The sequence below is a fragment of the Hippoglossus stenolepis genome, chromosome 22 (assembly GCF_022539355.2).
Source record: "Hippoglossus stenolepis isolate QCI-W04-F060 chromosome 22, HSTE1.2, whole genome shotgun sequence".
NCBI lineage: Eukaryota > Metazoa > Chordata > Actinopteri > Pleuronectiformes > Pleuronectidae > Hippoglossus > Hippoglossus stenolepis.
Genome location: NC_061504.1, coordinates 2,579,818 through 2,723,996, shown reverse-complemented (window position 1 = coordinate 2,723,996; position 144,179 = coordinate 2,579,818). Strand labels below are relative to the sequence as shown.

The 144,179-nt window shown below is 43.3% G+C and overlaps 2 protein-coding genes across 3 annotated transcripts in view; both read right to left on the bottom strand.

The window, feature by feature from the left end:
• The window catches only part of mkrn1 (makorin, ring finger protein, 1), an 18,504-nt gene extending 8,253 nt beyond the window's left edge, over positions 1-10,251 (bottom strand). For both annotated transcript variants that reach the window (XM_035147265.2, XM_035147266.2), the window contains exons 1-3: positions 10,095-10,251; positions 9,428-9,559; positions 1,348-1,520 (exon numbers count right to left, since the gene is read on the bottom strand). In XM_035147265.2, the coding sequence (XP_035003156.1) occupies positions 1,348-1,520; positions 9,428-9,559; positions 10,095-10,171 (382 nt within the window). In that variant the 5' untranslated portion in view covers positions 10,172-10,251. The remainder of the gene's footprint in view (positions 1-1,347; positions 1,521-9,427; positions 9,560-10,094) is intronic.
• A 16,659-nt stretch (positions 10,252-26,910) lies between these two features.
• On the bottom strand, positions 26,911-142,971 carry tmem178b (transmembrane protein 178B). The gene is made up of 5 exons (XM_035146845.2): positions 142,856-142,971; positions 141,799-142,545; positions 82,063-82,176; positions 37,772-37,909; positions 26,911-33,337 (listed from the first exon to the last, which is right to left on the bottom strand). Exons 2-5 carry the CDS (start codon positions 142,178-142,180, stop codon positions 33,087-33,089), a joined length of 885 nt encoding a protein of 294 aa, XP_035002736.1. The 5' UTR covers positions 142,181-142,545; positions 142,856-142,971; the 3' UTR covers positions 26,911-33,086.
• Positions 142,972-144,179: the final 1,208 nt, after the last annotated feature.

Here is a 144,179-nt window from a genome sequence, read left to right as displayed (position 1 = left end):
GGGGATGCAATGAGTGACTCCATTGAAAAAACGGACTTTCCTAATTACGGAATCACCCACTATAAGTGTTTGTGGGGGAAAAAAAGAGGGCGAGGAGAACGCTGTGCTTGGCAGGAGCGAGCCTGAACTGCTTCCACGCTGTGTGTGGATGCCACTGACTGAATGTGGTGAATGTGTAGGTGAGGTAGATGAGGAGGGAGCGACCTCTGACATGAATGAAGGATTATTTCCCGATTCTGGGCAAGGAAGAGATCCAGAGCGTCGGAGCACAGCCTCTTTCAGCATCCTACGACGGTGTGAGGATGTTACTCGTGATGGGGGTCGCTGAGTTTGTTTTGGCGTGGATCGCTTAGTTACAGGAACACTGATATCCACTGGAGGGAGGAGGGGCTCAAGGCCAACAGGTGCTGTTTTCAAAGAATGATCCCGAGAGGGGAGATCAAGTGCCACAGATCGGCTGGATGTGTCAGAGGGTCATCAGACAAGGCAGTGAGGCGGTTGGAAAGATTGAGTGGGGGTGGTGAGAAAGCCTCACAAGAGGATCAAAGCCGGGGACACTTGGAGGGCTCATGCCTTGAGTATTTTTGACTGCTCATCAATGAAGCGGCTCAAGACAGAGTCTCTGTTCCGCAGCTCATTCGAAAGCCGCCGGATGTCCTCCTTAAAGTCAGCGATCTTTTAGACCTCGTCAGAACCGCACAAGAACAACGGTTTGCAGGAGCCTTTTAGTTTCTTAAAAAAACAAAAAGAGAAAACAAACAAACTGTGGGACTTCAAGGCACGTTTGGTCAAAAGGCAGCTTCAACCAATCTTTACACTTTAACATGGCTGTGAAGTCTGGTTTGCAAGCTATGTGGCATCATTTAGGCCTCTTGTTCAGCTGACTTGAGTGCAGCCCACAGGAGAAAAGATGAATTATTGACTTTTAGTTCAAGCTGTAGACAAAAACTAGACATACATTGTTGCCGTTAGTTTTTATTGGCTGATTCTTCCATTTCCCTGCCACCACAGATTAATATTCTATGTCCAACAAGACACTGATGCTCACAGTCAAACTGGAGCCCTTGACACATCATTATAGGCAAGTTCACAACATACCATATGATAGGACTTGAATATGTGATGTGAACAGCTGCCTGTTGCTGATCAAAAATAAACTGGATAGTAGCTACAAAAATGCAGGTGGCTGTGAATTGATGTCACAAATGGGAAAGTTTGGATTGTTTCATTGAGTAAAACATAAAGATCAAATAGGGACATCATGAAAGAGGGCGTCCCTTCATAAGAGATGGTGTTTAAATGACAGCATCGATATCAAACTTGGTGTAACCAATGCTAGTCACTCACCCCGTCCACAGTACGGCTGTCCTGGAACAAACTCAGCAGCGTTGACCCAGTCTTGTGCCCCTGTGCCAGGTGTTGGCTCACTGGGTTCTGGGTCTGACGGGCCGGCGGAGGGCAGCGGCAGCATCTGCGGTGTTGGTGGCTCCTCGTTTTTTGCCGGTTTACAGTGTTCAAACCTGGGAAGTCACATGGGACCGGGTTTGTTTAACTGAAAATAATTGACCATACCCAAAACACAAATACAGCGAAGCTACAATCACAGGAAAGATACGGGGCGGAAGGAGAGGAGCTCGATTTCAAAACAGTTTAACCTAAGTTGATAACTGACGGTAAAAAAAATCGTCATTTTGAGACACTATATATGTGCAACCGAGTCTACACCTACAAACTAACAGCACAATTATAATAGCTTCATAATTTAATAAGTAGAGCACACAGGATTTTCACCATTAAAAAAAGCAACAAAAAAAAAAATCTGAACCAAGTCATTAGCACACTAGTTTGTGGTGCTTACAAGACATAACATAAGGTATGTATAATGTTAGTGGGCTGCGGACTAGGGATACATTGTTAGGTGAGTTAGTATGGACAGATATTTTTTTTTAAACTGCATTGTAGCAGTATGGATGTAGCCCAAGTTGAAGTCGTAGACATTGCGGTTGCATCAGAACAATACAAACACTGAGTCTAACAATATATATATTACTTTTAAGAATTTCCCATTTGTATGATTAACCATTATCAAGCCAACACACGTCCATTGGTCATTGTGCTCAGACACAATACTATGTTTTCTTGGAAAGCATGAGTCCCTCAGTCCATTTTTACCATCGAGTTCCCCCTCTGTCAACTGAAATTTGATCTCCTCCACGTTGCCTGCATCCGCTTGGCAGTAAACTGCACACAGCTCAGACACTGGTTGTTCAATTGGCAATTAGCTTATAAACCAAAATAATATTTTGTACATGTTGTCATACTGCTTATTACTAATTCGATACAAGTTGGATTCAACACAGTGATGTACATTATTTGTTAATGTTACTGTAGCTCCACTCCACAGTCATTACTGTGCAGACTCAGGGTCTAAATGATGTCCCTAGAAGCAAGATGGCAGCATCCGTAATCGGAGATATTTTTGGCTTCAGTTCACTTACAGTCGCTGACCATTGAAAATGGCAGTTAGCAAGACCTGGACATAAAACAGCAGGTCTGGAGGCACATTGCAAACTACCTCACATCTCTCCTCTCATTTAAACTAGTCACTACAGTGCACGATCCAGTAAATACATCACCTCAGATATCCCCTACACTCGCACTGATGTTTGCAGTCTTGGCCTCAGGTATTATGCAACTTTTAAATGGAATGCGCTGCAATGTGTACTACGGCTGCAGTCTTACGTTCCCCTTGGTGATTTTAAAACTTTGTTATCAGAAGTTTTTCATGATTCGCGTAATTGTTTTAATTAGTCCTTGTTGTGTTATTTGTATTTATTGACTCCTTTGTATTTATTTGCTGGTTGGGAATGTTCTGTTTTAAGGCCTCTCTTGAAAAAGAGATTGAACATCTCAATGAGACTGCCTGATTAAATAAAGAGTCGATAAAATACAAATAATTACAAACAAAAAAACTGGTCGTAAACTGTATTGTTTGTGAACAGTCTGCAGCCTACATACTTACATAACGTAAAGATCTGTGAGAAAATCTAAGTTAGGCTAAGGACAGGTGATTTATCTGCAAATTTAATTCACGCTTGGAATGGGTGGACAACACAAAACATGCACATGAAAAAGTGTCAGCTTTAACAATAATAAGCAGTGCGCATTTTTTTTGCAACCTGTAAGTAAAACTCTGCCTGATCTGTGCCTTAGACTTCATTGACACTTCAGTCCACAGATACTGAGGACAAGGACAACGCCAAGATACTGGACCTTAAGTATAACAGCCTGTTCAGACCAGAGCCTTCTTTTAGGTTTGATAAAAGAAGGCTCTGTACATTCCAGTGCTATGAAGTTGAAAGAATATTTGGGTTTTCCTCGTCCCACTGTAAATAATAGGCATGCAACTGGAATGTAAACTGGCATTTCCTGGGCTGGGCTGTTTTTAGGTGTAGATTGATCTCCACAGTGTTTCCCTGAGACAGACACAGTATCCTTCAGTAGCCACGGCAAAAATATTAGAGGCGCAGAGTGCGACGTTATGTCACATTTGACATTAAAGAACATGGACAAGATAACAGCAGAAATGTTGTATCACTATTGAAGTGACCAGACTTGTTATCGTTACCACTCATAATCACTGTATTGTTAAAATGTGCAAAACGTAAGTTAAATAATATATTTATGAGAAATAAAAATAATATAGCACCATATAGGCCTAACACCATGTCAACGTTTAACTTGAAAAAAGAAGACTTTAGCTTGCTAAAGAAGTCATTTCAGAACATCCCGATAATGCTAAAGTGTCTTGGAGACTTGATAAATTCAACCAAATTAAACTATTAACCTAATTACTGTAATTAAGGACTGAAACTGTACAATTAACCAGCTAATAATAATTGTTTAGCTGGTTAATTTGTGTTCCTAAAAACTACACAAAGTACAAGTTCTAATATTTAAGCTAGTAGCTTAAACAGCTCAAAAGCAGACCACTCCACTCCTACTACTCCTCCTCCTCAGTCTCCTTGCTCCATGATTCTCCACCCAGCCCCTCGCCTACGTCTTTGTTGTGTCATCTCAAGTACTGCAGGTGAGGGGAGCTTGCCACCCTGTGAGTCAGCCATACCTACGTCTTCCAGCAGCTGACACTGTTAAAGCCTTGCTGCATGAGGAGTAGTAGTACATATTTATTGAAAGGCTGTGAGCTCCCACCCCTGACTTTGGCCTTTTCTTATAGGTTCAAAGGGTGCAGCTCACTCACTGACTTCAGAAGGAAACCCTTAATGGCACCTCTCCACATATATGTTCAGGATAATTTTTCAAAAAAAAAACCAATATTAGAATGTTACATACTGTACCGTTGCATAATGTACGTGATGTCTGGGACATAAAGCAGGTATGTCAGATGAGGATCACACCCTGGACTAACATGCTCCTCTCTGTTGACGTGCGATAATCTATGGCTCATGTCATTTGAGGACAGCTGCCTACAGCTGTAACCTGACTCCTCTTGTTATTATATGAACCAATCTATTACCGCAACAAACCACTAGGTTGATCTTTAAAAATGCAAAAAGTGCAGAGAAACTTGGATCAAAGTTTATCTCATGATGCAGACAGTCGACAACAGTAGAACAAAAATACACCTGCTTCACGGGGAGTATTGTTCTTTTATACTTTATGGATTCAGAGGCTGAGCCACAATAAATATAATGAGGCTACATCTAGGGAAAAAAATCTCATAATCACAGATGCAAACACACAGATATACACACACAGGGCTCCCACTCATTAAACTCCAACTGTCAATAATCCTGCACAGCATACACACACACACGTGCACACACAGTTTCAACTAGAACACCAGAAGCATATACCTCCACCAACAGCCCCCTTATATTAAAAACAAACCATATAGCTAAGGCCACATTACGTTCATCAGCTACATGTCGGTGGTAGTAACAGAATTTTAGTCCCATTAGTAAACATACAGCAGCTGGAAAAAGCTCATATCCCTATATAAACAGCATTTTAATTACCTCGACCCAGATTCATATTTGCACAAAATCGCACATATTCATCAACACCAACCCCCTAAATGTGTCTGAATTTTTCCATCGAGATTCACACACATTTGCCATATCTCACAATGTTAAACAAGAGTGAAAAGAAAAACAGAGAAACAAAGCAACGCAGATGAAACATAATGTCCTGACTGAAGGTAATTACAGACCTGACATGTCTGCAGGCAAAACAAGCTAGAAAGGATAATGTTAGCTAGCTAGCCAGCTAACATTATTGATTTGTTGTTGAGATGACTGATGTTAGTCGATAGTGAAATTAGTTGGTAACTAACGTCATCAGTCATCTGCTATGTATACGATACTTCTAGCACTAACAGGAGGATGGGGTCTGGGGAACAGGAGGGATAAGAGTAGAGGAGGGGTCTGGATGGTACAGGATATGTACTGCACAGCAAGTCGCCTCTATCTGATCTTACTAAAACATTCCATTGTGACAGAGTAATATTACCTCTGTAATCTACATGTTTCTATAAGCGGAGCTTTAACTCAACAGTCAAGATTCAGCGTCATCAATGTCAACTCCAGGTGAATGTGCTGCTGTGCTTACCGGCAATACCAACAGTTTAACATTGTGTTAGCTGTGGTACTTTAGTTCTGGTAAGTAAAGTTTGTATGGAAGGCATGAACGTCAGTAACGGATGCCGTTTTCTCTGTGATGCACTGCCTGTGGTGTTTTTTGTTGTGGTAATTTAAAAATCAGAGGAGCTCAGCAGGCACTTGGTTCAAAAATCTTGAACTAAGTCAATTAAATAATGATGGCACTCAGAGTGCAGTGGCAGATATGTGAAGTAAGAAAGAACATTATGAATGCTTGACCAGAGTAAACTGTTGTCAATACTCGTTTGCTGGGTTTTGACAGACACCCTAAACATGACAGGTCTGTTTACATACCCGTGTATTGTCACGATTGGGAAAATATAATTTTATCAGTGTCATTACTTCTGAAAGTCCCAGTTTGTAACAAGTAGAGTTACACACACACACGTGCTTTGTGCCAACTATGTCGATTAAATTACTAATACTAATATCAAAAATGCATCCTTAAAATAACTGACATACTGCAACACTCATTTCAGACTAGGTTTTTGTCTGTTACCTGTGCACACACATTCCCTGCCTCAAGATAGCAATGTGTCAACAATGCATCAGAGCACGTCTCGTTTTAAAACCAACATGCCTATGCATGCAAGTGCATTTGTATATTTAAACAATGTGGGTGCTGAACGGGGAGATGTGCATAATGTTTAGCGCTGCTTTGCATGGGTGCCAGAGAAGGCCCGTAAGCACATCCTATAACTGAAGGCAAAACATGGAGCAAACAGCTCAGTCTTATAATAATTTAAAGTGATCATAATGTTGAGAACTGCAGGGTTTTGAATTTCGATTGACTTCTCTGAATCAAGAAATAATCTTTGATTAGAGAACTCCGCTGCATCTTGGAATGGAGACATCTCCACACCTCTAGCTGCTGACTAACTGGACTAATTCTCCGGTTTTCTTTTTCATCTAAACTTTACATATTTTACTATTGAATAGTTTATCACAATGCACTTGTCTTTCATTCACATTTAAATAAATATCAGCCAACGTTTGAGAATTTTGTATGCGGTGTACAATCTTGTATGAACACAGAATAAACCAAATTGTTGTGGATTCATTCATGTGAAACATACTGTTACAGCTTCCTGTCAGTTTTTAAAGAAAGTTTTGTAAACATATATGAAAAGCATAGTAGTTATGTATTTAATGAAGCCCAAGGGAATACTGCATTTCAGTTACCCTATAGAATACTTAAATGTGAAAAGATTAAAGCACCCACCGACAGAGCTAATGCTAAAGTCTTTCGTAGGTTCCAAATAATAAAGTCCAATAAAAACTTTCACGCTCTCCCATCTCCATCACACAGTGTAATTTTTTTTATGAGCAATTTGGTCATGCACAGTTTGTCATGTGGTGTTTTTCAGACATTTTCACATTTTCTGATCGAGCAAATGAGAAGTGAGGAGCGTTACAATGCAACTACTCCTGCTGATATGAACACAGCAGAACCATTGTGATGACTTCAAAATATATATTCTCCGGACATTATAGTATGATTAATGGAGCACCATGAGAACAGACCCTCAGCTGTCCGCATGGAGCTTTCTGTAAGAGCGGCCTCGTTATAGAAAGCAAGTCAAGTCCATGGCTATAATACAGCATGACTAACAGCCTATGACAGCCTGTGCACACAGTCATACAAAAGGAAGACCCGGCCTATCTCTCCTTTAGCTTCCTCCATTGATGGCGAGCGCCACCGCAACCCACTGTTAACCAGTCTGTTCCCAGGGAGAAGGGAGGGGAGGAGGGCCGCCGGAGTTACGCATAAATAAATGAGCAAGGAGGGTGCTGCAGTGGAGTGAACCTGGGGAACCCAGCAACAGCACAGAGGGAGGGAGGAGGAGCGAGGGGGGGGCGTGCAGCTCAAAGAAAGAAAACAGGAGGGAAACAGAGAATGTTATGCAATTGCCATGCAGGCTGCAGTGCACTCTGTCTGGCCCTGGGGGCTGCAGGAGAGAGAGAGAGAGAGAGAGAGAGAGAGAGAGAGAAGGGAGAGCGGCACAGAGACAGAGTGAGAGAGCGAGACAGAGCCAGTCACAATAGATCGAGCTCGGGGAATTCAACCATAATAGACCCCCACACTGAGAGCTTTTCTCAGGACCCATAATACAGGCAGCACAGCCCCATGGGGGTCACAGACATAATGAGGACATCTTCCTCGCTGCAGTTCCATCACAATGATGGAGGAATGTGACTTATCAACACAACAACAACAGCAGCGGCTTAGAGCGATATATACGCTCAGCTGAAGGCTTTCTAAAAGGCGACATACCAACTATTGAGGAAAAATGATCAAGTGTGTGGGGGACTAATGCCTCCCTGGTGATGTTGGGGTGGTCCTACAAGTGCCCTGGTAACTATAGGGATGCTGGTGAAGCCAGACATGGAGCAGACACTGTCTGAACCAGCTGGCTGCTGCTGTCTGGGCACACTCAAGCTTGACAACAGGCCTAATCAGTTTCTCAGAGGACCCATGCCGCCGAATGATTGAGCCCCTTTACTATACATCTACACCGATGAATATATTCAAAACACGCCGCAGTGCTCTAGATTTGTGAGGAAGCCACAGGTCACAACAAAGGCCTAGATCTTGTGTGGAGAAAAAGATCTGCCTGCAGTGATGGTGGCGTTTCCTCTGTGAAACTGAACCGTGTCTGCTTCTCCTCTCTGATAAGTCTGTAGGCACACATGCAATGACAGCATATCTGACATTGAAAAAAAACAACTAAACATGATGTTCACTGACACAGATTACCTTATATAGGCAAGCTGTAAATCACACACACTGCCCAAAGTGCTGTGAAGTGAATACTTGGCTGTGTGTGCCAGGCAGGAACAACACAGCTGAAATTAAAAGCAAAAATATTTACCGGACACAAACATTTACTTAAATGAGTTGTGTGTCAAAACAAGGGTTTAAATAATATGGACGTGCATAATAGAGAATCTATTTGTATGTCTTCTTGACGGAAAGACGTGTTCAGAAAATATAGTTCAGCAACCTACATTGGATAGAATTGAAGATGTGTCACTCTGATATGTATGCGTTTATCAGATTTGTGTGTGCTTGCTGTTATAGCGACAAACCACGCAATTACACGACTATTTTCAATTTCAAACAAAATCAACCTTGTGTGCCACTCGCGCTCTTTCAGGCCACACAAGGACATGAGTTGTGCCATCCCGCCTGTGTGAGTCACCGGTTGTGTTTCATCAGCCTGGAATCATCATGCCTGCACTACAAGTGTTGTCCTATTCACTTCAGCTGCAGCTACCGAGCACAAATAAGCCTCCACCAGCTCTCACACACACACACACACACACACACACTCAAGTTAAGCTTGCAATATTTCATAATGTGCAATTCCACCAAGCTGGGGCAATGCTGTAACGCCACGGGGGCAAGTGATCCCACTTCCTTGGAGCTACAAGCGAGTCGGTGCAGGCACGGACCGACAGAATGTTGACCTCAGGAAGGAGCAGTCTCGGGTGTCAGCTGCACTTGAGGGGCAAAACTGCAACGGCTCCCTGGAAGCCCTGCCAGCTAGAGCTGCTGCGCTGTCACTTGGCCCCCGGCCCCCCCCCAGAGCACGGCCACTTTTAGAAAGGGAAGTTGTCATGCACCTCCACTGACAGCTGGGTGCAGACATCCAAAACCTTGCATGGACACATTTGACTTCTTCTATCAGCATATTGGACTTTTATCAATGTGTGTGTGTGTGTGTGTGTGTGTGTGTGTTTACCTGCAACGGTCCCCAAACACACAGTTTCCCTTCTGGAAGAACTTGCAAATCATGGCTGCAGGTTCGCTGCTGGTCAGATCGTGGGAATATCGGCAGTTTTCTCCCTCTTTGCAGAGTCCATGCATGAAATATCTGGGGAAAATGGGGCAAAAAAAAACAAACAAGGATTGAACCCAACTCGAGGAAGCGACGGCAGTGCGGTCTGAACGTCGTCTTTCCCGTTTCTCGGGAAAAGGCAGGGGCGCTGCTAATCGGAGCGCGGTGTCAACAAACAATTGGGTCTGACGAGGGGGTCAGCTAACCCGAGAGTCTGGACGCGACAGCCCCAGCAGGTGCCGGTGTGAAAGTCAAGAGCGGAGCTGGATTTGTACTGCCGTTTATTCGGCGTGACAGCTGTAAGAGGGGGGGCAGCCCGGCGCCACAGTGTTGACATGCGTGCTAACCGTGTTTATCATTCCCGACGAAGCGAGCGGCCGTTGAGCTGCCGCTGCAGAAAACAAACACACACACACACACACAGGAGTGGAGCTAAAGGCACCGAGCTAACAGCTGAGCCCCTCAGGACGCCGCTGACAGGCGCCCGTCGGTCCGCTGACAAAACCACAAGCGACGCGAACATGTCTTTGTCCCCGACGGGGCCCGAGGGGACGCCCGCGGGTTGTCTCACCTGCAGGTTACGTGTTTGGTCCAGCCTCCCGTTACTCCTGACGCCGCCGTGGACGCTGCTGCTGCTGCCTCCGCCATAGCTGTTTATGTTGAGGAGCAACAGCCGGATGTTCCGGACGGCTCCGCTCCGGTGTTGTGACAAAAAAGTGATCGTCTGCCAGAAAACCCTTGAATGGCGTCAGTGCGCGCGCGCGGCGCGTTAAAGTCGTACCGTCCCGTTTGTGTGTTTATGTGACTGCAGCTTTCATCTGGATCAAACCGCCATAACGTGCTAATACACACACATTGACTATATATTATTATATATAGTTTATATCAGATAACCAAGGTGTGTATCTGTGATCACAATTGATGCACGAGAAGTGGATTTCAAACATCCATAACCTGCTCCTACAGACATGATCAGCTATTAACCAGAGCAGGTAGAAATAATGCGAAATAGAGTCTTAAGGATGATGGCAAAACAATATTATTTATTCATTTTATTTGTGACCCATCCATAAATCTGGTTAGTTACAGTCTAGTTTCCAAATTATTCCCTAAACATGGATGACAGCAAACACATATAATCGGTGACAATCATATTGCCTGTGATCACCACACTGTCATGTCTGACTGTACAATTAACTACATGGCCTCGATTGTGCTCATTCGGTTCCAATGACCGTTAAATGTTATGTTATGTTGTATTGAATACATACATAAATACATGCATAGTAATAAACTTGTGTGTATTCTCCCGTTACACGGATTGATTCATATAAAAGCAGCTGCAGACCGTACACTGTGAATGGAGACGCACATGAACGGGGCAGTACAACTTTAACAGACAGCGCGCGCGCTCCCGCGGACGGAGAGCAGTTTGTGGCAGACCATCACTTTTTGGCACAACACCTCCCTCGTATACGACCGGAGTCGAAGTTTGCCGAAAACCTCTCTGGTCGTCGAGTAAGTGTCCGCCGCGGTCCTCCGCCGCGGGGCGCTGTTGCCTCGTCCACCCGTTGTTGTTGTTGTTATTTGGGCCTGGTTAGATAAAACCAAAAGAGAAGAGAGTCTACGTCAGAGGGTTTGAAATTCAAGTGTATTTTATTTTTATATATTTTACTGTCAATTTGTATATTTTTATTAATCAATTATCATTTTATAGAACAAAAAAGGCTGCGCTTCACTTCCTATTTGCAAAAAATAAAATTATTCTACAGAATAAAAAGAGAAACTCTTTATTTATTTACCCTTATTAATTTGTATTTGATCATACAGTGATTGGCTCTTGACTACTCTCTTGTCGTCAATTGTGAAGCGTCTACCGGCCTTAGAGACTCATGCACTCATCAGTCATACACCGGATTTGGAATCAACGCAATGAAACTTCTTATTCCGAAGTTTTGTAGATTCTACAGCAGGACACAAAACCTGCCTTGTTCACACGTCTGTCACCACGATACACCTATTTGCTGGTGTGAGTTTTTCCCCCTGAATTGCATTCAGCGTGCAGAAAAAACCACTGTCGTCAGCAGCCTGGTTCACTGGATCAAAACCTTACAGTCAGGATTCCAAATGAAACTTTTGGATGGAAATATACAAACAATTCAAAATATTTAAAAAAAAGCCTTTGATTCATTTTTGCAAAGCACAACACAGAGGTGTCATCTTTTATTGGAGTATACAGATTCCAGACTAGTAGAAGATTTGAGGAAAGATTCACACAGGTGCATTAGAGGTTCATACTTATAAAGGGAATTTCTAGCAGCTATGACAATATTTGTTTCCTTTTCATTTATTATTGATGAGTGGTTTAGATTAGATGGAAAGATATAAAAAATTAAGTGGAGACACAGCTAAACCTCTCTGTACAACACTATATATATATATATATATATTATGTATATTATGTATATTTCTTTTTTCTATTGCCATTTTAATATGTGTCATTCTCTCTTCTACCTCATTCTGACCTACATGCTGCTGTAACAACTACATTTCCCTGAGTTTGATCTCATCTTATCTTATCTCGGGGCGAGCACAGAGTTACACAAACATATTATTTAGTATGAGTCATGATTGACACTCCAACAGGCACTCCTCCTGTCTCTGATTGGAGGTTTAGAAAACGGGAGCATTGTATTCTTCCAAATCGCATGCAAAGCAGTAGGTGGGGCCAGAGGAGCAAGATTTTTTCTGATATTATCTGCCTCATGTATACTACTACTACTACTGACAGATAATAGATTATTAAGCTGTAAGTTATGTCAGTAAATGTTCCCTTCTGCACCTTTGATTTAGTGTCTACAGTTTCTTAATTAATAAAGGGATCTGTGCTTCTTCCACTACTAACTATGGGACTGACTGGTTTTGGCTAAACGTTTGTATGTAAAAGTATTCCAGTAAAATGGGTCAAGTGCAGAGTGGCAACATCACACGCCGCAGCGCTGTGTGCCGCCTTTGCAAATATCTCATCAAAATCAACCGTGCTTCCTCACACAGGAAGCTGGCCCTCAGAAAATGCTGCACTGTGACAGCAGTGTGCCGGCCTCCAGGAAGCAAAACACAAAGTGATGGATGAGAGAGTCTGCCTGCAGAAAGTCTGCTGCACATTAACAGAGCATCAAGAGGTGGGAAAAGACTCCAGAGGGCACAAAGACGCAGGCCAGGGTGAGAACATGAAGGCGGAGGAAACAATCAGAGAGAAAGAAGGGGGACTGTCTTTACTTTGAGATGGCCATAAAGTTCACACTGAGGGGCATCTGAACATGTCTTTACATGACAACATGAAAAGGAGGGAGGGAGAGTAAAGCGAGGAGACAGCCTCCTTGCAGATTTCTGGATGGAGGAATACGACAGGATGAGGGCTTCCTTCCCGACGACCGATCAAAACCAGTGTGACACAAAGGACAATGTGGTCAGCATCATAGAAGGTGAAATTAAAATGAACCCAAGCAGAGCGTCAACAGGTGCAACGCTCTGGGAGAGAGGTTCAAGAGGAAGCAGAGCTGGGAGAGGAGACAGGAGGAGGTGGAAAAGCTGTGGGCCGATGCCATGATGAGAGTCAGAGCAGGGGATGCTTTTTGTAGACTTTAATAGCACTCCTAATTAATTAATTCAAAATCAGCTATTCAAAATGAAATAGAGCCTATTTCTTTTCAGGAGCACGTCTCTTGAAAGAAGAAAATAAAGGCGACTATGCAAAGCATATTCTGGAGCAACAAGAGCCAAAGAAGCAGCAGTGAGGGGGAGGAGGCTGCAGGCTGTTCAGCTCAGGCTGGACGGGAAAGGAGGAGGAGACGGAGGTGAAGAGAGCAAGAGAGCACGGATCTGTTCTCAAAGCATGCAAAAGGGTCAAAATATAATTAAAGATGCATTGATATTATATATACAGCAACCTCTCCAGTCAAGTTAAAAACTGTTTGTTATAGAGCTTGAAAAGAAAAAAGAAGAAACAGCTGCTCACTGAAACAGAGTCATCATTACTGATAATTCAATATAAAGTATATTTAATGAAAATCAATATGGAAATACAAAAATTCAATATGTCTGGAACAAGTGGATTCAAATATTATTTGTTCTGTGTTGAGGTCTTGTGTTAAGAGCTTTTTTTTTTAGCGAATATCTCCATCTACTGTTTGTACTGACTCTCTACACCACACACCCAAATTAAAGAATGAGTTTTAATGAGGCTGTACAGCATATTTGTCTTTTTTAAAAATTCTAAATCATTAAAAAAACAGAAAATCCCACAAACATTCAACCTCTCAATATAGAGCATTAGTTTATCATTACTACTGTCTATAAACGCACTGTTTATATGTAATAATGATCACATTAAATAATTAATATCTCACACACTTCAAATCAATATCAGATATCCACCCAACCATCATCCATCCATCTATCCATCCAGCCATTATCAATATCAATGTAACAATGAGTTCAAAACCTCTCTCTGCTGGAGTGTCCTGAGGATTTTCACTTCCTAAGGAGATTTGCACTGAAGTTTTCATCTCTGTTTGGGACAACCTACATCTGTGAGCAGCTTTTTTAACAAAATCAACTGTTGACTCACTTCTCTGCCTGACACAAACCTGGAAGACCAGCTTATAGTAGCTACATCATCATCATCACTACTACCATCTGACATCGGACGCCTCATCAAAGAGGTTACAGAGATATTATGTATTCAGTAATGTCGTAGGCCCATGACCCCTGAAAGATTGTATAAATTGTCGTAATCCTTGCAAGGAAAAAGATCCCCCCATTCCTAATCCATTACCAGCTACTATGATGCTGTTATGAAACATGATGGCCGGATGAAGATTGTTATGGGAGTTTTCTGGAAGCTGGTGAAAGGAGAACTCAGGCAGCAGCTTGATGTCTTATGCAGAAGATTTTAATGTAGAGTTGATGCATCAAGGAGACCAGAAGGTGAAACAATATACAAACGCTAACACAGTAACATGAGCAATTGTCACCCCCCAGTCTGAAGATGTCTCCCACAGCATCCCCATATATATATTTATTAGAGAAATGGGGCAAACATTAATTCAAATAAATGTGGCGACGCCGGCGAGCTAGTTCTGGCAGGCAACTCGAGCTGCGCTGCGCCAATCATGTGACATACATCATGTGACATACCTCACTCTCCACAACCATCTATATTACACACCCACCTTATCAGGTGGTCTATTTAACCAGAGAGGAATTTCCCATCATCCCCTTTGCTCACACTGCTGCAGCAGTATGGCTACCAGTTACTTCAGCCCCTCCACCGCCCCAGCATCCACCTGTAGGCTCCAACGGGGGGTTACAAGTATTTGCTCATCACTCCCATCATTCCTGTGTTATCATGTGGGGGAGTGATTAAGTTGGAGCCTAGACGCCAAACACAAAACCTGTTGTAATGCTGCAATAAATGTTTGAACGTGAGTTGTCTGACTGAACTTCACATAAATTTGTCGTGGCAGCTCAGCTCTGTCCAGTCACTTAGCTGTGCCAATCATTCTCCCTGGTTCAGCTGGAGGGGCTCTACAAACCCTCCTCCTTGCCCACACAGGTACTTTCTGGAGTCAAGGATTCACTGCACGATTCCTGGTGGTCAGTTGGAAAGAGGGTTTCACGGCACGGTCACAGGGCTTCAGCTGGAGAAAGGGATCTACGGCACGGTCACAGGGCTTCAGCTGGAGAAAGGGATCTACGGCACGGTCACAGGGCTTCAGCTGGAGAAAGGGATCTACGGCACGGTCACAGGGCTTCAGCTGGAGAAAGGGATCTACCGCACGGTCACAGGGCTTCAGCTGGAGAAAGGGATCTACCGCACGGTCACAGGGCTTCAGCTGGAGAAAGGGATCTACCGTCACGGTCACAGGGTTTCAGCTGGAGAAAGGGATCTACGGCACGGTCACAGGGTTTCAGCTGGAGAAAGGGATCTACGGCACGGTCACAGGGTTTCAGCTGGAGAAAGGGATCTACGGCACGGTCACAGGGCTTCAGCTGGAGAAAGGGATCTACGGCACGGTCACAGGGCTTCAGCTGGAGAAAGGGATCTACGGCACGGTCACAGGGCTTCAGCTGGAGAAAGGGATCTACGGCACGGTCACAGGGCTTCAGCTGGAGAAAGGGATCTACCGCACGGTCACTGGGGGTCAGCTGGAGAAAGGGATCTACCGCACGGTCACCGGGGGTCAGCCGGAGAAAGGGAGCTACTGCCTGAATCTTGGTTTGCAGCTGGAGCCAGGCAGTTTTCTCCCAAATCTTGGTTTTCAGCTCGGGGCTGTGAGTTACCGCCTGGTTCTTGGTTTTCAGCTGGAGCCAGGGAGTTACCGCCTGGTTCCTGGTTATCAGCTTGGGGCTGTGAGTTACCGCCTGGTTCCTGGTTTTCAGCTGGAGCCAGGGAGTTACCGCCCGAATCCTGGTTTTCAGCTGGAGCCAGGGAGCTACCGCCTGGTTCCTAGTTATCAGCTTGGGGCTGTGAGTTACTGCCTGGTTCCTGGTTTTCAGCTGGAGCCAGAGAGTTACCGCCTGAATCTTGGTTTTCAGCTGGAGCCAGGGAGTTGCCGCCTGGTTCTTGGTTTTCAGCTTGGGGCTTACTGCCACGATAGGTTTACTAAGCTGGAGCCCAATAGTTGACTGCATCTTGTTAATTATAGCCTGGATCTTCTTTGTATGTGGAGCCTGTAAGTTATTGTAGGTATGGTTATTGTCGCTTGTTTGCTGGATGGCTTGTTTTTCGCCTCGGTTAAACCATCTGAGAATAATTGCAATTGTCTTTCTTCTTTGACAGGTTTCGTCTTTGGCTTATTGGTGTGTAACAAGTAAAGGACGAGCATATACTCGTATATCAGTATAGATCAAAGCAGCTATATAGATCAAAGCAAGAAGGTTACAGGAGGTTTTTGGTCGATAGGAGCCTGTATTGGTCTTTTAAAGTTGCAGTGTGTAGAATTTAGTGACATCTAGTGGTGAAGTTGCATGTTGCAGCTGAGTACTCCTCCCCCCCCTCCAAACATGAAAGAGAACATAGGGTAACCTTCAGTTGTCATAAAAACTCTGCTCTGTGAATGGGTGAATGCCACAAACTGTACTGTTAGGCGCTTTGAGTTGTCATCGGAACTAGAAAAGTGCTATATACTGTAAATGGCCCTGCACACCATGTACCATTGTGTGTGTGAGAGAGAGAGAGAGAGAGAGAGAGAGAGAGAGAGAGAGAGAGAGAGAGAGAGAGAGAGAGAGAGAGATACCATACCGGTGTCATTGTCCACCATCTGGCAGGCAGCCTTTATCTTTGTATCGTCTTAACAGCAACAAGATGACGATCTGGGCTTTGACCCCTTTGACGTCATTCGTAGGGCTCTGGGCTGACCTCATAGAGGAGTAGGACTGTGTTGAAGACAGGTACAGAAATCACAGACCCCTGCTAAGGAAAGGCTTGGGGGCCCCCATAGGACTCCCCTACTCCAAACATTTCTCAGAGAATTAGCAGCCTCACAGGGGAGGCTACAGCTCCCACAGCTCCCCCACTCACCTTTCATCATCAACACCCACCTCCGCCTCAGCATTTCATCAGTTCTAGGTGGGTTTCCACCACCCCCAGTATCAGTAGTACTCGGCTGGGGGGAATCCCCATCACTTGTAAGAGTGGATATCAAGGAGAGAAAATCTGGGGGATCTGATCAGTACACATGTATAGTGGTGTCTAACTGTTCTTTCCTTCATTCCGATCATTAAGGGAAGACCATTGAGATCAAGCTGTCTTTTACAAGTATAAGATATAAGAAACAATGATAAATACATAGCAAATACTTCACACTGAATCCACACTGAAATTTAATGAGTTCTTTCCTGAACCAAACCACATCCTTCCACCAGGTTTTGTGTAAATCCGTCCGGTAGTTTTCGCTTAATCCTGCTAAATAAAAACTAAAAAACGAAATAATCACTAACTTGGTAGAGGTAAACATATACAAATAGAACACAATAAAAGCAATACAAGTTCGAGTTAAATAATTCACACCGCCCTGAGTCAACTGAAAGAAGATCAAGAGGGATTAACATGTCTAATTTGACTCCGTTCTGCATGTTGTTCCACTTAAAAAGCCAATTTCCCCATCTCAGTGCGAACACATTGACTTTCTGGGCCAAATAGTCTCGGGAGCGAGTGCAGTGTGAAGCCGAGCTGTAGTTAATAAGACATGTCAGGTACCCAGTGAGTTTGCCAATAAGTAAATAATGCAGTGTAGTTCGTTTCTCTCAGCCATTATAAATCAGAGGGTGCAATGATAAACTGCATCCAAAGATTGAGGGGTAAGAGGCGGAGAGTGCATTGAAATTACATCCCAGTAATCCATAATTTATAAAAAAGAAATAACAAATTGCTTTGTATAATTCTCGGTAATCTATATCCTATTTTTGTAAAGCAACGTCAATTTGTCTTATACAGACATGTCATTCATATTATTCAAATCACAGTTTGCCATTTACCCAGAAGCCAAGGTTTTTGTTTTTTAATGTAAATGGCGTGTATTTATATTGCACTTTTCCAGTCTTGATGACCAATCAAAGCTCTTTGCAGGACAGTTTTGCCATCCACCCATTCACACAGTGCTTCTATGTGATGCCCTTCCCCTATCACACATCATTCGTACACTGTCGGCACAACCCTCTGCTGGTTCAGCATCTTGCCCGAGGACACTTCGGCATGCAGAATGAGGGAGAAGGGGATCGAACGCCGACCTTCTGGCTAATGGACGACACACTCAACCTCCTGAGTCACGGCCTTTTTAAAGGACACTCTTTCAAATTACTTAATTTTTCCTTACTCTTGTTGAGGGTTAAGGGCAGAGGGTGTCGCTCCTTGTTGAGCCCTATGAGACGAATTTTGATTTGTGAATATTGGCCAGGCAAATAAAATTTGATTGATTGATTGAAATTGAGTTCAATTCTTAGCAGTGACACTGGAGCACATGTATCAGCTTGGCAATTATTATCATCCAGCATCATACCTTTATATGTGGATGGATTCAGAAAATACACTTGGAGATGAATACAAATACACAGAGTGTCTATTCTGTGGATTTAGTCTTCAGAGGGACCGTTTCTGCAGAACATGACATCATCTTTCGTGGACTGCATTGTGGGTAAAGATATCTTCATGTATAGACCACTTGGTGGCAGCACATCATCTGCTTCTGCAGCGTTACTTGTAACCCGGCCGTTTGTTTCCCAGCATCTTTATCACGCCACCAAACAGGCTCAGTCTCATCCCTCCTGGTTTATCTGTAAACGCCATCACAAGTAATGTCCCTGCTTTGTGCTTGAGATAAGACCAGAGATGGAAAGAGCTGTGAGGGTGTGGCGGAGCTTGGCAGCAGCTACTGGGAGCGGCCTGACCTAAAATCCATTTGTAAGGTGCACTCCTACAGAGGCGCACCCTTAAATCATTCCTCATTTCAGTCCACACTAAAATAGAGACGCCTATAAAAGTATTGAGCCTAATGTATTATAACATTTTACCTCACTGGCCTAATGATATTCATTTATTTATTGCCAGTTAAAAGTGGTGTCGTCTTCCATCCATGGACTAAACCTTCAGCTCGGCATTTCTCATTTGGAGTCAGGAGTTAAATTATACTGACTTAAAAGAATATGATTTATCTACGATTTCCTCTGAGCAATTTTTCATATTAGACAACTCAGAGTGAAGAACGAGTAGCTTGCTAATTATTGTTGTTTGTCTTTTTCTCATTCATTCTCAAAAGTTATTTCTCTTGTCTTTCATACCTTTTTTCATCAGGTTCAATTTAATTAGATTTTTTTGTTTGAATCACATTTTAGTCGATTGACTGTTTTTGTTTCATTCAATTTAAGTATGGAAGATTTTGCCCACCTCAGATTTTGTGAAAAAAACAAGATGCGAATCACCTTTTTCTCAAATAATTTTTAGTTTTTGTTATTTTTAATATGGTTTTTCAAAGCATGTTAGTAATCTAATAGTAGCATCTCATTTCGCTAATGTAAGTCCAGTAGTAAATGTAAATGGTCTGTATATATTTAGCCTTGATGACCTCATGCCGTACACCCATTCACGTTGCATCTATTATACATCACTGGCACACTGCTGGCCAAGTTGGGCTTCATTATCTAGACCAGGGACACTTCAGCACATGGAATGGGGGGAGACAGGGATCAAACTGCCCACCTTTCTGGTCAGTGGACGACCCGCTCTACCTCCTGAACCACAGCCCGTCCCAGTAGGAGCATCCAGGACTGGCATCCATGGAATTGGGTGACAACATTATGAATGTTTTGCAGGGAGCTTTTATGAAGCTTGTAACCTCGGAGAATATTCTAATAGGTAATAATGTGTTTGCTTGCTGCAGAAACAACCATGGTTTGCTTCAAAACCCATTCAAACAAAGTGGAGAGGAACGTTTGGATATAATACTTAAATTAAGCAGTTTCTCAGATTGTAGGCTATTATCTACCACTCTAGGCTATGATAATACCATTAACAGTATATCAGAAATTAGCAAAGCAGATACTGGTTGTTGTGTAAGACCAGTTGAAGAGGTTTCATTGACAGACAGCCATCCTCATAAAAGATATCAGCTAATTCGGTGCTAAATCCCCCTGTTAAGCACTGGCACTGGGTACGCTGTTTAAAACTGATTTTGAAGACAGATCTCTCATGCGGTCTCATGAATTAAACATGGCAGCGCTTGTTTATCTCGGGATGCAAATGGCAACATAGGTGACGATGTTAATGCCAGTCATGCTTCCGTGCCTGACAGCCTGATTAAAATGAGAAAAAAGGGGCTCGGCGAGGGCTAAGCAGGGATCACAGGGGAATACTGAGGGAGGATTGTTTCTTCTTAATCACTCATGTTTTGGGGGTTATTGCTCGGCGCCATTTAATTGAAAAGCTTTATAAAATAATAGAATCTTCCTTAGACTTAATGCTTGAAATAATGGCAACACCTCAAGTCATGTAAAAAAAGATATTTTATTGCATCTCCACAGTCTCTTCTTTCCAGCGATCGTTCAGGAAGCTGGTTGGGGGGGGGGTAATAAAGAATAATGAAGAAGTTGACTTACAATCATGTTGACGATTAGTACTTAGCATTCACAGAACCATGGTAACTGGAAAGGTTGTGTTCGTCATGAGGCCTGCTGTCTGCCGGGTCTCATTAGACTGAGCTCGAAATGATCCCGGCTCCGAACCCCAGCGCAGCCATGTACCAGTTTTGGGCAGCAGGAGGAAACATGGCAGGTGAATGATTGGCCCCAACTTGCTGCAGCATCTCCAGTCTGCGGTTTTAAAACCAGATCTCAGATCACACTCACCTGACTCCATCTTACAGCACAGGAAACAGGCAACAGTGGGAAAAACCTCATGTCCAAATTAACACGTTTTAGGTATTCCAATTATTGTTATTGGATAGATTATGCTATGTAGTACGCAGCAAACTATGAATTTGAATGTACAGTTTTAGTCTTCTCCACAATTAAGGAATACAGTTGTAGACAAATTTTGGACAGTAATAGAGCTTAGAATAGAATTGCTAGACAAAGGTACTGCGTGGGTCCTGGTCATCATAATTTACTTCCCATCCTACTGGCTTCAATAATATATAATAATACATTTTATTTCACTGCACCTTTCTAAACACCCAAGGACACGTTACAACACAACATAAATAAACACGTGAATAATTTAAGTAAAACCAAGTGTTAAAATTGGATTAGGAGACGCAAACACCAATACAACATATGTGAAACAAAAATTGTTAAAAAGTCAAACCAAGGGTTAAATGAATCTTCCCAGTGCAGTAAGTACTCAGTAAGTAAACGTAAAAATAAATAGACAAAAGTAAAAGAACCATATTAACTTTTCTACTTAAATAAAGTACAAGTATGTACTTGATTTTAAATATACTTTAAGTATGGCGGATTGTGTTGGCAGCTGATCGTGGATCACGATGTGTGGATTATGGTGCCATCTAATCATGGTGGCAGAACTATGAACTTTTATTTTCAACAAAACTGCTTGATATACAATATGCCAAGTCACATGCTCTACCATTGCTGACAATAACTCCTCAATCCATTTACAGAGGATGTCGCACCTTGTTAAACCCAAGGACACAACTTCTGATTTGTGAATATGGGCCATACAAATAAAATTTGATTGATTAAAAGTAAAAGTACTTGCAGGGTGCAGCCTATTCCCTAATGCAACAGTCTACTTCATCAATATGGCTGAGTGTCAGTCCTCTTATGAACCATTTCACGAGTTCCCTTTTCACCAGTGATGCTGATGCAGGAGGCGGGGTCTAATGTTACCTGCCCGCTCTGATTGGACCAGTGGGCCACGTCCTATCTCGTTATGGATTACTTTTAAAAAATATAAAAAAAACGATATGAACAATACATTATGACAATGTAGTTGAGTGTAAAATAAACTGATTGTGACCAAATAACGTGTGGCTCCAGACTTTTGTAGCTGCCCCCGGCTTCAAAAATTCAGATTTCTAAGCTTCAGAGTAAAACACACAAAAGAAGTGAAGCGAGGTAAAATGAGCCACTTAAAGTATAAATTAGCAGCTTTTGAAGCTCAGGGTTTTGTGGTAGCAGGCAGTGCTTAAATCCACATGCTACATTTGCAATCAACAAGAGTGCTATCAACCCTGCCTCCTAAATTTGGCTTCCTCTCTTCCTGTTTAGTTCTCTTCTCTACAGATGTGAAGTGTTATACTCTATAGTTGTGTAGAGACGAGAGTATAGCTGTGAAGGAGTGGCAGGATGGGCCTCAGAACACCGTCACCGAACATCGACATCAGTTTTGGAAATCTGTCCAACTCCTGGATGTTTCTCACAGCCTCTGTTGGGACGGCACAGTCAGCGGGACAGTCCCAGCCACTGTCACAGCTAGGAGCCAGGCCCCAAAAAATACAATGTGAGGAAGCTTTGACAAAAGACAAGAAAAAGAAAAGGAAAATTACAGCAGTTTTTTAGTGTTTCTGTTTTTTTCCCCCCTTCAAAATGAAATAACCTCCCAAGAAAAAGAGAAGGTTATTGGCATGTGCAATCATGCATGGGCCAATTACAAAGACGGGCCTGCAGCGAGCATATTAACCAAACTACAGCCAGATGGTTCAGTTGGCAAGTTACATAAGGCATTCAAGTTAATAAAGACACAGCTGTAAGAATTGACAGCAGGAGATGTTTGTTATATTGAAATGATGGTGCTGTGTAAGAACAGGGAATGGCCTGCTTGCTCACATTGTAGCTGGATAAAGAAGTACATATTAAACATATGTGAAATTAGTGTTTATTAAACAGGCAGTGAAAGAGATCAATGTCTTTGTGTGTTCTGTAGTCAATAGATTGGATTGCAGAAAGAAATGGGTTTTTATCAAAGACGCATATTCTCTGATCACTGACGTCTCTGCTGCAGCAGCATTAAGAGAAGATAAGGAGTTTGATCGCCGCAAGCGGGGAAGATCGCCTGTAGCACTGTGTGGAGCACCAGTGGGAGCTATCAGCATGTCATGGAGAGAGTGGGAAGCAATTGTCCCGACTGCTGGACCTGCTGTGACCTTCCTGACCACTTACATGAGTCTTTTTATCCTCTCAACATTCACACCCCGGTCCCAGAAATACCTGCAGCATCTGGATGCAGACTTTGAAATATCTGAGTTTCTGGGAAAAGTGGAGCTGGGTGTGTCCCTGGGTGTGTGTAAAAGGGCCCCGATGTTCACATTCCCCTCCTACCTGATGTGCAACAGGAGGTGAACAAGGGGGGGAACAGGAAGGGACAGAGGACAGTTGCCTGACGGTCGTGGCGTTTTGTAGAGGCGGTCATCCAGGTCACAGAGGAGTATTGTCGTGGGGCCCCATCGGTTAACCTCTGCAGTGATTTCACTTGTTCTCTGTTCTTGTCCCGTTTGTTGGCCGATGATAGCTTGACAAAAACTAGACAGCGATGGACGCATACAGAAAACACTGGATGATTATACAAGTCAGCAGCTCCTGAGCTATAGGTTGAATGCAGAAGGTACAAACAGTCATGGGGCTTTTTGATGACTGAGTTAATGTTGGATGTCCTACAGGACAGACAGAAAGAGACCTCATAGATGAACTTAGAGGGAAGAAAATGACAGAGGACATTGATGACCCCCTGTGTCTGCAGCAGCCTGATTTGCACTTGAAGCAGAGAGCATAGTACCACTCTTCTTTCAATCACTCTTTTTTTAAGAGAAATAAGAACATATAACTGAAATTGAGAAAAAGACTATTGTCAAAGTGAGTGAACTGAAAAGCAAGTGAAGGGGCAAAAAGCAAGTGTCGGGCACAGTTTCAACAACACCAGAAGTTTTTTTTCTTCTTTTATAATCGTTTATTGTTGCAAAACAATTGTGTTTTTCTTCATGCATCTTTCCTTCAATGCCATTTTGGGTCCTTGGATTTGAAGGAATCTGGGCCTGGGTAGTCCTTGAATTTGATGTTTAAGAATGTCCCTGGTGTAGAAGTTATTTAACTGTAAGCAGCCATGTCTCAGTGTAGTCTTTCTTGCCTTATCTTCTGCTGGGATCCCAGTATACAGTTAAAACAGTCTGGGATATCTACAAGACGACAGTCCAGCTCCACTTCACAAAAGGTCTCTTTGGGTGCCAGCACACCTCTTGCAATGCTGGTTGGGCACACTACCCACCCCCCACCAGCCAGTTCCACTCCCCATCAACAGGTCTTTAGACCCCCCGACACAGATCCCGACAGACCTGATACAGAGCACCACCATTGGCCACCACAAGGGACTGTCAACACACACATACACACACATCACCACCTTGAACCACATAGAATCAGCAGATATCCAGCACCGAGCTATAACAACTAATAAATGAAAATAACAATTTAATTTCTTCCCCCACCAGATTTCAGTTTCCTGTGGTGTTTTCTGACTGGCCCCTGAAATCAGTCTAGACAAGCTCCTGCAGCACCACTGTATAAATGCATCATGATCACAAATCTCCACAAATCACCGGGGCACGAAAAAGTTTTTGAAAACGCAAAGTCAATTACTGCCATTGTGCTGAGAAAGTGTGTTTTGAGATATGTTTTGCAAATATTTAATAGCTGATTTATGTAATGCATAACTCTCAGTAAGTCTGTTCAGTCTAGGTCTTGGTCAGACGACTCCATGTTTCAAATATGTCTCTGTAGTCCACTCCTCAGCTCTGTTTTGAGGCTACAGCTGCCAGTAGCATAACTTAAACCCATCTGCTATAAAAGGAGAGTGGATCTGATTCTGTTAAATACGTTTATATCCTTTTTAATCTAAACTGTGACACTTGTGGGACTGGAAATGGTGTAGGTGTGCAATGCCAAACCCTTCATCACAGGATCAATGGGATTTGTCAAAAAATGTGAAAAATATTCAATATTTGTGTTCAAAGTGATAAGTACTATCCGATAATGAGACAGCTTTCTTGAAGAGGTAGGGATACTCAGAGGGCATATTATAACCTCTTATGTTAAATCTATAAATGACCATCTTCACCACCCACTCCTGGCAAGAAACCACATTTGGCCGCAGACCAAACAAAAAGAAACGCCCCAGCATTTCCCACAGATGTCATGCCACAGCTACACAGACTGATTTAGAGAAGTTAGAGAAAAGTTAAAGAAGTTGTGGGTAATTTCACAACTGCAGCTGAAATTATGAGGTCTGACTGTCTGCATGGACGCTAATAACTTTATGGACGATAGCTCCAGAAAGCACACGGCAAGTGCTGCACACAGCTATACAATGCAGCAATGGAACCAAACACTAAATCAGAGATATCTTATGTCATCATGAGGTGTAAAAAAGTTATTTTGCTTCTTTATGAAATTGTGGCAGGACAAATTAGAATATGGTGGGCCACACCACAGTCTAATGGGAAATACTGCACCAGCTTAGCAGGGACTTTACACTGTGTATATAATAAAACTCACGTGCGGTCAGTAATGGAAATGTCTCTTAAATAATGGTGGTCTATCAGGAATGTTTTCTTTGCAATACTGCAAGTGACCACTCTGTATTTATATAGAGCTTTCCTAGTGCTGATGACCACTCAAAGAGCTTTCCAGTTTTACATTCAACCATGTACATACAGTGCATCTATGTGCAGCACTTTCTGTCTGAGAAGGGGCAATTTGGGGTTCAGTATCTTGCCCAAGGACACTTCGGCATGCGGACGAGGGAAGACTGGGATCAAACCCCTGACCTTCTGGTTTAGAGGACGTCCGCTCTAACCCCTGACCCATAGCTGCCATCTAACCCCATAGATTAACAGCTCGTTAGTTTCCACTAGCAAGCGATGGCATTAGCTAGCTTCTTGGCTAACTAAATGCATGAGGTGTTGAGTCCACTTGACGCAAACATCACACGCACACACACACGGCTCCCATGTCAGGGCCTGCCATTTTATTTTTTCTAGAGGTTCAATTAAAGGAGAAGTGATGGGGGGGGGGCACCTTTTATTACCATTCAAGTAATATGGAAATCAACACATTACCATGACGACAGATTCGCTGACTGAAGGTTGCCCACAGTGCAGTCACAGTCCTCTCCGGTGGATGAACTATGCATTAGCAACACTGGTCATAAAAACAGTTCAAGCACCTTTCTTTGACTTTCTATTACTTTAATTTTTCTATTTCTTATCAGCGGTTACAAATGAGAAAATCCGATTTATCAGCAGCTGGCTTAAACCTGCAGATAACATCGGCCAGCCGGAGCAGTCGTTGGCCTGTGCTCGTCGTGCCTGTTTGGTTTGAGGATCTCATTTCGTATCACCAGTGGGCCATCTGAAGGCAAACATCCACATCTCTGCCCCCGGAATGATGAAGGGGAAACGTATCTTGTTGCTGTGTGGTGAAGTCTTCTCTTGGTTTTGCCTCTCGAAACCCACTCGTAGCTTAGAGTCAAATGTTAAATGGTCTGTATTTATGTAGCACTATTAATGTCTTGATGGCCACTCAAAGCACTTTACAGTACAGCTTTTTGTCATTCACTCTCACATTCATACAGCGGCACTTTGTCTATGAAAAGGGTAAAATTGCGGGGTCCAGTTTCTTGCCCAAGGACACTTCAGCAAGCGGTGATGGGAACGACTGGGATTGAACAGCCGTCTTTCTGGTTAGTGGATGACCTGCTCTCGCCCTTGAGCCACAGCCGCCCCCGAGTTAATCATTTCCAGACCATTTACTTAAAAATACTATTCTGTTCTCTTTCTCACGTTGCACATTCCATTCACCAGCACGCACGACAACCCACAGCATTAGTAAACACACCGATGAGATTTATTTTAATGTGATTTTACATTCCACAGTTGAACATTTCCATTTTTTTCCCTCCTATTTTATGTTTACTCAACAGACATGTTACTGATGTTAAAAGGTTGATAGATCAGTTTTGGATTCAATATCTGTCCACAAAGGAAGTTGCAGTATCTCTGTATTGAAACCTCTTCATCCTCGGCCTCCCTGTCGTGGACTAGCTCAGACATGATGAGGTTTTCGGGTAGCTGAAAACAAAGCTGTTCTGGGCATTATGGGCTGTTATAGGTAGAACATAGTCTAACTGTTTGATGAGTCATGGTGTAATCTGACTTTCTAAGAGCATGCCTGTGTACTTCCCTGCTATTAGGTGTGTGACAACTCAGCTTTTAGTGGTTGTGACAATGAATTTGGTGTGATGCGTGAAAAGAACGTATTTAAACTTATCACTGCCTTACACTTACTCAAAAACGTTTTTTACCTCTGACATGTTGACATGACTAAAGGATTCATGAAGCTGGGAGTAATCCCCTTGACTATATGTGATTGTAGCCGACAGCAGTTAACAAACGGATGTTGAAGTAGCGCTCTGTTACCTTATCCAAACTCAACATGTCTCACCCAAGTATCCAGTCTTGTTTGGGGTGGTTTTGTTAGATAAAGCTGCAGACTTGGGTTGGGTTCCGGTGAAGTTATATTCAAAAATAATTTATTTGGACGTTTCTCTCTCTCTCTGACTGAGCCAATGGGCTGCATCCATGTGTGTCAGTTGTCACATATACATATGCAATGACCAATGTGGAGAGCTGAAGACCAATCCATCGCATTAGCCTGAAGAGCTGACCTATGGACCCCCACTCATAAAATGTGTTATTACGAAATCTCATTTCATCACGATTTTTCCATTATATAGCCTATATATGTACATATATTCATCATTTCAATTTGCTTAATCAAAGTAATGCAGGTTAGTTCAGTTTTACAAAATGGCTTGCTTTTTTTAAATCAGCTGCTCCAACAGTAAATTTCAATTCTGAAACCAGCAAATAAAAACAGAGCAGAATCCACAAACATCTATGAAATCAACAACTCCACAATCCGATTGTTCCATTTAAAACCAGACTCTCTACATGTTTCCTGCCTGAAATTCCCCATGTGGCAGTTAAAATAAATCCTGAAATCAAAGCTTGATGATTTGTAATCATAATTAACTACAGCCAGCACTTTGACATCCAGAGTGCTGATATAGTATCTGTATATTAGTACATAACTTTATGTCGTGGGTCATAATATTTGGTCAACAAATTTGGCAGCACCAGGATGCAGGTTTGAGCCGAGCCTATGCAGAACTTGACATCATCTTACATAAAGATGATGTTTTAATGAATAGCTTGATAACCCCACCCCCCCCCGTCCTCTTTATGTCCTGGTCTTGTTATACTGATTTGTGTGTGTGTGCGTGTATGTGTGTACTTAGTTCTTTGCTGAGGACGGTTTGGACAGAACAGCTCTTTAAATCCAGTACATTTAAAGTAATTTCATGCTCAATTGCATTATCAGCTTGTGTCCAAGGGAACATCTATGTTTGAAAAAAGAAACCCTGGCCTCAGTTGACTTGTATGGTTAAGATGATCAGTGGCTTTCATTCATTAGTACACATGATACATCTATGGGCTCCAACACCAGCCATGGTTGATGATCTTGTTTTTTGCCCATTACACCTTATTTGATTTTCTGGAGATGGTTTTGTGATGCTCGTCTTTTTCAGGACCATTATCAGAGATGATGACTTTAAATTGTATTATTTCATATTCATTATCTCAGGGAAAAGGTCAATTACACTGCTATGACTTCCTCATCATCATTATATACGTGATGAGATTACGGCATGTGTTGACCTACCCACACAGTTTATAATCTGTCAGTTAGGCTCTGGTGTCCCTAGAAGCCTCTCGCCAGGCGCAGAGATTCATCTCCATGATAAAAACAGACTGTGACAGAACATGCTAAACCCATTATAATGAAAAATTGACATCCTGATCACCAGAACACCACATTTGATGTCCCCAGATAGCACTATAATTACGTTATATATTTAAATCCACTCCCTCCGTCATACCTCGTTACCTTGGTCTCTAGCTGTAAGTGTCAGGTACAGAAGGGTAAGTGGTTTTCATTGAACCCCTTTTGTAGGGGCAGTCGCTACCTAAAGAAGCTGTGATAAAGGCGTTAAATCAACTTAACCGCTGTGTCCTGAAACACTTTGCTCAAATCTTTTCTCCTCCTCACCCTGTAGAGTTTCCTTTAGACCCCACAAAGAGCAGACTCTTGTCACTGTAAACTCAATTCTGAGATAAAACCACTTTATTTTATGTCTTTAACATTACTGAATACATTTACAGCCCCACCACGTTTACCTTTATCCTGCCTCTGAAATCTTTTTGCGTTGTTTGCATAGAGCCAGTCCTACGGCAAACCAACACATTCGAGAGACGTTGGTTTGTATGTACGGTATGTGATGTAACTGTGACCCATGGCTGCATGGAAGAAGCCAAAAGATCCTGTCCTTTCTGTCATTGAAGGTTAATTCAGGTCTGTTGCAACCTTGGGTCTTATTCTTGTAACTTTTGCCACTGCTCACTGAGTTAATGAGGAGATCTGGGAACATGGTAACACTGGACATGGTAAAAAAAAAACTCCAATACAATTCAAGAAATATGAACAGTCAGATGATCAGAGAGGATGGTAAGGATACAACAGTTAGGCTCTGTCCCATTTCCCCTCCCTTGGCCCTAACCCCAGATATGAAATGGGAGTGTCCCCCTCCAGATGGAGCCACAAAGGAGAGGGTAAGAAAATCTTGGGAACCCTAACCAATGTTATTACAGTGACTAACAATGTCAATCAATGTCATTATGTTAACAACCCTTATCAAACAACATTATAACAGTGACACATCTGACAACTGCAGGACAGATTGATCCATTCAGTCAGCATGTTATTTCAATGTAACATGAGACCCTTACATAGAAACTTCTGCCTCGCACTGAAAATGTTATAACACGAGCGGGGAGGTTTTATTCAAAATTCTTTTACGGGACACAGGAGTAACGCATGTTACACGTTACTCTCACTCAAACTGTTTACATGTTCGTTTTGACGGCATGAATACCGATTTTCCTGAAAGGCTTGTCACAGCAATTCAATGATACATGAATTTGCTACTGGAAAAAAAACTGGATATTTCTTATAGTAATCCGTTCGTAAAGCATTCAGGGATTTCCGTCTACCCCTTCATTTCAAGGGGGGGTCATGAATACACTAAGGGGTGTTTGAAGGGCTGGATGACCATTACCCTTACATTCAAGATTCAGATTCAAGATTCAAGGTCTTTATTGTCATCATACTCAGGTACAATGAAATTGTAAGAGGCTTCTCTCTCCAAGATATATCTATGTACAGGTGTAAAAAATATAGAGAAATGGGACAACACTACCCCTTCATGGCCAATGCGCAAAACGAAGGGGTGGGGCCAAGGGGTGCTGGGCTAAGGGGGTGAAATGGGACAGGGCGTTAATACAGTTTATCCAAACCATGCCCCAGTCCAAGCACTGTTGGCTCAAAGATGATATCTGACAAGAACATCAAATATCTATAGATATGGCTTCATTCATAATAAGGGCTTATACTCAATATATATATTTGTTATCCAATACGTTTTGGGTAATGTTTAAAAGTTAGACCTGGCTCATACACCGGTTCAGAAATCAAACTCAATGTACACACTTTACACACTGTCTGTCCTGGGGGATTATCATAGCATTGTTCTGGGTTATCCACGTGAAAACTGAAAGATGAAGATTTGTTACATGACAAACGTGAGCTTTAGATAGACAGTGTGGCCTCATATTGGATGCAGACCAGCTGTGATTGGTCGACTCGGTGACATGTCTCATCAATGTCTCTCAGCGGCCGGACAGGAACACACAAATCACCCTCCCTCTGCCTAAATCAGTTCAGCCAATCACCTCCTCCAACGCTTTCTTTCTTTTCTGTTCTGCAGTGGTTCAACGTTTCTTAACTCCAACTGCAACACAATCTTCAGATCCATTGTTTACATATTTGTCATACAGGTACACATCGAGCAGCATAGACACCACTCCAACAACTAGGGGTTTTTGCCAGTGTATTTGCAGAGCAACACTTATGTGTTACGTAGGTCCAAAATAAGGTTGAGACAATATGACCTACACCAGAATCTTTTTAAGCCTCTGTAACCTAGTATTGGAATACTCCCGGGTATTTTTTTAAACCAGGATGCAGAAAACGGAACAAAAAAACTCCAGCCAATCGTAACTGGAAGACAAAAATAAGACCCAAGTTGTATTAAATGGAATCCTTCTTGAGCAGAAGTCAGTTCAGGTTTTAGCTTTTAGATTGGCTACACTGTGGTTTTCAATAAATGGCTTTAATGGGAGAATTACAAAGCCTGTGATCTTAGGACCTTTCATTGTGTGCATTTTGTAATGTTTCGCTGGAGCTATTCTCCATTTGTGCCTTCTGCCAAGGCCCCGCACAGCAAGCTGCTGTATTTGGTCCTCAGTCGATTTACCCATTTATCGCATTACATTCATAATGCCTGATGTTTATAGAAATGGTCAAGGCAGTGCTTGTGTATGTTTTAATTTCTGACTGATGGGTGGTTGAGGCCAAGGGGAACGCTTGTTTCTTCGTCTCCAGTCTAGACGTCTTTTGACTGAGTAAGGTGAGACACCTTTGTAATGTTAACAGAACAGTATCAAAGCACAGGGTTTAAGATATTCGAGAGAAAACGCCAAGTACTCTGAACGACTGGAGCTTCCCCCGATTCTCATCAGAAGCAATTAGTTAGAGTCAGAGCAATAGAATACAAAGTTGAACATGCTGGCCCTCCTTATAACGATTTTTCTTTGTTTCCCGTGTCTGCTGAGAATGTCCTGAAAACATGACAAATTAGAAAAATCAGTTGGGTTCAAACAGGATACTGCATCTCCCTATTACACCTGTCTGCTGCTGCCTTTATACATCCCCAAGGCAGAGCTCCACTATGTCATTATGATCTTTTTTTACATTTTTTTTTTCTATAGCGACTTAGAAATAACCCCTCCCATTACATACACACATTCACGCGCACACATTTACGGTACCTCTATGACTAGAATGGAAAAGAGAAAATCAAAAAACACAACATTTGCTCTGAACGTACGCTCAGTCGACAGTTCGCTCAAAACAGGAAGGGTTCATTAAAAAGGCAAATACACTTTGAAGAAAAGATAATACATGTATAAAATGCTAAATGGCGTATGGGGTCATCAGACGGAATGGAATGCACCTACACAAGAATGAAAATGGTCCAACATGACATTTCCTGGTTGTTACTTCTCTGGAATGTTCTGTACAACAATGTACAACAGTCAAGGTCCTGGAGGTCCTGGAGGTCCCGGCTGCCCACATGTCCCACGTAACTGGAGGGACCTCAGAAGCTGGAATACTGGAAATGAATAGATGGCCTCTTAACGTGATCCCAGTTAAGCAAGTTATATGGTTTCATGTCTGGTCGAGTCCTTTGTGATTAATACCACAGGAGGCTCCAAGAAGAACGTTCCACAAGATCTTGGATTGATCAGACTGCTTCTCTCCAATACTGTTGATTCCTTCAGTTCTCCTCAATCGCAAGTCAACAGACCAGTTAACAGACCAGTCAACAGACCAGTTAACATGAGCTATACGCAGTTCACAGGTTCAACGCCATTGTCAATCACCTTTTGAGGTTTCGAGCCACTCGAGCTACAACCACTTACTATCATGAATTAGGTCTTTCAGTGTCTCCACGTATTTCCTTTGCAACCCTTTCGTGGTCATGGTCCATTTTATCGTCTGCTGCACAACAACAAAACAAGCACGACTTCAAAAAATGTGATAATATTTTGTCAGTTCTTCAGTTTTTTTCTGGTATTTTCAAGATAGCAGATCATCAAGACACCCATTTTTAAACACACACACACATTTAAAAAAAAAAAAAGATCTGGAACCAGGAGAGACTGGAGATGAGTGGATGGATGAACATGTTGAATAGTTTTTTCTGTTTCTTTGTTGTTGATCTGTGGGATGAGTCGGTCTTTTCTCACGGCTGCCATCTTTAGCAGACGGTGCCGTTCTCCTGTCGGGACTTGGGGCAGGTAGATCTGGGTATCGGCTGGACGGAGGGAGCCAGGGTGCAGAAGAAGCCGGCAATGAGGGTCAGGCCGAGGCCTCCCCAAGCGCAGAACATGGACCATCCGTAGCCATGGCCGATGTCATCAGGCAGGCCGAACAGATACCGTGGGTAACGGGAAAGCTCAAAGTTGATGCCGGCAACACAGGTACAGAGGGAGATGATGCAGAAGGTTCCTGCAATGACAGAAAAAGAGGTTGAAGGAGAGAAACGCTGTACATCAAACTTCTGTCTGAGTAAAAAGAGCAACCATTCCCCAAATCCAAATCTTTGACCACCTTGACATGAGGTATTAACAGGTCACATGCTGACAATATCCAACCCTGTCTCCTACCAAATATGTCTTTCCATCCATCCATCAATTCATCTATTATAAATGCCGCTTATCCTTTGAGGGTCGCGGGGGGCATTGGGCGAGTGGCGGGGTACACCTTGAACAAAATATATTTATACCCGACTATTGTTTTCCAATTCTTTCTGAATTAAAATTGGCTGGATTATGGTCACTGGCACTATTCTATCCCATCCAGGATAAGATTCCTGTATAGCAGATCATTTGTCAGGGTGATTGGTTTATATGAGCAAAACACTTGGTCACTGTTGGGCAAAGACAGGGGTTTTGGTTACATATTTAAATTGACACACATCATCTTGTGTTTTTAAATAAGCTTTGACCTTTTCCCCCATCAACAAGACCACCACATTTTCTTTACCCCAAAAAGGTCATGGTATGCTTGAAATCAACTAGCGTCACTCGTTTTAAAAATTGCCAAGCATTGAGACGGCTGTTTTATTTCATATGAACCAACCGATGGACATATGCCAGAAAGAGAGAGGAAACTCAATGAGAGATGAAGCCCACCCCAGTTTCATGCTCTTCTTGTTGATTGGCCACAAAGACATCCAGGTTACATTGTGTTATGGTCTGTTATGACCTAGTACAACCATAATGGTCAGTGGGCATGGACTCTTATGGTAGACCTGAAACAAATCATCATAATAGTTCTACTGGTGATGTGACATTAATTCACATGAAGTGTTGCCCAAAGTGCAAATGTGTTTGTAGCGGTTGCAAGTGGCCATACTGATGATAATGACTCTCTTCGATTTTTTCACATGAAAAGTGACAGAGTAAAAAAAGAGCCTCGGGGAGAAATTCAAACCTTGTCCATTTTCTCACCTTCAGACACACACTGAGTGGAAATAGGTGTGATTACTAGAAATAATCCTGTTTGCGCCGTTACAAAATACATTTGCAGCATTTTTCTGGCTCGTCTGAGAGATGATTCAACCGTCAATGTTTAAAGTCCATCCACTGCTGGAAATTCTCCCATGGACCACCCCCTGATGCTGTCTCTGCATGAAGTGTCAAGGACGTTTACTTCCAGAGCCCCGGTTGCCTTATATAATCCCACCCACTTCATCACTCTACTATGTCTGCATTGAACCGCTGTCGATTTTATTGGAGGCGTTTGCCTTCCTGCTTCTTCTCTGATGGATCTTTTCCTGAACCATCTTTGTGTAAAAGTGGATTTCTATAAAAAAATGGCCCCAATCTGACGAAACCACAGAAGCACTTACCCAGGAGATCACAAGACGACAAACCACCAAACCATTTTTTCAATTCTCTCCAATTCATCTGTGAACAAGTCTTTGACTTTGGATTGATTGTAGTTGATGCAGTTGGCGATGCAGACTAAATCTGGCCTCATTTTAGGAGCTCCGTGACCCTGTGGGCTGCTTTGCTGTGACTTGGCTGCTGCGGACTGACCCAGCCTGTTTTTTTTGTGCCTTTATTACCAAGCAACCATAATTGACTTTTTAATTGCCTGTTCATTATACAACTGTAGGGCACAGCACTAATCCAAGGCTGATCATAATTGAGTGTGCAGTAGCCTCCTGCCAAGCAAGGGCTGTGCAGCACACGACACATCAGTGTATATGTGAAGCCACTACCGGTTGTCCACTGCCAGTAAAGTGGGACACACGGGGGTTGTGTGTGTGTGTGTCTGTGTATGTCTGCTTGGGTGATGCATGGGCTAGACACACACGCTCATATACTTTCATCTTCAGACCTCGTTTGTTTTTATGGTAATGTTCCCACTTGCACTCGAATATGTCCAGGGGTTCTGTAGTCGCAGTCTTATTAACCATCTTGAGCTAATTAAACTACTCCAACTTGTATCGCAGGGATGATCACTCGATCGCGTTTTGGGCACAATATTCATGCGACACAGCTGGGAAACAATGAAATAGGTGTAATATTAAACAGAATGTACATCTTGCCAGGGTTTTTAAATAGAATTCCAATCCTGTGATGTTCTAGGAAGTTTTATGGTTTTAAGATATGTGTAATGAAAAATGGGTTATGTTAGATTAGTAATAGAAGGAGAGCTCAACACTGCACGTGCAGCGAGTTGGGGTTTTGCAGTTCCATCATCTTGTATCAAAATAAGATATTGTGGACATTTATACTGTGATTTCTCAGTTTCAGAATCGTTACACCCCTCAAATCTAATTGAAGAAGGTTCAAACCCCAGTTCATCCAGGGGCTTTGCTGGAGTTTAGTGTTACCCCCCGTGTCAGCGTAGGTTTGCTCTGGGCATTCCAGCTTCCTCCCACAGTCCAAAGACACGCAGAGTGGAGTTAGTTTAATTTAAGACTCTAATCCGTCCGTAGGTGTGAATCTGAAAGTGAATGGTTGCTATGCCATCTCTGCGACCTGTACTCCGCCTCTGGCCTCATGTCAGCTGGCATTGGCTCCAGCTCCCACTTGACCCTCACAGAATAAGCGGTATAGAGTCGTGTGTCTGAGGATGAGATGTTTTGTTGGCACCAAGACGGAGAAATGGAGGGAAACAACTGGCTTGATAAAAAAACACACCACTCAGCACCTCAAAAGATCAGTCAACAACAGTGTATCTTGTTTGTTTATTCTGTACACAAACAGACAAACGTAATAACAATTTTTACATGCTGTAACTAATGTATTTATTGGTAAACAACAGTCAGGTGCAGTGACTATATCACAGTTGTATAATACACACTAACAGTGTAGTTAGTCAATTTTTGATGACAAAAATCAACATACTCTGACTAAAATAAATATTGCAAATTTTTTCTTCAGCCGTATTTGTAATTATTCATATAATATATATATATAAATGTGTATCACATCTGACCAGTTCCTCCATCTCCATTGTTCAATCCGTGTGAGAGAAAAAGTTTCCACCAGCAAACTCAAAAATCTCTTGTTATTAGTCTGCACCACTGACTGTATTTAATTTCGCCACTTTTCCAGCAAATACTGAAAAGCTTATTAGAATTATAGAATTAATATGTAGCTCGAGGCTTAGAGGTTAAGACGCTGCACATGAACTGTAACATCACAGAAGAGGAATCCAGCCAGGGGCCTTTGGTGCATCTCTACTGCTCTCATTCCCTGTCATCCCTCCACTATCACCAGATAATAAGTGCATTCAAATTGCCCACAAGAAATAAACCTAAAATGGAAGAATTAGTATGTTGTCTGGAAGTGGGACACAAGTAGTGACTGTGCACAACTCCCTAACTCTTGTAAGGTTTGCTTCATTGAGTTTGTACAGAGACCAAAACCAAAACGGGAATGATTTTGTTGATCGTTAGTTTATTATAGTCCTAAAATATATTTGCCTGTTTGGAAGTGTCTCTCTCTCTGTCTCATTCTCTCTCTCTCTCTCTCTCTAGGTTTGTGTGTGTGTGTGTGTGTGTACAACATAACTCAACAACCCATTGACAGATTTTCATCAATCTTGGTGGGTGTATTACTTGAGATGATTGTATTTTGGAGCTGATCAGTTAGATGGTCAAAGGTTAAGGCCAACAAAATGACGGTCTGAAAAACATGTCCAGGATATCTCCTGTAAATAATGAGGAGTCACGTCTGAAGCTTATATTAATCAGAAAATCATCCCCATCATATGTCATATGATAACTGACGTCTTGGAAAAGTCACAATGAAGTCAGAAAATCATAATGTCTATAGTTAACAAAATGCATATACATTAACTTTTGCAACCATTAAGATTAGGGACACAATTGACAGCATTTAGATTAACCAAACACCGGTCATCATGTGGTATAGATGATGTCATGATGATGTTATTGTAAAATGACATTACTATATAAAAACCTATCTTTGCCTGATTGGGTAATATCCAAAGGGCACATAGTGGCTACAAAGAGTGGAAACCATTGAAGAATACGTGGCAGTTTGAAGGTGAAGACTGGGTTTTAGGGTTAAAGCTCAAGTTAGGTTTAAGTTGTGGTTAGGCATTTAATCGAGAGGAGCAAGGTTAGCGTTAAGGGCTAAGAAATGCATTACATCAATAACATGAATGTAGTAAAACGTGTGTGGTTCAGATTTGGGCATAGTCTATAAAGATATTACTCCTGTTGTGAGGACCTAAATCTCTTTACACACATCACAGGGACTTATCGTCCTTATGGGAACGGTTAAACTTACTCTAAAGTTAGACCTAATCTCCAGGGTACCAATGTCCTCTGAAGCCATGGAGACATGACTGTATATGAGTGTGTGTTGTGTGAGTGTGCATGCACACGTGACTCACCTCCCATGAGGAAGAGGAGACCAGCCACGTACTGCATGAGGCCTCGGTCCCAGCAGCAGCCGAGCACGCCAACGACCCAACCGAACAGGATGATGGCCACCGCCATGCCCATGAAACCTGCCGTCATCCGCCGCAGGTCTGGGGGAGACAACATGGGAGAGGAACACAATAAGTATAACACTTTAACACAGACCTGAACAGGACGTTTTGAGGAGAGAGAACATGACACACACATGTTCATTCTGTCAGAAGAGATAAATAAATGTGATAGATATCCGTGGGAGGAGGAGGAGGAGAACCCAACACCCTCAGGAGACCAGTACTGACACTACCAGACACACTGGTCAAGTTCTAATGAAAGCTGTGCAGATGATCCATTTTGACATGGTGGTTTAACATATCAAAACCGGGTTGTCCCTGCAAGTGAGGAAAAGCCTGTCTGTCGACGACACGTTTAAGTCTCAAATGATGTCACAGCAACAGTGAGTCAAATTTAAGCCGCAGACTTTCTCACAAATTAAACACCTGATGTCAAAATGTTTACTCTAACGCGACACGGCAGACGGTGCCGACCTGATTCTGCCTCCACCTTAGAACGCATTACGTTGTGTGTGTAAGTGCGGCGTTATGATTTAACATACACACTTTAAAGCTGCATTAAGAGTTTCTAAGTCTTTACAAGTGTTTTCTTCAGATGAGCATTGAGAAAACACTCCCATCGCTAATGTGATGAAGATCCGAGACCTGACCCCCCGAAGACAGCCAAGTTCAGTGGAATCAGAAACGGCTAATTTTGAAGTGCATGTCTGAAGTCTATGGAAGCTAATGTTGTAATCGATTTACTCTTGGTGTCATGGAGTTGTTACAGAAAGGCAGTTTTTACAGAAACTACTGATTATCATGAAATTGTGTGTGTGGGGGGGGGGGGTGTGGCCTGACCCAAGGAAGAAGCCATCACTTTTGGCGCTGATTTTTATTTTCTCTTTCTATAACATTGCGAGATAGGAAACCTCTCCAGCTATGTTCTCTGTACTTGATTCATATGTACATCACGAGCAGGTTATGCCGTATTAAAGCATTCCAGACCTGAACATTACACTGGATCCATGTTATATCAAGTGGCCACAAATTACGTCTGAAATGCTGTAGTCCTGCATGGCTTGGTACTCGGATATCAAAGATGATGTTTTCATTTGTGCGTGATCACCTGCAACTAAGGATCATTCTCTGCCCCTTAAAATAAACCATTTATATCTACATCAGAAGTGGGTCCTTTTCCACAGAACTGCCATGCTTCTATGGTAGCTCAGAACGGACAAACCAAACACTGGTTCTAGAGAGGGCCTTTCACATATTTACATCACCTGAAGGCCTCTGTAGGTTCTACTATGCTTGGAAGGGAAAGGCGAGGTGAGAGATATTAGTCCTACACACTGAACCTTTGAACTTTTAACTAGCAGGAGCATCACCTTCTGGGTGGACGTCTTGTCGGAGGCTGAAGCGCAGGAGAAGCGCGAGTCTAGAAATCAGAACTCCTTCAGAGACCAGTGTCCTTGAGCAAGACACTGATTCCCCAACTGATTCTATGCCATCAGTATATATGAATGTTTGGATGAGACGTATATTGTAAAGTGCTTTGAGTCATTGATAGAATAGAAAAGCACAGTGATCTCACTTACTGTAAATAGTGTGTTGGTTGGCTGCCCACAACAATATTCAATTACATTCATATGGAAGTGAATGATTTTAATATTTTAGCCGCTACTTTAATGCTTATATACATATATTGGCTTCAGAAAGTATTCAGACCACTTTACTTTTCACTAACTTTTATTGAAGATTTATTTTGGAAAAGTGAATTGTCATTTTGACTCCAACAGTTTTTTGGAAATTTACTGAAATAATAAACTAAAACCTCTCATTTACAAATGTATTCCAACCTCTGTAGAAGCTGTATTAGCAGTAAATCCAGCTTCAGATTTGGGAGTTTATCCTGATCCTCTCAAGCTCCCTCAGATTGGATTGGGAACTGTCATCTTCAGTCTCTCCACAGATGGAATACAGGATTTAAATCTGGGCCTTTGCTGGGTCAGTTCCAGTTCTGTGTTTCTGCTGAGATGATCCTCAGGTTTAACATCTCTGCAGAGGACTCCTGAAGTTCTGTCGGAGTGAGCGTTGGATTGTTGGTCAATCACAAGGCTCCTGACCAAGACCCCTTTGCACGGCTACTCACATAGCAGTATGAACTGTGGGAAATTATTTACACAGGCATGTACCTCTCTTAATTATGTCAATTCAGTTTCCAGTTAAGATCTAGACACTTCTCAATAGTTACACAGCAAATGGTCATCATACTTAGATTTCACAGTGTATGCGTTTTAATACATTTACATAAATTACTAATAACGTTTATATTGTGGATTTTGGGTTGTAGATGGCTGGTAGAATAGAAATTATAAAAAATTTAAATCAAAGTGAAGGAGTCTGAAGACTTTCTGAAGCGACTGCTTATGAACTTTATAATTATATATAGTTACTTTACTTGTTGAATACATTCAATTCCACTGATGATTACCAGAGGATGAGGCTGATATTATCATTAAGAACATGAGAACAGACACATCCAGAATAGTGCTAAATGAAATGCAGATTACAAGTTTGTGACTTTGTGTGGACCATGATGTTTGCTCAGTGAATCGTCTTTTAATGAATTCCTTCTAATAAAAACACAGACTGCAGTTACTGAATGTGGCACCTTTTTTACCTAATCGGTTTACAGAGCACTTTGCAGTTTCTGCCTCTCATTCACTCGCATCAGTGCCCGTGGAGCTGCCATGCTAAGTGCTTGGGTTGGAATTGAGACAAATAATTTGATTTGTCTCACAACCTGTGTCCAATACACCGTAACACAGCAGGCAGCTACATTAGCACTGTCACATAAAGAGGGACTGGACCCTATCAAAGACACCAGACATGTGGTGGGAGCATAATCAGTAAACGTAAAAATTAACTTAAACCATCTTGATTACATTAACATAAAAACCACAATGACCAGGTCAGATCATTAGCACAATATTACTGAAATAAGAACTTAAACAGCTTAATTTAACTAGGACTAACTAAGTCCCATGAGCCTTTGCATCCATACTGTCCAATCAGAGCAACCAGCTCACCGATGGCTACGGTATCCAAGGACACCTTGGTACGTGGACAGGAGGAGCCGGGCATTGAACCTCCAACCCTGTAATTAGTGGACAACCTGTTCTACCACCTGAGCGACAGCCAGATCATAATTAAAAGGAATGAAGTATGAGCTTCACGAAGAGCACTCGAGATGATTTTATGAGGTGATCTCGAGTGCATCTCTAAATCTTTTATACAGCGCAGCTTTGTAAATGTGGTCCATTGTGCGGAGCCGGTGGCGCTGTGGCGGCGAGCGGAGAGAAGAAACCCGGGAGTGTGGATAAGGTCAGGCTCCGCCACAAGGACGGCAGTGTGCTCGGCAGGAGAGTAATGACAGTGACAGTGATTAGCTGCGGAGAGCGGCTGAAATACGAGGAGGACTGGGGAGGAAGATGAAGAGCTCCAAGCGAAGCCCCCTCTTCCTCGAGTAGATTAGAATGTCATGGGTGAGATGACTCTGCCAGGAGGTGGAGGGGAGGGGGCTCGGGGGCTGGCACAAGGCCCGGGTGGAGGACACCATGCGGCGGAGCGAGAAAGGTCAAAACATTTGGCCCGGGAGCAGAAATGAAGAGCAACAAACGCCAAACCAACGCTCGTGTAGTTCCTTCATCTGTAAACACGTTCACACGCCGCCGCCACTGTAATGGCCGTCAATTGTTATTGGCCCCAGCGCGTGAAATTTTCCTCTAACCAATCAAGAAATGCCATAACAACCAGCGGGACAGAACAGGAAGCGGTGTAAGGAAACATTTCGACCCCTTCCAAATGAAATTGCTAAATGCTCGATAGCGACAGTTAAATTGCAAAATTGTATAACATGGAAAACACACAAAGTCCGGAGTAGCACATATAGATGTCTTGTGATGATAGTTTATGAACTGAGCAGGAAGCTTTTAAGTCGTAAAACATTTTCTTAAACATTTAAAAGCCTATTGAATGAGTTCCATCATATATCACGATTAGAGAGAGCGTAGATTATTGAGTTTCTCGTAAATAAAAAGCTTTTAAACGGTAAAGTCTCATATTTTGAGGGATGAAGATTTAAACGGTCTGCAGTTCGCCTGCAGAAGGCCCATACTATAATATATATATATATATATATATAAAGCTGCGTTATTTAATTTCCTGAGCTTTTGCGGCCTGTTAGAACAAGCAGCACGCACAACACGGACGTATTATGTCGGTTCACTGAGTGACCCCTTTTACTTTGCACATTTTATCGATTGATAATATATAAACGTTAAGTGGAGCTGCTTTAACGTCAAAGGTAATGAGGTGCAAGTATAACTTCAGTGCTCTGTCTGCACTCACACCATGTATCATATCTGCGCTGTGGGACATGAGAACTCTGAGTGACTGTGAAGTTAAATGCAATGTGGTTCGGATCAAGGGATTTTGTGGACGAGTTACAAAATCTGTTAGTGAGTGGAAAGTCTGGTTAAAAAATCTTGCAGCGTTAACTAGGAGGCTAACTAGGTAGCTATGGAGAAAATTGTCATGGATATGGATATTGGTATTTCCAGTAGTTTATAGTACTGCATGTGTTTTATGCCCTTGTGCCAAATTTGACAATGGCTAGCAGCTCAACATGCACAACACGGACAACACGGACAGCCTGCATATCACCAACATCGCCTATGGCTGCAGATTGATCAACATAGGCCCCGTACACACCTGGTATCTGTCCGAGAGATCTTATCACAAGTGGCCAGCGCTAAGTACATGTGTTCACACCTGGCATTAAAATCTTGTGCAGCTGCAGTGTATAAATATTTTACCGTTTTAAGAAAAAGTGTCGGCCATGACGTCGTCGTCATTGTTGATGATGATTTGGTGATGGCCAGAAACAAATCAGCGTATGAGCACAGATAAGAGTAAATATAGGATCAGTTCATAGTGAAACTGTGGCGGGTCGGAGGACGTAGGAGTAGGTTGTCCTTCATATGTGGCAGTTGTGTTCACACTGCTAAAAGAATGTGGAAACATGTAGCCTAGACCACCTCCGAATGTGGTCTGGTGTGATCAGATCTATATCCAATCTGAGTGTGTGGTACTCGTGATCGGATCACAAAAACCACAAGTTAATGCCAGGTGTGTACCGGGCCATAGATGAAGTGGAAAAGATGTCAACCAAGATAACAGTTTTTGAAGTGAGGCCTTTTTTCATAGACGATACAAATATTCGCCTTCCTCCCACTATCCAGAAACAAAACCAAAAGGGTGCGTTGTTTTGTACGACTCCAACAGCAAGAATACCTGTTATGCAGTTTCACAGGTCTCTGGCGGTCTTTGTTACGACAATGATCAATAAAACAGGAATCACAGTTGACATCTGGGGAAATGAAGCGAGAGGAGTGTGACGTGTTGAACACAGACTACCTGCTGCGAGCATGAAAAGGACAGACATCTGTCGTCCTCTCTGCCTGAACATTAGTGGAGAAATGATGGGGGGGGGAAGTAACTGTTTGACATTCAAATTACAGTGGAAAGGGAAGGTGTGGATGTAAAACAGAAGGTTACGTGGGGACATTTACTGCAATCCAAGGTCCAACTTAACGGCTATCTTAGTATTTCACGGTTTGAACTATGAAACAAAATGTTTGTTTTTGTTTGTTATTTAAATCATCCAAATTCAAATCATCTACATTGGTGAGACTATTGCATAAATGGATATATAGATGTAATTAACTGGATGAGCAAATAACAGAACCTTCCTTCTTAATCATACACTGACTCTGCCTTCATCATAACACTGAGATCTGGGGTTGAACTTGAGCGTTTTCATGGTTGCTTCTTGCTTTGGTGTCGGTGAGACAGTGGCACCAACTGTAACACCACTTGGAAACACTAGAGGGGTTTCACCTGTTTCACTAAATCCATGTCTAGTGTTCAGTGCAATGGAAGGAGATCGAGGCGTATGAGTCATAGCAACGTAAAGGCGAAGAAATAGATCACTGAAAAACACGTCTGACATGCCTCCAGTTTCATAATGATGCTGGAGCAGTCTACCTTTAGCTCAGTGAGGTGTGTGGGTGATGGATTTGAATCTAAAAGGTCCTGAAGCTAAAACAAGCTGTCATTAGTGTTATTATTATTATTTAAACACAATGTTAATTCGGGGACTTTTAAACACAATTGAGTATTCATGCTCATACTTTTGGTGACCCCCCTCTCCTCTTACCCTACACCTCAAACCAAAACCTCATCTCTGCACATAAGTGATGATCTACCAAGCAGACAGCTTGAGATTCACTGAGCACATTCACACTTCCCAGAGGTTGAAGTTTTCACATTGTTTTTTATTCTTTCATTCAACCTTTACTTTTACGCAGAGGTTGAATGAGAGTTAAGGATTAAGATAAAAAAAAAACTATTGCTTCCATGATTTAATAAGAGAAGGCTAAAGGCTATAGCCAACACTGATGTAGGTCAGGGTTAGTCGCTGCCCTACTTTGAGGGAGATTTGCCCCCTCGCTCTGCACCCCGACAGTCGTTCTGTCAGCTCAGATCAGCTCCCAGTATGAGCCTGGGCCCTGCAGGTCATTGTGGGACTCCACAAGTTAAAGCGTTGCCAAGAACAAATATGGAGTAGACCCCCCTCTGGGTGTACTATTGAAGAATTGGCCCCTGGCGGAAGATGCCCCGTGATTCCACGGCGTTGCCACCCCTCTTCATCATGTGCTGAAACACACGTACAACCCTATCCTGCCTTCAGCCAAGGCCAGGGGGTGAAAAGACAGACTCTGTAGCAGTTCAAGAGTTCATAAGAACAACATAACACATTACATCTCAGAACAATAAACTCAAACTGAACTCGAAACGTTTTTTAGCCTCAAAGTCCTCTGATATCCTCCTCTGGAGCCGCATTTTGAATGTATGGACACTTGGACGACACCACAGCAGCAGTATGGAGGCATTTCCATGTTTTTTCTCTGTCGTTTTTCTACGTTTGAAGACCTGGTCCCAAGTTAATTCGTGTTATTGGATTTAGCTGCAGAGTTGTTTACCCCTGAAACTGTCTCAAACCCTTCACCCACCCCTCCATCGTCATAGTGGTGAGGAGATAATGAGTGAACTTTCATTTTTCGGTGAACCATCCCTTTAAGGAGGAAATTCCTGTAGTTCCTCCAGCTCATAATCGGAGTCGGCTCCTTGCCTCTGGACCATGACTGGCCTGTTCCACTTGGCGAGCGGTCTGTGTGTGACCTGTGAGTGGCCCCTCTCTCTGCCGGTGCAGACTTTTTTCATTTTTCCTTTCTTTGCTCCGTGACCACCTGAATTCTGCTGGCAGCAGCTAAATGTGCTGAGTTCCCTTTGAGGTCCGTCCCGAGGTGTCCTCATTGTCCTCACCACAACACACTTCTGGCTCTGAAGCTACAGTGCTGCTCAGACAGATGGAAACTCTACTGCAGAGGCCTGGGGAAAAAAGAAAAAAAAAAACACTCCTCCACTACATCTAACAATTTCAAATGTGCTGTCCTTGTGCCTCGTGCTACAGGCATGAAGCCCAAAATTGCCAGCACCACGGTCCAGGCCCCCCGTCCAGATCTGACACCGAGCCAAAGTTCTTAGCCACAAGGACCTTTGGGTGAAAGGAAGACCAAATTGAGGGGAGGGGATCGGAGGGGTGAGACACTTGGAACTCGAGGAGATATGACGAGCTGTTGCCTGATAATCCGACTGAGGTGCCCTCTCATTTCTGCTCCACTGCTCCAAATGTCAACCTGTTTGTCCCCCCAGCTGGAATTTGTCCAATGTCCTACAGCCGTCAGTCCATAGTCTGTTCGCAGTTGTGCAGAATCTCTGGAAACAGGATTGGAGCGTGCAAGAAGAGACTTGTGCAGTATGGCCAAATATTTAATTTTTTTCTTCTCTTTCATCATATACAAATACTTGTGGAAATTTTGTATCATGCATTTTAGTTCCATGTTGCATAATTGTGATATAGTCACGGTTTGTGTTGAATGATGTCTGTGCCGTTTCGTCATCATCTCATCTCCATCAACAAAATGAACACTACTCAGATAATGAATGCATGAAATGATAATCACCATGTTTAAAGGAGAAAAAGCCTTTTTACTCCAAACAGTACAATTCTACTCCCATTTCTGTATATTGAGTATTATCCGTCCAATGCACCACCACTGCGGCGGCTGCATCACTAACAGTACATGAATGGAAAGATGGATGCTCAGTCTGGCTGGTGAATTCAGACTCAGTTCCCACAGCGTGTCGCCTGACAGCTGACTCGGACACAATGGCCGGTCTGCTGCATCTGCACTGAGTCGAGCTCCCGTTTGCGGGTGACTGGGCCTGGTCACGTTTGATGCAGATATCTCGCTGAGACATTCTGTTGATGCACAGTTTGATGCACGCCCGCGGCTGTCGTCCGGACGTCTCCGTCCTGGGTGGGATACATCCCAGCCGTCAGAATTCAGACAGGGCACAAGGCCTGTGTGTCGGCCGGAGCTGGGAGCTGTCAGACGGCATGCATGCCCCTGCATTCAACTACACCTCACCTCCTCTGCTAAGTTTTGAGAAGCGTGAGTGACGGATAGACCCTGGGTTACACTGTGTGTTGTGCTACTATCCGGGGAAATGCTGGGGAAGGAGAGCAGTGAGCATCATTAACTTTTCTGGCTGGCAACTGAATTAGCTCACTGCTAATGTGAAAATACAGTCACTTGTGAATTTCTTTTTTAATAGTATGATCATTTTCTCACTTTACAGATTTTATTTGCTTTTTGGATACAATATATTTGTAAAACTAAGAATACGGAGACCCGAAAACATAAAATTAGAAATAATAGTCTCGTTTCAGTTACAGCCAGATTGTGAGCAGAGCTGCATTAAGCTGTGAGGAGAAACCAGGGGAGCATTTAGTGTCCAGGCATCTTCAATTAGAGACCCTGCAGCACTGTTTACGAAGCGGCTGCTCCCTGCAGGCGCCTGGCGATGTGAGCCGGCTAACTGAGAGAAAAACAAGCCTTCGCGAAAAGCTCCCTTCAGAGTGGAAAACCTTAAGCGTCAAAACGGAGCCTAATTGCCCCTGCACACCTCGGAGGGAGGTTGACATTCAGTATAATCAGTTTGATGCATTTCGATTGCTGCCTTGAGTGGACACGCCACCTGCTGGGTTGTCTCAGTGGCGGTGTGGGCTTGAACTGACTTTATGGAGGACATTACCCAAGCAGTGTATTTGGGCTCAGCATCAACTGGGTGGTATTTGAGATGTGCTGCTTGTTAGGCTCACATTCAAAACATGACTTCTGCTCAAAGCCACTTAGTTTGCAGGTGTTTCGCGTCCACCACCCTGTTCACACCTGGTAATAACATCTGTCCTGGGTGATCTGACCATAAGTTGACAGCTCTGAGAACGTCATGGCATTAGAATGTGTCTCTAGTGATCCCGTATCACGATTGGTTCCGAGGACATAAACTGAATAGGTGGTCCTTCAATGTGGCCCAGGACAGATTTTCCTCCACAGAGCAAAATAAAGTGGCCACATGTGTCCCAGAGCACCTCCAGATATGTACTGAGCAATCGTATCTCACACTCTTTAAGGACTAAACTGCGGCGCAGTCGGAAAATGCTAACATCTGCACATTCATGCTGAGACCATGTTCATACCCCTAGTTCAGAAAGACAAAAATATCCCTGGGAGATGCAAAAAAAAAAACCTAAATCATACTAGAGAAAGAAAAAGAGCACAAAACTAGAACAAATCTGCAGCCTCACAGCAAGCTGCCAACTCCTCTCCCCCCCTTCACTTCTGACTGGCATTTAGCTTTATAGCCTCACCTGCCTGGAACCTACCACCTGTGCTGATAAGTATAAGGAGAGGTAAACAGAAAGACAAAGAGAAACCACACTGAAGACAAGACCAAGTTTGGACTCTGTGTTACTGCTGAATTCACAATTTAACCTACCTGCAAAAATACAGCAGATAAATGCAAAAGGTTGACTAAAGTGTAATCTAATGCAGTGAACTTCACCCATTCTCTGTCACCTTGAGTCTGCCCAGCCCCTCCTCTCTCAGAGACCTGATCCTACACACCAGTTGTCACTCTCCCTGATCGACCTGCTGATCGGACCCCGAGCACCATCACAGACATAACAAAATAAACTGTCAACACATACTTGCTGTAAAATAATACAACACACAACTCAAAACCAGATTATCTACATAATCTAATCGATAATCAACATTCAAATAATAATCAAATGACCAAATGTTTTAATATAGGGAGACAGGGCCTAGTGGCAAAGATGGAGAAAGCACCTTTTTTCACACACACTATATATATATATAGAAAACCACTCCAAGAGCTTTACACTACAAGTCTCATTCACACGCCGCCTCCAAGCAGCACTTTGTTTTAAATTACACATCCACATGTCCCATCTTGCCCGAGGACATTTCTGCAAAGCGGACTGAAAGAGCTGGAGATCGAACCTCTGATACCGTAGTTAATTGATGACCTGTTCTATCTCTTACGCCAGGGTTGGGTTGCCAAAATCCAGTGCCAATCAGGCACCAGTTCCTACACGACCAGTTCCTTACCGGACCCGAATCACAACGCAGATTTGCGGTGCCTGAGCTCTGTACTGAAATAGCTGCTCTGCTTACAGGCAAAAACACATCACCACACTTTGTTTTAAACTGAAACTTGAGTGCCTTTCACACACACACACACACACACACACACACACACACACGCACACACACACACAGAAAGCGAAGAAGCTGAAACCTTAAGTCAGGAATTATCATTAAGTTCTTGTTGAGCAGTGAAGGGGAATGAAACTACACTAAAGTCTCTGCTAACAGTGACAAGTGAGGAACAATCGGTGACTCCCTCGTGCTCTAAAAGGACGTTACTTTGTGTTTTCTACAAAAATGCTCTATCTCCATCCCGTCGCCTCGCGGCTGCCGTTAATTGTACCACAGATTTGTTCCAATTGTCTCGGTTACTGGCAGTAAAAGACCATTTAATGCTCCTTTAGTGAAAACCAGTTGTCATTGTTGCAATAAAGTTGTGGGAGCCGCTGCCATTCTGAGAGAAACATGAATGGCTGGAATAATGAAATGTTCGGTAGAACAATAAACGTCCCGAGGAAAAGAATGAGCGGAGAACGGAAGGGACGCAGATGATCAGAACAGCCGCCGTCTTCGTCGTCGAATCCTCTTGACTGTTGATGCTGCACTGTGAATGACTGCGGGTAAAAAAAACGGCCCATTTGTTTACTGTATCAGCGTCGGACAGGCTGGTGTCTGTCTGCTTTTCTCTGCCGCTTAATAGCTTCCATTGTTCGGCTCCTTGCTGCAATTCCTTTTTAATTATGTCCTCCGCTCCAGGACCAATGGCCCAATGAAACGTTATTTCATGAAAGGGAAATGGCTTTTGGTGCCTGCGTGGAAATGTTATTTTCTCTCCGTCAGAAAGATGGAGAGGGAAACGTCTCGTCTGGAACAGCTCAAAGGTTGCCTGTTAATCAGCAGTTTGCTGCCTTGGATGCGCCGTTCCAATATGCAGTTCTGTAACTCTGAAGCAAATATTCAGTGAACAGTGAAGTGCTGCAGTGGATCTTCAGTCTGGGGCCTGAGGCAGTTTACTTTTTGGCGGCACCCACATTAGCCTCATCTGCTCCTACTTTGATTACTTATTCAGTGTGTTTACCCGCGCTTCTTTTCCGTCCGGTAAGCGGATTTCTTAAATGTCATGTAAACGAGAAATCTGGTGTCCGTGATAGGGGTAGGGGATTAGACAAACCTGTCTCCTTGGGGAAAAAGATTCCTCCGGGAGAACACATACAGGCAACCAGGTGACTAATCTGCTTTTTATGTATGCATGTGCATGAATAGAGACTGCAGACGGGGGGTGAGGAACAGAGCAGCTGGATGAAAGGAGAGATCACCGTGAGATTCAGCTTTGTGTTGTGAAATAATTCCATCCAAAGTCGGCCTGAAACTGAGACTAACACAAAGGAGTCTCCAGAAGTTTGCTCTCTACACTAAACATTTGACTTCTTGTTAAATTCAGGCACATTCACGCTGCGAGGAAAAGCTCTGCTCTGCCTTTCCGTGCTGTGCCGACAGACTGAGTGGATTATGTATCACTTTAGTGAAAGTAAACAAGCCACGCTTCTAAAATAAAGTCATATTACTGATCTGCTATGTGCATACACACATTTACAATCCATCATGTTTTACTATATCTACTACCACATTTACACCTGCATTAAAATATGCTTTTTACACTTCACAGGTTTATATTCGCCCAAGGACGCATTGAGGACAGATTGTGATCTGATCGGTCAATCTACCTCTGGAGGTGGTCAGGTGGACATTGTCAATCCACATACAGCAACTATGTGAGCAGAAATATGGAACGGTGCTCTTTCAAACCAGTGAGGTAGCAGCAGTTAGCAGCCATTGACCAGTAAACACAGGGAGCAGTCCTCATGCAATTCAAGACTCTTGTGGATGGAGTGAAGACGAGACCAGAGAAAAAGGCAGAGAATCAAATAAGTCAGTTTCACAGATGGAGCTTCTATCAGTTATTTGTTTGTTTCTTTTGACCTGCGCGAATGAGAGGAGGATGTTTCGAGAGCTGGACGGAATAATCAGACCTTAATCAGATCTCAGTGTGGACACTGGGGACGCAATAATATAAGATGTAGATGTAATCAGGTTAAAATCAAATAAAGATATAATCTCGTAATGGCATACATACAAACATGTATCTAGTTTTCTCTTTTTTTTATCGGAGTAAACTGATTGAGTTAAATTCCTACAATTCCGAAACTTACTATAACCCCAACATGGCTGCCCTGTATCCTGGTGTCCTAGCGTCCAAAGCAATAGCATCTGTTTGTTTTTTCTGCCTTTATTTACTTTCGCCAGCGACAGACAAGACACCGGCTGACATGCAGCAGCCTTGATAAATAGTGTGAGAACCGAGCCAATAACTTCACCGATGATGATTGTGAGATGTGATTGAAAAGCCTGGAAGAGTCCGTGATTTATAACAGTTATCTACTAGTCAAAGTAATCGCCAACTTGTCGGAACTTGGTGGAAACAAATCAAGTCAGGGCACAACAGCAGTCAGATAGGCTTGAAACCATCAACAGATTGTTTGTAGCAGGTCAGAGTTGTCACCATTCTCCCAGCTTATAAAGTATTTAGTTATTATAAAAAAAAAAAAATAGACCAAAGTTTGGATAAACCTAGAGAACCAGGTCATGGAGACTGATCTGAGAATTTCCTGGTGATATTGAGAGCAGAATGAATGGACTTTGCGCGTCTGACCTCAAGTTCAAGGCTTCATGCCGGTTTGCCCATGAAAAGCCATCCACAGTGTGACCTGCTGCAGTGTCAGGGCTCACATCGGGGGTGATCCAGCATTTTGATTACAGGGCGTTCGTAGAGGAGGCGTTTCTGTGAGTTTGCAATTTGCTCAACTTTCGCTACTGTAAGCATGTGGCCCTGTCACAGAGGCTGCCTGCAGCCACAGCTCAAGTTATTGAGCTTAATTTCATTACCCCATGTCAAGTGCCTCTGGGGAGAAAACAATGGAGTGGGAAAATCAAATTAAGCGAGCTGACAGGAAGGGGGGGGGGGCGGTGGGTGTGATGGGGATGAGTTGGCAGCAGCGAGAGCAGAGTTAATGCCTTTAAACATATGTGCTATTTGCTGAGGAAGCCCTCACAATGCCCTGTGGCTTGTGTGGCACTGTAGTGAAGCCTCCCTCCCGAGTGGGGGGCCCATATGCGTAATTTCATAGTGCGTGAGTCAGCGGCAGTGTGAGTACCCCTGAGGAAGTCAGCCGAGCACATGCAGAGGGAGGGGGTAGACAGAGGAAGGGCATGGGGAATTGCAACTGACAGCCGTCTCCTGGAGAGCAGCCTGGACACTGGAGCGAGGGGGAGACAAGATGACACCCTGGGCCGCCAGTTGGCCCTGAAGGGGTCAGCAGCTATCAATCACCTCTCTCGGGCGGGCATGTACTGAGCAAGGATGGTGACAGGAAAGCTGGCGTATGGGAGTGTTACTACAGAGGCATTCTTATCAGCTGTCCAGGCAAGTCTTTATGACAACAAGAGATGGAACCCTGGTAGACGTTTGATAAGACGTTTAATTCGCTACAATCATGAAGTCGAAGCCTTGTCAGCACAACAATAATAGAGGAGGTATTCGCTAAGAGACTGCAAAGATCACACATCCAAAAGTGGAACAAGAAGGAATCTTTCTTTTTCTATTCAACAATAGAAAGAAATCCTGGCAACTTAGTGCTATAGGACAGGGGTCATTAAAAATCCAAAGAGGTTATCCCCTCGTGCTCAGTAAATGTCACGAGACAAAGTTGACATTTAGCTGTGAGAATGAGTTGAAAGCTCAGGTTTTTAGCGATACACCTTGACACTGTGGTAGATGCCTTCTATGTTATGAGATACCTTATTCTTGCTTTGGGGATTGCAGGGAGGTTGGGGCTAACCCTAGACAGGCTACAACAGAGCTATAACAGAGCTAACACATAGCGACAAACAACCACTCAAGCTCACAATTGGCAATTTAGCGACGACAATCAACCTATAAGCTGCAGGTCTTTGGACTTTTGGAGGAAGCTGGAGCACTTAGAGAACTGCAGGCAGGCGAACAAGCAAACCCCACAAAGGATTCACCAGGACCACTACTAAGACCATTTTAACCACTGCAGAGATGTCAGGGCTGTGCATGATCGCAATGATCCTGAGTCCAGAGGAACAATTGTCTCGCCCTTCTCTGTGACGTGAGGCTTTTAATCCTGCTATCGAGCGTGGCTGTGAGGAGTGTAAGGACAACATTTTGTACAAACTTGTTAATTTTAAGCATAGCCAAGCCTCAAGGGCCAGTTAATGGTCCGTCACATCGAGTTTGTAAGATATCCGAGGAGGAGTGAAAGAGCCCGGCCATCAAAGAGACACGGGATACGTGATTGAATTTGAATACTCGGGTAACTGCTCCGATTTTAAGACGGTCTCTCCAGGAAGATACTCACACTGTGGCTATTTGTTTTTCACGTGAAAAGTGGAACAAATAGTAGCCGACAGAGGGATGTACAATATTTGAGTCACTCTCCACTGACAACTGACATCTATTGTTGCTAAGGTTGGAGTTCTTGCTGGTTTTTGACATGCTGCTAGTTGGTGACCTGAGGAAGGGATAAGACTTCTGGTGTTGACCATTGCCTCTTGTCTTTAACCTAACATTTCTCCATGCGCAGATCTGGATCCTCTTCCATGTTGTCTGTACTGGGACACCGTGGCATTGCATGGAGGTAGAACTTTGCAACCCACAATGATTCACACTTTATTTGGTTGAAAGTTCAGAAAGTTGCTCAAAACCTTTGCAAAAAATGTAATTAAATAAAATAACCTCTCTGGAGAATGACTCCATACAGTTAGTAAATGTCTTCTCCAGGGGTTGTGCATCTATTTTACTTTGCAACCCATATGTTGAAAATGCTTGGAATCATGATGGGACCTCAAGCTAACCTTTAGCACCTTTAAAGGGTGACAAAAACTGTATGAGGAGGATAGTGATTTCTATTAATCAAAGTCGGAAACTACAGTTCATATCGCAAAAGCTTCTGATTATCACAAAACAGAGAAAGAAAACAGATGGCAAGGAGAAAAAGGAAATGGTCCAATCTGGTGCCTCAGGAAGCGGTTTCCTTCCCCTGCCAAGCTGTATCACATACTCTGCTGCTGATATGCAAATTATTGTCTTTCTATAAGGAGAAGACGACACGCCGCAGATGGAGCGGAGACACTGACAGCCAATCCCTGAACAGCACCGTCAAAGTGTTGGTTTTGTGTGGCGTTTTCTACACGGCTGTTGTGCGTCCCTTTGACTGGTACTGCCGATAAAAAACGGGACTTGGGTGACTCAGCGCTTTTCTGAAAGGAGATTTTCTTAATCTTTTTTCCAGCACTGATGCCAAGTTGTTAAGCAAGTGACACTCAAGCCTGGACTCGCAAAAAGCTGCCTGAATGAGTCAAAGGCAGAACAGGAGGCAGGAGTGAGGGAGAGGCGGTGAAACCAGTGAAAGGAATTCAAAGAGAGAGAGAGAGATAGTAAAAGCTCTTAGCCATTAACATCTCTAGTTCTAGACGCTCGGAGCATGTAAATGAGCATGTCGCTCATTTAGAAGGGATGTGCAGGGCTGGGAGCTTAAGCTAGGATAGAAACACAGAGAGGAAATGACAGGGGAGTTCTGGTTAATTTACTTATTCTTGGTATAAATACATGAAGGTATGTTTGTGCAAAAGGTAAAACTAAGTTGAAAATGATTTGACTGTAGTTGAGTATTTCCATGTTTACAACAGGGCGTTGGCTGGACTGGTATCTATCATAGGCTGAGATTGATTCTTCTCCATCAGGGGCAGGGAATCCCTTTCCCATCAGGTTCAATTTAAATTTTTACAACATCCTTTGCAGACCTTACTTAATTATTGAACACATACATACATCACACTGACCTCTCCAATGCATTGGCTAGAACTGCTTCTTCATGGGGAGGTGTTTGATGTCAGATGTCAGTGACGATGATAGTAATGATGATGATGATGATGGTACTAACAATTGGTTTTATCCAAAACACCACGCTCAAACAAATTCTCACTTTTGTTAGTACTATGCATGGATTGAAATGACAGTAATTCCTCCCTCGTATCAAACTCGGCAGAAATCCCATGATCAGCAATCCCACCATAAAAAAAAATGTCACCATCACAGACACCTGACAATGATCGACAGTGATATGTGTTTGACACATCTAAATTATTTTGATTGGGGGTTTATTACTTATTTTAATCTGACATCTATCATGAGAGAGCAAACTTTTTAAACTGACAAACACGATCAGCTCGGCTAGTAGCCTCAAGCTTTATTTTAGGGAAGCCGTGCTAGCAATATACATGGATGATTGCGTTCTCATTTATTTGTTTTAGTTGTGTACAGTGCGCCGCAGTGAGGCCACTGAGTAAGTTGAAGAGTAAAACAGCAGAACAGCGCTGTCTATACAGATCGCCAAATGATGTGACCTGAAAATGCAAGAAACAGTCGGGGAAGGTAACAGAAAGAAAGAGATAAGCACCTCATATCGTATGATTACAGTTCAGTGATGGACTAAGTATCACCCTGGACATGCAGCATGGTGTGGATAATAGACTGCTGTAATTTTCAGGTTTTCACAGGCTGCTGCCTTTACCATGAAAAAAAAACCAAACATTCTGCCTCAGGCAGAAAGGAAGTGAGCTGTGGAGGGCTGTCATTTTCTCCCCTCCTTTCTGTGGGTGTCTCTTCATACAGGCTGCTAAAAGTCATTCTGTTAATGGACAACAGTGGAAGTCATGTGATACCACAACTCACAAGATAATTGCGGCTATATTGAGCATTGCCTGGGGACGCGAAACATGCATGGAATATCTTTGGCTGGCCAACCCAGACCAAATGAGATTATTTTGGAAATGGTGAACGTTTGCACTGCTGGGAAGCTGTATATACGTGACGTGTATATCGAGGCTGATGCAATGCAGTGCTTGTGAGGACAATACTGTGTTACAGCCTTCGTGCGAGATGGTCATCGATCAGAGTGACTATTTTTAACCTGTTGAAAATACTTCTAGTCCAATTCTAATTTCAAAATTCTCACAAATCAGATTTGAAAAAAGCCTCTTGGAAAGTTGCCCTCATTTTTGGGGGTTTCCCAAGTTATATGACCAATCCAATGAGCAGTTCTAACAGAGTATACAGCCACTTAATCCTGACTCCAGTCTACACCTAATCTAGTTCCTGATCTTAACCTTAAATTTTGATCCTCTCCTGTCACCTTGAACAACTGGTGACCCCCAAAATTCAGACTGCAACTACAGAATAAGAGCACGCAGGCCACAGTCACTAAAAGTAGCTTCTTCTTTCTCTGGCACGAGTTGCCTCCATTTCCATTACTTATCCTTTCAGTCAGGCCTGTCTGAAATATACTGTGATTGTTATCTAAATAAGCGGGCCAGCAGGAGCTAAAAGGAGCGAGGACGGAGGAGAGACGGCGGCGGCAGGACGAGGGCGGCGGTGGAAGACGGTGAGAGTAATTACTTCTTAAATTGCGGGGAGCTAGATTACGGAGACAGAGGGCAAAGGAAATACACTTTCCCTCTCAGCTCCGCGGGAGATGAACTGATGAGGTGACGGATGTAACTGGGTGCTGCCATCACACCACCTTAGGTCCCTGATATGTTCAAGGACTATAAAGTACAATCCTTCAATTATTATTAGCCATAAAATAAAGATAAATACATGTGAAAGGTTCAGGTGACATTTGTCTTTAGCACGATCTTATTTCTAAATTTGAAGGAGTGTTTATAATACTGATGTTGGATTACAATTCATGTATGGTATTATTACTATTAATATATTATAATTCTTTCCTTGTTATAAAAAAAAGTTTGGATTTCCGTCCTTTGGGGGAAACTCCAGGTTAGTTTGTGGTAATTTGATTCACTGCAAATTGAATGCTGGGTAATACTGTATGCTCCACTAAAGCAAATTCCATTATGGTGAATCCACAAAGGCCTTAAAGGCATGGATGAGTGAAGGAGAACGGGATGCTGCATTCATTCCTATGAAAATTGCTCACTGATGACCCACTGTGTGAAGCCTCAGTGGACTTCCTCTCCCTGCTGTTCCTTTGTGCCCACGGAGCATGCTCAGTTGTGCTCTTCCCTGGCAGTGACATGCTGCTGGATCAAATTCTGATTATACAAATGGTCCTTTTAGGGTATCTGTAACAAAGAACAGTGTTCAATGGCTTTCAAGTGCTCCTGACACTTTGGGAAAAGGGCTTTTCAGCTCTGGGTGCGTCACGTGCACTACCATCTGCAGCCAGGCAGCCAAAATCACCTCACTGCACAGCCCACACTCCTCATACTGGTTTCCAAGCATGAAACAAACAAAAACAGCTCAATCACATACATAAAAACAATAAATAAATGTGTTAGTGTTTATGAACAAAACCACAAATAATTCTGTTAGGGTTTGTGTTATACTCACATTTTCTATTCAATAAGAACATGTGTGGGGTCATCCTATATTAGGCTGTGTAAGAGATCTCTGTGCTGTCCCAGTCCTTTTTGCAGCCTGTGCTGGTGACACCTTTAAAACGACTGGTGTCATTTGCACAAGGGAAGTAAAGAGAAAGGTAAATGCTCCCATTAGCCTTAGCTAAAATATTAAGAGCTGTGAAACAATGTTAGTACTCTTTAAGCACCATTTTCTTAATCTATTGTCCAGATGAGAAACCTCACACTTTATTTCAGGCCTTTACACCAACATGGATCCTTCATATGCTCACACTTCTTTGACAAATGGAAATACGCCATTTAGTCGTGATTGTCGTCACAGGATTTGATCAAAAACTCCACAACAGCTACTGGTTTGACCTTGAGGTGTGATTATGTCAGCTACTCCAAAGGCGTTCAGTGTACACAGACAATAAAGAAACGGCCTTTTCTTTCACAATGGCATCTGCTGTGTGACTAAACTCAGACTGTGTCATCTGAAGTGAACAGACCTGCCAGGCTCTCCGCTGGGACTTTGCGTGTCTTGTAGGTTTTCCAGCTCGGGCTGGAAGTGCCCGTCTCCTCAGAGGAAGTCGTCTCTCTCTCCAAAAAGTGGAGCAACAGACGCATAGAGGGTGAGAGCCAGAGTAGAAAGTGTGGGAGGAGAGGGCAGATGGAGAGGAGTGAGAGCTGTGGGTTGGCTTAAACAAACAGAAGGAGGAAAAGATTCTGCCTTTGATGGAGAGACTCCCACCCATTTGCCAGTCCCTGTTGGAAATCAACAGGTGTTATTCTTCTCTTTTGTACAGCAGTTCCATCACGCCACACTAAGAGGACCTGTGATGTGGTGTGTTGGCAAAAAAAAGAAACCACCAGGGCAACACTAACCACAAACCTCTAAGCACCGGCCGCAGATAAAGGTGTTTCTCATTGACCCTGTGATGGAGCTGTGCGGCATGTGACTGCGACAGGAAGGTGCCGCGGAGCTGTGGCTAGGCAGCAGGGCGGCGGACAGCTGAGAAACAGATATCCCATCATCCCTCACTCTCTCCTGCTGCCCTGCTGATGATCGCCCAGTTGGTGCGGTGACCTGCAGCCCTGACTGGATGGACAACAACACTCACAGCGTCTGACACCCGCCGCTCGGTGCTGCGGGCGAGTGAGGGAACATTTGTAACGAAATAAAGAAAAAGAAGGTCGAACTCTGGAAATGAGACGACTTTAGCTGGTTCGCAAATGTAGATTGCAACCTGGAACAAGTTTATGTCTAATGGGGTAAATTGATGACATTGTACAGCTGACCAAACCTTGAGAAATTTGTATTTGATCATATAAGTTAGAATTAATTGACAAAAAATACTTAATATCAATCAATAACCATTTTATTGACTTTCATCGTGTTTTAATAATGTATATTTCTTCTCATTTGTGTTGTCAGTCTGAATGTTAGCGTTTTTTTTATTATTATTTGAATTAAATCTTGTTATGATCTGGCCCTATGAGCCACTTTGAAGGGACTATTTAAACGTATTTGCACTTCTTATTTCCAGCTTTATTTTGATATTTCCTATCTAGTTTGTCTGTTGTGTGTTTTACTTCCTGTCTTAGGCCCTTGTCAATTTTGGATGCTTTTTTTAATTGGTATTATTCTTCCTAAAAAAAAAAAGGACACAGGAACCACTTGACTATAAAACGCTCAAACAAGCATACTTGGCTAATAGGTGGTGATAAAGTCTACAGTAAAAATCTTTTGTTAGACTTTGCAGTGCATATTTCTGGCAAATGCTCATTACATAATGCACCATTGGGCATGCACAAAGTAAGCTGTGATGTCATTGTTTCCCAAGTGCTCCATTTTACATTTTTTTTCGCTCTGGTAAACCGTTACTTTCATGATTGTCTCTCCATGTTGTTTCACCCGTTTCCAGTCATCACCGACTTCCTTGTGTATTAGCGTTGCCTTCAAACGGGTTCAGAAGAGGACATATGAACACCCCCTCTTGTCGTTTGAAAGAACTGGAAATTCTCCCGAGCTGACGTGTTTGCTGACGCCTTCAGAAATGGCTGAGGCCGCAAGTCCATTTCTCGTTCCATGCCCAATGAATGAAGTGTAACATTAGTCATGCCGAGTTTTTCTTTGTAATTATACATCACTACGTCTATACTGTTGTTGCCTAGCAGCGGAGTTCTCACAGCAACGACTTGAACTCACAGCACATGTAAATGACTTTCCACGTCGTAACTCGACCTCACAAATTCCATTTGAAGGCAGCGTGCCTGAGCTCCCGCTCCTCATTTGAAGTTGTTTGCTGTGTTCTTTAAGAATGTGGACTCGCTGTTTTCCTGCCCACCTGCTCACCAGAGCCTCAGTAAACTCATCTATTCTGATCAAACACTTCTCACTGCAACTTCCTGCCTTTGTCCTGCGTCTGCACCGTGCTGAAATCTTCTTCCCTGAACTAAAAATGATGTTGATCAGTTTTAATGAGGTTTGAACAAATTATAGAAGTTTCATTTAGTAGATGTTTCTGTGGAACTTCAGGCAGTAATGTTACAAATTAAAAGTTCAGTTATCTTCAAGACTAATATGGTAACATCTTCCAAACCTGGCGTACAAATAATTTTTGCAGGGTAAAATCAGTTTAAAGACTTTAAGCGGCTTTAATATATATAATTGGCCTCTTTGGGGAACCAACTGTAAACACATTATCTCTGTTTAAAGCTGATATGATGACTGTGATACCAAACAGCGCAGCGGACACAGAGCAACAAATTGCTCAACTTAATCAATGTCGGTCCATTTTTCATTCTCAGAGAAAAACACGTGTTTCTTTAGCCGCTTAATGTCCCACTGGCTATTTTCTTACAGTAAGCGCCTGCTGGTTGGAGCTGGGGAGGTCATGAGCAGTGGGTTTATCAGAGCTTTGTCAATGCAAACCTGCGTAATGCTGCTGGACGGCAGGTCCATGTGAGCACAGAGAGCGAATCCCAAACAGGGAGGTTGCCGGTGCTAAACCCAAACATTAAGAATCTACCGAGGGAGAAGTGGAGAGTTGGTGATACATCTCAGTGAATTCCCCACTAACAAGCTACACTGCCCAGTATACATATAGTTATTTGTGCTATTATACCGAAATACTAATTAGTGAAGTGTAAAGGATTTTAGTTTACATTGTGTAACCTGGGTTGTTTCAGCAGGCCATGTATAGACTTCTGTGTGCACTGCATCATAGGAACAGATACACTTCCAATACACTGAGGCTCAATGTAAGAATGATAGTCTTATTTGTCATCGTGTAGGCTTGCCTGTGAAAGGTACTGTGGGGAAACAATGTCATCGGGTTACATCAGGTACAGGATGACTAATAAATGCAGTCCGTAAAGTTGTGTTAATATCCAGACTTTTCCATTTATAAAGATTTAATCAGTGTTTCTTTTCTTCTCTTTATGTAAATCTAAACTCCTACTGAGGTGAACTGAGGTAAGGAGTGACATGTGCGAACAACATTTTCTTCCTCGTCTCTCTCCGCGTCCACCGGCTTTTCCCTTTTGTCAGCACACGCTTCACTGTCTGAGGAGGAAGTCTCACGAGAGAGAGAGAGGCGCAGAGTCGGGAGATGACCTTGGTCTCTCAGACTGTGGAGTTGCCCTGCTGCCCACATGCGCTGAGGAGATAAGCAGCAGTGCTGAGGAGCCAACTTGACAAACCCTGACGCCACGCGGCTCTAAAGCTGGACACTCCGTCTTTCCACAGCGCTGAGATAGGCTGTATACAGTGTACAGGAACACTGTGCCAACTGCTTATGCGACGCTTCCATTCAAAATGTGCACACCCCCACACAGTGTCCCCTTATCTGCCCTATATACAAACTCATTTTAAACCAACCTTAATTACCAATGCATGGTCGTGAATAGTAGAGCTTTAAAAGTAGTAGTGGCAGCAACAGCAGTAAAAAGAACTATTTTAATGCTCGGGCATCGCTACGTTGTGTGTTGACCAGATTGGAATATGCAGGTAAACAAATAATCAGTATTCAGGGCGCAGGATTAGCTTAAAGGGATGAACATTCACTCATTATCTACTCACCGCTATGCCGATGGAGGGGTGGGTGAAAGTGTTTGAGTCCACAACACACTTTAGGAGTCTCAGGGGTAATAAAACAACAGAAAGAACACATAACATGCCTCCATGCTGCTCGTGTGGTGTCATCCAAGTGTCTGCAAGCCCAGACATTCATATTAGACCCCAAACGAGGCAATTTCCACCATGTTTTTAAGCCTAAAAGTCCACTACCGGAAGTAGCGATGCTAGCGGACGTAGCAAAACCTGTGCTCTTGGGCGAGAGCGCAAGCTTTTTTTCCGGTTTGTCCATGAGAACCTCATCAGAGAACTTTTAGGCTTAAAACATGGTGTAAATGACACCGTTTTCGAGTTTTAATTTTTCAGTGAACTATCCCTTTAAATCTTCGTGTGGATATGATTCATACGGCGAGGGTTTGCTTCCCAGAGCTCCGCCTTGACACAACAGTAAACACAACAACTTATGGTGTCACTCAGAGGTAACCTGATTACAGTGTAAGTTGGAAAAAAAGAAAAAGCTCCACCAACTCTCCTCCCTCAGACTGTAGATCAAGATAAAATTCAAGACAAACTCCACAAAGCACAACATGGCACAGACAACGAGTTTTTTGCCCATTGTGGGTGACTCTCTGGTTATGTTGTGCAGAGTTGTAAAAGGGTCACATAGAACTTGAATGCCATTCAGTATAATCAGCTTTTCACCGAGAGCACATTTTTATTTTATGACCTGTCAACAGAACAATGTCTTTTAGTTTTTAAAAAATTTGGACGATCGTTTTTTAAAGACGAAAGTTACATTGAGCTGATAAATATTTATTCCAGCCTTCTTTTTTCTTTCTAAAGTCAACAAGGAGCTAATCCCACGAACGCTGCCATAGAAACAGACTACTCATCAAAAAAGTGACTTTAACAGAGTGAGTGCGTTCTGGCTGGCACATCCTCTACGGCGGAGCAAGGCGGGAGAGCAGCTCTTTAGGTGGCTAACTTTGAGCTAATTACAGTAAACTAGGAGGATAGCAGTACACTGTGAAATCCTATGTGGCAGTTGGTCAAAGTAAGCTTAGCTCTTTTCTTCTTTTCTTCTTTTTTTCAGTCAGGGTAAATGACTTGAGGATTTCCGAGCTGGCGGATACAGAAGCTCTGTGATGTGACGAACCGGATTAGCGGCTAGCTAGGACTTCATGGGAGGGGAAATGCAGTGTGGACTCATCATCCCCTGTCGCAATGGCAACACATGCCGCATTAAAAACATGGAAGATACACTCCCACTGCAACCACACACATGCAACTTTACAGTTTATAATAAACTGCTAATGGAGAAAAAAGTGGGTAGAGCAAAAATACTTGCTTCCCAAATGAATGTGTCCTACACAAGTCCTCCACATTAAGATCTTGTTTCTCCATCCTCTTTCGTGGACGGCAAACATCATTCTTTAGTACCTTCCAGCATCCCATTGATTCACAGGACTATTTCCTCCTTCATTTATAGTTAAACTTTGTCTTGGTTAGGGGGGGTTAGCGTCTTCGTAATCTTGACGTGATGAATCATTCCAATGGACCGTTTTCCAGCTCAGAAACACAATAATAGAGAAATTGCTCTCACATCTTGATCTGCAGTCTGCTTGACTCCTGCGAAAACATTCAATGCAGCGGTGCACAGTGGATGTCCATCAGACTATCATGCCCATTGAGAAAATTATGCTAAAGGTGTACCGGGTCTTGGGGTCCTGACCAAGCGTCCATATGTGATGACTTGGGAGTGAGAATGTCCTGGACCATTGCTCATGAATATGACCAGTGCAGTAGATGTATATTTACCCTTTCCCGAAAATCAAACCTAGGTGAATTATCCTCAGCAGCTGTCTCCACTCTTATCACCACCTGTTATAAGGCAGTTGCATCATACAAATATGACAAACAGTATCACCATTTATTGTTACTTTGCCTATGGTGTAGAACTGAAAACACAACGTTTTTCAGATGCTCTGACGTCATCATTCTCCCCTCAGGACAGCTTTGCTTGCTCGCCTCCTCCATTTCCATTGCAAAACAACTAAACTTTATAGGGTTACTTTAACGATAGCTCATGAGGGCATGCAATAAGTCAAGCTGATCGCCCTCTGCTGGATCAGGAGACTGTCTGATACAGCCTAATGCGCTTCTAGACTGTATTTTTTTAATTTAAAAAGGGTCATCACAGGTTAAATACAACCCCCCCCCCACACATTCGAAGTAATGTTTGAATTTCGAATAAAAAGGAGGATGTTTTTTGTCCGAGAGACGAGGAAGAAGTGGCGTCTCTGTGAGGTGGTGCTCTGCTTTGATGTCTGTGAAGTGCTGCTGCAGACAACCATGAGATGGGGCTTTCTGTTCCCAATTACTCACGGTTCAGGGCAAATATGAGGGAACTGATTCACTCAGCCGGCGAATTATGTCAGTCTCCTGCTGCAAATAAGCGGCAGCCTGCCAGTTTCCTGTGCATGTTATGTGTGGTGTGCCCTGTAACACATGTTATACTGTATGTCAGATTTAGCATGTTTGCATTTCCCTGTGTTTTCAGGCATGTGAATCTAACTGCTGTTCCAGTGGAGTAACAACCGTGACGAGAATAAATTCCAGAGACGTTTCTACCATTAGTCAAACCAAGACGTCTGTCTCGAGCTCCAGTTGCGAGAGGTACACATAAAAAGAACCTAGAAAAACCTGAAACCAATAGAAAGAATATCATGTCATATATTATATGTTTTTTTGTTTTGCTTTTTAGTAATTAAGCCTGACTACAGGCTCTTGCTACAAGGAAATATATTGACCCCACAAATATGTCTCATCATATAATATGAAAATATACAAATAGATTAAACAAATATGATTACTGCTGATTCCTAGTGTGTCTGCTGCTGCACATACAGTATCTGCTAAAAAGAAAAAAAGCTGTATGGGTAAACTTTGCCTGGATGTGTGTGAAAACCTGCCAGCTGGATGTGCTACGCATTGGGTTTTAGGAATATGGGAAAAGCCAGGGGCAGCAGAAGCCCTGAAGGAGACGGAGGCTGAGCATGAACCAGAGGCCCAAGTTGGCCACTCAGCTCGGCATGCTGGAAACACAACAACAGAAAAGCTGTACAGGTGCTGTCGGCGCTACGACCTTCGGAAAACAATTTCAACCAGGCCCCTGGCCAATGGCAGCAAGCTTCGGAGAGAGCTGAAGACCATGATCACATCCATCTGTGCACCACTTACTATAATTACGCCAAATACCTGGAGTGCAGAAGCAACAGTGACCCTCTGACTGTGATGGCAGCTGCAGCGCCAAGTATAAGAAGCAGAGTTTGAGCTAACTGTTACCTTAGTTTACGCCTCTCACAAAGCGGCTGGTGACATTATAGAGGTGAATGATGGGTGAGAGATATTCCTCTTCAGTGGCACTGAACTCAACATGCGGGCCCACCAATAACTGGGCTGCATTCAGAGGTTAACAAGGTGATATACCTGACACACAGTAACGTTAACTGTGATAAACAGCAGTGTTCTCTCTCACACACACACACACACCTGAGTCTCTTGAAGGAGGGCCTGCAGCTCCAACACAGACGTCCACACAGTGACTCCCTCAAAGAGCTTGTCGTGACTGTCAAAGCTCCGACAGACTCCCTCTCCTCCCAGCAAAGATAAAGTCTGGCAGCAGCTTCTCGTGGCTGGTTAGCTGACCAGCAGCTCTGGGCGTCCTCCCGTCCCAGTCTCCCTCGCGTCTTGCTTATTACATCACATACTACAAAGCCTCGAGGCCACGACTCCCACAGAGAGGCTTCTAGCTGAATGCTGTAGCTGTGTGTAGTTGCCATTTAATTTGGTTATCTGCAGGTCAAAAGAAATCAAGACACTGTGGCTGTAATTTATTTAAAAGCTTCTATAGATGTTTCAATTACAAAAGCTTTTGTCAATAGTTAAAATATGTCCCCGCCTGTAGGGACCTGTTTTCCATCACTCCACCAATTGGACTTGAGCACTGATGATTCTTTGCATCGACTGCATTTGGACTTTTTGCAAACTTTTTTCGTAAGTTGGACACAGCATTTCAACAAAGTCGGTCAGGTGAACGAAACCTCTGTGGTGCTGAAACGTGGTTCAGTTTGAAATTAAATAAATGAGTTACGGTCAGCGAAGAGACGGGCAGTATAGGGAAAATGGACTTAATGCAACTTGCAGCCGCTCCATGGAAGGATCACTACGGAGTAAAGGTTGCACTCGCACGCAAATCCTCCAAGCCAAAGCTCTGCCCTGATGTATGCACTTAACCGTGCGCGGGGCGATGGGGCACAATTCTTCCACCATCTATTTCGGATTGGGATTGTGGAGTAGGAGACACAAAGGGCTCACATGCAGAAAGGGATTATCTACATGGACAAATATAGAGCGGCAGAGAGTGGATTAGCACAAGCACTATAGATTCTAAATGCAGCACCTAGGATACGGGCTATACAATTACATTTATGTTGAATTCAGAGCCAAAGAGCTCATTCAATATTACCGTTTCCTGCTGTCTTTACCATTCTCCCTCGTGATCTCATGGAAGTGTAAATGATCAAAGAGGTTACAGTAAATATTTAAATATCACACTCGAGGCTCAGAATCATTTTCCAGGTTTGAGGTGCAGATCGCAAGAACAGTTATCTATGATTTGTATGATCGCTGAGATGATGAAAGGTCATGTATTGATTATGGCAAGATCAATACTAGTCTTGAAATTAATTAATAATGTGATTTTAAAGTTCACCCTCAATGACCATGTACATACTCACCAAGCCCTTCATAAGGAAGACTTGTACATCTGCTTATTTATGCAAATCAGCCAATCATGTGGCCCCAGTGTGGATATAGAATCCTACGCACTGTTCACATCAAACATCAGAATGATGATGTCAGTGATTCTGACTGTGACGTGTGTTTTGGTGTCAGACAGGCTGGTTGGAGTGTTTCTGAAACGTCTCGTCTCCGGAGGTTGTTCTCAGAATAGCGGCAAAAACAGAAAAAACATCCGGTGAGCAGCAGTTCTGTGTTGATGAGAGAGGTCAGAGGAGACTAGTCAGACTGGCTGGAGGTGACAGAGAAGCTCAAGATAACCCCTCTATACAACTGTTGTGACCAGAAAAGCACGGAGCTGGACCCCACCTGATCCAAACTAATTTATTTTGTTTTGATCCGGCCAAAATTTGTGGCCTCTTTTTCGTGTTTCTTCGGCAAAGTTCAGTCTTTCAAGCGTGTGCCGTTTTGTAACCAGTGGTTTTCTCCTTGGATTTTGTCCGTAGAGGTCGACGAGGTTGACTTCTGTTCTGTCATTTGCACTGTTTGATCGCTCTCAAACACAGACCTCCGCAGATAATCCTTGTGCCAAGTGAAAACCACTTTCCCCATTTGTTTTTTTAATGCAACCCTGTAAACAAAGTAGATTGTGTGCTGCATAAATTCTCAAGGACAACCATGCACTTCACCTTCTGTTGTAGCAAAGCATCTTCCTCTACCCTCTAACCACTGCTGCAGCTGTGTTTCAGTTTATGTTCAGTACCCGACTGATATTTCCTCATCTTTATATCACAGTCTGTTTTCCTGCTGGTTCAGGTAATGCATGTAATGTTGCATGATACACAACTGAGGCCAGGAGTCAAACAGCTGTGGTGTTTACAGGTTATTTTTATAATCGTGCCCATGCAACCAGCCTCATCACAGATATAATCAAACGTGCTGCAAGATTCACAGATGAACTGACTTCTGGTCACATTTGTACTCACTTTTATTACATTAACTTTGTATTGGGCCTGTATTTTCATTGTGTGAACATTTTTGTGTTTGATTACTAATAAAACCAAGTTCACTTCAACTTTAAAATAATATTATCATTTTAATATGAGTTCACTTAAGTGATATGAAGAGGAGTTTACTCAGCTGTGTTGTTATATATAATGAATACTAATCTACATCATCTCATCTTGCACTGGAATAAACACAAGTCTATATGGGAGTAGTGGTCAGTTAACCCTATTGCACATGTTGAACAAAATATTAAATAATTTATTAACTGCTTATGATATGGACAAGCTTTAAATTGCATTTAAATCTGAGATTCTGCAAAGAGATTGGAACGATATATAGCAAGGCTTGCTAATGGGTAATAAAAGCCTTATTAACTCCAGATGTAAATACTAAGGGGGTAGATATTACAGATTATATAACCAGATAGTGATCAGGAGTTAGTAGCAGGTGGAGAAAGAGTGTAATAGTTTGGAAAAAAGGTCAAGTACAGGGCTGCTGTGTGTCAGGTGGCTCTGTACATTTAAATCGTTCAAAAAGTTGCTACAAATGAAAATTCAATATTTCCTGTAGCTGTCTTTCTTGAGCTATCACTTTTTTTCCTAAAACACAGAATCGCTGATTTTTCCCTTTTTGTAATCACCAAAGTGTGAAAACGCATGAGAAGTTTCTTTTAGTAAATCATCCCTTTTCTGTTTACTCCACACTAATCCACCGGAGCAGTAAGGCAGGCAGCTATTATCCCCCACTGGAGTGCTAAAAGAATCGGAAAGCTTAGGTTTGCGGAGGAGTTCTCTAATACACAGACTGTCTTAGAAGACTCGACTGTGGCTTACGACGAGACTTCCTCCTCTCCTGTGATCCTGTGATCCTGTGATCCTGTGATCCTGAGGTCGGACGCCGGCCTTCCCGCTCTCGCCACGTCACCCAGGTCCAGTTGAGGGACAGCTCTCTCTCTGCCGAGGGCTGGCCAGAGGTGACGGGAGCTGGTCGGCTCTTTTCCTTCTAACCCACTCTGTCACCGCTGTGCGTAAATAATCAAACTGCAAGCCACTTAAATCCCTCCTCTCCCGCACTGATCACAGCCCTGCTCTCTTAGTCTGAGGATAACTGTAGTTTTTTTTGAAAAGGCTTAGCCCGTCTAAATTTAATTTCTCTCGCACTTTTCATGAATATTAATAGGCCGCAGCCCAGCAATCCAACAGGACTCCGGACTTTTGTTCCCGCCTCTCGTCCTCCATCCACAGAGCACACAACCCGTCAGAGCTGATTTACCACTGGCATAAACAGGTGAGATACAGAGGTGGCTGCCGTGATCCCACAGCGATGAACAACCAACAAAGTAAAAGTCCGATCATACTTACTGCATGTATGTTAGCCAAATCTTACAAAATAAACATCACTACTATCCTACACATCAGGATACGAGTAAAAATGTATTACAGTTGTCTAAGGTATTGTGCGGATATCACTGTGATGTCATCAGGGGTAAGCTTAGCCGTGTTTGTTTTTGGACGTCTACTGAGAGGATTATAAAAAGACTGCCGTCAAGTCTGACACATTCTGCTTCCCCTCGAGGGAGAGAGCTCACGACAGTCAGTGCCGGGTCTATGTATATAGCATTTAAAGGCTAATAGAAACTAATAGAAGAAGAACACGCAACATCTGTTCTATCGCAAAATGGCATCATCAATAAGCAACATATCACCGCGCTGAACACCTGTATCACAGCAGCAGGTTGATCACACAACTCAGTGTGGAAAGAGCTGCACAGCTGTCCTGTGTTTTTTCAAATATATGAGTTTTACCATGATGATACTGAGATCAGGCTGTTTTACAAAACCTGTACACACATATTTTAGTATGTTAACATCTGGGTATAAGGTGTATGGACACATCCAGTGCCACCATATTGCCAGGAGGATGTAAATAAAAAGTACCAAATACAATATAAGGACAACACTTTTGAAATAACAAATTCCCGAACATTTCTTTCCCCCAGATTTCTTGCTGTAGATTGAAATTGCAGTGTCGTGTATGTTGCCTATAAGTACAAATTAGCTGCCAGACAGAGGTGATCAAGCAACTTGCACTGGATCTGAAGTTCTTAGAATAAAATGCCATGCGTCAGTGAAGCCTTGAGCCAATCAGGGCCGAGTCATCGCAAATGCAGCGCCTGACTCAGAAAACTGCAGCCGCCTCCCCCCCACAAGTTTTTAACGTCACGTGACATGGTGACATTCCGCAGCACAAGTGAAAGCCAGAGAGATATTTTAACCAGCATGAATCATGTAAAGTCAGCGATACTAGGCTTGGACTTTTACTGTCGTGGCCCTGTACATTTTGCCGCCACTCTCCATCCACCCACCAGATGCCCTCTTTCCCATTGGTCCCAGTCTCTTCACTCCCACATCCACCTGCACTGCGTGATCCTCCCCGCCCACTCACACACCTGTTTTTCACTTTCTTCCTTATCTCCTTTCTATTTATTCCAGCCCAGATGCCCGAGCTCGCTGCTGAGACGTTCTGTTCCCATGTTGTTTTCGCTTTGCACTAAATGTTCCTCACTAATTTGCCTGTTACCAGTTCTGTTTAACGTCGTGGGTACCAGATCTGCACCTGGCCAGAATGGACTCATCTGACCTATGCAGCTCTGCCACTGGAACTCAATCTTGCCTTGTCCAGACCTTGGATGAAGTAATTGCTGCCTCGCCTGGCAGATGCTGTGGGCCCCTTGAGCTTCCAGGGCCTGTTCCTCAGAACAACCACCTGTTCACCTAAGCTTGATTCTGGTTCTCAATAGGCTAACCTCTGGCATGCCAGCCTCCAACTAGTTTAATTAGTTGACTGGCCTGCTGTCTGATCCTGAAACCCAAGACGTCCCCCCTGCAGTCACCTTTCCTCTGAACTTGCCTTGCCATTTTTTAAGGGGGTATCCTCATGTCAGAGCCCCCCCGAGGAGAAAGTGTTGTCCTTTTAGCTACAGAAGGCAACGGTGCCGACAGCAACCCTGCCGACGCCCGGCCAGCTGTCCCCAACAATGCCTCTGTACTCCGATTACCATCTTCTTTCCCTGCCCTCAAGCTGCAGTCCTCTTGCTCCGCACTCCAGCCACCATCTGCCTGCCCAGGTTCCTACTCCTCTACATGATGTTCTTGATGCTATTGATTTGCACTTTGGCCAAGCGGCCTCTTTTCTGTTTTGTTTTTTGTTCCTGTCACCTGTTTCAGAACGTTTTTTGTTTCCATCATCTGTGTCCTCCTGAGCCTCCACTAACCAAAAGGGGGGTGGTTCTGTCCCCGGCTTCTCCAGTCTGCGTGACAATTGCCAAATGTGTCCCTGGGCAAGACACTGTATCCTAAACTCTCCTGGCAGTGCTGGGAATGTATGAATGATGTGTGAAAGAAAAAGTGAATTTCACTTGTTCTCTGAAGAACTGAGGAGTCAATAAAACTATAATGGGCTACAATACAGTATATCTACCATTCATATGTGTTGCCTGAACCCGTACTTGTGATTATAGTCAAATGAAAAGATGTTATCAAGTTTAATGGATGGGGAACTGGGAAGGGGCAGTATAGGAGCTGAAAGTCAGACACCAACCTTTGTCTTTAAAACGCAAAGTTCACACTTGTTTCCTTGGAAATCTGAATTCAGGGATCCAAAGTCCTGGGAGCTGGAGGCTGCAGCACATTAATAGTGTTCTAAGTGAGACATAACTAGACATCAACACAACAATAATCTGTTTTGTGGTGGTCACTTTTGGAAATAAGGTTTGGCAATTTAGTCCTTTTTTCGAAATCCCTGCATTGTCAGTGGTGAAGCATAGCCGAGTCTGCACAGTGAACAATTTCGTCAGAAAGCTACGGAGTGAGGAGCAGTGCAGCAATTGACCTGGCTGTGAAGATTAAGGCTGAACTTTTTACTCAGGACCTCAGTAGCTCTTCTGCACAGACAGAATGAGACCTCACTGAACAAGGTGCGGTAACAGCGGAGCAGGGGACAGGGACGCTGGTGGGGACCAGCTGGGAGACAAATGTTGCGGCAGGGATGTAATTTTGTTCATGCAAATGATCCAGAGATCTCAGAGAAAATCAATGTCTGTTAATGTGACTCCCTGTGACCTACCAGAGAAAGGTCTTACTGCTGTCACTTTATTGTCGGTATGGTGATACAGATCCTTTTCTAAATAATAAAGAGTGTTTTAATGCACATCGCTGACAGGTTCATGTTTATGTATTGGGTTTCATTTTACCACAGCGGAGCTCTTACAACAACTGAATGCACCATAAGTCGGTGATCAGTGATGGAGCTTTGTCAATGACACACTGTAAAAACACTCAACTGCAAGTATAAGTCATTCAAAATTCCAATTACACAGAAGCAGCTAAAAATATCACCACCTTTGCAGTCATGGTAATAATAACATGAGCCATTAGAGTGTATCTAGCCCTCCCTGGCCAACCTGTCCAGGGTGTAACTCACCTCTCACTCAATGTCAGCTGGGATCGGCCCTCGGCCCCTGAAACCCTCAAAGGATAAGCAGTGTAGATTATGGGGGAGAGCACTAGTGGCAGACATAATAATAATAATAATAAGACCTGTATGAGTGAACTAGGAGCAGGCTTACTGGACCTTCATCATGATTATAACAGTAATAAACATGTGGAAGGGTCGCAGTTTGATTAGGAGACTTTTGGGAACAGATTTTTGTTTTGGTCTAAAATAAGTACTTCCTTCAGATGAGAAGACCATTGTTGTCATGGTTACAACCTCCTCCTAATATGGACTGTTTCGCTCTATATATTTATTGCTCTATATGTTACCTGACTTCCTTCTTTCCTCCAGATATAATTACTATAGCGCCAACTAGAGGTTGTGTAATACGTTGCTTGTACAGGGAACCTATTCCCACTTTTGCACGTCATGATTCAATTTAACACTTGAAGCTGTTGGTTTCCATTAATTTAGAGAGGCTGTAAAATGTTTGACTCCCTTTTTCCAAATCAACTATCAAGCAATGTTTTGTTCAACTGACAGATCTCCAGATGATCTTTGGAAAATGTTCAGGGTGACAGTGACAACGTAATGTAGGGAACAAGCAAAGTTATCTCTCAGAGTTAATTAGTGCTAGCTTTGCTAATGATAGGTTTGTGTCCGGAAATGTCCATCACTTTTTTGCAGCCACTAGATGTGAAATATAAGCCAGAGACTGTTTTATATTAGGACTCAGGAACTGTAGAAACTGGGTCCGGGCCTTTTAGCTCCATGTCCCATCCCAGAAATCTTCAATGATCAGACAGTACAACTGGATGTTGTGGAATAAGACCAGTGTGAAAACTCTCACTCTGCAGCTGCTTCTGAGGACCAAGATGTCTGAATGAATGCAAAAATGAATGCCCACTTGAAAGAGACTCGGTCGACTGAGAGTTCTCTGACAGATGATTTGAATCTTCAACAGGCAGGGTGCAGGCCTACTAACCTCCTTATTCACTTTTTTACCGAAATTATTCTGTAGTGTAGACATTTCAAAACATGTATGCAGACTTGATGATCATTAAGGATATTTTAGGGGTCCGATTTTTTGATTATTTGAAATTGTACAGAAACCAGAAGCTCCCTGGAGCAGCATGCATTAAAAAAAAACATACCGGAGGGTTACAAATATTTGTCAACAAGAGTTTTAAGAAAATTTGTTTTAAAGTGAAGGAGTATTTTTGACCCCTTAAGCCCTTCACAACATGTTTCCTTAAAGAAGTATGCAGTGTCCATTACTGAGCAAATAAATCAATGTATGGAGCACATGAAGCTTTGACAAAGACCAGCCTCCAGAGCGTGCCTACTGGTCAGCTTTCCATTTGAGCTCCAGTGGTTGTTCTGCTGGATTGAGACAGTTCACCGTTCTTCCCTCCGCACTGAGGTCTCCGGCAGAGGAGCAGCGATGAATCACTGGGCCTGCGGGGCGCTGAGGTTACATGGCCGGACACAACAGATTTCCTCTAATGCGTTGTGCCTGAAGCACATCAGGTTAATGAGGTGCATCCAGGACTGCCAGCTATGTGTTTCTGCAGAGTTTCCTCCCTGCTAATTAGGCCTGATTGTACTTCCCATCACTCATTCACAACCAGAGCAAACTAATCCATTGCAATGTCTGCTGCTGTATCTGCGCTGCACCTCCAGATCTACTTCATACTTTTGTGCGTGAGACTGTGAGCAATACTTGTCGTGCCCATGAGCAGAACCTTCGCCGTGTCTAAATATGGCACCATATGATTTCTCCTCTAATTATTATCACCGTAATTACCTGCTGCTTAGCATAATTCCTTTAACGTCACGTCAGACGAGAGGAGAAGATGCAGGAAACGTTTTTTGACGATTCAACACTCAGCCCTGTCAAGGTGATTGGAATGAATGTTTCCTTCAGCCAGGTGACAGAGGATGTTATTTACAGCAGCTCAATGAGAGTCTTTTAATTGCATGTTGTAACCGTTCTCTCATCGAGTACGAACATACAGCACATTATCTGCAAATGTTCCCTGTGAGGAGAAACCTGCATCGTCCAAAAGACAAAGTTGACTGTACTGTGGAGCTGCACTGTTCGTCCATACGCTGATTCTTCCAAGATAAGGTTTAAAATGAAATTGATGCAGTTTATGTCAAATGTGATAAGAAGTTAAAGTGCAAACATATCTAAGATGCAAGGCCACACAGGATTTACTGTTGGTTTTTCAATGCAAATTGTTACAGCATATGTAGATTTATACGTTTTATGAATAAGAATAAAAAGTATCAGAGACCTAAAAGATTACAGGATGAAACTCCCCAGGTTTGACTCCTATCAGCTTCTTTCTGCCTTCTTTTCATTCCATTAGTTTTCCTTGCTCTGTGCTACATTAAATCATAAATGTGATATATATACCTTTCATGTTTACACAGTGCAGAAAAGGGGCAGACAACAACTAAATGACAGTTTTTTGGGGGGTTATGGGGGCACACAACTTCTCGGAAATAGCCACAGGCTCACATGCAAAAGTCAGATACTGACAAAACCTTTAATCTTCTCCCATGAATTGTATATAATGACTGTCGGAGATGGAGATTGAGGCATTACAACCTGAGTGCTACAAACTCAGCTTACTTTAGACAGTGTAGGTGGTGATGGACACGTTTCTCCCTCCGGGCTGACAAGCTGTAACCCCGGTGGGCTCCGTCAGTGCCAATTTTAGTTTAATATGCAGCGGTATATTAGCATCATGTCACTAGTAACGACTGGAATACCTCAACTTCAAATATTGGCTAAGAGCATCCCAAGTTCAATGTACAGGATCGATGACGTGAGTATGGTTAAAATAGAAAAAATAACAAAGTAAGATCTGAAAATGTGTTTCTCCATCACTACTGGACATTGAGTATATGGTATATTCATTTTCTTAATCAGTGGATTAACAAGGTTGCACTCAGCTTAACACATCAGGCAACAAATCTCTATGTGTAAACTTCTGCTGTGAAAGGAAAGTAATGGGCCACTTACGGGACCTAAAGTGAGAACTTCCAGCAATAACCTCACCAGTGGAGATTTGCTGAAAGTAATAAAGTTGTCCGTTACACAAATGATCCAGTGTAGACGCAGAATCCGTATATGCACCTGCTCGTAAGTGTGTGGAAGTTTATCGATCCTTAGGTTTATAGATGTTGCCGCGATTTAAGTTTACTATAGATCCCCATTAGCCACTGTGTCGTAAGGGTGGCTCCTCTTCCTCTGGTCTTTAAACAGCACTTCAGTAAGAAAACATCCATCAACTCATCGGCGTGCTTCATACTCGCGATAAAACCCAAACCACTATGACGGATTACAACCAAAACCAACTTGAAACCTTTCTAAAACATATGACAGCTCTGTATATATCATAATTTCATTTCTTAAATAAAGAAACCTTTTAACAGATTAAAGTGGATTACACCCTTGCATCCATAATATATCTTTAAGATCAGAGCAACAAACATGTAAAACATCATGTAAAATGTATATATTTTAAAGTTTTACCCTATTCCCTGTGTAAACAAATACGATCATTACAATTTTCTTTGTAATGAATTCCGTGCCATGATCTGTTTTACAGTTTTACAACAGGAAATGAAAATCTGAAAACTGTCAAACAGTCTCTATTGTATATGACTAACACACCCTCAAAAAAAAAAAAAACAGCCGACCAATTTTTGGTAATCTTGTTTGTCGTCATCCCTGTGTCCAGTATGGATGCGCTGCAGGTCTGGGAGGTCATTAGCTTAGTGCACCTCAAAGGCTGGAGGCAGAGGGAAACTGCTCCACTCTGTCCGAGCCAACAATATGCCTTCCAACTATTCTGCAGCTGTTTGCACCGTTCATACGCTTCTGATCATTCGATCTGCCTCGCATCAAAGTCATGCCCCCTGGCAAGACATTTGAAGAATTTTTTAGAGAAATACTGATCCTACCCCCCCTTCCATTACACACAAACACTCATAACACACACACACACACACACACACACACACACACACACACAGACAAAATGTTCAAAATGAACACAGGGCCCTCGTGTTAAATATGGAACAGATAAAACTACTGCTGTTTCACTTCTTTTCTCTCTCTGCTTGACATTTGTTCAGTGGGGTTCAACAGGTATGGGTTCGGTTTTTGATAAAGGAAACTCACAGGGGCTGTCAGGGAGATGGGGGGCTTTCATTATCACCTCAGTCCACATCTCAAGAATTCTTCAGATGTGACATATGAAATATGGTTAAAGCTGATGAGCACGTTGGAACGTGAATGAAATCTTCATTGAACGAGGCATGAGGCATGAGATATTACACATTTAGAATAACTTTTAGTTGCAATTTATAGTCTGGTTTTTGGTGATTTTTTTTTACATTGAATGTAAAATCCTTAATGGTTATATAAACTGTATCCACTGCCACTACGTCTTGTATTAGCTACAGCATCTTGGACCAAAGCAGATGCCCCATGCTGTTCTCAGAAATGTGTTGCTTATACAGTCTATGTGTGTTGTGAAGTGAAATTAGCCCATAAACACACAACTAGTAGCACAGATAGTGATCACTGGGGTTAGGAGGGGGGGCAAATACTACATGCACTAACATGAACACGCCCACAGCGGCTACCAATGTGTGATTCTGCTCAAGCTGCCAATAAGTCACTATGTCTTTTCCTAGAAAGTAGATTTTTGGCTGCTTCTCCAATGTATCTCACACACATGAAATATATATATCAATTTTAAGTTTCTTATCAATTCCAGGCATACTGAACGGAGTTATTATGAAAGACAGATAGAGTGTCTCCACACAATGCCTCTCAATGGTGTGTGTTTGTTTGACCTTCCATTCCTTGGTAAATGCCCACATCTTTAAAATGTCACGCCTCCAAACAAAACATGCCAAGTCTCTGTGGGACCAACCACGATAAGTTAACGGACCCTTTCATGTCAAATTCAAGTTCCAGAAATCCTTACCTCAAAATGAAAAATGTCATCATTAAGACTTCACAGATTCTGCTCCCAAGAGTCTACAAGGTTAATCAGGGTCCATTTCCACACGTGGACATCTTTACTCGTACTTTTTGACAGAAACGTCCCAGTTTCATCGGGGGGGACTCAGACTGGTGGCCAAGGTTTACTTAACCCCAACCCTTACTGCTGCCCAGGCAAACTGCTGAGGGACACCTTCACCCCCGATCGTAAAACAAACAGGCCGACGGACGGACGACATTCTGTTTGTTTGTGTGGGAGAGGGAAACTGATTGTAAAAGAGGTTGCGGGTGAAGAATCTACCGTGTCAGCTTAACCGGATGAAAGCAGTGGCCCTGTGCAGCTTTTAAACAGCGGTGAGTCAGTGCTTCTCATTGAGATAAATCCCTGTCATCTCCATGCAGACCCGCTCGGCGCATTAATCTACAAACCGTAGCCGCCGTATCTGCGCGGTGAGACTGAGTGGGTGTGGCCGCTCGGTGAACAATTAGCTTCAGCCACAACCTTTAGCTGCTACCTTGGATTAGCCTGTCGCTCACTGACAGCTTTCCCCCAGCTCACAATTTATGCTTTCTTTTGAAGTAACAAAATCCCTAAGCTGCAGTATGAGAAAAACTCCTTCCATCCTGTCCTCTCTAAAAAGCCAGCGTCAAAAAAATGTACGCACCCTCTGCTGCTATCTGCATCTGTGACAGAGAACGGGGTGGGAGAGGGGATGCTGTGTACTCTGCGCTGTGCCTTTGATGTTCTGCAGTAATAGAAAAAGGGGGGTTTCGGTTCCAGGCTTCGCGGGTGCCGCTGCAAGTCGCTGCAGTTTTTTTTTTTTTTGACTGACAGAAACAAATGAGTATCATGTTCATCTCTGAGACTTTGAAGTGTGTCAATGCCCCCCCCCTGGTTCCTCAAGTCTACTATGCAATGGGAGTGGGAGAAATTGTCAGGGCCTGTCCAAGTGCAATTTCACACACTTCATGAAAAGTGGAGACTAGGTTGTCATTCTTACTTAATGCATACAAGGCCCGAGGCAGTGTGGGTGGATTTAGTCGGGGGGGCATCTCTGAAGTTGAACAGCAAACTATTAAAACTCTGCCTGCTGACCAAACACTAAAAATATAATCTGTAAAAAAAAAAAAAAAAAATCTGCCACTTTCTGAGGCTGGCTGCACGAGGCGAGATAGAATGACTCAAAAAGTTATGTCTCATGTTGAAAAAGTATAATTGAATCTGGCCTTTTGATGCACACAGTCTTTACTGCTAACACGTAGCTATGTCACAATGTGGTCTACACCAAATGATGGAATACACTGTAATACGGAATTACAACCGGAAAACGCTTTCTTGCTGACATGCAGTCATGAGTCAGCAGCTCAGGTGGTCTCATGTGGTCGCAAAATCAGATCAGACCAACTTATCTGGCACAAATTTCAAAAGTCCTTCCTGTCATGATCCCCTAAGTGGGCTGCGTCTAACTACACTTGAAGATGATTGGTTTGTAGACGTTGTGCGTCTGACGTTGGAGTGGTGCCACTTTGGATGTTGTAAACATTCACTTTTTTGATTAAAGGACACTGTAAAAAGGAGTCTTCCTGTTTGAATAGAGAAAACAAATAATCCCGTTCACTTCGTTCATTTTGTTGCAGCGGCTATGTTATTATGGTATTAGTAGCAGCTAAATTAACGTCTGTGCAAAGACTACAAGTTTCGTTTTTCTCCTTCTATTGTTTATTGATGTTTTTAACTTCCTGCAATCACTCTGGAAGTCGGACTATCCCCAAAAATATTTCACTTTGCAAACGATGGTTCGGTTTGATCTGGACTAAGATGTCTCATGGTTGGACTAAAGTTTGCTCCATTGGTCTGGACTGCGGTGCAAGGAACCTTTCTCCACACACACACACACACACACACACACACACACACACACACACACACACACACACACACACACACACACGCGCGCGTTATGTTGCTCTGGACTGCACTGACTTTTCGTCAGAAGTTCTGAGTAAAACAAAGTAGTTGTGATAGTCGTACTCAGAACTATAATTTTATTTTCCTCTGTTGCAGTGCCTTTTTGTCCATAGTTAAAATACAGATATGTAATACAGAATCTGGAAACACATATTGGTCCAAAACACAAACAATAAAGTATGTTTAATGACAGGTAAGTGTCCATGATTAACAGTAAGCATGATAATCCATTCACAATTTAGCTACCCTATCCCAAGGCTGTTACATAACACTATCTCTGTGGTTGTGCTCTAAATCAATCATTCACCCATTCTCGGTCAAAATACTTTTAGTGGCATAGTTTTCTCTCTGACCAAGAGACTTTAGAAACGTATGAATCATCTTCAGGTTCTTCATCGGTGAAAGGTGACAGGCGAGAGCACAGGACTGTAATTTCCATGTACAATGTGATGCATTGCACAATGTACAGCATCTGCAGTCAGACCCTGGACTCATGGACTCATTCGAAGCCGACTGTCACCGGGCGAACTTGATTTGTGTTCCGTGGGTCGGTCCGAGCTGTGCCGGAGCCTGCTATTGATTTGGTCGTGAGGGATGCTTACTCAGTGGACAGGGGCTTTGTTTATTCACACTTTTGCTATTTCTATTTTTTCGTTTTCATACCCACAGTGACAGGCCATCGATTAGACGAGAGGAGTTATCTCCCACGGAGATGGTGTGTGGATAGGCCGGGTAATAAGGACATTAAACATCTCTGACTCGCCATAAATATAAGCTATGTGTTTTCCTCAGCTTACCGAGATGGCAAAGAAACACACCCCTTCCCATTCCCCATGCATATGAGCCAAGACGAAAGCAGGAAACGGCAGTGAGTGAGCCAAACATTTTCGGAGCACGTGCATCCACGGCACCGGCTCTCTTATCCAGTCCAATAAATGTGATGTCATTCGTCCTTGGCTAGAAATAAAAAGCCAATCCACGGGGGAGATTATTTGGGGTCGATGATCTCCTGGTGGGAAACTCGTCAGAGCTGAATATGCCTAATGTAATGCCATAAACTGTCAAACTGATAGATTCAATTCACTGATTTACCACATTTGGATTAGGGGGAAAGAAAAAAAACACGGCGCAATATATTACTGATCTGCTTTCGACTGCAGAGAGCATATTGTATTTCTCATCACTAGTCACGCAACAGTGGTTCTGGCTCCGGCATGTCTGTTTCAGAGGAGGGTAAATGGGATATATTCAACTTGGTTGCGTGCAGGAAATGCTGGAGTAAGCACTAAACCTGAAACCATGCAACATGCAACCCCTTACCCTAATTTGTGTGTGTGTGTGTGTGTGTGTGTTTGTGTTTGTCTATTTGTACAGATATTTTTGTGAGGAACATTTTCAGCCTACAACCTACAGAGTGAGGACATTTTTGGAGACTTGGTTTTAGGGTTAGGGTTAGAATTAGGTTTAGGTTAGGGTTAGGTTTAGGGTAAGGGGCTAGGGAATGCACTATGCCAATGAGTGTCCTCACTAAGATAGACGTACAAACATGTGTGTGTGTATTAGTGCAGTACCTGACTACCTGATTTCATCAGTCCAATCATATTTGGCTGTTCAATCCAAATATTCCACTATTTGTTCTTTTTTTTTTGTCTTCATACAGACTTTCAAGCAATGCCTTACTGACCTGCCCGATTTTTGATCAGGATTCAGGGTGACAGAAACATTCACGTATTATAGTAAACAAGTCAAGCCATCCCCCCGAGCTAAGGCAGTTTGTGCCAACACTTGATCGTCACAGACATCTTCACCAAGCGGACAGGACGGCTTGATGTAGTGGAAGGATTTCACCCCGAAGCCTGAACAGTGTTCACTCTGTGGCGACTTCTGGCGACCTGACCCCTTCTGGGGATCGAACAAATTTGTAGATTAAAAGACCTCTATCGAGAGGTCTATGACTGATGATTCATACATGTATCATGTTTTGATTGTATATATGTATCTGTTTTCCATGAGGTCTTCCTCGTTCCTGTCTGTTTATTTACCTGTGTCCAAAAACTGGAAAAACTGATTGAATTATATTATATATATGTATATACATTTATAACTTTAGTTAACAATACAACGCAGTATTATCCTACCCTGTTTATGCTCTCAAATAGCCTCCGAAAAAAAAAAATGTTTTCCTCTCCAGTTTTGTAGGACAGACTGTTTCAAGGGAGGAAGACAGAGGGAAACCGACAGCAGAACAGTCCTCTGCGGTTTAGAGCTGAGGAGAGCTCTTCCCAACCCTGTCACCTGACAGCCAAGGACTAGCCAGTGACAGTTTGAGGTCAGAGTGTGTTTACCACTCGGCTCAGTAGCCGGGGCGACCGAAGAGCTCCAAGATGCCCAGAGGAACGGCTCATTGAATGGCAGGTATCCTAAAAGTAGATCGACTCCCCGCTAACAGCACTCATACCCATGCTGGTATAATCTAACAGGCAAACAGCACCGTGGAGATGGAGCTCTACAGTTGCTGAGTGTATTCTCCCCAGGCCCACGACTTACTGGACAAATATGCAGTTAGCGGAGCTCAAACTAGATCACAGCCTAACGTAGAGACTTGAGTCTTTATCATCACCACAGATGATGAGAGTTTTGGGCTGAACCCACTGATGGGGGGGGTCTTTACTCTGACAAATCGATAAACCTGTTAAATTGACATATATCGCTCATCATCTGGGGACAGATTTTATGCGCACACAGTTTCCAGGTTGGTGTTGACAATATGTTTAAAGTCATACAAAGTTAAACGCTCATTACAACCTGATGAGATCAACATGGTCCAACCCCTGGAAACCATGACTGGTATCTACTGCATACTGTATGTACCCCAACAACCCTTCATTAACAGGTATTGGAAGGATGAATGTAACCTGATGGCATTACTGACAGAAAGTAGTTAAACAAAAACCCCTGGATTCATGGAAATAAGAAAGACAGCATTCATCCTCTCAGGACCATGAACTCCAAAAGCATCATGGGAATTCAATTTCAAAAGTTCAGGAGCAATTATCCTCAGTAAACTACAACACAATGCACGTTCCATTATATACCCAGAAGTGGCTGTTTCTCGGGCAAAAAGGCCTAAAGTGACTAATAAACAAAAATCATTGATCATTTAGAGCAGAATGACCTAATGCTTAAAATGATTGCACCAAACAGGAAAGGCTGTTTGCTTGACTTCACACAGAGCCTGCCCAGGAGAACCCTTTGTTGCTTTTAGTCCACACCAGTGGAGTCTAACTGTGAAAAACAAACAGGTCCGATAAAAATGAAGGCTTCAGCACTTCAGTGCTTCTGCCTAGCTTTAATCACATTGAAATTGTCTGGCTTTTTAATACCTTTGCTGTTGAATGCTGCTACATTAATAGCCGGCACCGTCAGCTCAAGGAAGGAAAGAAAGTAGAGCAGCAACCTGAATAATTCTCCGGCCCGTGTGGTGTATTTCTATTTATCTTCCACTGTACTTTCTATTAAAATATTCACACTCCTTTGGATAGTGAAATAAGATAAAGCATTTACCTACAAAAATAAAATGATATGTAGTCGTAGAGGAAAGAGAAAGAAAAGTAGGAGACTTACGGAGGGCGTGCCACTCGTCCTGCCTTATCGTCTTGGTGATGTTGTTGGAGAGATTTTTGGGTATCGTAGCTGAGGAGTAGTGATATTTGATGTAGGAGCACCTTGCGATGGAACCTGCAGAGGGAAAAAAGACATTTAAAAAAAAAAAATCTTTTCAAATATAGAAACTACATGACTCACGGGTCATTACATAACATCCACGGTGATGACACAGAGCAGGAAGTGGAGATAACATTGTTCTGCAGAGGCATGATTCAGCTGGAGAGGCCATGTCGGCAGTTATTAATTAAATACCCAGACACTGGCAAATCACTCATCTTCCCTAAAACAATGGCAATCTGCCGTTGTATTATACCCCATTGTGTCAACGCTGACGGAACACTTTCAACATACATTTCTATTATCTACAAGTCTGACACAATGGCTGTCAGAGAAACAATGAGTTCTTCAAAAGCTATTAACTAATCAGTCAAGGGAACCATTCAGCGAGTAATTACGAACGTCTCCAAGAGTCCCCTGGCCTGGTAATGTGTGTGGGATTTCTGCGCGCAACATATTTCACTGACGATGTACTGACAGGCACGGACGTGTCTGAATTAATGGAGACGCGCCGGGGTGCAGAGATACTGAACTACAATGGTTCGAGACGTTTTTCCTGAAAGGACCTGCTGTATTCCTGATAAGTGACCTCTTGTGGCCGTGTGAATAATGCAGTCCTGTTCCCTAAAATCCTCTTCTCTCTATTCCGACACGCGTTAACCACTTTCCGCAGTTTTTGCCATCACCGCGGCGACTCACACAGCGTTGCTTTGCGCTATATGGTCTAAGGTCACTATGCTAACATGTTCATAATGATAAAGAAAACATGCTGATGTGGTGCAGTTTGAATTCTTTACCATGTTCACCATGTTAGTTTGTCATGTTAACCTATGATAACAAGCGGTAACCAAGCTGAAGTACAACCGAAGATGCAGGAATTTCAAATCAGCTACTGGACAATTTAAAATATTGACTTAATGATGGTCACAGAAGGCTAGAAGTTCCTAAATGTGTCAACTCCCATAACAACATGACAATGTTACACTCAGAAACACGTATGTGAACCACATGCTTGTGCTAGATGAAAAGTCAGCGACCACCAACTCTATTAAGATCGATCTTATAAAGCAAAAGGAAGTCTGCGCAAAATTGGATTGTAGTGGATCCAGCAGTTGTTTGATAGCGGTACAGCTCTACAGTGGTTGCTATAAACAGGTGGGTCGACAACAACAAAGAATCTGTTTTGTCGTTTAATCTGGTTTCGACCTTTCGAAACAGAGTCTTGAATTCACATGGAGGAAAGTTTCACGATGACATACTCGAAGCACAGACATCGCCGGACGAGCTCATGTCGGGTTTGGCTTTGTCGCGGAGGCTGGACACACGCGGGCACGTAGACGGAACAATAACGGGGGCACTCCAGACTAATTAACAATTTTTAGTGGCAGACGGAGGACAGAAGAGAGTCACTGCTGCCTGACAACTCAGATGTGGACCGCTTTACTTAGCATGAGACTCAGTATCGACTGACTCGTCCCAAAAGTACTTAATTGATCGGTGCTACAATGAATGCTGAAACTCTAACTTGTTGCCCTTGTTGAGTTTTATTGAATATACTATCATCTTACTATGATTACGTGTTGTTTCAGACATGTGGATGTTTTCTGTTTCATATTACATGTTAATAGATTTGAAGGTTATGGAAAACCAGTGTACACTTGGACTCTGAGGGTTTTCTCCTATCGAGCAGAATGTTAAATGTGGTGAAAGGCCATTTCATATCTGTACAATATCCACTGTGTGTATTTGCTCACCTCCCTTATTCAATATGTAGGAACATTTTCATATCACATCAATATGTAAGACATTACACTTCGCTGATTTTGCTATTTATTTCATGTATTAATACAAGGGGGCTCTCTCTGGTGGAACCAAAGCTTCAGTGGACATTAAAGTCACATGCTGTGTGCATTATGATTTATCAGCCTGTTCTTATTGCACCTCACATTTTGCTTTTATCCACACACACATTTCCACCCCAGCCAAAATCATATTCACAATCTCCACTCTCTATTCCACCACTATCCTATGAGTAAAAAATTGTGTAATTGTTTATCTAATCTCTATCTTTTCTAGTTCCCCACTATCTTCTCAATGACCTGTGTAGGTGTGTTTCCCTGCATGAACACTAAGTGAGAATAGTGGCTGCGAAAACACAATTGGTTCATACCATGACTGTAATTTTCTGGCTGGTGGAGGGAGAGCACTGCTTCCTCTCGACACCATTACATTACGCCACATGTCCGCTCTAATTATTTCTGGCAAGCATGTGTGGCCCGCTGAAAATTGCATTTATGGAGTCCCGTTAGATTTGAACTGCACAGACAGAGACAACCGGGGGATAACACTCCGCTGCCTCTCCTCTGTCCTGCAGCCATGCACACACGCACAAGGCAACAACGCAACAACGCGACCACACACACTGGCATTAACATGCACGCCCCCTGGAGACCACAATTACAGACAATGATAATTACCCATTCATGACTATCTCTTTAACTGTGCTGTGCCCAGCGCCCAGTCGCTCACACAGAGACTCGGTGTGTGTGATGAAAATACAGTGCATGAGATGGAGCTGTGTACATCCTGAATTATGACTAATACAAATCACAATTATACTGTAAATTGGATTCATAATCCTTGACGTTACAGGATGCAAGAACGGCTTTCTTAAAATTTGCACCTAATTCATTGGACATTCTAAGATATTTACTTTCCACAACTCCAACCAATAAGAAGAGGCCAGAGTCAGGGGTGGGAGCTAATGGCTGTCAATCAATACGTGATCACACCTCTGGTCTAGCACTCCTCTCACAATGAGACTTCAAGTTAGCTGCCGGGGGGGCGTCCCTCTGGTTGAAGTGAGATCTGGACAGAACGTGACGCAGCGGAGGGGGGTGCGTGAAGGCGCGTGCATATCGTAGCTTTATAAAAGCTTAAAATTCTGAAGACATATGGATTGTATTAACTGTCTTTGCTGTTATCTGTCCTAACCCTAACCCAACAAACTGGGGAGGAATTGTAAATATTAACAGATGGCAGTTTGTAAATAATCTCTTTAGGCTCCATACATTACTCTCGTATAATCCTGGGGGTTTTATGTTTTTATAACTGGTGACAGCATGTGATATGAACAAATACCTCAATACATGATTATTTTTAGCCCCGTCTGGCAGTGGGCTGGTCAGTCTGTCCATCAACCACTCAGCTCCATGATGCTCAAGCCTGAGAACCTAATCCCAAATGAATGGCTATGGAGTTCTTCCGCCTACCACCTTGTTAATGTATATTTACACAGTGGTGCATATTTAGATCCTTATTTCATTCAAAACTACCAAAGGGTTATTACTTTTATAGTTATATTATTATGATTATAGAGTTATTTATAGTTATAGTTGAAAATACTGTTATTTCTATCTTTTTATTACACACTGGGGTTCTTTAATGTATAACAAAACTGTATATACAGTATTTCCACATACTGTAGTATAAATGTAGTGGAGTTGAACACATTTTCTTTTTCATAAAATTAACATTGTCAAGTACAAGTACGTCATAGCTGGACGAAAGTACAGTTAAAGAGACAGTGCTAGCTTAAATGTGTTTTTGAGCTGTAAACTAAATGATATGACTGTGTATGTGATACATTTATGCAGGTCTCATATCAAATTTATTACCAAATGTATGAAGAATAGAAATCCACATTTATGGGTCGAACATGGCTCATAACGCCACCTAGTGTTTCAAACCGTCTTGGATCACACAGGGCCAATGCTTGCGTAGAGTCGACTGTTTCTGGACTTCGCTACATACTTAAGAATATGCCAAACTATTTATTAACACAACAGACAACTTCTGAAACATTTGTGCGACTTCACCAGTGCTGAAGCAGATGGATAATTACAAATACGATTACAAATCTGAAATCTTAATAATCTATAATCGTTTGTATGACGATGCTGCACCAGGATGAGACTTTAATTGGATGGTACATCTGTGCGGTAACTCAGTACATCTGGTAAATGTCATTCCATTCCTGTTTCCAGGAAGGTGCTTCTATTCAGGAATAACATCCACTGAATGTTCCAACCTCGCCCCGCGTTCCCTCGTGTCTGGCATCGAAATGCAGCACAGATTAATCACTGGTCTTCCTGCGTAATGCATATACTGTGTAATTCATGTACTCGGCGATGGAATTTCCTTCAGGCTCCCACAAGTCATCTCAGGTTACCTCAGAGCCGTTTCCCCCAGTGAAGCGTTTGAAGTTGATCCTAACTGTGCGATCCCGCTGGCTTTAGAACAACAATTTCTGTTGGTGTTACAGCATGAGCAGAAAGGTGGCTCGCAGGGATCTGTCTTGTGCAGTAGAGTCATGGGGCTGCTGTGGATTTTCCTGATGTTTGAAGGAAGCCTCTGAGACCTGGAGGGATTTCAAATAGGCCAATAAAACCGATGACCCCGGCAAAAAGACTCATCAGAGCAACACGGCGCTGGGCTTCTATTACGGAACCAACTAATTTGAAGGCAGCACACCAGCGCTCGCCTACTGCTCACAGACAGGTATTAAAGACGCCACAAGAGGGTACAGTACAATATTATGTGCACTGGAGTTGTAGGGTTCATTGGCTGCAGTGTGGACGGAAAATACAGCACAGACAATCAAGAATGGGCTTTAATTAGTGCTCGTTCTCATAAACATTTGCATTCAGGTGATCAATACTACTCGGCCGTCCGTTATGCGAGAACAGCCGTCCTATCATACGCTGGGCGGAATGTTTTGATGAATGTGTACTTCGATTCAAAGAGTGGACCTGACAAGTGGTCAGAGTCCATTAAGTCGAGAGGGTTTTGAGCAGACGAATGCGAAAAAAACAAAACATTTCCTCTTATCAGTGGCAAGAATCCTTCAACCTGACAAATAGAACGTTTTCCCCCTAATGCATGGGACCAAAGACCCTCGATGGAGAAAACCTCCTAATGCAGACAAATCTATACTGGTAGTTCCATTTCCCTCACTGACGTCTCTGAGACAGCAGATTTCAAACTCATCTTGTCTTTTTCTATCGCTTCAGACCTTTGATACGAACACTCTATGAATGATCAAATGGCTTTTTATGGACCGACCCAACACGTTCTACTACCTAAAATTAAAAAAATATATAATACATGTCACAGCAAGGTGGACTTTTGTTATCTTGCATGCAAGCTTGATAGTTTGGGGAGACTTGAGTCCTCCAGCAGCGGCTGCAAGGTCAGTTCTGACCCGACCCTTTGCGTGTGTCTGTGGTTTAATACTCTCTTTGCATTGCACACATGCTGTCCACTGTCCTACCAAGTAAATAAAGGCAAAAATAATCTTGATAGTTTGGCTCCAGAGAAAAGGGATAACCCCAAAATAGAGAAATATTCTCTGGTGAGGAAAGAAAAAATGAGGTGGTGGCAGTAAAATTCACAGTAACCTGCCTATTATTTAACATTGTTTTGGCACCCCATGTCTTCACCAAGTTACTTATATCCATCCTAAGACAATAGCTTATTAATAAAGTCATCACTGTGCATTGTAATTACATTCATGATATTATGATTATCAGCAACAAGAGTACTGGAGAGTACGAAGTATTTCTACAACGTGATGCATTTTGCTGCCATATTGAGAAGGTAGACGAGTAAGAATGGAGCTTAAAAGTGGGCAAAAGACGTCTATCACAAGGACGTTGTTTCTGTCGTGTTGGCTGAGAATTCATATCAACTCATCTCAGAGGTGTCTACTGGAGTCCAGAATAAACCCTGCATAAATCACACTTTTACATGCAGTCCCCATATAGCAATGGGAAAAAGGCACTATTGCATAACCAACTAACCTACTATGTATTCATTTCCCACTACAGTGTCAATCTACAGTGACGTCCTGCATGCAACATTCATCTCTCAGGAGCAGCAGGGTCTATCCCCCCCACAGGGAACTCGGGTGTCAGATAGCAGGGATACACCTGAGTGTCAGGCCTGGAGGAGGATCTGTCAGCAGCTCGTCTCACAATGAGATGATCTCATATTGGCCGGGAGGAGACCACTCATAAGTGATTTCAGTATTGATCAGCTCATTTTGCAGATCAATCACAACATTGCACAGCATCGCTGAGATCTACGAGCAGCTATGTCCACCCATGGGGTTAAGATTAAGATTTTATTTCGTCAAGTAGTATTTAATGACCTCTCGGTTTCTTTTTCATGATTTTATAGTTTATTTTATTATGTTTTCACCCCTGTCCTTTTCTCCGTTTGATCTTTTGTCAAGAACAAAACTATTCCCACGACCACTGAAAGTATTTCCACGTAACACGGCAGAAGGATGGGACCTGGGCCAAGAGAGAACCCATTCAATGTTGGCACAAACCCAGACAAAGGAGGGGATCCAGGAATTTCTTTAACTTTAACAGCCTGATTGAATGTGTCGACGAAGGCATGTGTCCACTGAGTGCTATTCTTGTTCTAAAATAAATGTTAGTACCACTGCTGTTTTTTTTAATGTTTGATCACCATTAAGCTACGATCAGTGCGACTCGAGACTTCCTACACACATTTTTCACAGCAGCTCAAATGCCACGATCCTCCACATTCCTAGTAGGAATAATGATCCAATTTGCATGTAATTAGGGCTATAATAAATATAAGTATAATCCATCCTTTCATTTGCTATACCGCTTATCCTTTGAGGAGGCCACATTCACAATCACACCTACAGGCAATTTGGAGTCACTTCACCAGTCCATGTCTTTTGAATGTTGGAGGAAGCCGGAGTACGATGCAGGCACAGATCTTCCAAACTCCACACATGAAGGCAGGTTGGAACCCAGAACCTTTTCTGCAGGTAGATTATTTCCCAGTATATGTGCAAAAATCCAATCAGCCATTCTTGTCAAAAGCACATTCCATGAACCCATTTGGCTCTGCTGTTAGAGTACATTCCCTCATATGTATTCTGGCCTCAGGTAATCCAGTCTCCCCTGTTTAAATATTTATAGAGGGATGAGGCTCCACGCAGCGCTTATAAAAATAACCTAAAACGTGTCAAATGCAATAATCAGCAGCCTAGTCCGGACTATTTACAAATATTTGCCTGTGGAGAAGGACATTTTGTATTTCGCTCAAAAATATTTTGGCTGAAAAGGCGACGAGTCGACAGCTTCGTGAAGCAATGAGCAGGATTCTGGAGCAGCAGCAGCCGTACGTCTGGCAAACACACAGGAACAGATTGAGGGTGAAGGTTTGATTTAATGGCTTGGATGGGAGTCCACACCTTTCTCTCTTCCGTGCTTCCTTTTGTCCGTGCTGGTAACTGGTTACTTAACATCACCGCACTGGTAATGGTCCAAAATGGGCCGTGAATATGCAGCTAACCCCCTGGTATCTATCTCCACCCACCCCTCCGCCGCTCGCCTGCAGCTCCAACCCTGCTTATCAAACACACAATCCTCTCCTACACTACATCATGGCAAAGAGTAAGTCATATTTGAACCCGAGAAGAAAAACACACTGCACGGGGTCACTTATAAGTCGATGGTTGGTTTGTATTTTATGTACAACTGTTGTGTTGCCCACAGTATCAAACAGCTTATATTGTGTTGCTCTTTCTATGCGTCTTGAGCAAACATAACTTGCAGGACACAGATAGTTATACCTGGAGGTAACAGCTATGTTGAAATCATACGGGAAACCCCACTACCACAAATGATGCAGGTTAGTTCGATTCGTGACATATAAAACCATGGCTTGGTTCATTGCAGTTCCACGATGCAAATGCGGTTGTTAACGTTTTCGTGTCTTATTGCATCGTACGAAAACACCACATGTGCGTTAAACATAAAAAGTGAATTTCAATGAGAGGGGTTCTCTGTTAGAGTTTTCCGACTTGGCTTAGAAAGCTTTATGCTGCTGTAGGAGCGTGTTGATAATTGAGAGCAACATACATGAGTGTGTCAGCGTTTTGCTGGACAGTCGGGGGGGATTCCTGTCGTTAAGTCAAACTGAATCTGGAAAAAGTCTTGAGAAGCAGCCCTGCCTTTTCACTGCAATATGATCCCCTGTATAGTGAGTTAGCAGGTTACATTACACATAACTTAAAATAACCGTTTCCCTTCCACGCACACACCTGTGATGCAGTGGTGCACTATATGTAGCATAACATCATTTTTGAATCTTTTTGAAAAGATATGCGTATTGAATTGTAGTTATTTCTTATAAATGTGCAAATCCACATGGATTGGGAGCCTCACAAAGAAGGATGTAGTGCTGTGTGATAAAAGAGTGGAGAAGGAGGAAGAGGAGTAACCTGATGCCAGGCTTGTGTGATACATCCAGTATCCTGAATCATTAAGTGTTACTCTCCTTGGCCTCCAGCTGCTCTACACACACTCAGGAAAATGTTGACTCAATTACATATTTAAGTTCAGTTTAATGTAAAGGGTGACTTTTAAGGGAGTGTTTTCTATCATGTTGAATTAGTGTGACTGAATCAAATAGTATACCTGATGTGATGTGATTAAATAAAGTTAAATTTATACATAAATATATACATTAAACAAACAATGTATTTAATCAAATGAGTGCACGGAGAAGCCCCATTGAACCTTGACAATGTACTTGCACTGCAGACATTTGACACAATATTAGGCCAACACCACTTCACAAAGTGCTTAACGGAGGAAATAATATCAGCAAAAATGTACTTTATAAAAAATACAGAAAACAATCCATGAGGCAAAGTGATGCAAAACATAGACACGGGGGTCTTGAGCCTCAAATGTGCATTCCCCAATAGGAGGAACAGTCAGAAAACCCCCTGGCCAGAAGAGGACTGCAGCAGAGTGTAAGGGAGGCAGCAGGATCCCGACCATCTGAAGCTCTATGGGAGATTTAGATACGTGGATTTCATTTGGATTCGGAATTTAATGAGGAGCCGGTGAAGAGCAATTCAAATTGCTGTCACGTGTGACCTTTTCGGAGGACCTGGGTCAAAAGCATTTTGGACGACTTGTGAATAAACCGTTTTACTGAGACAGATGAAAAGGTGGCAGCAATAGTCGAGATGTGATGAAATAAAAGAATTAACATTTCAATATCCGCTCGGAATGCAATGGGCTTGAGCTTTGCAAAGGTTCCTCTGCTGGGAAAATGAGAAACTAATCAAACACTTTGGGTCCAGATGAGTCAGAGCCTGGTCCATATTTACAACTATAGATTTCTATGAATGATTTAACTGAGAGACACGAGACCATCAATTATTTTGGAGACGACAAAAAAGGGTCAGATATTTCAGCATTCCCAGCTTGTATTTTGGGGCTAATTTGAATGTGTCAAGGACTGAGCCTTGGGGCATTATTCAACACACACAAACTTTTCTCTCGTTGAGCCTCTCGTCCACACACAAATGGCCTTTGAGTCACTAAAGCAGAGATTAATACACACGCCTTCCAAAGTGTAGTTTTTCAAAAACTCACTGCTCAGGCCTATCAGCCAAGTTGTGGTGGTCCGCCGTATCAAAAGCCGGCTTTTGGATGTGAGAGCAAAAAGATATTGTGGCAGTGTAAGGGAAGCAGATGACAAATTTAATGGAATATCGCTCCTCAGGAAGTAAGGAATCAATATTCATACCAAGAGCAAAACCAAGACTGTGCCCTCAGCTGTGAGTCAAACATATGCTGAGAGAGATTACAGACTCTGTAATATTAATAGATTTGGGGCTAAAACTGTCGCTAACATCAACATAAAAAAAATCAGCGGCAATGAAATCTGGGAGGCTTAAGGAGGGAGTCGGGAAAAAAATCGGTGGATTCAGTTAAAAAATGATCAGTTCAGGCCGTGTGGTCGGTGGATAAAAAAAAACACAGTGAAAAAAAAGAAAGGATTAGTGCATCCGACTTTAATTATTTGAAGTTACACATGAAGAGGACGACCCGGCGTTCACCAGGCGACACACAACGTGGTTCCTGAACACCACGGCAAGTCCTCCACTGTGGCCAGAAAGTCTGGGTGTGCTGATGAAAGTGTAATCCTTCGGGGCAGAGCTCGATGAGAGGGCCAAGTCCCGTAGTCCTCTGCCAAGTTCCAGTCATGAACGGAGAGTTTACGTTTTTTCCAGACAAAGCTAAATCAACTCAAATAACTTTTTTCCATGGGGCGATTATTCAGCACTGCTTTTCTGAGAGGTGCGGCGGAATGGCTGCCAACAGGAGAACCTCAGGGGGGTTCAGGTGATGGGGATTCACTCCACCACACAGGTAGATTTCCACTCACTGGAGAAAAAGGGAGCAATCGCCTCACTGGGAAAGAAAACAGGTCAAAGAAAGGAGAGTCTGACATTCCCACCCATAGATAAGGGAAAGTCATTCCACTGAATAATAGGATGCGCCAAGCCAAAGCTCAGCATACGTGAACATTGCTGCTATCTGACGGAGCCTCGCTTCCAGATCTGTCTTAGCTTCACCTGGACCCCAACCCTTCTCCCTCTCCTCCTCCTCTCGTACCACAATGGCCACTGCATAGAACAAAGTGCGGAGATAAAGGACGGAGGAATATAATTGAGTGGAAACACCAAAACTCCACCATGTTCTGACTTACAGGAGAGCCCTGCGATTGTACACCCAAGCAGAGAGTGGAGAGAGACACTCAAAGAACAGGTAGGATTCATGGAGATGGCACGAACACAGGCACCATCATGCCCAGGAACAAGGTGCTATTAAACAGAAGCAATCCTCCCAGCCCTGAGATGGAGGCATTTTGCTCCCCCAAATGGAGTTCTACCTCGTTTAAGCCAAATTGCCCTTCAGGGTTCTGCAAACTTCTCTCAGCCAGACACTGTTTGTAGAGCGATTGCAAGTAGAAGTGATTCCACTGAAGGACTGAACCTGTGTGTGTGTCTGTGTGTATATGCATCCCTTCCCATATGAGTATATTGTATCCATACTGTTTGGAGGATTTTCTTGCTAGGGGAGTATTTTTGGCTCAGAGACTTCCGATTGACTGGGCAGTAGCGAGGGACTCAGCCTAATCTCCTCCTTGAGCGATCGTGCTTGACCTTTGGTGAAAGCTTAATTTTAAATGTGTGTTTAGCTCCGCGCTGTCTTAATAATAAAGATGAAGGGTTGTGATGTACATAGAGATTTTTCTTCTTACTTCCCCGTGGCTATTTCGGTGAAGTATCACCAAGGAAGGAACTAAAGTCAATCTCATAAATGGCTGAAAAAATGTATATCAAATAATTTCTAAGCATTTAGTATAGAGACAGGTGAAGAATGCATTTAGTAGCACAGACACTGTAATCCTGACAATACACATTCCAACAAATCAAGAATTGTGTACATTTAACACTAATTTTTGAAAGGTTGTTATAGATGTTATTCCATTTATCTGCATCGGTTGAAATTAAAAAGCTTCTAAATACTTTGTATGTTAAACTGGAGTTTCCTAGTTAGAAAGAGGTTAGCAAATCTGTGTATTTTTCCAAAATGGGCACCTCAGAGTCATTTATTTGTGCGCTCATATGATATTTACTTTTTTACTTGCACATGGAACATGTACATGGAACTACTCACACTGTAGAGCCAGCTTTCATAGAAGAGAGCCAGCTGCAACACTCTAAGGTGGACAAAATACACTAGAGTTCAATAGTTCAAGGACCGGCTCATACCCGACCCTTACTGATCCTTAAGATCAGCCTGGAACATCTGTCTTAGCACCAACGCAGGAAGTACGTGTAGAAAAGAGGGAGCAGAGATTGGAGAGGGTTAGGCTGTAATTCACATCCAGTTTTAATCCAACAAGGTTTGCTGGGTTGTAATCATGACCACAGTATTAACCTTTCCTAAAACAAGTGTTGGTCATGGTCTTGTTTGCTAAAACCATGAATTTTTCGCTCACCACAACATTCTGGTGGTCAAACAAGGACAATGGAGAAATAAATAATTAGACAAACATTTGCATGGACGTTTAAAATATCGCTGAGAGTAATCACGGGCTTTGGGTGAAATGCCAAATACAACAAATAACTTCTGAACCACCACAAGGGAAAATGGAGTACAGCAATGTAGCGTTTGGTCACGCTACACTAAGTGGAGACAAAAAGTATTTTTTCCACTTGAATATCTCTAATTGGAAGCTACCACGAAATAGAGGCTACTGCAGTTAAACGTGTTGTCACTATCCCCAGAGACAACTACTTTAAAGATGCTACAGAAAGTCATTCCTCAGTTTTCGGGTTTGGACATGTGGAATACACGAGTCCCAACATGTAAAGGACGTAGATTGGACGCTTTCCCAGTTGTTCCTAGTATTAGGATTACGATTGGCCATTGGTCAACGGATTATGGTCCCAAGATGTTTCATGGTTGTACTGCATAGATGTTCTTTATTATGCGTTCAATTGTCGGGCTGTAAAAACTAAATTAAAATTAAGATAGGTTACATGAGGCCACTTATTCTTGCTAAATTCTAAACATTCTTGCTAATCACATGGTTGGGATTTGGCTGCAGCAGAAAGTGTGATCTGCTCATCTGGATCTGGGTGAGACAGAAAAAAAGGAGGATTTCCCTAAATTTTGTTGTGTTACTTTAATCACATTTTGAAGCAGGATTTAAAAAAGTGAAAAACATTTTGTTTGATTATGTAACAGTAGGATTTGACTTTTCGTATTGAAATAGCTTATTGAATAACAGTGTAGTCATAAAATACTTGTGTTCCTTGACATAAATATGTATGTACAAGAGAAGAAAAGCAGAATCTTTTACTGGCAGCAGTACATTGCACTCTACATTCAGGGAATATAGACACACTTGTTCACGACAGTAAAGGTTTTTAAGTATATGGTATAATAAAAACATTTAAAAACTTTTCTTCCTTTCACTGTCTTGGTATATTGTGATTTTGTAATTCATGATACAGTAATTGATCCATTCTGAGCTCGCTGAATAACAGTTCGCTCCCCTTTCTGTGCACCATAATTGTCAAATGTATTTGAGGTCTATAAAAGTACTTTCACTGGTCCCTGTTACTGTAAACTTGTGCATTTGGGTCCTTCCATTTCTGAGCAATGATACTGAGCTCTTTACTCTTAACTTTATTATCACAGAGCTCATCAATCTCCCATTTTAGAGACTTGGCAGTATAGAAACTGAAGCAGCAGACTTTCTGAATCAGAATACATACGTGCTAAATTATTTAAGAAGGTTTCAATTCTCCTAAGTTGACTTAATGAATTATGGGGAGAAAAAAACAAAGATTTGAATAACATCATCATTGGCACTGTGGTGAATACTGTACTCGGATTGGAGAACATCCCCGGGGGGAAACCTGAGCCAGCTGCCTCGGCCTGTTTCATTTGTGCCCATGGCAGATACTGTAGGTTGGGCAGCTCCCCGCCAGATGGGAGGTCCTGCTGCAGTTCAAGCTCTACATGGCCTCATTTTTGCGTGACCCACTTCATCGCTCCCTCTGGCCCTCCTCCCTGCACCCACACCCAGACCCACGAGATTAGAATGGAGAGCAGGCGGGGGGGGGAGACAGCGGTACAGGCATCCTGATGCTGCACCCACCCAGCTGGGATGATGCGCGGAGGCAGATGGGGGCTGGAGGCTGGAGGGAAAAGGCCGGGTTCATCCTATACAGCCAGACCATTCTGTATTCACTAACACCAGCTGTCTGTTATTTTACCTCTGTCCGTATCCTCCCACAGTCAAACCCATCTACTGCAGGTTCACAGGACATTTCAGGGGCTACATCAGCTGTGTGTGTGTGTGTGTGTGTGTGTGTGTGTGTGTGTGTGTGTGTGTGTGTGTGTCTCAATCCCAAACCGAAGAATGAACCAGGCTTAAATTGTTCTTGTGTTTTCGGGTCACACTTCTTATCACACGAATATATCTTCACGTTATGTCCTGCTATAAAAAAAACGCGGTGAGACATCGTGACTGGCAGCTGAGGCCGACTCGCTGCAGGTGGAGCGTGTCCATGGGCCGGATGTTGATACTGCGGCTCCGAAGCACAATCACTAACTGGCACTATCATTTTTGCACAGTGAGAGGAAGTGGGGTCGCATCATCCATCTTCACAGGCTGTGTGTTAAGGCTGAAAGCGCTACACTGCAGCCTGAGAGACGCGAGCATGTGCTGACGTCAGCGGTGCAAACTGAATCACTATATCAGGGTGAAGGCAGCTGGACAGATTCAACCCAAACTATCTGCATGGAAAGACAAAAGAAGCCATGAAATGATATTTTAGTTTCTTTTAAGCAGGAGCCTATTAAGAGAATCATTTTTATTTTATGAATATAGCAACCAATCATTGTCCTTGTGTTTTATTCGCTGTCTGGCTCCTTCGGTCATATATCAATGTGTCATTAAGGTTATTCCAGGCTGCTTCTAATGTGGTTAGCTTGGAAGGGATTGAAGTTGGATGAGTCCTTTGCAGCATGGTCCCGTCGACCGTTAGCTGGTCTAATTCTGACTAACACGGGCCTGTCGGGTCCACGTCTTCAGTAATAACCAATTAAGGGAGAAGAAAACCCGGCGTTTTCTCCTGCGAGGCGCGGTGGGATTTCATTTGACCCAGTCCGTCTAGGCAGTTGCTTTTCCAAAAACCAATGCAAAAGCTTCTGAACACACTTTCACCGCAACCAGAAGGCAGCCCAGGACTGTTAAAGTGATTCTATTTATATTGTGCATTTAGAACTGCACTGGAGAACACAAAGGAAGGAGGAAGGATTATTCTGAGAAGATTATTCCTGGAAGAATGGGGCTGTCCCCGAGAAAGGTCAACCTTACTATGCACGCGTTTAACGCTTGATTCTGGCTATATATGGCTAAACAGCAACAAACTCTCCAGCCTCTATATATACATATATATGCTTAAAGGTTAGTTTAGTTTAGGCAACTAAAACTACTTGACAAGTTTAGAGATCATGGTCATGATAAAAAGAAAAAGCAGTCCCGGGTATCATAGACATTCTGTCACTCTGAAAAGAAAAGCATGTACCTGCGCACCTTGAAGCTTGTGTTTTGGGTGATATTAGGTTCAGCATAATATTAGCAAAACTATAGCCTTGGGTCTCCGGTCAGGTTCAGGTATCAAATGTTAAAGTACCAGCTGGATATAAACAGGTCATGTCTTAAACTGCAGTTTTTTAATCTTCGAGAATTTACGAATGAGTCAATCAGCTAACGCCCTCCCAAGCTTAGCTTTCCAGAGCCGCCTTCTATTTCAGTTTTATAAAAGTACCTCCAACACAATCGGAGGGAGTGATCCAGTGTTCAAGTCATTCAGCCCAGTATATACAGACCCTTACTCTACAGGGTTGACTGGATCAGTGCAGCGGGCCAACACATACTGAAATGACAACACCGTGCTTGGTTATGCCATCTTCGGTGATTATTCAGCCATTCCAACACCTTGCACCCGCACACAGACTGCTCTCGTCTCATCTGAAGGTGTGGGTGCTTTTTTTCCCAGTAAAGGTGGCAACCCCCCTCCCCTGCAACAAATCACAAGTCAGTCATGTGTAACACGGGGTCCACAATGCCTCGGAGGCTTTGGTAGAGGAGAGTAAATGATGGATTCATTGCAGTAGTGCAGCCGCCCTCACCCCTCCACCCCCACCCCCACCCTCCCGTGACCCTAACAATGATTGAAGTCCACCCTCGCCCTCGCCCCGCAGAGGAAGGCGGACACACATCTATATGTTGAAAAGCAGCTGAAAGTATATAACGAAATATAACAAAAATCAATGTTAGGTGTTACCTCCAGAGACTGTCTACTCAAGCCACGCCATTGTTTTGGCATTGTGCCTTCTTCTATGGACAAAGTGAATAAGAGACAGGAAACAAGGTGAGAGAGAAGGGCAGGGACGCAGTAAATGGTGCGGCCAGCCAGCAGTCAAACCATAAACCTGCTGCTCAATGCGTCGGCCCTATAGCCCCCCCGAACCATTCGGCTGTCAGGATATCCCCGTTTGTTCAAAGGTTGTATAACTGTTTGACTGCCGAGTGTTTGACTCTGTGACTTATGATTCTTGTCGACGAGGAGCAAAAACAAAAGTGCCTTTGTAACATTCGTGCAGAGTCTCGCAGTTTCAGAAAGACGAGGGTCGGGGTGGATGGAAGCGGGGCAAGCGAAGCGTCTCCGACACAAGAGACCACTGTTCACATCCTGTTTCCTAGCAACAGTCGATGTTAGCTTCTTTTGACTCCGATCATGATCATTCCCTGACTTGAAAAATTCAGTTCCTTCAACCCAACACCTCTTCAGGGTCAACTGGTGTTAGTTTGCTACGGATTACAGAGGAAAAAGAAGCATCCAGGAAGTGTAATGACAGCGCATGCAGCTGTCTCACTGACTGCTGAAGAGGAGACAACGTTTTTCTTTGTTACTTTCTCAGGTTACAGTAGTTTTGGCACCAGTGACAGTACCTCAGCAGAATTTAATTTGGATTTATAGACTGAATATACCTTCTGCCAGTGGGGGGAACGTCGCCCCCTCTACGCTCCAACCTCCGAAAGCTGACAGGATTCTAACAGAGGAATCTTGCCGAGTTCAGCTTTAAAGTTGAGTCACTTACAGTAGCGGAAATACTTCATTGTTTTGATTCATTTAGATTTTCTTGGTCCTTGCTGAGCTGCAAGGTTGTGACAGATTGTGTTAAAGCCTTTTGTGAAATGCCCGAGGCACCTTTGTCCGATCCTTTGATGCGACTGGCACCTCGGTGACTGTCAGCGAGTTCCTTCCAGAGTCTGCGGCGCCCCGGTTCTCGCTGTTAGCACAGAAGCTGTTATTTTAATTTGAGCACTACTTTATTTCATCTCTGTGTGAGTTGACAGCGAGGCCTGCTGCTTTTTTTTATGGAAACAAATTACTCATTAAACGCAGCATGTTCCAATAACCGCGGAGGAGCGAGAGATGCTGTTGATTCTGCAGATGGCAAATCTTTGTTTGCCCTTACAGATTGATTCTTGACCAAAGATGTTGGTAATTGATCATGAGCTATGAGATGAAGTGCACTCAAACATTGAGAAAGAGACACAGCTCAAAGACAATTGTGCAGGAAGCGTTCATGAAGATGCTGTGTGCTCGAGGAGAAGCAAGTCTTTAAATTGCTTTTAACAGCTAGAGGCTTTTAAAATGAAATGTCAGTCGTACAGCAGAACTCAGGTACTGTACGTCTGACATGGGAACTGTGAAGCAAGTGGACTGTTAAACCCTAATGTCAGCAAAACCTCTGTTGCATTAGATGAATAACACACAGGACTATAGTAGTACATTTGTAATATATATTTTTGCCCTGGAATTTAAAAATAGTGCCCATAATTCCTCTTTGCTGTTTCCTCGAACAAGGTATCTACTGTATCTAAGCATTAGTTCACACTACATGATTTCCACCCTGATTTGCCAATGACCCGATTAGAGAGGCTTGCAAACTCCAGTCCAGCCAATCACACCAGAGGACGTGGTGACGTGGTGAAGGTAAATGTACTGACGAGGTGCCCCCGATTTAGTAAACTGCACTTGTGAGTAATCAGGGAAAATGCAGCAATAGCCGTGCGTGGGAGGGACAGGGTGACACAAACTCAGCGCAGCCACATTAACTGCATCAGGCTTGCACAGAAAAAACAGAAGGCCTGCTGGAGTCGGTCGGGCTCGGCTAGTTGTCTGTTGGGTGTGAACAGAAATGGGAGCCCGCTGAAGCATTTCACCTCCTCCAGCTTGGTGTGTCATTCTGTAGCAGAAGGATCAGTCGGACTCGCCGTGTCTCTCCTTATGTTGTGATTTGATCAAAACATAGGTTGGAGACAAGACATAATAGACGGCGGTATATTCTGGTGAAAGGTGGTGAAAGTGTTTGAGCCCCGTCGCCATTCAGGCATGTGATGTGAACTCAACAGTGACGACAAGACTCCCAATCACAACACGGCGAAGTGCACAGCGATCTGACAACTTTGAAAAGCATGTATTGTGGGTATGGACTCTGCTGTATTTCGGATGTTTCTACTGAAACCCATTTCTAATTCCCTGTTCAGACCAGGTATTAACGTCCATCCTGAGAGATTTGATCACAAGGGGGCAGCTCTGAGGTCGTCAGTTCACATTAGAATTGGTCTCCCGTGACCAATTCTCGAATCTCACGTCTCTGCTCTTTATGCAAAGAAACACATTATTTCTGTTCACGAAAACTAAATATAGTTTTTTTTAGCCATATCAACTATGCAGATGGGTCTTTTGTCAATGTGCGTGTGTGTGTTGGTATGAGAGGGAAAGAGATGGAGAGGGGAGCCAGGAGAGGCTGAGCAAATCAAGGTGTTTCACGCGGCTTTACAATGAAATAAGATTTAACACATTTGAAAATTTAAAAAAAATGAATATGTGACAGTCAACAATCATATTATGGTGGTGGCCAGAAAGAAATGAAATGCATTGGCAAATATATTTTAGATGTGATCAGATTGATTGTATCTCAACTGAAGGGAGAACTGTCCACTAGCGATTGGACCACTCAAGGTGGATGTTAATATCAGGTCTGAACAGAGCAATGGAGGAGAGGAAAATCCAGACTGTTCTCAATTATATTATAAGTGACCATTAAATATTAAATAAAACAAATGTTGGACGGCGGAATTGTGCAAGCAACATTTCTTGCATTGATATTTCCATAAACCTGCAGAATTTGACTATTCAAACATGACAGAGCAGACGTCAGATCTGTTTATGCGAGACTCATTTCCTCATTTTCCTCTGGCCCGTCTCCTGAATGTGTGTCACGCCATCCCCGCACACTGTGGAACAGCTGGAGTCAAGCTAGGACGGCACTGAGCGGTGTGCTAACCTGGGACGACACCACAGAGCTGACCCACATACGGCTCATTTTACACTCTGCAACTTCGCGGGGAACAGACGTGCTGACGAGCCAGAGACCGGCGCTGGCCTCAGTCGGTCATCTGCAGATCTCAGAACTGCCTGCGCTAATGGTGTAACGGGACATTTGTTCACTCTGCGTGGTTGATCATCTTATTGAGGTTAATCTGTCGCCTTGATCTGCCTGAACAACCGCTGACTCTAACATCGTGTGGATACATGTCGCCGCGATGGTAGTGTGGCAGGAAGAGGTTTTTAAATCAAACATGAAAGAAAAGAACAACATTGTTCCCATGGCAGCTGAGGAATCAAATCTGAGCTTCTGTTTGTGGTTTCAGTGACACCTTAGGTGAAAACTGTTTTCCGACACTTCCCATACTTGGTGTTATTGCTGTTGCTGTTTGTGAAACAAATCACTTCCCCTGCTTCTTTCGTAAAATAAATAAATAAAACAAAACTCGAGCTTAAAAGGTTTTAGGTGGAATCTACAATGTCATTTGACATTATAGGCATTGACTAAAGCCAAATTACTGGTTTGAGAACCAGTAACCAGTAAGATAATCTAACTGTATCTGCTTTGTGACTCTGTAATAACTTGTTATATTTCAAGATTTTATTTGCAATAACAGCTCATTTCAACGTTCATTTGATATTTAATAGTCCTTGTGAATGAGCTCTGATGAATTTGATTAAAAATAATAAGACCTGAGTCTGTGGCCACTCTTACTTAAAGCCCATTATACAGAAACAACCAAACCAGGAGTCAGGAGTCGACAGCAATGCTAGTGGTTCAGTGAGGCTTTACAAACACAGTAGCATAGTGTTACAAGCTAAATGCTAACATCGCCAACATGCTCACAGAGACAATATAACCTGCCAATGATTCTAAATTCTAAAACAGTTGGAATATTTCTTATAACAGTAGTTACAATACAAAAAATAACTACAACTAAAAAAATAATCTTGATTCTTCAGTGAGCACCTACTACTAAGCTATATGCTTCGAGCTAAATTGATGCTTTGTCCTGAAGGAGACCTTTGTTAAGATTTAGATGTTCTTGTCTGTAAAGCTGACATTGTCTTCAGCGCAGCTGAGAGGTGAGCTCAGCATATTAAGGCTAGTTTTGATATTTTTGATGAATGAATTTTCTTAGAGGGAAATAAAAAAAGAGATATATAAGAATCCTCCTCTGGGAACCAGGAACAGCAGAAGTGTTGATGTCTTCCTGACTGACAGATAACCAGGACTGTCATGGTCCAACTAAACACGGCTCACTATGACCACACATTATTAGCTGTAGTTGTTAAAGGCTCAGTAGGACATAATTGTGTAATGAGGCTTAGTTATGACATGGATATCATACAGGGGATTAATAGCAAATTTGAAAGGCCCCCACTGTTCTTACCTATTTGATGTCCCTGCTTGCTGCCGTTTACATTTAACTACGGTTCCCTGCGTTCAGTTTAAAATGGAGGAGTGAAGGTGAATAATCTAAACCATGGAGCGGAGATTGGAAGGTTATTTCACATATTGATGAAACTGATTTTCAGGCCCGACTGGCCGAGTCCAATTAGAGTGCCCTTTGGTGGGGGAATCTGCATTGCATAAGAAGAGAGAGAGGGGAATTTGAAGTAAAAGTGAATTAATCAGCCAGCAAGGTTCTGGCCCCGATTCTAAGATAAGGGCCTCTCCGTGTCATTGGCTCTGTTTTGATTGGATTCATCCTCTTCTGATGCTTTTTCGCTTATTCCCCTTCCTCATATTCAAAGTCCCATTTCGGGCAAAATGTGGAATCAGTTGGAAGTATGAAATTTGCATCACATTTGAATAATGATGACAGAATTCCCTACACATTGCTGCGGGCTGCACTCTCCCCTCCGCTCTCCCCTCCGCACTCTCCCCTCCGCTCCTCCTCTGTGTTCTCCGTCTCTCCTCTCCTCTTTGTGCCCCCCCCCTATTTGACTTGTGAAACGAGCGATGGGTCTGGACCGGCCCTGAGTCTCAACCTAGTGCTAATATTTGTCCTGTAATCCCAGCATGCACCGCTCAGAGTGCAGGAGGAGGGGCAGATCCTGGAGGCTGCTGGCAGATTTCGACACATAGTCAATATCACATTGCTCAGAGTGGGTACGAACGTCTTAGTGAGCACATGTGCACGTCATTCCAACGTGTGTGTGTGTGTGTGTGTGAGAAGTGGTTACGCACAATGCTTTACAAGATCCTAAACATAATCCTGATGATTATGATGATTGTTGAAATTAGATATACAGTATATATTCCTGTTTTTTTCTAATAGTTTGATTACCCAGCTGATATATTCCACAGTTTACATGTTTTACAAGAAATACTTGGTTGAACAAATGATTCATATTGTATTAATGTATAACGCCAGTGTATCGCTATTATCCTCACGACAGTCACGAGTTCTTGCGAGAACTGCATCAGTAAGTAGGAGGAGGATCACAGCGGGCGAAACATGGTGTGACTCATAGAGGTGAGTAGTTAATGATTGAATTTTCATCTTTGGGTGAACTGTCCCTTTACGGAAAGATGGCTGCTGGTGCTAGTAGTGCTAATGTAAGCTCAGCAAACCAACATTGTTCACCACAGTGGTTCCCATTCATTACTATTAATATGGCCCGGGCCAGGATATATTTTGTACACATGCTATGTGGGGGCTAGACCAAGACAAAGAAAATAGTCATTTTCAGAGTTACTTTAAAAGGAAGTTCTCGTTTTCCAAATAAAAGCACACATGGCACGCCAAACATCTGATATATAGCTCTAATTTTGTATTGAATGTGGCGAAAGAAGATTTCAGCACCGGACAGCGCCCATGCAGCCAGAAATCAAAACACAATCACATCTGTGGAGGTGGGTGTGGATCTGGCACTCAGCTGTCGGATCAGAAAACAGTCCGTTGCTCACATAAACTCGCCTAATATGCACAAATAATTGGTGTGTACTTTGACTTTTGGCCCACGTCCCATCTGCTAACATGGAGGAGGCAGGGTTTATGACCTACACACACCAGCCACTATAGGGGATGATCAAGATGTTTCGACTTCACTTTTGGTGAGCTGTCATGTCGTCTAGCAGTCGTAAGTCAACAGAACATCAAGAAAAAGAAAAATAGCAGTCTATAGTCACTGGTTATGTTAATTCATATGCTAAACCTGGAATAAGTCAAAGGGCTGTTTAACAAGTAGGCAGACTGAATCATGACATTTTAACATACTGCCTATTTCTGGCTAGTTCTGACTATCCAGCCTTTTTTTTTATATACGAGGACTCATCTCCAGGCCTGAGTCAGGACACTGAGTAACTCGTGGGCTTTTCCCATTGAGGACATTTCGTTTCATTTCTGCCTAACATATTGGGCCCATGTTGTCACAGCAGGCCGTCCTGGGGAGAGAGGAGCTCCAGGCGGCGTGCAGTTCCCTGGGGCCCCCGCAGTCGCACAGGAGCTCTGTGAAGGAGAGCTGTGCAGGAAGTAGCGAGTGTGACAAACAGGGGGAGCATATTTAATTAGTCACATTGCCCTGTTAGTCATAGTCATAGGCCTCAGGAGTTAACTAGTTAGGGGAGATCCCTCCCCTGAAACATACACAACCTCACTAGTTGATCCTATTACAGCTGCATTGAGCTTAGTCCTCATGTCTTTTTTTTCAAATCGTTACTCATGAACCTAAACTCTCTTTTCGTAAAACCGGCTTTAATAGTAATCTAAGTCGATTTCCAAATTATGGTCATCAGTTTCATCTGGAGTTTTGCTTTGGCCTTAAACTGAGATCTACACCAAAACCAATATCAATATCTGACTCAAACACAGCTGACTGGTACTCTAGAGTTTGAGACTCATACCCAAACTGAAACCTTAGGTTATTGTCATGTTATTCCTTACTCATGGATTGTCAGATAAAACAAATTTAATTGAATCAGCCGACAACAACAATAATTATGCCAAACAAAAAAACAGCAATGCAGCCAACCAGTACTAATATACTGTAAATAGCCAGCTACCAGCGCAGTAGACTCCGGTGCAAACAATGTACAGATCAAAAAGGCAACCATGGATTTTTTGTTATAGGTACAGCCCAAACTAAACTTCATCTTTGAAAGTTATGTTTGTGTTTTTATGTACTTTAATCCTGGGAATGCTGGAGGAATCCGGTTCTACTCAGGGCATCCAAAAGGTTTAGGCGCCTATGACAACAGCGCTTCGCTTCATCAGGCACGTGTGTTCGTGCACAAGAGCACACATGCAAATATACAGACACACACATCCATCATCGGCGCTTATCTGCTTCTCTTGACCAACTTTTCTGAGGTTCCAGCTAAAAACAGGCTCTGCATGCATTTAATTAACACCAACCCTGCTGCTGTGCTTCCATCTGTGCAGCTCCTCTGGGGTGTGAAAGGATGTAGAGGGAGTGTGTTTGTGTGTTTGTTTTTTAAATGATGTGCTTTTCTGGAGCATACAGCTTTCACTATTAAAATCACGGTGGCCTCAATTTGTCCCTGTGTCTTGATCAGCCCTGGGCTTTTAAAAAAAAAGGAAAAGGGGAAATGAGGCTGCTGGTATCTGAGTGATGATCTGTGCCCGCAGCAGCAATCATACATCTACTGCCAGGCACGGAGATGCCAGCTGCAACCGTAGGAGGCCTCCTAAAATGGAAGATCACTGCAAACCGCAATGGGCTGTCTGGCACAAACTGGTCTCAGAACCAGATAGGTTCCGTGTCACTTCTTGTGTGACCAGGCCTCTCCAGCAATGCTGTCATCACACTTCAATGTAGTCATGAACTGGTTTGCAAAGTAGCATTAAATATCGATAGCGTTGTACACCTTTCTTCAGACTTTTTCCCCATGGTGCTTCTAGTTCGGTCCTCATCGGGTTGCCCCCTGCCTGCCCCTGCCTCATCCTGCCCCAGTAAAAACCTGAGCAGTCTCTTGCAACTCTGTGAAGGCATTCTAGTGTTGGAACCCCCAGAAGAATGAAGCATGGCCTTCATAGAGCTTAGTGTCCTCTGCTCTCCAGTGACTCGGAGCTTCAGCTGGCCAGCATCTCAGCTGACCCCCAGCCAGGCCTGTTGCCATTTTCCACTGAAACCTCTGGTCCACTGCAACCTGTGGATGCTCTACTGCAGGACCAGTTCCTGTCGCTGTCTGCCACCTTCACCTGCTCTGGTTTGCCCTGAACCCCGGTATCCTGCTTGCCCTCCAGCTCTATGCTGCCCGCCTTCTGCATTTTCTCTCCAGGGAGGTTCTATCTTCACAGCTTCTCTCCTTTGTTGCCACCCTCCACAGCTCCCTTGCACCCTGTCCAGAGAGTTGCCACCTGCCTGTCCTTTCATTTGGTCATCTTTCTGAGGGGCTCCCCCATTCAGCCCTGCCTTGGAGTCCTCTTTTGAGCTACTCTCTTCTTATCTGGTACAGAGGCTGCCCACTTAAGCCTCCCAGTGTTCCCAAATTCTGGGCCATCCCTCCAAGGACAGCTGCTCTGCCCAATGTTTCCCGTTTCATCCTTCTGGTGAATGAGGCCATCTGTCACTGGTTTTGTGTTTCCGGAAGCCAGAGGACCCGCCTGTCTGCCTGTAAGCCTTTATTATCACAATCTCTGATGAAATTATTGAACTGTTAAGCCTGCCTGGTCCGTCTGCACTCGGGTCCTCCTCAATGATTATTCTGTGGTTTTGTTTGCATCCAGTTCACGTGGTGTGAGGGAACAGGCGTGCATGCAGTGGAAGGATTACCCATGGAAATCGAACAATTTCTGTAAATTTACTTGAATTGTTGAAGGTTGGCACAGGTTAGTAAAAAGTTAGATTATGAATATTCCGCATTTCTTGTGTTTCCATTCCTATTCATACTTTTTTTTTTTAGAGTTAATGTTCAGAATATCAGTACATAACTTCAGGATTGACTTTTACAATCTATTCTTTGTGAAAAGAAGTGAACTGAAACTCTTGCAGTATGATTTTCAGACTTTATCAGACTGCCCCTTGCTCTTTAAAGGTGTAGTGGACATGCTGGCCTCAGTGACAGGAAGTAAAAACAGGCACAAGAAAGACACTCGAAGCCTACAGACCCCGCCTCCTGCAAATTAACTATTTGTAACAGAGACAAAGGATCCAAAAAAAGAAACAGATTAGCGAGAGAGAGAGAGAGAGAGAGAGAGAGAGAGAGAGAGAGAGAGAGAGAGAGAGATGAGCAGCCCATTGGTCAAAAGGACAGGAGGCAAATGGAATTAAACAAGCAAGACCTCCACAGACTTCATCACACACCAAGACTCATCTTTGATAGATCTTTAACTGTCGCTTGCCCCGTCTCAGGGCTTCGCAATGCAACACATGCAACCTGTCTCCGCTCCATTTTCTAAGCCAGGTCAACAGCAAGTTGAATCAGAGGAGCAGCAGCAGACGTGCAGTAGAATATTGTCATTACTTTTAATTACTACAACGGCATCTCTTTGAACCTTTGAGCCCACGTCAATTTAGTTTGCGCAAAACTTGACTTTAATATTTTAAATAGTTTATTCACTCCTGTCAGAGATGCATGCCAACTGCTTGCCTGCCTCCACTACTACTACTACAAAATAACCTCCAATTTGTTTAGCTCCTGAAACGGTTGACATCAAAATAACTGCTAAAAATGAATTCCCAGACATGATATCCACGGGTAGAGTAGTGATAAAAATGTGTCCAATCCCTATTTTTCAGCTTTTGAATAACATTCTTCTTTTGTAACACTTGGTTATTTGTTCTATTTGGACCCGTCATTGGCTGTGTGATCTTGTGGAGCAGAGATCAGAAGGAGATCAATTGAATTGCTTCTGATTTTAAACTGACTAAACTGTACAAATCTTTCTTCTCCGGAGGTCGTGCCCTGCTTATGGATAAGAATAAATATCAGCTGGTGTCCACATAAAATACAGGATGCGCATCCATATGAGAGTCTTGCTCAGACTTGCCCGCGGGCCTGATACCAGACTAGAGCACGTTATTGATCCATTCGTGTGAATCTGAGGCCCAACCACCTGCCTGGGCTCGGTGTGACGTCGGTGAACTGCAGCTGCACTCGTGTGCCTGTTTTCTTTCCCTCCTGTTTGATATTCCCGTCCATGTCTGTTCCAGTGAGCCGCTGACAAAGAGATGTGCACACCGAGGCACAGTGAGGCGGAGCGCCGCTGCACACTGCCCGCACTATAATTACACTGACGCTCTGTGCAACTTTAGGAATAAAGAAATCAGCAAGCAGTTGTGTGCTCGCAGCGGCACGGGGAAAGAGCCTGATGGAACTCAACAGCCACCATGAACCGGGAAGACGGAAAAGATTCACACCAAATTTCCACTCTGATCCCAAAGAGGCTGCAGCAGTGCTGGCTCACTGAATTAGAGAGGAAATGTTCTTTCTGGCTCAGCTGTGCTCGGGCGGGGGGGGATGAGCTGCAAACAGACCCACAGCAACTTCATTTTCCAGCACATGAAGCTCTACAAATTGGGATTAAATCAGCTCTTGCTGTTTGGTACAATTACAGTGGCGCACAAATATTACACAAAGGCCCAGTTAAGATGCAGACACGCTCGAACTACAGTAGTAGCCGGGGCTAGATTCAAAAAGAGGTACCTGAGTGGTTTATTGCATTTTTGTTTTATGATTTTAAACCAGACACTGTTTTTATACACATTTACATTTACATACTTTGGTTTGTGTGACATAGTAAAATGTAAACAGACGACTGTGTAGCTTGTAAATGGATTCATTTACAAGTTTGTCCACCTCCCTGATTTGCTTGTGTGGCTGGAAATTACCCTTTAAAATGTGTATTTTTACCCATTGATCGTAGACAGCCATTATCCAGTTTATTATCCAAGGTCATCTTTACTATCCAACTTGGGAAAAATGGATTTACACCTGTGATTTTCCTTCTGCGACATGTCAAAAATGTCTGCTGTAAAAAAAAGACCTGTTGTCGCTGGATCCGTTGTTTCTGTCATTTTTCACGGGTGTGACCGTATCCCAGAGTCTGGGGGCTTTAAAGTGAAGGGGAGAGCTGATCTCTGATGCATGACTGGCTGTAGCTTGTCCCAAACAAGTGCGCTTGTGTCAAACTGCCCCCGACTCGGCTTCAATTCTGCACATTTGAGGTGTTTACTGTCAGTTCAGAGGAGTAATCCTCCCACTTTGTCAGTCAAGGGGGAGCAGAGAGAGAGGTGATGACGTCCGGGCAGAGTGCAGCAACAACGCAGGAGGGAGACTTTCAGCACGGGGAAGACAGGCAGCACCAAATCACAAGACAGGACAAGCTCGAACTTTCACAGGAGTTTGCTGATAATAGCGTTTTAGTCTGATTCATGTTTTCTCTTGAGTGCGGTAAAGAGCTGCTGCTTTCTTTTCTATCTGTGGCACACTGATTGTGTCAATCTGTAACCACTGATTCATACATAATATTCAAAACATAACATAAGACTTTGTCTTCATTTTATTTCAAATTTAATTTTTGGTGTCAGTGTAAAAACTAGGTCCCAATAAATTATTTCAGAAACAGAAAAGTAAAAGCAGAAGGCTCATTTATTATGGGTGGAGGCTTTAAAAAGTATTCAGTCTCCTTCACTGTTTGCAAATGCTATTTTTTTGTAGATTCAAAATGTGATTGAGATTTTTATCCTTCTACTTACAGTCTATCGTTGCTTTATAAAGCACTGAATGGTTTAGAGACAACATTTGCTCTGATCTCCTTCTATGTTACGAACCATCCAGACCCCTCGGGGCATCTGGAGCAGATCTGCTTTCTGTCCCCAGAGTCCAATCTAAACATGGAGAAGCACTACATTGTTATTTTAACTCTTTCATTTCCTATTCTATTCATCTATTCTTTTATTTTCTTTTAAAAACTTGCTTGTATTGTCTTACGATGCTTTTACAATTTGTCATGATGCCTTTAGTGTTTTATGTAAAGCACTTTGAATTGCCTTGTTGTTGAAATGTGCCGTACAAATAAACTTGCCTTGCCTTACACTTTTACTTGTAAATCTCATATTTGCAGAACTATCGGGACGCCAGATCGTGATCAGGTCCATCCTGGTGTTGTTGTTGTTTGTTTTAATATCTTTGAGACGGGTCTAGGATTTGAACGCAGTCCATCTATTGGCGAACTGAATTCTGAAGGTCCCACAGTTCACACTGCATGTCAGAGCAAAAACTAAGCCCTGAAATCCGAGGAACTCTCTGTAACCTCTGTGATAAAACTGTGGCTTGGCACAGATCAGAGCAGAGGTAAAAAAAAAAAAAATTCTAAATCTGTGTGAGTGTTCCCAGGAGCACAGTGACATCGATAGCTGTGAAATGGAAGAAGTTTGGGAAACAACAGGACTTTTCTTCAGTCAGAGTAAGAGTAACTGGGAAAGAAGGGCTTTGGTCAGGGATGTGACTAAGAGCCCAGTGGTCACTATGACAGTGATGGAGAGAACCAGGACTCCCATCTCAGCCACTAAGCATCAATCAGGCCTTTACGCTCGAGTTGCTGAACAGTACCATGATCCACCTTCCATCGTTTTAAAGTTTTTTGCATTCAAAAACTATAGTATGAAACGGTGCTCTGCCATTTTAGAGGGTTACAGGACCTATAGCTTCCCAACCAACATGGCTGGCTGCCCGGCAACTTCACACTAGCTTTCCCCAAGCTCTCCACTTTTTCTTCCCGGTCTAAGCGGCGAGGTCGAGGCTGAAGGTCAACGGGGACTTTGCTGTAAGGGCTCCGACCCTCTGAGGTAGTTCACCTGAGGAAACTTCCCATGGATCGTCACTGTCTGTTCACTTCACACGCTTTCTTTTATCCTTTTCTTTCACCATTACGTTCAACTATTGTATTTGTTATTTCACTTTGTTTGTAATTTCTTGCTGTTTTATTTGTCTCTGTGAAGCCCTCTGCTGTAGCTGCTTTGAAAGGCACTGTAATGAACAAGTGAAGTTATTATTATTAATAAAGATCAGTGCATCTTGCTAAACTGAATCTCAGTGACCTGTCAGTATCAAAACACTCTTGTTACCAAAATGAATTGGTTCCACACAGTCGTTTTGACTTAGAGCAGGAAAGGCTCAGGTATAACCAACACTGACAGTGGCTCCGCTCCAGCTATGATTATATTGCAATGTAATACATAATTAATAATGTTATCAGGGACACTGAGGTTTAACAAGTAAGAAAATACCTAAACCCCGACGAAGATTGATGGGTGTTTCTCGTGCTGCCAGTTCCAACCTGCACCGGCGTGCTCCGACCCGACAGCTGCAGCCACGCCGCGGCTTCAGATTCTCCAATGATTTGGTCGGATTGCCGCGGCTGTGCTACACACCGCGTTGCAGGGAGGTCACCGCGTGTTCCCATCTGTCTCGTGTTGTTGTCACAGCGGTCGGGAGATTGGGAGTGTGGCGAGGAAGCCGCCCCCGAGGGCAGCTAGGTGTTTGTAATGAGACCCGTGAGCCGACCCGACACCGAGACACTGACACCGGTTGGCACAAGTCAAATTCTCAGCGACTCGCAGGCCGCGCTCACACTGCGGTCCACTTTGACGCACTCATCTGTGTGTGTGTGTGTGTGTGTGTGTGTGTGTGTGTGTGTTAGACAACTAATCCCCAGCAGTAGTTGCTCCTCTCTGGTTAAAGGTGAAATAATCTTCAGCAGTATTTGGATGCTTATGAGAAAGATTTACTTGTTGGCTCTGTACAATCCTCTACAGCGAACAATGAGCTCTTTAAATGTAATCTCATCAGGCAAATACCTTTTAAAGGCATTCGGAACCTCCAGCAGCTCATTTGACCTCTTGTTGATTTTCGATCAAGGCCAAGGGAGTAATGGAGAGCCTCCTATTCCCCCGAGGAGACTTTATTCTTCCAACGTTCCTTGGATCGTTGGGAGCTCGACTGAGTCTGACCTTAACCTTTCCAGTGAACTGTGTGTGTTGGCCCCACGTGGAAGTACAGTAGGTCTTTTTTTTTAAAGACAGAAGAGCAGACAGAGGAGATATAAAGTCCAACACACACAGATGAATAAGTTAAATAGGTGTAACTGCCCAAACAGAAATCTGCTTTCTGATATTACGAAACACTTGATCTATAATCATCGATCAAGATTTAGTCAATATTAGCATATTTGAACCTCATTAGATTCTATCAAGCAGACCACATGCATGCAATGAAAACAGCACAGCAGCACTGAGTGATTGCACAGAAGGAATTCAACACATGTTGCTCTCCCTCTCTCTCTTTGAGAAGAGACTAACCACTTGTTTGTGTGTGGGTCTCTGTGTGTCGCTTCTAATCTGTATATAATAAAAACACAAACACTTCAGGATATTTTAAAAATACAAGTCTGTCTCGAAAATGGAAGTTCACCAGTTACATGAAGCTTATTATTCCACTTAAGGATGTGAGAAACCCCTGTGGTGACTGTAACTTTAACACCAGGCAAATTACTGACAAACACTTTACTGATCCTGTGTGGAAACTACTTTGCCACGGCAGCAACACACATACTGTACCGTACTGCACAACACAGCATGAAGAGAAGTGTGTGGAAACAACACAATATGAGTCAGACATTCATATCGCCTGGAGTCAACTGCTATATTGGAAAAACAACGTATGTCACTGCGGAGGAACGGTGCGCGATCTGTGAGTTTCTCACTAAACGTACACAGCGAATGGACGCAAGTTGGGAAGTCATGCTAATTATGTGTCACAAATAAATACATACTGTAGGACTTTGTTATAGCAGCCTTCACTTTAAAATTCTCAGCTCACGAGCTTAGCCCTCACATACAACAGTCATCAGTTCACTAGTTCACAGCTCTGGACTCAGACTGGGTCACTCCAAAAGGCAGATTGTCTCTGTCTGAAGTCGCCCCGAGGAAGATTTACTGCAGCGGATAAAGGTCGATGTCGTGCTACATCACCGGATTTCTAATGATCTCTAACTGGCGTACCCAAACCTTGACATTCCCCCCGCGGGATACACTGATAAACCTGGGAGTTAGTGTTCCTCTTGATGTTTGGCGAGCCGTCCGGAGGAAACAGTGACGCAACCCTCACCCAACTTCGCTACTGGGAGGATGTTTTCATGTTGGTTTCATGCAGTTCCATTTTCACACCACACATATGCATACGCACGTGCTTCCCGTACAACCTAACTGAGTTTCAACAGTCTACAAAACATTTTAGGCAAACTTTAACAAGCTTCCTCCTCGGTTTCCTGCCAAGGACTCCAACCTTCATGCTGGAAAACATCATGGTTAGACTCAAGAACAGAGATGTTATCCAGCTCCAATGATTCCTTTAAGCCTTTAGTTGTTGTTCTGTTGTTGTTGTTGTTGTTGTTGTTTTCAAAGTCATTCCACCCACTTCCAGGGAGAGTAGCCGCATTAATAATTTGTCCAAATGTCATCTCTTTCCAGTTTTCCAAATTCTAATTAATTCTTAAATGGTAAATGGTCGGTATTCATATCGCACTTTTGTAGTCTGGATGACCGCCCAAAGCAGGGTTAGGTTTTTGCCATTCACCCATAAACACAGTGCTTCTATGTACAGCACTTTCTCTATGGGGTTCAGTATCTTGCCCAAGGACGCGGAATGGGGATGACTGGGATCGAACCGCCGCCCCTTCTTGTTAGAGGACCGCTGTACCCCATCAGCCACAGCCGCCCCTTAATCATCTTTTTTCAAACCATAGTTCACATCAACAGTAAACTCAGAAAGTTAAAGTAGCTCAAACTCGCTCCTCCAATCTTGTTTTATTAACTCCAAATATCTTTTCTTCAAAACAATAATTTTCAGATGATTGATTGAGCTGATTTGGTTGATTCCGTACAACTCAAATTAGAACTATGTTAATTATGATTCCCTTGATCCCTGATAATTCCCGGTTTTCTTTTCTAGGATCACTTTGTATCTTGGGAAAAAATGTGGGCAGCAATCTCCACTTCCGTTATCTCACCCTACATACCTGACTGAGTCCCTGCGAGCCACAGGCAATCGGCAGCGATAAAAAGATTACGGAAGGCAGAGCGGTCGTGGCGAGGCTGAATTCCCCCTCCATCTTTGCGATATGGCTTCTCTAATCTATCCTGACAATGAAGAGGCTGCATGCGGAGTTGGTTTACAGAGAGACAAATAGAGGAGAAATCAGGGAAGAGCTGATGCTGAATGAAATCAATCAATTCTCAGGGGCATTTTTTTCTTTACGTTCAGGGTTTCCCAAGACTTGAATGAGCTAGACCCAAGATTCTTTAAGAGCCTTTGATACAGTCTTCTTCAAACTTACACTACTTTGTCTTTATACCTTCGCCGTTTTCGAAGTGGCATAAAGAAATAGGTTTACCAGTTTGGTTTGGAAGAACTTGACTGGTTGCAGAGAGTCCAGTTCTTTCAAACCTGTTGCTGACCAGTCAAGACCAGAACTCAACCTCATGCAGCACCTTTGTGATGAACTTGGATGACGACTGAGCCAAGTCGTATCCCTCAACATCGGGGCTGGACCTTGTGTCTGCAGGCGGGTCCCAAAATGTGTAAACTGATATATAGCAATATGTTAATGTTACATATTCAGTAGAGTCAGGTATGAGTGTCTAAATGCTCATGGCTACTTAAGCATGTATTGTTTTTCCACCTCAGCCATTAGCTTTGATCAGAATCACAGCTTCACCATGTATTTTTCAGCAAAACATGTTGAACCTGGCATGTACAGTACATACACCCCCATGAACGGGAACTCATTAAACCTTTCTGCATGCCTTTTGAATTAGCTCAATAACACATCGCATTGGTTGTTTTGACTAAACAGTTATTTTCTGGAGCTTTAAAAAGGATGGGTTTATGTATTTGTTTTATGTCTGTCTTAAAATAATACTCCAGTTCCCTTATGTGCACTGAAAACAGCTTTTGTTTGCTGGAACTGTTTCCCCCTGTCCATATACCGGCTGTGCAGATACACCTTTCTAATTTGCTTCCAGTGGGGGGACAAAATCCACATAATTAGTCTGTTGCAATAATGCATTGCTATATGTTCCACGAGGCCTCAGCGGTCTTTGTTAGACAAAGTGTAAAGCTTCCAAAGTTACAGTCTCTGTAAAGTTCCCTGTATTTACCATCACTATTCAGCAAGGACACACGGTATGAACAGATACACAAGGAAGAATTTAATCATTTTAAAAAGATTCAGATTGGATGTAATGGTGACTTTTTAAGGGAAAAAACAAAGCTGTCCCTCAACAACATCTCATTGTTCTGATAAGCATATGGAGTTTGATCATTTATCATCAGCTGGTTGAGCTGTCATGAGTATGGACCTTCTGTCACGTGACAAAAGAAAGTTGTATTCAATCAATCACCCGTCATCACATTACATGACAGGTTTCATACTTTTGCTGCGGTAAAACTAAGCCGCCAGATTGTTTCAAGCTCCGGGAAATAGAACAAAGGAATTGTGTGTTAAGGTTCAAACTAAAAATGAAGTTAACTCTCAAGGTAATAGCCGTGGAGGTTCACAGTCTACTCTCACTCTGTACTGAGAGCCTGCATTGAATTATCCCCCTCCATGCAAAACCTGATGAATGTCACTATTTTACAAACTATTTTGTGAATAGCAAGTTTCCTTTTCTACCTTTTTTGACGTAGTTCTGAAAGAAAAATCCCCTTCACCCTTTGCACCTTATTCAATACTGAATAATCTATAACCTACACCAGGGGTATTCAACTAAAATTTAAAAAGGTCCGGTTAGAGAAAATTTCTTGAAAGCAAAGGTCCGGAAGATCATAATGTCTAACTATTTAGTGTGATATATATTTAAGTAGCCTAGTAGTTGTATCAACATCTGCATGTACTAAATACCTGACTGTCAAATCAAATGAATTCAGTACGATTCAAAAACGTTTTGACAATATTTATTGTCACGTAGCAAAGAACTGAACATATATGTATGATTGCAGATATGTATAATGTTCTCTCATTAACTAAATAAAAGTAGGGCTGCATTTCAAAATAAGAGAAAATAAATAAAATGCAAAAGCTTGAATTTCCCTTTTTCTGTTTCACATCTTGACTCAAAAGTCTCAACCAATTTTACAGATAATAAATCTCAACACATCTTAACAATTGAACAGTTTTAGAATCACTTTCTTCCCCTCTTATATCCCACTCCCCCACTTTGTTCGTCTGTTTCTCTCCCTTTCTCCGTCTCACTCCTCTGTTTCTCTCCCTTTCTCCGTCTCACTCCTCTGTTTCTCTCCCTTTCTCCGTCTCACTCCTCTGTTTCTCTCCCTTTCTCCGTCTCACTCCTCTGTTTCTCTCCCTTTCTCCGTCTCACTCCTCTGTTTCTCTCCCTTTCTCCGTCTCACTCCTGTTTCTCTCCTTTCTCCGTCTCACTCCTCTGTTTCTCTCCCTTTCTCCGTCTCACTCCTCTGTATCTCTCCCTTTCTCCGTCTCACTCCTCTGTTTCTCTCCCTTTCTCCGTCTCACTCCTGTTTCTCTCCCTTTGTTTTCTCTACCTGTATCGCTATCTTTCTTTTTCTTTCTACCGTCTTCTCATGTGTAACTTGCCTCTAACTCTCTCATCTGTCTGCACTGTAGAGTCGCAATGTTTACCGCCTGGAATGCACAGACTTGATTGGCTGAGTGGTATCACGTGGGATGGCTTAACTCGCATGCAATTGGTCTGTGCGTTTCCTCATCCGCTAAACCACTACCGTAAAGACTACAAAAGCTGCGCCGGTTACAAATAGAAGCGCCCCGTCAGGTTTTAAATCATAACCTTCTGTTTTGGCTGTAGGTCCGGGTCCGTACGGGACGGCTTCTGGGTCCGGACCCGGACCCGGACCGCCTGTTAGTGACCTCTGACCTACACCAAGTCAAAATAAGTCATTGGAATTGCTTGCATATTCATTAAGTTATCTCTCATTTACAAAGTATTCCGATCCTAAACTCAGTACATTGTAGAAGACTACAAGATCTGCACATCTGGATTTCCTATTTGCAAGTCTGGAAGATGACAGTTCAAGGACACTTCCAATCCGATGGAGCTAGAGAGAAAGAACAAGATGAACAGCCTCAATCAAGGTGTATCTCTTCTTCCCCAAATCTCCAATCAGGGATTCTGATTTCTGTCTCATCCAACAAGAGAATCATTTTCCACATTCTCCTTCAAGTCCTTTAAAGGCAGTTGGGCAAACCCCAAGCAGGTTCTATGTGCTCTCTCATGAAAGCAGTTCCTGTTTAGCTCCTCCACAACAAAGGCCTGATTGATGGAGCACTGCTGGTCGTCCTTCCGGCAGGTTCCCTCTACGGGCTTCTGAAGCGCTGCACACCGACCATCTGGCCTTTCTTGTTCAGTTCCGCAGTTTTGGCCGAACAGTCAACTCGAACGCCGCTGGATGCATGTGCACAGAGGAACAGCTTGCTTTCTCATTCAGGTGGCCATGTCATCTGGTTACAGGGGCCACACTGCCTGTGTGAGCCGCACGTCTCGGGCACGTGTCCTGTCTGTGAGCCACACTGCTCTTCTAGAGGGTCGGGGTCTCACCTGTTTTCTCCACGTACCACTTAGGGGTCGCAGCAAAATAGACTTTTAAACACAGTTTCAATGTCTGTCTGTTGAATAAGTCACAAGCACAAATATTTGCAACACTTTCTGGACCTGTTTTAAAGTTCTGTTGATTGAATTTGTTTTGACAAGGTTTTCATTGTGAAATATGTGCAGGATCAGAAGATGCACAGCTTCATAGCGTAGTGCCCTGGCCTTTACTTGAGTACATAGCAGTACTTTTATTCAAGGAAATACAGGAGTCATATCAGAAACCTCACGTAGCAGCTCTGCAGCAGAAACACAGCAGTCATGCTCCCTGTGGGAACAACAGACCCCCGGGAGACAACACAGCCGTCACACTCTGCACATGCCCCCAGTAAATATTTTTGAAACCCGAAATGTTTTCACTTTGTCACTATAGGTTTTTTGAATTTTGATTGGGTGATATTGTTGAACAATTTCCATAGAATCTAACACAAAAAGTGACCGGGTTGGAATACGTTCTGGATTCACTTCACCACATCTGCCATGGTTTGCCGATTGGACAGTCCGTGACAGATTTCTTCATTACTGCTTTCTCGATGTGACACCGTCTCTGCTGGGAGCCTCAGCTCAACACAGTTACGCCGTCTCGGTAGCAGCAGGACTGTAGATCACTTGCGCACTCAAATAATCATTAGACTCGCAGCTAATTGACAGCACTGCCTATCACCCTAATGTTGTATAAATTATGCAAACGTTTATATTGGAAGAACCTGTGTGTGGTAGCAGAAAAAAGCTAAGCTAAACAGGTGCTGGTTTGCATATTATGGGTGTCTGCAATAATGAATCAAGAGGGGTGACGACAAAAAAAAACAGACATACACGTAAGTCCACACAAGTGGACCAATAGTTGTTCATACTAAGGTTGGAAAGGAGAAATTTAAATCCAAACTGGAAAATAATCACAAAACCTGGCACAAGCAGTGATTTTTTTGCATATGTATGAGCCTATGTAACCTCGTACAAAAGAATATTGCACACTGAAAAGAGATGCCTTCTCCAAACCTCAACAACGCCTCCACCTGCGCTTGCCAAAAAAACAAAAACAAACTTTTCCTCTGGTATTTTTGGAACCTTAGAATCTTAAATAGTGTCACAGACTCACATGAGTACTGTGTGACAAAGTGCAGTTGTTTTAGCAGCAGTGTAGATGGTGAGTGACTGAATAAGGTTTCCCCCCCTCCAGTCTTAGCTGCAAACGTTCTGTATTAGCTCAGCTAGTTAGCTTCCCAGCACAATCTGCAGTGAAGGACCAGATGGCATGGCAGTATATTGTCTTCAGCTTGACTCATCCAAAATGGAAATCCCCAATCCGGACCCGTAGCTCACTCATGAATCAAACTTTTAACTCCATGCATGCCATGGCACCAAGCTACCAAGCCGCCTTTCAAATTCATGTCTCAATTCTTTGAGTGAGGCCCTGCTGGTCAGCCTTTGGTCAGGGCTGAGGATCAGGGTTCACAGGGCTCTTGCTGGTAGCGCTCCAATCATCTCTGGAATAATATTTTTCCCATCTACTTAACAAACAAGTGTAATATAACGCATTAAACCCTGGCTCAACAATCTCATCTTGATTGTTCTGTTTGACAACGTGGATATGGAAGGCACGGCCACTCCTACTTGTAGTTTCTCTCATGTTTCGCCTGGTCTTGGTTTAATCCTGTGTATGCCTGTTCCTCCTGCTCATCGTTCCTGCTCTGTCCAGTCAGCCTGATTCGCCCTCCACCTTGTCCGACTGCCTGCCAGCTCGCGCCTCCTGCCCTGCTCCTCTGCCAACTCTGGCTCACCTTCCCCCGAAACCATCCACCGCACATCAAGCTCTAAAAATAAAACTGCTTTTGATCTGTTGAAAGAAAAGACGACCTGCCAGACATTGAAATGTCGTTAATATACCTCTAACTGGTTGAACTTTCCAGCATCTAGATTCTTCATTCTACAATTGTTTCGTTTACTGATAGCTGCTTTAATGACCTTAAAAGTGCAGTTTGTATCATATCAGTATGCTCAAAGAATGGAAGAAATAGGAGGGTGTTTAATAGGAGCATCCTGTGTAACACCACTCAACAGGCTCCACCAAAATACAATATATATATATACATATATATACATATGAAATATTTTCCTTATTTGCTATTGCACACAGTCTGGTGGGAATCTCACCTCACATATACTCCCATCCCCCTTTTGCAATTTTTATGTATTTAGGTAAAATAAAAATGAAGTTCACCAAAACAGTCATGTAAACTGGTCTTTTTCCTGGACGAGGACATTGACAACGTTTTCTGCAGCAATGGGACTAAATTAATCCTGGTAGGTTAATGTTAACCATCCCTACAGGTGTCCTAACCTTTGGTGAGGACTCACAAACCGTGTCTCTGTACGAGGCACAACAAACTGTGTCACTACAGACTCTGATGCACCATTGGAAAAAGGCTGTACTGCAACAATTATTCCTGTGTATTTCCATCAGAAGGGTGAGACGGACGTAACTAACAAAAGGACGACAGACTGGTTGTTCAAGGTTTCATCTGACAAGCAAGATCCAACCATACATCCATTATCCATTCCGGTTTATCCTTTGAGGGTCACAGGAGGGTTGGACCCAATCCTAGCTGACATTTGGCAAGAGGCAGAGTTCACCCTGGACAGGTCGTTAGTGCATCACAGGGACTGACACGCAGAGACAAACAACCACAACCCCAACCCCCCCGGTCTGTGTGTCTTTGGACCCTGGCTGAACCCGGATCCCTCTCGCTGCGACAGCGCTATCCACAAGATAATGAGCCGAAACATTAGAAGACAGAAACCTTACGTGATGAAAAATAGCAGCACAGTCTCTCCACTTAAAGCTTTTTGGGATAAACTGGACAGAAGATGAAAGCGAAACAGTCTGCGAGTGCAACCTGGGATGAACCTGACAAACAATGTTCGACTTCCACTGTGAGTCACAACGAGTTAACTAGAATACAAGATTCCTTCTTTTTAAAAGTCTCCACTTGCTCGTTAAATGTTTCCATTATAGAAAAAAAGAGACATTCATTGTAAATTGAAGTAACAGGGGAGAATTGGTCGGGGCTCTAAAACTTCTGAATGGTAGTGTATCTGAGTGATATCAGTTACACACTGCTGACAAATAACAGGGGTAGAGAGATGAGACAGAAGCAGAGCTGGGGAAAGCACCACATTCCTCTGGAGAGAGCTCTTAAATGGCACTTAGTGTCAAAGAGGCAAATAGTTATGTCTCTAAAGCTGGAGTCAGGAGTCAAGACAGTTCAATAAAAGACAAAAACTATGACTCCACTGTTCTATCACAGAGGAGCATTACACAGATCCGAATGGCCTGTGTTTACAACTGTAGACTGTAGTCATATGTTCTTACTTCCACAATAAGTCAGTTGATAAAGTTTGATGTGCATCTTCCTCCATTTGACACTCTCCACAGGAGTCGCCATCACAAGAAAGCAAAACCGTCCAATCACGGACGAGCATCTGAAATGTGGGTTGTTTGAGACATTTTTTGGCTCCTACAACGTAGACAGCAAAGTAACGAATGAATTGTGTGTCAGGTCAACTTCGTTCAAACTTAATTTTTAGAAAAAGTGACGACCCTACTCCACATCCACCTGTTGTCATGTGACTGAACTGAGCCGAGTCCATCTGCTGAGGAAGACCATGAGATGTGGTTCAAAGTTCCAGAGTACGAGCTTGTAAATGAACTCTGAGTCCACACTGGTTGTGATATTCTCGTAACCAAAGTCAAATCTCGGCAGTTTAGCTTTTGCTCCGTTTACTTGGTTACTGCTGACACCGGAAGACGATGTCTAAATATGCTGATGATGAAACAAGCTCTGAAATAGTATTGAATTGAATTATATTGTTAGTGAATGAATCATGGGGCAACATTCAACCCAGGAGATTGATCTCAATGAACAAAGGCCTGGATCTCTTAGCCTCTGCTGCTTTGAATGTGACTGTGAGTTCTTAACATTCATAGAACATCACTTGGTTACATCAGACGAGGTACAATGCATTAGCCTTAAATCGTTGACTGTTTAGATCCTATGCAGCTGGTTTGCATTTTAACACCGGAGATCAGAATTCCTCTCTGAAATACACAATCCCAACCGATTGCTCTTTTCCTCATTCTCCGTGGATTCTTTCACCTCCGACCATAACAGTACAACAACCGCATAATCATCACTAACACCTCATCCTCCTCGTGTATGAACTGAAGTGCTTACACACGATCCGTGCAGCTTCCTGTTCGACTCCTCAGAGACGACCTCTGGGGTGCGAGGTGACAGTGAGCCGGGGAGCTGACATAACACCCTGTCACATGCTCTCTGAAGGTTCAGGGCTCACAGCCCCTTGAAACTTGCAGCGAGATTACTGATGAAATCGTCTCCATGACATCTGGCACCTGGACATAAACCTCACACGAACCCTGTGAGTTGATAGCTTTGGGGATATGTTGCCTCGAGTGGAAGAGTTACTAAAATAAGAACCGCATGCCATCACCCCAGTGCTTGTGCTCAGCAATTATGTATCTACGAATTCCAGAAATCTCTGTCTCTAAGTGGAACGAATATCTCAAGAAACTTGGCTTGTGTATTGTTAAGGGCCCAGGGAAGTGCTATGTCAAGTTTGGTGTGGTTTGTACACACTGTGAGTTCAATATTAAAAACCTGCGAATAAACAAGCCACCATTGCTCATCAGCATAAGTGACGTTGATCACGACAAGAGCGCGTACACAACGACGGGCGTGTTCACGACAACGACAACTGATTCTACAGTTGAGAGCTTCGCTGGACTTTGAATAAACGGGTGAACAGCTCTTTGTGCAGCAGCGGCGGTGCAGCCTCAGGGTTCTGTGAGTCCTGCAGTCGGTTTTAGTTTTGCTGCAGCTCAAATACTGCAGGTTGCGTTTAAGGTCTCCAAGAGAAAGCTGCAACCAGCATCACCACAGGCCAAACAAGCAGCCCAGTCCTAACAGCCAGGTTTAGAGCAGGCACCGCACTTATCCTCACTAGGGTCAGGGGTCACCTGACCTGCTGGAACAAATCAGAACACGGATTTCGGTGCTTAATTGTGGCACCTGAGCTCTGTACTGAAACAGTCGCCCTGCTCACAGGCAACATAAACATCATCACTCCTGTCTAGTTAACACAGCACCTAACTCTGGTGCTCACACGCTCTTTACGTGACTCTGACAGCACGTACCATTTTTCTCAAATTTGAGTCAACACAACAACAAAGTACCTAAAGCTAAACTGTGAAAGGTGTGGCTGTATTTTATATGATAAAGGATTATATCATATTCTACACAATCCTGTGTAAAGGGAGGAACACAACAAACCTGATGAACGGCTGGTGAGGCGCGATGCTCCGTGTTTGATTGTGTGTGACCCCATGAATTCATATTTGATATTAAATTCTTGTAGTTAGCTCTTTTTAAGAAGGTTCTGCCCCTGTTTAGGCACCACTACTGTATTGATTTCTCACTAATAATGGCAAACCCCAAATGATACCCATTAATCTTCACAAAAAGGTTCAACATGGAAATCAAACAACAGAAATCAACCTGTAACAATGTAATTAAATATCAATACATCATTTAGGCTTCATCCACAGTAAAATGAAAATGATCTATGTCCTGATTAGCATGTTGTCTGTATGAGAAATAATCCCTATCCATATAACACACCTGAGAACACATATAACATGACCATTCATGTGCACTGGGCGTGTCAGTGTAAACAGGAAGAAGAATGTCCACTCAGCAGATGTTTGCTTCGTGGCCTTTACCTTCGGTGCTGTCTTAAACATGCATAGAAAATAACCAAGGGGAACGGGTCCAATTTTTGTCAACATCTTTCTCATTTTTCTCTCGTTGACCTCAAACTCCATTTTCATCTGAATCTTTCGACTGCGCTGCAGTTTTGTTATTTAATGTTTTTCATTATGCAAAGTGTGTTATAATGACACATTTTCTTTGACAATTACTTCGTTTTTTTACAGAGAAAGTTGTGAGAAATGGCCCACTGAGCCCCACCTTCCATTCCATCACCCGTTCTAATTTCCTCCTGGGTCATTAATTTTGTGAGCAGCTAAACTCTATTTACATAAACTATGCATTAGTTTGGTCACATCATAATCGTAACTGGCAGCAGAATGGATGAGCGGGGCAGCAATATTTCTAACAGCCCTCGGTGTGCACATGCAGATGTGAATGCAGATATTGTTGTGACATAAACAGACACAGATAACGACACAGGCTGCGGCTTTTTGTCTCGTAGCAGACACTGACATAAAGAATTCAGTGAGCTTCGCAGAGGGAAGCGAGCAGCAGCCGGTTCACATCTGTCCCGAGCTGTGCTTTCCAAACTCCTCATCGCCGTCATCGCAGCCTATTTCTCTTTTTCCCACAAGTTGTTTCCGCGACTGTCAGTTCCATTTAGGGCTTTGGGAACGTGGAAGAACACTGTGGGATGGAGAGATACGGAGATGTACAGCCATGTCTGCGTCTATGTTGATGTAAAACTGCCACGACAAAAACAAAGAAGCAAAAGTAATTGAAGAATCAAATAGTGGAGTGAAGGAGATAAGGGACACACAGCGGCACGTCGTGAGGTGCGGAGGAAGGCGCTTACTATCTGCGGGGGGAAGAGTTTTGTTTCTCTGTGCGTGTGTGTGTGTGTGTGTGCACGTATTTCCTGTATCTGCTGTGGAGATCCTGGTTTGCGGAGAGGCAGCGTTCGGGAGCTCGACACCTATCTCCGCCCGTCAGCAGACGGGCCCTGGCCAATTATTCAGGGAGAAATGGATGTCATTCAAATGTCAAAGCCATTCCAGTGTCCTGCAGAGCGTCAGCCACATGTCAGGGCGGTTAATTAAATGCATCACAGAGGCTGCGCGAATCAGGAGCCTGCTGCAGGTTTTAACGCCTGTGGCTGTGGGGGTAGAGCGGCCGTCCTCCAACCAAAAATGTTGGCGGTTCGATCCCAGTCTTCCCCATCTGCATGCCGAAGTGTGCCCATTGATGCACTGTATGAATGTGTGTGTGTGAATGGCAAAAGTGTACTGTTAAGTGCTTTGAGTGGTCATCAAGAATAGAAAAGAGCTCTATATAAATACAGACCATTTACCATTTTACCATTTAATGTGAACACACAACTGGGTTTGTGTTGCTGCCTGCAACACAAACCCAGAGCTCACAGCCGGCTGCATTAGGTAATTAGGAAAAACAGCAGAAACACTGAAACCTAAAATGGGTTCCTCTGCTATCTATAGATATTTATATTTATATTAACCAGGACTATAGGATTTTAGAGGTGACACTGCATCAGCACCTCAACCTCTACAGGCAACGCTGAGGAGACCAGAAAATAAGTAATTCAATTCTTGTTTCCTGGCACATGCTCTCTAAGTCACGAGCACAGTCTTCCTGCTATTTTCTAAGCTCCACCTTCTCATCCTTGATTCCATCCAATCGCAACCTGACGTGCTCACCTTTTGGCCAATCACGTGTGAGCTGTCAAACTTTTAAAAAAAGGTGTCCCCCTCCCTGCTGTCATTGAGCTGTCACTTCAGCACCGTGATCACAGGATGACCCACTTTCACCCCTGCCCCACCTCACCTCTGGATGCCGGGCCGTCTACCAGCAACGCATCCAATCAGAAGCCTCTCGTGAGACGTCCCAACCTCCAGCTCCCATCCCCCCCCCCCACCAGTGTCAAGGCTCCAGGGGAAAAGTCTAATTCACCGCAGCACTTCCTATGGTGTTCTACTTCCTGCTGAGGTCTATGAAGGATGCTGCCCCTGTGCCCCCCCACAGCTGTAGGGTCATAATTTAAACAACCACTTCAGGTGTTTGTCAGTTAACCATGAACAAAGGTTTGCCATTCAATTTTGTGATGATTATATTTTTTATTGTTGCGTGTCTAAATTTTGTATTGTACAGTATTTGTAAACAAAGAACTACAGGCGTTGCTTATACAATAATATAAAGTTGGAACACAAGTTGGAAACAATTAAGATGCATAATTAAAAATATGTTAAGCTCTTCCATTGTGTCACAAAGAAAAGTTCAATATTTAAAATGGAGGATGATGATGAAGATGATGATAGTGATGATATAAAAATGGAGGCCCTTGTCCTCTTTTACCAGAAGTAATTTCAAATGACAGATTATAAATGCAGTTGAGAATATGATATAAACAGATTTGTTTTATTTTGCAAAAAACAATGTTGTAGCACCATCGGTTCTGACTCCACTTCTCGTCTGAAATGCATTGAGCGGTCGTGTGTCTGCCTGTGGCGTCACCGCGCTGCGCCTCCTCTCACATCACCTCCGCTCACCTCCCATCACTCTGCACGTCCTAATTATGAATCATGAGGGTAAAAGGAGGTGAAACTGAGGGGCGGATGAATGTACGAGGAGACGAGCTGCTGAGCAGATTGAGATGCAGGCAATGAGAGAGAGACACAGGCCCGTGGCCAGAGGGGGGGGAGGCTTCGGAGTGCAATGCCCATCCGTGGTGCAACGTGCACCCCTACTCCTCCCAAAATGAGCTATAAAGAAAAACACAAACACGAGACCGGTTGATATAAAGTGTGTCTATGTGTGGAAAGCCTTCCTGAGTAATGAAAGCTGTTTGTTTCTGTGCCATAAGACACAGGGGGTCCTGAGGAGAGTCGGTGCAGAGATGCTGGCGGAGGTGTATCATTATCGTCATTACCATTATCATTAGAAGTAGTAATAGTAATACTTTATTCATTAACTGATGCAATACACTCTACTCTCTTGGTCTCCGTCTTCCACAAAAGGTTTGTCCTTTTCAAAACCACTAAATGCAGTAATAGAATTATGTATGGGCCTATTGATCTGTTGTGTCAGAGGGTTTGGCTCAGATTCAGACGACCTCTCCAGCCAGGACAACACACGCTTTCAGCCTGAAGCAGCTGCAGAGGTGAGGATTTGTCATGAGGGGTGAGTCTGCGTGTCTGACAGTGGAGTTAGACCATCATTCTGATTTCTGACTATGATATTTTTATTTTGTGATATTGTTTTACCTATATTAAATTGGAAGGGAAAAAAAGTCATGCAACGGGTGCAGCAACTTCTCACGAGAGCTAAATGCCAAAAAAACGCCTAGTACTGAATTCTTAAATACTGAATTCTAGTGATATGATAATATCAGCAGTTTACATTATTATTACAATTAAAGCTGTTAATGCTCTGAACCCAATAAAAGTAAAGCAACATTCCATGATTGAGTTTCCATGATAGAGGTTTAGCGATAGCAACAAAAATATATTTGTAAAGGTTTTTATTTTCCAATATTTTGTATGTAAAGTGGACATTTTTTGATGTTGCAGGAAATACCTCCATTTATCCTCCACTGAGGTCCAGGGTGAAACCTGTTCACCCTCTCAGTGAGATATGATTACTTTCATCTCCTGCAATCAGGACATAATACATTGGTTTATGTGACCTGCAAAACCAAAGACTCTCCCCAATCATCTGCAGGTGGACTTTGTGTTCACTGCTAATTCAAACACCCTGAATGTGCTTGTCAGTATGTTAACATCAAATCCAAAACATAAGCACTGCAGTTACAGACCTGTGATCAGTGATCTGCGGGGCAGTGACAAGGAGAGTCATCACGTGAAAGCAACAAGGTTGAGATTGAAATCAAGATGGAACATTTTAAAAACTATAGAAATTAATAATAACTCACTTATCCATAGCACAAATATAACGCAATGACTGGAACAACATGATTGAAAAGATGTAAACACAGTTTGTGTTGAATGTAACTCAACACGTGTAGAAATGTAAAATAAATATGTTGAAATGTGTCCGTCAGCATTCCCTTTAAATCCTTATGTCAAGTAGAAATCCAGCTTTAATTTGAAGGAATTATTTTGGAAAGTAAGCTTTAGTAAAACTGTACTTTTGCTCACTAAGTTTTAAAGAAATGAACAAAATCTAAATCTTGTTTTATGGTACAATGCTTGCTCCATGTACAACGAACCACCTTTATGTTTGGTACATGTAGCTCTGCTAAGGGCTCACGTTGCTTTAACCTGCACAGAATAGACGAGCACAGCAAGTCAACCAGCCTTTGAATGACCTGCTAGTTTAATAATATCAGAAGTAATGGTGATGATGAAGCTTCATTCATCAGCATCCTCAGTGACACGAGGCCCTTCTCCTCTCCTCTCCTCTCCTCTCCTTTCCTCTCCTCTCCTCTCCTCTCCTCTCCGACAGAGCACACAGCGAACACACCCAGACAGCAGTGGAGGTGCGGATGGCTGGGAAACAGTGAAGCTGTCGCCGTGGGAACGCGGCCTCTCTTTTCACGCCTGTCATCATCCGGAGCCGGAAGCTCTGTTGTCCAACCTCCTGAAACACACCACAGAACTGCCCCCCGCGCCTCATCCCCGTCGCCTCGCCTCACTCAGCTGCTGGCTCAGTCTGCTTGAATAACATCTGTCAAGCGGCACTCGTGCAAAAAGCAAGAAAGGACAAGCTGGGTGCTTCTTTACAGTTATGGAGCAGATGATGATGATGATGATGATGATGATGATGATGATGATGCTCCTATTCAGTAACCTCGGAGTGAGTGAGTGAGTGGCTGCAAAGTGAGTGCGAGGCGATGTGACGGGGCGAAGGCAGCAGACGGCTAAGATAACTAAAGCCTTTCACTTAACACGCAGGCTGGGTGCTCCACTTGCACCACAATGGCCCTTTTATTGCACATAATTCTCGTATTGTCCAGTCGTCTCGAGCGGTAAAAAGGCCTTTCTTGTGAGGGGAGGCAGCTGCGGCCACAGAGCTCCCTTCATCTGCTCTCCTTCCTCACAGACACTCAGTCTTCGGGGCAGGCGAGAGAAGGCTCTGATTGATGCAGGCCCCTGCCGCAGGCCAACAGCGCTCTCTGGGCTTGATGGGCCATTGATTAAATGGACCAGAGGAAGACAAGGCTGGAGAGTGAGGGCTGCCTCTTAAAGAAAGGAAATGTCCAGTGATCTGAAATCAAAAACGTTTTTTTTTTTTTTTATCCCTTACACTTCAGGAGGTCTCAGTACCGAACTGCCCAACATGTGCACTGTCGTCTTTGAAATGTGCGGCATGACATCTTCTTGAATCCTGCGTCTGTTTGCACTATGTCCATTAATAAGGCTGTGTTACATAATGGAAAAGTGCTTTAGACTATGTCCACACTCTGTTTAAATATGAAAACGCATCACTTCACATTTGCGCCTGGCGTCCACACTACCCTGTGGTTTTCAAGCCCCTAAAACCAGAGACTTTAAGAAACGCTGCTGGCCACGTTTTGGCCACTTTTTAAATAATGACACAAAATACGTTTAATTATAAATGACATTCACAAACCAATTAGGTGGACATGCTGTGGCTAGATTTGCGTCTCCATAATGCCCATGTTATAATAACCCATCATTAGTTGTAATGATCCATTGTGAAAGGATTTTCGAGGCTGTAATAACAAAACATTCTTCGGCTTTAATATGGACCCGGTGTCGTCCATCCTTTGCAATTCACGCTATAATCATAATGTTAAAATGAGGCTGGGCAATGAACACAGATGCATTAAAACATCTGAAACATTTAAAGTATTAAAAACTGATAGAAGCAGCAGCTCGTTCTCAGAGATTTCGCTGCCAGGGAAATGGTTCCGTTCAGTATCAGGTTATAGACACATCACAGGGGCAGACACAGGGGCGGGGCGAGGGGGGAACTGGCCCCAGCTGAAGTCTCTCTGTTATAAAATAAAATATATGGGAATGCGTTAAGAATTTTTCTTTTCTAAGCTATTTTAAGGACAAAATGTGCTTGAACAAGGACATTTTCTGAATATATTCAATGTAAACAAGTAATGACTTAAATATACAGCTTACTGAATCAGGAATTGTTCATGGAAGCATATATGTTAATTGTGGCCCCTTTATGGCCCCCAGTTTAGAAAAATCCTAGATCCACCTCTGCCAGATCATCAGGGCAGGTGTTGTACACATCACTTTTTGTTGTACACTGCCAAAATGAAGGCAGCAGGACTTGCATTACATTTTCGAAGACGTTTCATCTTTCAGTCCAGTCAGTTAAAAATGAAAATGCCTTTTGGATGAAGGGTGAAACCCCTTCAAGAACTCCATATCTATCTAACGTGGATCAGCCAGTCCGGCCAGAAAGGTCAACAGCAAGGTCTGCACAGGGCGTAAAAACTGATTGTGAGAGCTGTCAACAAAGTGAGCTCCTATGCAAGCAATCCATACACGGCTGTATGCAGGTTCAGCAGAAGCAAAAGGACGGGCACATCCTAAAACTTGCTGATGATAGGGTTATTGCCCCCCTGCTACATAAAGATCAGAGCATGGGCTGCTGGTGGATGAGTTTGTCAAATGGTGTGATGGATCCTTCCTCAGGCTGAAATCCACAAAGACGAAAAAAAAATGTGGTCATGGGTTTTAGAGGGATTTCATCCCACCCACTATTTCAGACCTTCAAAGGAATTGGCTTTGAATTCGCTGAGCAGTATATATATATATATATATATATCTTGGAACACTCATTGACAAGAAGCTGGAATTTGATGCCAATTCGGAGACAGCCAGTAAGATGGGACAGCCATGCTTTTTCTTCCTGAAGAAGTAAAATGTTGTTCATGTAGGTGGCTGTCCGTGTTCGACAAGTCTTTCAACCAATCTCTCCACAGTGTAGTTTCTAAATTTGTCTTCCAGATTCATACAAGGTCCCCATGACTTTTACCTTTCACCACTTAATTGTAATCAGTTGAGCCTTAAGTCCAACTGAATGTTACATTTGTAGATATTCCCTTGAGGTGTTCCTGAGATGTTGCGTTCAAGAGGTTAAAACTGTGTTTCTTGACCTTTGACCAACAAAATCAATTGAGATTATCTATGTTTGTACCAAACTAAATTTGAAGAATTTACATTGAGGCGTTCTTGGGATATTGCGTTCACGAGAATGGGATGGACGGATGGACGGATGGACGGATGGACAGACAAACAGAAACATAATGCCTCCGGCCCTTGACTGTTGCCAGTGCAAAGGCATAAAAAATGATCAGAGCCATATATTGAAGGTAGCTGGCAGGGTGACAGGTGTCCCAAAGACATGTCCTCCACAAGGTGAGGAATAAACCAGACTCAATCCCACATCACTGCCAATGTGAAACCTGATCCCCCCTGGCCAGACATTTAGAGAACCCCAGTTCAAGTGCGGTTGGAGCACTTTAGCGTTGTAGAAATTGTTCTTGCTGTATTGCATTTTGTGCATTGTTTGTAACAGGAGACAATTTGTGTACTCTTTGTACTCGTGCTGTACTTTCTTTACTCTGTCGGTGTCTTTTATCTGGGGCACCATCTGGGAGAGTAAAATGACTGAAGTAAAATGAACAAAAGAGCAGGGATTTTCCCTGATGGATCTGAAAGTGACAAGGCATTCAAACAGAATTCGGCTGTGAATCTATTATGAATTGGTTCCTCATTTAAACAGTAGGTGAAATTGCTCTTATTCATCCTGTTTTTTAACAACCTGCCGTCAGTCACCAGAACGATTTTTTTCCCCCCACGCGAGTCCATGCATCACTTAATCTCCCTGGGAGTTGCATGTCAGTCCTCGCTTGCAACTCTTGGTGTTTGTGTCACATTCAGTCAGCGTGAAGAGACTAAAGGGACCCATTTTTTTTTATCCATGATGATCTGAACCCTCAGACAACAGCTAAAATCTTAATCAAACCCTGCGAGTGCCTGAATGTTAGAGTAGTGCGACAGAAGAACAATATCGGGGTGATTCAAATGAAAAGGGATAATCCGCTAGAGAACATGTCGCAAATATTCATGTCAACTCGGCCATAAATTGTATTTGTACTATGGAAGAGTTTGACCAGATTCTCAATGTGTCACCAAAGTGTGTGGGAATCAAGGGGAGACGCACTTATATCGCACTTTCCTGAGGCCACTCGCGGCACAGCCATCAGGGCGGTTCGGGGTTAAGTGTCCTACCAAAGAATGTGTCAACACGCAGACTGAGGTGCAAACCCCTCCGGTAAGTGAACGACCAGTTCTACCTGTAGAGCCACAGCATCCGTTCGCCTTGTAATCATGATTAATTACCACCGCCAAGGACATTATGGTTTTATCTGCGTTTATTTGTTAGTTAGCAACATTACGCAAAATGGGTCAGGGGAGAAACCGTTAAAAATCGATCCAATATCCGTTACCTCTGCCGGAGCCATTCCAGCTGCTTTTTCACTTCACTGAACCAGGACCACAGTCGCTTCTTAACGTGAATCGAGCAGTTTTTGCCGAAGGCCGATCCGACCTCAATCAAAGAGGTCGAAGGATCATGACGGATTTATTTCCTTGTTTTACCCAAACGCAGCGAGTCAAGGGTCTGTCCCGTCAACATGATGTTCAGTTGACTCAGATGCCGTGCTGGTGATGGTTACTCAGAGATTAGTTTAGCAATTCGCAACACTGGTTGACCATGCGGTTCAGCGAGTGTCCATTTCAGAGCTGTTTCCTCTGTGAGTTGACCTAAAACAGCCTGCACCATCTCACTGCGTCGATCTCATCCATCGCATTTCACAACTCTCCGCTCCTAATCCCGCCGATAACGCTTTTATTGGCATATTTGGAGCAGGGTTAGAACAGAAACAGCTGTCGGTCAGCACAACAGCAGAATCACTTGAATTCATGAAAGAAGTGGACAAGTCGGGCAACAATTCAAAGCTCCAAGAACCAGGCTAAGGATCTTGTGTGGAATACAGTTGTCACAATGTATGACTCAAAATAAACTGTAAAATTAGCTTGAATCAGTTTTAACATTTGAAATCAAAGGAGAATTGTTGATTCTCCCAGTGTTTATTTTGTCTTTTGCCTTCTTAGTTGCATCTGACAGGCTGACGACTTAGTTGTTACCTGCAGCTGCACTTTCAAGACGTCTCCATCACCGTCAGAGGCATAAAATACACAGAAACAAATCCTTAACTCGAAAACCTTTCTGCTTCCCTGGTGTGGAAACATTTTTGGTTTCCTGTGACTTATGTCAATGGCGACAAATTGAACTGGACCTGTTGTTGGTTGATTTAAAGAGTCCGCACTGTGGTTAAAGTTGGCTCCAGTTGACAATAAATTGAAATAAGTTTATTGAAATAAATGGTTAAAACACACGTGACACCATGTAGCCGGTCTTTATCAAATAGAAACTGTAATCAGTGATGTGCTGATCTTTTCAAATTAAGACTCAATAGTCCAACAATGGCAGCGTTGTCAGCAGAAAAACAATCTACAAATCAAGTATTGTCACAGCCCTTGTGTCTAATTGGTTCACAGTTAATCTTTTGTCCTCGTCATTGCTATTCTAGTAACAAAACGTACCAACTTGAGCTCGGCTTACGAATCTTATTTCAATTCAACAAACTGAATCCTGAAGGTTTTTCAGTTAGAAAAAAAAAAGCAGAGAACCCGGCGGCTCCCTTCTCTTCTCCCTGTGCGAGTGAATCATATGCATACACATTCAACACACAGCGTCGGAAGAGGAGCATTGAGAGCATCATTCATTATTCATGTTGGATAAATCATGCTCTTTATACGGCTGTGATGTGTGGCGTGTAAAGCGAATCCACCTAAGTAGGTATTATGTGTTTTGCGTATGTGTGTAAATGTGCACATGCATCGGCTATAAATGTTGGCCTCCCTGCGGCTGCACATGCTCTGTGCAGAGCTGTGTGTATGTGTGTGTGTGTGTGTGTCCGTGCCGCTATGGCTGGTCTGTGGGAGAGAGCATGAGGTCATCAAAAATTGATGTTGGCTGTGGGGAAGCGAACCACATCGTGCTTCTTCCTGCTCGTCTCTCCCCCCATCTACTCTGCCTGTGGTTACAGGAGTCAGACTGGCTTCAGGATGAGTAAGTCTCCCAAAGTCTCTGCAGAGTCGCTCTCTGACTGTGGCCTTTACAAACACACACACACACACACACACACACACACACACACACACACACACACACACACACACACACACACACACACACACACACACACACACAGAAGTCTAAATGGTAATCAAATCTACTCACTGCATGTCAAGCTGCTGTCATCGTATGCGAGTTTGTTCATTTTCCCTTGAAAAGCTCAACATTTGGATTTCTCATGTTTCTTAATGACCATGATATACTCTGTGAATTAAGATCATTATAAAATGCTGTTAAGTGTCCGATTTAAAGAATCATTCAAACATTTTCCGATCATATCGTCTCCTTTTCAGAATTAAATGAGCTTGGTGTATCTCTGTGGAAGTGACGTGTAGATGCTGAGTATCAACACTGTAATCTGCACCTTCACTGACTGATTGATATATATAGATGGTTGGCAGACCTTTGGCACAGACACTGCTGATGGAAATAGAACCTATAGACCAATGCCTGTTCATTTTCTTAAATAAAACAAACTGATTATTCTCACGCACGTCTCTCAGCTTCCTCGGTTGTGTTTTACGTTGCTTTTTTGTAGACTTAACGCTTGAGTGACTGGCTCAATCACGGAGTTGGTAAATTAACCCTTGTCCCTAATCGTCTATTCACCGAACCAAGAATTCAGAATCACATCGTGAAAACAGGAATCAAATTAAATCATGAAATTCCGACCACAGAATGGTTCCTTATCCTCATTCGTGCACCGTGGATGTAAACAATGGCCCCACTTAAAATATATGTATATTAATTCATACTAGTCTTTTCATTTTACTTGCTAACACTTGACTTCCTGTACTTTTAGCCCGAGTACTTGTTCCATTTATTAATATCTACTTGAATTTAAGGAATGTCTGGGCTGAGCTTTCCATGCTCTGGGGGCAAAGTTGGAATTGTGTTCAGAAATGATTACAGATGCTACTGGTGATACATGGTCATTACTAGTGTAACTAGTTTGATCATTTCCTTATCTCTTTTAGTCTTTATTATTTCATCTTCATGGTTTTATCTTTCTTTGTTGGCCTGCCTCTCATGTTTCCTCATTTCAAATTTATGAAATCTTTTCCTCTATGCGTCGAGAGGGATGCAGCTCATTGCTGTTATTCTGTAAAGCATCATTGATCTATTGATTGATTGATTGAATGTGCAGTGAAAAGCATCCCTCTTGTGGTTGTGAGCAGACAGTATTGATGGTGAGCCAGGTGTACCACTAAAATGATATGGTCTCTCATGAGGTCCTCCCTCAGCTGGAGTTCTTACCTTAACAGACCCTAAGTGTGTAGGTTTAAGTTTATTAAAGTACATTTAATGTAGAATTAAACTGCTCTTATAGTCTTATAGGTACAGTGCAGTATATTGAGTACATGCGACTTATCCAGTCCGCTTTGAGTTGACTAAAATTATATAAATGTTAAAAACACACAAACACGTTTTATTTTAACTCACCATTTCAACTTTACTGTACCTTATTTTTGAGTCAACGTGTTTGTTTACTGTTTGGAGTGAAGCCAGTTTAAATTTTAACAGCTTGCCTCCACCAAAATTCCTATAACTATCCAGGGGACACACAGGAAGTCAGAAATTCCATCAAATTGCATTTCCTGATAGTCAAGTGCCTTTCCCTCCAACAGCCTGGAGAGCAATCCTCCTGCATTTTGAGATACCTTTGAAATACTTTCAGCCGTATTTGTGTGGATGTCATCATGGAACTCGCGGTGATAATACAGTCAGAGTTGCATTGCGTCTGTGTTTCATTAGTCTCGGGGGTGTAAATGGCTGCAGAGGCAGCGAACAGGCAGTCAGTCAGTCTCCTCGGCTGGGCTGCAGACTGCAGGGGCACTAATGAGCAAGGAGTGCTGCCATATGTGTCTGAATAATTTAGAATGTTTCCAGGAAGACGTGAGAACCCCTGTGTCTGCTGCTGTGGCCACACAAAAAAAAAAAAAGAAAGAGAGAAACTACCTCACACGTACATAACCTCATTGTTCCACCTCTGCCTCACCCTACTTACAACCTGGCTGCAGATTTAACTAGTTTCGAGCACAGGACAAATGAGACCCTATAGGTACACTGAAAGAAAGAGCACAAAGCATTATGGGTTCGCTGAAATCCCTCCTCCTCATGCTGGTTGAGCAGAGCATGTACTGAATCCCCCAGGTGCAGCTCAGCGGGATACTGTGAAAACATGTTGAAGATTTTTGTACTTAACATTCATGACTGCATTTGAGAGACATTCTATCAGCGCTCTCCATCTCTTGAGCAAACGATGGAAGAGATTCTCTTCACTCGTAATCAACATGGCTGAATTCATCTCTTGGCTGGTGCTTGTCGTGTGTGCTACTGGAACCAAGAGTGTCCTCAGCTGAGCTCCAGTTTGAATCGCTTCACTGATTCAATCCACTTCTTTTTAAACTGCAGACCCCCAGATATTTCTCCTTTTCAAACTTATGGTCTTCGGCCCCAACTGACGCAGACTCAGGAGGGGAGAGACAGCGGGTTGTCCAAAAACCACAGAGGTCAGCGGTTCGATCCCAGTCGACCCCATACCGAATTGAACCCCCCCTGACAGCTGCACCCCGAGTGTGTGAGTGACATAGATGCACTGTATGAATGAGTGTGTGTGAATGGGTGAATGGCAAAACTGTAATGTAAAGTGCTTTGAGTGATCACCAAGACTAGAAAAGCTCTGAATAAATACAGATCATTTACCCTTGGGGATAGATACAGATATCTATCAGGATGCAATACGCTGCATACAACTCACACAAACAGTACAGACAATTAGTAGTCATTCATTCATTCATATAACACTTATCTTTTATGGGTCGCGGGGGGGCCCTGGAGCCAATTCCCCCCAATCTCTCCCAATCCCAGTTGGCATTGGACCAGAGGCAGGGTACAATAGATAGATACAAACAACCATCCACACTCACGCTCACACCCACAGGGAGTTTTCGAGTCTCCAATTAACCAAACCTGCGTGAAGTATCCGGAGGAAAACTCAAAAGGCACAGAGGGTGCACGAGAACTCCTCACAGAGAAGCACTGGCAACCACTGGCAACCACTGCCCCGCCGTGCCACCCCTCATGTCATTGTCACTATAATTAAACCTTGAAAAACAAATGATCCGCTTCCAGCTAACTTCCACTAATAGTCATCCGGCAGTGGGTCACACTGGAAGTGAGGGCAGCCGCCCCACCCGCCCTCCAGCCCCCTTCCCTGTGCCTATTAGCTGAGCAGCCTTGCCAGCAGGCTCATTGGCAGGGAATCTATGAGGCACCTTTAGCCTCCCGTAGTGTCTAATTTAGCCCTCCCTATGCTACAAGACCCCTGGGGAGTAAGGTAATCCAATCCAGGGCCTCTCCCTGTTCTCTCTGCTTAGACAGAGCTGTGAGTATCTTGATCAGGACCCGGAAGGCCCTTTTTTCCCCTCACAGAGCTACAACAGATGGTGCAAGATGAGTCCAACACCACCCCCACCACCCCGAACTTCTCCCCGACTCCTCTCTGTAATCCTCTCCTGACATCCTCCAGCCTTGGCGTTTTTCACTTTCCCCACATCCTCCGCCTCAAAAAACCACTTCTTTTTTTTTCAGCCCGGTGCCTCTGAGACACTCTTTTATCTCTTCTCTTCATCTTCCGCTCCCTCTCGAGGAGGTCTTTACCTGTGACAGACAGAATGAGAGAGGGAGCTGCTCAAACAGCAGGAGGCTGCGTGTACGTCTATAGCGCCCAGTCACGGCATCAAAAAAACCAAGATTACATATGCCACCTGTTCAGGTTATCACCGTGAGTCGTACTGGGAATGAACATCGACAATTAGGCGCTGGTATGGCAGTGGCCTATTTAAATGAGAGGATGACTCCACAACAATCATTTACACCAGCAGGTCTCCACAGCATATGTTCCGATTCTGCCCGTTATCTATGTTGCGATGTTCCTTTGGATTGATTGTCACCGATCTAGTCGGGAAAAACAGAGGAATAAGATACATCTGACTTTGGATACACACACAAATACATGTTTATAGGCTCCATTCATTGTTAGTTTTGGTCTTTTCGTGGGCTCTGTGGAGGGAGATCATCGGTCATCCTCTGAGAACCCACTCCGTATTCACCAGCACGCACATTATGCTCAGACTGTATCGGCAGAACTCATTAAAATGGAGGGTTTAGTGTTTTGCGTTGACCTGTTTACACTGCCTCTCTCCCCGACGCTCCTGCCTCCATTAATCTGCATGAAGATGCAGCTTGTGGTTATGCAAGAAGCCTCCGAGATAAGGAGACGAATGGATGTTGCTGATCCGGCCAAACACTGAAGCATCATTAGTGCACGCGCCAGAGAGATGGATGAGCTCGGAGAAATTAGACTTTCAGAGTTGTTCAATATGAAGTTATTAGCGAAGGTGAATGGAGACTAATGATATCCGTGTACAGAGACAGTATGAGGAGTGCTGGGGGGGTTATGATTCATTCCTGACATGATAACTATTATCATGTTTATTTATACAAAAAAAACCCAGCATTATCTCATTCAAATGGCCAGGAAATTACTCATTAGGGTTCAGATACAGAGTGTGTAGCTCATCGTTGCATTAATGGATTCTGTTATTTCATCTCATGTGTCAACTTCATGTGTACACAGGAAGATGTTGAGTCATTAGGAAACAGCAGGCCGCTATTATCCTGTGTGTGAGTCTATGTGATTTGATTTGGGAGATTTCAATGGAATAAAAGTGAAACAGCATATGGTGGGCGGTTGTCGTGCTCCCGACCTTCCACCTCTCAGAATACCTGAAAGACTGAAACTATATTCGTTCTACACTACATGTTAACAGATGACAGGGCGGAGGGCTTACATGTGTTTAGGAAAGCTACTAAAATATAAAAGGAACAGTGCTGTAGTAGATGCATAGTGTGAATATATTATGGACTCGAATTCCAGGGCCGTAACTAGCATTTCAGACATAGTGGAGTCTTCAGTTCAGAACAGTTCAACCAGACAACAAGAGCAATGTCTCTACAAAGTTGAAACTGTTGTAGAATTAGAGATTGTAAATCCCAATAGCAATGTTGGCAGTATTACGAATAGGTGTAGACATAGGGGAATAAGTAGCAGTAGCAATAGTGGTGGTAGAAGTAGTACCAGTAGCAGTAAGAGTAGCACTGCCATTAGCAGTCGGGGTAGTTGTGGGAGAAATAGTAACAGTAAAAGTAGAGGCTATATTGATAGGAGTAGTTGGAGTAAAAGTTGCAGTAGTACTAGCAGTTCCATAGCAGACATAGTAGCAGTAAAAGTAGTGGCAGTAGCATTAGCAGTAGATGCAGCAGTAGCACTAACTTTGGCAGAGCGGTAATAGTGGGCTAGTGGTAGCAAGAGTAGTTAGTAGCATCAGTAGTACTAGTGGTAGCAGCGGTTGAAGTAGCAGTAGTAGACCAGCAACAGTAGTAATAGCATGAATAGAAGCACTGGCACTAGCAATGGGAGTATAAATGACAATGGAATGAGCTGTTAGTACTACTAGTGCTGGGAGTAAGAGTAGTAGCAGTAGTAGTAGCAGTAGTAGTACAGGTAAGAGTAGACGCAGTGGTGGCAGTAGCAGATGTCATTGCCGTGACTATAGCAATAACATATCAGAAGTGGTTGAAGGAATATCAGAAGCCATAGCAGAGCAGTAGAAGTATGCAAGTAGTAGCAAGGGCAGTAGTCAAAGAGGCAAAGTCAGTAGCACTAGTGGTAGCAGTAGTTGAAGAAGCAGCAAAAGCAGTAGAAGAATTCACAGAATTATCAGACGTAGTGGTAGTAGTAATGACATTGGAAGTAGTAGTACTAGCAATAGAAGTAAGTGTAATAGCAGGACCAGTGCGAGTACAAGTAGTAGGATCAGGTAAGAATAGCAGTAGTGGTAGTAGTACAGGTAAGAGGTAAGAGTAGCTGTAGTAATAGTACAGGTAGTATGGACAGAATCAGTCCTAGTTGTGGCAGTAGTAATGGCAGTGGAATTAGTAGTACTAGCAGTTAGTAAGTGTAATAGCAGGACCAGGGCGAGTATGAGTGGTAGGATAAGGTTAGAGTAGCAGTAGTGGTAGTAGTACAGGGAAGAGTAGCAGTAGTAGTAGCACAGGTCAGTATATGGACAGAATTAGTCCTAGTTATGGCAGTGGAATTGGTACTAGCAGAGGTAATAGCAGGACCAGTGCGAGTACAAGTAGCAGTATCAGGTAGCAGTATCTATAGGTGATGTAGTTTGCTGCTGGATGTCATTGTATCATGACCCCGCAGCTGAATGTGAACTCGAAGTGCCCACAGCCCGACTGCACATGTAGAGCACACAAAGATAAAAGGTGTAACTCCTTATTGACCCATCAATGTGATGTTAGATGCATCAGGATGACAGGCCACGCTGTTCTTTTTCATGCTGACGGAGCAGAGAGCTGGAGCAGCTCCGAGCCCTCTGTGGAGGCATTCATCTCATCACTGAACACACCGACTGTGGGCTGCCCATTACTGCAGATGGGCGGCCATCAAGGCCATTGAGGCATCCTCAAAGGAAGGCACAGCTGCAGCAGACACACAAACGCACACCCGCGCACGTGCTTTCAGGGGGCCACACACACCCTCCTTTCTTCCAGCTTAGACTCAGAGCAGTGACTTCCATCAGAAACCTCAGCCTCCCTGTCTTTCAAACACGCAGCAGTATTATCAACAAGCAAGGGCATCGGTGCAAACTTGAATTTGAAGCAGATTTATTGATTTTTTATTTTTTATTTTTAGGCAACAAGCTTCATGCTGGTTGTTTGACTAGGATTTAACAGTAAAATAATTAACAGGCCTCAAATTATATCTCAGGTAATTGTACTTTTCGTCATTTTCTATATTGATCAAAACTTCTCCTGACCCCCCCTTCATATCTACTGAAATGATTTCTGGTTTCAAAATTGATTTGTTATATATGTTTGATTAACTGATTAAATCAGTAACCAGCCCGAGCGTATAAATCTATGGGTTTGCAAAAAAAGATTTAGTATATTTATATTCTTACTATCCCTATCAAATGTTTGCTTTTGCCTTGTGACACGCACCTCCGTAAGTTTTTGAAAATTCCAGATTCAATTGAGATGGAAAAAAAATTACTCATTCCTTGTTTTCTCATAACTCACATCCAGTTAATGGTCCAAACCTTTGACGTTGTCACTTTTCACTGGGTCAAAAGCCACTGGATTAAATGTATATTCTTGCAACTGTAACAAAATGACATGTGATCAGCCAGGTCAATACATCACAAGCACATTGGCCAACATCTCATTTTAAGACTTTTTTAACTCCCAAAATATCAACAACAGTATCCACCTCAAAAACCCAGTATCGTCTGGCATATAGAACAACTCTAAGGATCTCAGAGAACACAGATATGAAGCCTGATAAGTCTTTACCTGATAAACCCTTATGACCATGCTTTATATGCCTCCTGCTTATCAACGGCCACTGAGATCCTGTCCTGAAAACGGGCCTGTGTCAAAAACCTAGTGATGAGTGAGTAAATCCCTCTGTGTTATTCCTGGATGTATTACTTCGTATTCATCTACAGTGTGGGAGGAATGGGCTCTTAATAGCGGCCCGGCAGCTCTTGTTTTTGCGTGGGGTCACTCTTAGTAGGTGCATCCAGCCACGCACACGCACAGACCTGGAAACTGAGCAAATCCCTCTGCTCGCTATTTGCGGTAGCAGGGTCAGAGAGAGCTACAGTCAGAGGGATCACGTCTACTGCTGTTCAACCATGGCATTTTTTTGTTTTTAGCAAAAGAGCGTGACAACAAGCCGTCTGCAGCCACAGGCCGTGCATGTACCCACGCACCACGGAGGCAGCGGCGCCCCGCGCGCCTCTGGACCAACGTTTGATTCCCGGCAAAGCAAGGAAACGGCTCGATGCCCTTGCTCGCCCTTTGGTCAAACGGACAATCACCGCAGAGCTGCCCTGGATTGATTTTTCGAATGATACATGTAACAGCGATGCTCGGGGGGTCTGCGATGCACGCGGCTGGTTCTGCAACAACTCCAAACCCCCCCTCCCCCTGGATCTCTGGGTGCCTCGTTTCATCCCTTACCTTTCCGGATGAGATCTTCGATTTCCTGTTCGAAGCCGAGCCGGTGGCACTTCCTCCACAGCCCCATGTTGGTGGAGTTGTACTGCCGGCTGCACTCGTCCGCGGCGCTCATGGCAAACAGCTGCCGCCGGTTCCGGGCCAGCAGCAGCTTCTCCTCCCAGCGGGGCGCGCTGCTCCGGCCGGCCCGCAGCGGCAGGCTGATGTTGGGGATGTAGATGAAGCCCGGGTCCTTGCGGCGGCTGGAGAAGCTTCGGCACCGCTCCTTGTACCGCCTGGCGTCGGTCTCGTACCAGTGGTCGGAGCACATCGCCACGGCCAGCATGCCCAGGGCGCAGAGAGAGAGCGAGAGCCCGGCGTAGAGCAGCAACTTCCCGGCAGCCATGCTCGCTGGTCACGGCCGCATCAGCACCTCAAAGAGACGGACAGCTCCTGTGCGGCGGCGGCGGCTCCCCCCCCCCTCAGCTCGGCGGGCTCAGCTCACATCCCCTCTGGAGAGCAGCGCGGGGACCATCGTCAACAAGCAGGCAAAAGCTTCCGCAGCTCACGAAGTAGAAGATGCACACACACACAAATCCCTTGTACTCCAGTGTTTTCCCGATCACAACGTGCCCACGTCTTTTTCTCTTTTTTTCCCTTCTTCTTCTTCCCCCCTGCGTGCGCGGCACTGCTGCAGCAGCTCGGCGGAGATAAGAGAGGAGGAGGAGGAGGAGGCTTATCTCATCTCAGCCGCGGATCCTCGGCATCCATCTGTCGGAGCAGGGCGACACACAACACACACACAGCGGACACATCAGCACAGCACCGTCACATGGAGCCTACACACACACACACACCTCGGTGCGTAACCCACTCCTGGGGAGATACACGGTGCACAAGGAGGAGCGCGGAGGGAAACAGCTGCACAGAGAAACGTGCGGGTTTGCATTTATATACAAGCCCATAGCCTACATGTACAACGTCATGCTGAAGAACACGAAACCACCCCTGGAATCAAACTTCATATCGACCTGGATGAATGAATGAATGAATGAATGGATGAATGAATGGATGAAAGTACCTGGATGATCCAACGGGAGCAGGAGAGTGAGGGGTCGGACTCAGCATCCACACCACGTCTGGCCGGATGACGGCAGCTCCTACAGAGCCGGCCTGTCCATGGACCAATCAGACAGCAGGCAGCCTGCAGGAGATCAGTGTTAGCTTACAGGCTACATGATATCTGACTGACTATAGCACAGTGTCCCTATTTATTATACACGAGCTTGATTTTAAATCCTGTGTTCAATGGTGGAGTAACACCAGTGGATTTGGACATTTTATTTAAAATTGTGATTATTAATGTATAGGTTAACTTAAATGAGTTTAGTTTAGTGAGCGGGATATAGTGGCATCTAGTGGTGAAGTGGCAATTTGCAACCAACTGAATGGCTGTGCATGTGTGTAGGAGATTCTATGGTGGCCCTAAAGGGATAGTTCACAGGAAAATTAAAATTCACTCATTATCTATGACAGACAAAACACTTTAGGAGTCTCAGGGGTAAACAGCATTGTAGTCAAATCCAATAAAATTTTAATAAATGGTGACCACTTCTTCAAACGTAAAAAAACTACTGTTCCTGTGGTGTCATCCAAGTTTCCAGAAGCCCCAAAATTCAAATTTGACTCGAAACTAAGTAATTTACACCAGGTTTTGGCTGCAACCCTGTTTACCCCTGACACTCCTAAAGTGTTTTCAAGTGGACTCAAACACTTCACCCACCCCTCCATCGGCATAGTGGTGAGTAGATAAGTGAATTTTCATTTTTCTGTGAACTATCCCTATAAGTTCCAATGATTGTTTCGTCAGTTCTGAGCTGTAGAAACATGGCAGTGCAACATGGCGGACTCCGTGCAACAGACCCTGCTCCCGCTGGAGATACAAGGGGTTTGTTCTGAAGTAGCCAAAAACATAATTCTGAGTTTCAGATGAAATATGATCACTGTATTCCACATCTGCTCATAGATCCCTCTAATCCTACACACTGGACCTTCAGGCAGACACAGGAAATGGAAGTTGGAACTATTAGAACATTTTAAAGTGCAGTGATGAGGCTTAGAGCTGGTCGGGTATTATTCCTCATCTTGAGTCAACTTTAGAAGACTTTTATTACTTTCATCTCTTACATTGTGCCAACATGGTAGCCTACATATTACTGAATCAATGCTGCTTAACCGAATAACAACAAACAAATTATTGACAACTTGTACACCTTTTGTACTGGATAGCAGGTCTTTGTGCTATTATCTTCTACTTTATAGTGCACTTGGCTTCCTTTGGTATTCATGTGCTAGTGTCAGTGCACCTTACCATCGGTTAGGTTCAGGGAAAGATACAGGTTTGG

Coding starts and splice junctions, on each gene's coding strand:
- tmem178b (XM_035146845.2), bottom strand. CDS start 142,180: ATGGCTGCCGGGAAGTTGCTGCTCTACGCCGGGCTCTCGCTCTCTCTC. Junction 82,177..141,798: donor CGAAGATCTCATCCGGAAAG/GTAAGGGATGAA, acceptor TTCCCTCTGCAG/GTTCCATCGCAAGGTGCTCC. Junction 37,910..82,062: donor GGACGAGTGGCACGCCCTCC/GTAAGTCTCCTA, acceptor TGTCTCCCCCAG/ACCTGCGGCGGATGACGGCA.